We start from the raw sequence: 144,179 nt of genomic DNA on the forward strand, positions 1-144,179 counted from the left end.
CTAAACGTGGACTTGAAATGGTATGCAAAAACTCTGGCAAATAGATTACTCCCGCTACTGCCTACAATCCTTAGCCCTGATCAAGTAGGTTTCGTCCCCGGCAGAGAGGCAAGAGATAATACTCTTAAGGCCATAAATATAACCCACTGGCTGTCCGTCTCCCAAAATCCAGGATTCCTGCTGTCGTCGGATGCGGAGAAGGCGTTCGACAGGGTGGCATGGGACTACATGTCCGCAGTTCTCAAAGCAATTAATTTACCGGATAAGATGCTCAATCTCATTCAAGCACTGTACTCCGTCCCGACTGCGAAAGTCAGAGTAAATGGTCACCTGTCGGATGCCTTCTCCATATCCAACGGCACACGTCAAGGCTGCCCACTATCCCCTTTAATTTTTATTTTAACACTTGAACCTCTATTAAGACGATTGAGAGGAAACCCCGATATTAAGGGCATCGAGATAAAGGGACAAACATATAAAGTAGCTGCCTTTGCGGACGACATTCTCCTTTTCCTCTCAATGCCCCTTACATCCATTCCCAATCTACTTCAAGATTTTGCCACGTTTAAAACCCTTACTAACCTACAAATCAACTTTAACAAATCTAATGCTCTGAATATCACTCTTCCCTCTTCCCAATGTTCCCTTTGTCGCGCCAACTTCCCTTTTCAGTGGAAAGACAAATCTATCACCTATCTAGGTATTCAACTCCCGGCTTCCCTCACGGACATTTACCATCTAAACTACACCCCTCTGCTAAAAAAAATTACTGACGACTTAAAGATTTGGTCCCCAGAACGTTTCTCTTGGTTCGGTAGAATTGCAATCATCAAGATGAACATACTTCCTTGCATATTATATGTTATGCAAACTCTTCCGATAAAGCTTCCTCCATCTTTTTATATGACATATCGTAAAATCTGCACAACCTTTATATGGCAAAAAAGCTGTCCACGTTTAAGTTTCCGTCGATTGTCCACCCCAAAACCTAAGGGAGGCACCGGGCTCCCTGACATTCGCAAATACAACATTACCTGCCATTTGACTAGAATAATCGATTGGCACACTCATGATACATCCAAAGATTGGGTTCGTCTTGAACAATTATTTTCTCCTGTACCACTAACCTCCCTCCCATGGATCCAGCGCCAATCTCATGACCGACTACACAAAACCCACCCACTAATCGACCCGACCATACATTCATTCCGTTGGGCTTGCACTAATCACGGAATCTCATCCATAAAGGGACCTATGACCCCACTTAGAGGAAACCCTGACTTCTTACCGGGTATGCATCCATCCTTCCCGATATTAAACAGCGCCATATGATATCATTTACATATTCACTGTTATTCTCTGATTGTGATCGAACAGACCTCCAAACAAGACAAAAATGGGCTGCTGAACTTCACTTAGACCTCTCTGATGATGACTGGGAAAATATTTATAGGTATGTCAATAAGGGAACGGTTAATGTGCAAACCCAGCAAAATGCTTTTAAAATAGTCTCGAGATGGTATCATACACCCCATAAACTTCACCGAATTCACCCTTCCAACCCCCAGACATGCTGGAGATGCAATAATGATATAGGGACATTCCTCCACATATGGTGGACATGTCCACTCCTCCAACCTTTTTGGCTGGACGTCCATAAAGTAATTGAGACTGTCACAACCTACCGATTAGATTTTTCACCTGCTCAATTCTTATTACACTATACGACTGCATCCGACCGCTCTTACTTCAAATCCCTGGCCATGCATATGGTCAATGCCGCTAGATTATGTATTCCATCTAAATGGCGCTCCCCAAATCCTCCACTTATCACAGAGTGGTTCAACCACATCAATGCAAGAATGCAGATGGAAGACCTTATTCATCAAACGAAAGACACCCCGTCGAAATTTACAACCACTTGGTCATGCTGGATCCATTATAAATCCACAGATGCCTTCAAGAACATATCATCACAACCCTGAATCGTTTGACAGAGAGTGTAGATATCATTCTGAACCTACGTACCTATTCCCTTCCAGACACCCTACCCCCCCCCCCCCCCCCGAATATACACTACTCTATTAGAGTTATAAGTTCGCTCTCCCCAAAGCTACTCTAACCCTCCATTCTTTTATACCTTTATGCTATTCAACTGCACTCTATATAATAAAGTGATTCAAATTCATTGTATCTTGCTATTGACTAGCGGCTGTGTCCGCACTTACTATATGTCCAAATTCTTTACAAACTGTGATACATATGTATTGTGCTATCTTGTTTATGTTCTACTCATATTTCGCAATAAAAATTGTTTATTAAAAAAAAGAGTATGCTGGCCATGCAAGAACTATGATATTTTCAGCTTCCAGGAATTGTGTACAAATCCTTGCAACATGGGGCCGTGCATTATAATGCTGCAAAATGAAGTGATGGATGTGGAGGAATGGCACAACAATGGGCCTAAGGATCTCATCACTGTATCTCTGTGCATTCAAAATGCCATCAATAAAATGCACCTGTGTTCGTTGTCCATAGCATAGGCCTGCCCATATCATAACCTCACCACCACCATGGGCCACTTGATCCAACATTGACATCAGAAAACCGCTCACCCACACAGCGCTGTCTGCCATTTGCCCTGTACAGTGAAAACAGGGATTCATCCATGAAGTGAACACCTCTCCAAAGTGCCAGACACCACTGAATGTGAGCATTTGTCCACTCAAGTCAGTTACGACAACAAACTGCAGTCAGGTCCAGACCACGATGAGGATGATGAGCATGCAGATGAGTTTTCCTGAGATGGTTTCTGACAGTTTGTGCAGAAATACTTTGGTTATGCAAACCGATTGTTGCAGCAGCTGTCCGAGTGGCTGTTCTCAGACGATCTTGGAGGTGAAGATGCAGGATGTGGAGGTCCTGGGCTGGTGTGGCTACACGTAGTCTACAGTTGTGAGACCGGTTGGATGTATTGCCAAATTCTCTGAAATGCCTTTGGAGACGGCTTATGTTAGAGAAATAAACATTCAATTCAATGGCAACAGCTCTGGTGGACATTCCTGCAGTCGGCATGCCAATTGCACGCTCCCTCAAAACTTGCACCATCTGTAGCATGTGCTGTGTGATAAAACTGCACGTTTTAGAGTGGCCTTTTATTGTGGCCAGCCTAAGGCACACCTGTGCAATAATCATGCTGTTTCATCAGCATTTTGATATGCCACACCTGTGAGGAGGATGGATTATGTCGACGAAGGAAAAGTACTTACTGACACAGATTAGGCAGATTTGTGAACAATATTTGAGAGAAATAAGCCTTTTGTGTACATAGAAGAAGATTGTAGATCTTAAAGTTCAGCTCATGATAAATAGGGGTAAACACAAAAGTGTTGCATTTATAATTTTGTTCAGTATATATATATATATATATATATATATACTGTATGAAATATTAATAACAACTACAATAATGTTACGATAAATGTCAGCAGGATACTGACTGGCCAAATGTTTCTTCCAGTGAAATGTTCTAGTAAATACTGGAAATTTACATTGGCATTTAGATATTTTATGGCATGAACCAAACCACCTTACCATGTCTAGCTGATATATTGCATCCAAATGTCGTACAGTCAACCTATCAATATATTGTTACATTATCACAAACTGCCTACTAGAAATATTTATAGTTCACATTCTATAATTATATTAGATTTTAATAATATAATATTATTTTTAGAAGCTTACAAAACATTAGTAACAAATACAAATATGGGAAGGCAATTCACCTAGTTAGGCCTAATATTTGCATATATATAACTTGACCTTTTCGCCCTTTCTGGGATTTCACAATTAAATTAGAAATGTACTAATTTGCTTACAGTCCTAACATTTCATTATTCTTCCTACCTATTAAGTCCAGACTGAACAGTAATACAAGATACCCGAGGGATTGTTAGGCATTTTCATAAGGAATTGATTTTTATGAACAGCTTAGATTTTATTAGGGGTTTCAAGTTTGTTCAAATACACAACATTAGTAAAAATATAAAAAAAAATTGTAATACTGTTAAACATTTAATAGCTAATCTAAAATACAGTACTCATTTGGGTAATAATAAATCAAAAAACAAAACAAATACCCTATCCATACGTGCAATACATACATTTAAAAAAGACCATTGTAAATATACTTAACGTGACTTTAGTGCTCAAATGTGCTGCACTAAGTGCAGTCCTTAAACAATATGTTCTTCACAAAAATCTTCAGTGAATCAACCAAAATGATATGTGCTCCACAAACAGGGCTGGACTAGGACAAAAATGTGGCCCTGGACTTCATCATGACCGGCCCACTTTAATTTTGAGTGTCCCCACCAGCAGCCCCCTTCACATCTGAGTGCCCACCAGAAGCCCCCTTAACATCAGAGTCCCAATCAGAAGCCCCCTTCACATCAGAGTCCCCACCAGCAGCCCCTTTCACATCAGACAGTCCCCTACAGAAGCCCCCTTCACATCAGCGTCCCCACCAGCAGCCCCCTTCACATGAGAGTCACCATCAGCAGCCCCCTTCACATAAGAGTCCCCACCAGCAGCCCCTTCACATCAGAGTCCCCTACAGAAGCCCCCTTCACATCAGAGTCCCCACCAGCAGCCCCCTTCACATCAGTCCCCATCAGCAGCCCCGTTCACATCAGAGTCCCCATCAGAAGCCCCCTTCACATCAGAGTCCCCTACAGAAGCCCCCTTCACATCAGTCCCCATCAGAAGCCCCCTTCACATCAGTCCCCATCAGAAGCCTCCTTCACATCAGAGTCCCCACCAGCAGCCCCTTAACATCAGAGTCCCCATCAGAAGCCCCCTTCACATCAGAGTCCCCACCAGCAGCCCCCTTCACATCAGTCCCCATCAGAAGCCCTCTTCAAATCAGAGTCCCCCACCAGCAGCCCCTTCAAATTAGTCCCCATCAGAAGCCCCCTTCACATCAGAGTCCTCTACAGAAGCCCCCTTCACATCAGTCCCCATCAGAAGCCCCCTTCACATCAGACTCCCCTACAGAAGCCCCTTCACATCAGAGTCCCCACCAGCAGCCCCTTCACATCAGAGTCCCCACCATAAGTCCCCTTTATATAAGAGTCCCCACCAGCAGCCCTCTTCACATCAGAGTCCCCACCAGAAGTCCTCTTCACATCAGAGTGTCCTCCCACTCCTCCCCCTCCCACATGCACTCACAGTTTTGAAGGCAACTTTTCTTCCTTTCTCCAGTCATGTGATAACAAGTGATAAGGGGAGAGAGGAAAGAAAGTCTGCCGGCTGTCTATCTCCCCCTGCAGGCTGGAGGGAGCATAACGCCTAATCCTCTCTCCAGCAAGTGATGGAGCTGCTCCTCCTGACAGGAGTGAAATCGCAATCACTCACTGTCAGAGAGGAGCGGCTCCAGGACTGCATCAGAACGGCCCACTAAGCCATCGGCCCACCGGGAATCTCCCGGTAGTCCCGATGGCCAGTCCACGCCTGTCCACAAACAAAATTCACACAATGTGACCTTCTGTATGTGCCCCCTCAACTGCACTCACTCTCCAGATATAAATGTGACCTCTAATTTATATACTGTAAGAAAAGTCACTAAAAAGTGTTCTAAACATTTAGGCTGGGTTCACACCGCAGCAGTGAGTGGCTCACAGCAGGGGTCCGGTGCATCTCCATTCACTGTTTTAGGTCCGATTTCAGCCCGAATGTTTGGCTGAATTTGGACCTGAAACGGACCAGAAGATGCACAGGACCCCTGTGCAATTTGCACTGGAGCTGCTCTGGAGACGTGTGAACCGGCTCCATTGAGAAGAAAACCCGCATACAATTTGCAATAGTGTCAACCCAGCCTAATACACCTTCCTCTGTCCCAATCTTTCCCAAACTGTGGATCACAAGTCCCCAGGGATCACCAATGTTTCATCATATTACTCTCTAACGTTACTCACAAACATATCGACAAAGGGGCATCTTCATATTGCAGTAAGGTTTATTCAGAAAAAAAAATACAGAGGTCAAAAACTCACATCATTAGGTGCCCTCCATAGCACCAAGTACATTCACTTCTGAGTCTCTGCATAGGAAAGCAGCTCCACCTACCTCGCATTTGTTCCACTGAGCAGAAGTGACATATCCCTGCTAGGCTGTGCTGCCACCACGTCCCCTGCTCTCTAAATGCGAACTATAATGTTTTTGTTACATTCCTCAATACCTTTTTTAAGTGTATAAGTATATACTTTTGCACAAATGAGTGAGGACTTTATATGAAGCATGCAGTCTCGGGGACAACCAGCTATCAATGGTATAATTGCTTAAAGAGGAGCTGCACCTTAAAAAAAAAAAAAGTAAAGTCAGCAGCTACAAATACTGCACTTTAGTTTCAAAGTCAAAGATGGAAACACCCATTAGTGGACATTTGGGCCTATTCCACAAATTTAATTTGTGTAAAATGCATTTTTTTTGCTCTATAATACTTACCATTAAATGAAAGAGGAGGATACAATGACAGGCTGTTACTGCAGTGGGAAGCCCACTGGATTCACAGCCTGTCAGCCTTAAAACCCCCTGGATTAAATGGTGCCTTCAGTTACAAGCCATTTGTATAAGTGGCTTTGCACTCTGATTCCACATGACCCCCTTTGCTTGATTCATTCCATTAGACAAATTCAAATTTGTTTGGGCTAGATAGCAATAAAAACAATTGGTGTTACTTCAAGTATTTTTTACTATTATATTGACTCTTGTACTGCTTTTGATTTGATTTTATGTACATTTCAGACCGAGATGAAAATGCCCCCCCCTTTTTTTCAATGAACCTATGATTAGACCCTATATGGAGTTCCATGTCACTATTTAGAAACGACATGTAAAGACAGATTTAAGTTGATGGATCTTGGCATCAGCAACCATACAGACGCCCCAGGCACTTGTTTGCAAGGCTTTTGACCAATCATCCTTGTTAAAACTTGAGCCCTATTGGTTGTTGGCTAACGCCTGTTTGTGGGGAAATCTTTACATCTCGATGATCAGATTTCAAAGTGTTTTCCGTATTGTCTGTTTTTTCACATCCTGTCCTGTGATGCTGAGGGGCGGACCAGATTATTTCGGTCTGTCCCCTATGTGTCATATGGGCAGAGGACTTTCCAAGATGGTGGTGTGTGTCTTCGTGTTGCGTGCATGACGTCACATCCGCCGTCTTGGACTCACGCATGCGCAGTGGTGCAATCAATATGTCCACGCCCTGCCAATGACCTCAGACACTGGTGGCACAGGGAGAGTTGAAATGTATGGCGCCTTGCCACCATTTCTGATGGAGGATTTGTGAGAGAGGTTGTTAGCCTCTTCTCTCCCTTCTTATCATTTCTTGAAAACCCTTTTTTGCTTCCAGACTTGTCAGTTTAAAACATTTAAGCATTTCATTGCTTTACTATGGGGACCAATATGGACGAACAGGCCACAGTTATCAGTTAGAGGGGGCTACAATTGTCAGCACTGGACAGGCTTTTTGTCGTTTCTGGGGGAGGAGGGATCCTGGCTCCTTATTGAATCATTTTTGCCTTGCTTGTGCCTCGTGAAAGTATTATCTCTATAAGAATATTATACAATACACAGATTATTTAGAATCGTTTTTTCTGCTTTCCTTTGTAGGATTATTTGCTGGAAGGATGCCTTTTTAGCCAGTAAATGTATTCAATAGTGTGATTTCCCACTGCTGGATACTTTTCCCTCTTTTGCGGGCAGCTACCTTAAAAAACTCCAGCTCTGACTTGTTTCTATTGAAATTAGGAAATGTATTGGTCAGATTCAAATATCGAAATGAATAAGGTAAATCCTAACATTTGGATAAATTGGATATGCGTATATCAGGTACTTGTGACATTTTATCTAATGATATTTAAAATATTTCCTTCATATAGTTTTAAAGAAGTTCCCTCTCCCTATGGTTGCAACATTATGCCTTGCCCTGGTTTTGGAAGATTTGTCTGATTGTCTCAAGAATTGAATTCAGATTAATTGGTTGCTTTTCCACTCGGCCTGATAACAATTCGCATGTGAGGATTTTTTGAAATGTATAAACAACAACTAATGTAACAAAACTGTAAAAATATTTTAATGTTATCAATGATTTTAATATCATGTATTCTCTTTGCAGTATTAAACTTCATGCAGCATTCTAAATCTCCTGAAGAAGCTTTTTCAGTGTGAAACATTCTGAGTACAAGTGGCTGCGATGTTGTATGAAATGTATACAATTGATTATTGAATGCAGTTTTTTTCAAAATTATTGTTATTCTAATAATTCATTTAAATACCGTATATTGTTTATTCAATTGGCGCCTTAAAATTCCCATTTCCAATATTCTTGGAATTGTTTATGCCCACGGATGTGGTGCCTTTTTCGGTTTCTCACTACCCAAAACTTTCTCTTCTGATTTTAAGAAAAAGAAAGTGTATGCTGTGGCCATAAAACTTCATTAGCATATCCTCTGATAGACCTACACGTGATTAATTTATGTAAACCTCTGATAGCTCCTTACTCTTACTTAGGATTCAGTTTAAACAAGTTGTTATTTAAATGTCATGTATGTGTATTCTATTAGATAAAATGAACTGAATAAATGCTGAGAATTTTTGAATAATCATTAAAGCTAGTGGGGTTAGCATGAGTGGCATCTATGCATATTTTTCATTTTATTCAAATGCCATATACTGTCTTCCTTATCCGTAAGGGACTGATGCAAATAGTCTTTCAAAAAGTATGAGCGTGTGGAAGGCAAATAAAGAAATATATATCAGAAATAAACAGATAAAGTAATAAAGTACATAAGATGTACCCTTGACATTGCCCACTTAGCCATCACTATAGTAGTGCCCAGTGGTAGAAAACACACATCATTGCCCCTTGGAAATCTTAAAAAACTCTTTGCCACATGTCCCACTATGCTGTCAAATTGGGAATAGAATTATACTGTATATGGGCACACTGACTCCTAAGTCTCTGGATCTGTTTACAGTGTAGTATGCAGGAGCATGTAAAATTTTGTTCAGTGAACAAATCTCTATTTATTACTCAGAAAATATCACCCAAAGACAGAGTTAAATAGTACTATAACTAAAGAACCTTGTTACTTTCACAAAGGAAATCCCTGGGCTTAAAACAAATCAAATCTGAGTGATCTAGATTTTTCTCACCAGCACCGAACTTCCAGATCATTCAAGAGACAATATCAGTGTTTCAATGAAAAGGCAAATATAAAAGCTGTTATAATAAAGAAATAGAAAATGCAAAAAATGTGTGAATATTCACTTAAAGCGGAATTTCTCAGAGCATGAAGAACAGTGGACTGTGATTTTTGCCTACTTTGTAATGTAGGTGGTGTTTTCTGCACACTTCAATCAACCCGAATGCAGTCAATGCAGTTAGGGTAGCATGTGTACTGCACAATTTTGTATGCCAGTGTGATGGTTTCCTTTTTTATGACACTTTCACACACACAAGGGAAAGGGCACATTGGATTGGAAGCCATGGCAACACAAGTGGTGCATATGTAAGAGGAATTTTGGATCATTCTTTATGTGTCCCACAGGAGAACTCTCATGGCAGCTTGACGCTATTTAAACAAATGGGAGCTAAAGACTTAAGCTCTGCAGACTTGTAGTTCTGAATTTTCAGCTATGTTGATATGGATAATACTATTATGATAAATTATGATAATAAAATGATTTTGAACTTAAAATGTATTTTCTTTTTGGTGCTAGTACGTATTTGAGATATACTTTTTTCTGCTATCAGTACCTCTCAGCTAAAAAGAGTTTACTAAGCTTGCCATATGACAATGCTTTCTACTGGGCTCATGTGTTTGAAAACACAAGTGCATGCCTATGCAATGTTGCACAAACGTTCTAGCCTGATTAATAGAACTAGAATGAGGATGCACATGGTGGGAAAATACATGGCATGGCTGGCAAATGTCTGCAAAATCTACAGCTGCATTGTTGTACAGAAGTTACAGGCAGGCTTACAACTATCAAACCATGAGGATACACATTGCTGGAGAATACCCATGACTGGCACATGTCTGACAAATCTAAAGCTGCATTGTTGCACAGAGGTTACAGGCAGGCTTACAACTAGTAAGGCATGATCATACACATTGTTGGAGAATACCCACAGCTGTCTCAGATGTCTGCAATAAAAGCAGCTGCACAAGCAACACCAACTAAAGATAGCTGGTGTACAGAGAGATCATTGACCTTTTTCTTGTTTCTGGGAAGACCTATAGGTGACCCACTCATGTTGCATATTTTCCGGAATTTCCAATAAAGTCTAACGGGATAAAAATACTCTAATCTGGCCAGAAAGAAGCTCATATATTTTTTTCAGTGCCAGGCGTTTTGCTACAGGTGAGAAAACGCTCAGATGTGAACAGAGGCCATTGAAATAAATGGGATTTTGCTTGTTCAGTGCCTTGAAGCTTAATGAATGTATCTCTCTTCTCCTATCAGCGTGTTTCTTCCCCCTCTAATGGTCTTTGTGCAGTACAAGGGATTTATAGCACTGTACAAGAGGTTAATATCAAGTAAAAATCAGGACTTTGCACTGCTTGCATTTAAAAAATACATTTAAGAATGTATTAATGAATACAGGGGTGCAATGATGTGTGTTTTTTATATGTGCCTGGAGTTCGGGTTTGAAAGTTGAAAACACTTTGATGCTGTTGTAAAAGAAAATCTTCTCTCAAAGACTCATAGCAACAATCCCTTAATGTGGCAAGATCCGACTATTGTGCATTGACTTCCACACCAAGGTAATGCTGCAGTCATCAGATGAGTGATGAATTTGCCATTTCCAGTAACAAAATTGCATACATAAACAGCCTTTGTAAGACCTTAGCTTGAACACATAAATAATTAAACAATTTCTGAGTCACGATTGAATGTAAAAAAAAGTTTATTTTCTATATTATTATACTAACACATAATATTTTGTTTAATCATAAAATAAATATGTATATCAGTTTGTGACATACATAAATATAAACTTTATATTACATAGTTATATTTTTAACCCATTGGCACTATTTAATACAGTAATAAAAGAGTTTATATATGTATTTTATCCTATCTCTTATTTCTTATATTTCATTTCTTGAACAAACAAAAAAAAATATATATTTTGTAACAACAAAATGAAATGTCTGTCCACTGACAGATATACAGTAAATTCACCTCTGCATGTACAGAAGATTTAAATCACCAAGAGGACAACATGAAAAGGTCTTCTTCTGCTTTATGGCATACAGTACAAGAAAACAACACACTTTAATCACACATGGAAACAAGTATAGTAACCAGATAGAGATCTTACAGCACGTCAGAAAGAGACAAAAGTACACTGAAATTTTGAATATTATATTGTTATCTGTAAAGCTTGTTAATATTGCTTCCATTTTTACGTGTTATTGATTTTTGTAATTGTTTTTTTATCTGGCAGAATAAATGGTCAGTCCACCCAAATTTATATTTTTGAAGATGTAGAATTAAACACCTAATGAACTTTCAGGGAATGTAGTAGTAAGTATGAATGTATTTTCTTACCTGACTGTGGAATGGTGCCCGAAGTGGTTGTTTGTGGGGGCAACACTTATGTCATGAAATCTTTTCCATTTTTTTTTCTTTTTAGCCCCTCTTTTCCTGCAGCTGCTGGATTTCTTTGTTTAATCCCATGCTTGAGCTCGGGGGAGGAGGGAGTAGGGTATTCAATACTGGCTCCAACTTCTGGGATTCTGTATGTCCCCTTGCTGCCAAACAACTCTATGTCCTGTAGGGAGGTGTCCAATGGATATTTTAATTGAGGAGTGTGTGCCAAAGCATAATATGGGCCAAGTAGATGTTGCTCATTGTGTGGCCTAGTGTAGCTGCAGAGGAAACTAGAGGGAACAGCTAAGAACAGGAAGAAGCCCATGGACATCATTCATACTGTTGCTTTTGATGACTTGTTTCCTTGCACTTAAACTACAAACCTGTTATTTGCTAGTGAAAAAAGAGACGCAATACAATGCATATGCATGTTTTGATCACAACTACAATCCAGTGCAGCTCACTTTGCATTGCCATTTTGCCCCATCTTGGTGTTTTATCATTCCCTGTTAATCAATTTTATTTGAATGTATGAAGTAGTGTCAACTCATCACTCTAAATAGAGCCCTGGTGATAAAGTCTCTGTCCTTGAGTTTTCAGACCTGTATACACCTTTCGTGAACATTATGAGGGAAACCCTCTTGTCCTCTTTGTGTTTTAGTTCATTTTTTTTTTAAATCCAATGGAATGTCATAGTGGGCGGCACAGTGGTGTAGTGGTTAGCACTCTCACCTAGCAGTAAGAAGGGTCGCTGGTTCAAATCCCAACCACGACACTACCTGCCTGGAGTTTGCATGTTCTCCCTGTGCCTGCGTGGGTTTCCTCCGGGTGCTCCGGTTTCCTCCCACTATCCAAAGACATGCAGGTAGGTTAATGGGCTTCGGTCCAAAAATTGGCCCTAGTATATGAATGGGGACCTTGGATTGTGGGCTCCTTGAGGGTAGGGACTGATGTGAGAGTGCAATATACAGGGATAGGGACAATTGTAGACACTCACTCCGGTTGAACTGGATGGACTGGTGTCTTTATTCAACCTTACTAACTATGAAATCAACTATGAAATCAACAAGTAATGTAAAGTGAGAACACCCAAAACACTAAGCTGAATGCTTACATGGTTTAGGAACGCTTGCAGAGCTTATTGCACTAAAGTTCCCAACAGATATAAGAAGGCATTGGGTAATTCAGCCCACTATATTACAGCTACAACTGAAATATCACTTTTGAGTGGACATCTGATAATGTGGAAATGTGTATGAACAGTTATATATCTCTCTAGTTATGTTTTTCTCTATTCATCTGTTTTATATGTGATTAGCAGGGTTCATATTATTTTAAATAAATAATCTGAAGCACAAAAGGAGAATTCATACTGTTCACTTGAAAAATACGTTTTGTACACTAATTTGTGTATAGCAAATATTATTTACATACAAATGTAATTTCTATTTTGAGGAACATAAGTCCTAGTTCTCTAATAGAAACCAGTCTGATTTATTTATTTTTTTAAACATAGTAAAAGTGTTGATATACTTGGCTGAGAACCTGGTGCTGGTCGTTTTTATCAGAGGCTTTTGGCACAAAAAAAAACAAAAACAAAACTAGCCTTAACCCTCTCCCTTAACCTTCAGCTGACCCGATGACCCGGCACGTCTACAAAATAGGGTTAAGGAGTCCTTTTTTCAACATTATGCTGACTATTTCACACAATTGCAGCTGTTTCTTTAAATTTTTAATTTGAGATCAAATTTATTTCAAACTAATCCTGTTGTGTTAAAATGCAACTTTATCCAACATTAACCACTTGCCTACCACCTAACACATATTTACTGCGGCGGGTCAACTCTATTGTGCGTAATCATGTACCTGTACGTCATCTTGTGCAATAGCCACTGGACACAGGGGATGCCAATCAACGAGTCCGACAGAATCAATGTCCGCTGGCCACCCACGATCATTTCTGGCAGAGGCAGAACGGCGACCTGCCTATGTAAACAAGGCAGATCCCGGTTATGACAGGGGAGGAGATGGAGATCTTGTGTTCCTGTTAGGCAGGAACACTGATATCTCCCTCTTCACCCAGTCAGACCATCCCCCACACAGTAAGCAAGCCCAGCTAGGTACACATTTAATCCTTTGAGCGCCCCTGATGTTAACCCCTTCTTTGCCAGTGTCATTAGTACTGTAACAGTGCATATTTTTTAGCACTGATCACTGTATTAGTGTAACTGGTCCACAAAAAAGTGTCAAAAGTGTCAGTTAGATGTCTGATTTATCTGCTGCAATGTTGCAGTCCCACTAAAAATTACTGAACGCTGCTAGTACTAGTAAAATATAAAAATACCCCATCGTTTGTAGATGCAATAAATTTTGCACAAATCAATCAATATATGCTTATTAGGATTTTTTTTTTTTTTTTTACCAAAAATAAGTAGCAGAATACATATTGGCCTAAATTGTTGAAGAAATTTGATTTTTTAATTTTTTTTTATTGGATATGTTTTATAGCAGATAGTAAAAAATATTGTTTTTCAAATTTGTCACACTTTTTTTGTTTATAGTGCAAAAAAAAGTGGGAAAAAAAGGACATGAATTTTATTTGGGTAGAGGGTCACACGACTGAGCAATTGTCAGTAATGCCCCGTACACATGATCGGAAATTCTGCCAGCAAAAGTCCGATATTAACTTTTGGTCGGAAATTCTGACCGTGTGTATGCTCCATTAGACTTTTGCTGGCGGAATTCTCGCCAGCAAAAGATTGAGAGCAGGTTTTCAATTTTTCGGTCGGAAAAAGTTCAGATTGGAATTTCCGTTTGTCTGTACCAATTCCGACGCGCAAAATTCCAACACATGCTTGGAAACAATTCGATGCATGCTCTGAATCATTGAACTTAATTTTCTTTGCTCATTGTAGTGTTGTACGTCACCGCATCTTGGTGGTCAAAAGTTCAGAGAACTTTTGTGTGACCGTGTGTATGCAAGCCAAGCTTGAGTGGAATTCCATCAGAAAAACCATCCAAGTTTTTTCAGATGAAAAATCCACTTGTGTGTATGGGGCATTAAAGTAACGCAGTGCTGTATCGCAAAAAAATGGCCTGGTCATTAAGGGGGTAAAACCTTCTGGGGATGAAGTGGTTAAAAGATAGCAGGGTACTAATACGTGCCCCCTTTCTTGATCAAATTCTGCACCAGCTCTCTCAAGACGCAAAGTACTTGGATAATGGTATACACCTAACATTTCACAGTATAATACGGTTCCACAGTTTAATTGCAGCAACCTGCAATTAAAAGGCTATCCTGATGCATTGTTAGGTGTTGGGTGGGGTCTCTGAGTACTGATTTGCAGAAAAATCAGTTGTTTCATACCTTATGTGTCTTGAGTTTGGTGACACCTGAGGCATACTGGAGCAGAGTTCTGACAGGAGGTAGATATGTAAAGGTACCTTATGGTGTTTAGTAATGTCTGGTAATGTTAGTTTTTAAAACATCTTCTCATGACAAGTTTACACAAGTCAATGACAACAATTGGCCTAAAATAGATAACACTGGCTGATGGTGTTCAGGAGAAAAGTCTGTAAACTAGCTAGTAGTAGTTAGGACCTGAATTAACATGGCTGAGTTTTCCTTGTGAATTAAAATGCTGGGGTATATTCCCGATACTAAAGCTGGCCATACACCAATAGATTATCTGCAGATTTTCTATGGTTAGATGGAAAAAGTGCAACAGATTTCTCCATGTTTGCTAAACTGTGTGGATGTAGGAATCTCCCACTTTTTCCATCTAACCATAGAAAATCTGCAGATAATCTATAGGTGTATGGCCAGCTTTATTTGAATCAAGGCAACCACTTGTATGAGCTGTAAAACATCTTAAATTGATTAAAAAGCTTAAGGTTTTTTACCTTCATCCATTCTATGCACAAAGATAAAAAACCTACAGTATGCAGCTCCCCGGCAGCCCCCCTAATACTTACTTGAGCCTGATCTCAGTCCAGCTCTCTGCCTCCTCATTGGGCTAAAGACAGCCAATGGCTCCCACTGCTGTCAATCACAGCCAGTGAGGAGGGAGCAGGGGCAGGGCTGAGTCCCAGTTTGTGTGTCTTATGAACACACAGAGCAGGGCTGGGAGCGGGCTTGCCATGAGGCCACTCAGTGGGATGGATCCTAGAGCATCGGCTTGGGACCCAAGAAGAAGAGGATCGGGGCTGCTCTGTGCAAAACCCTTACACAGAGCAGGTAAGTATGACATTTTTTTTTTAATGATATAATGGAGTTTCAGTATTGATCTCTATTGTTTCCCTGAGAAAATTACTAAATACCCTGGCACCAGGTTGTATGGGATGAGTGGAGGCAGGTGAGGATTTGCTCCCTGGGCCACAACTAGTAAGATATGTTGGGCATGTGGCAATCATTGGAGATACTTCAGCATTCAGAGATCAATAAGAGCAGAACTTGCAGTCAGTGACACACGCTGAGTATTTTATAGTTATCTGCTTCTTTTTCAGTCACTCAATCATAGGGTCTGCTACAGGGAGTTCTTCTAGCACCAACTTCCTTTGTGGCTCTGAGATATTATGTTACCAGTTGTTAAGAATGGCAAAGGAAGCAAGCTGATGCTTATGTTCAGATCATGCCTGCATGTCCAATTGCTGATGTTTGCCTAAATGAATGCCCTAGCATGTTAATTACAGACCTGCCACAAAGTCCACATCTTACACTACTCTAGTGACCCCACGTGCCACTTAGCTAACACTCTTGACTGTTTCACTGTTTCAGCTCATTATTCAGTGCCTCATTTATTTATCATAAGGCTCCAAATAGGTCACCGAATGTTTTTGCCAATGCTAAAACAGTGCAAGTTGAACATTAATTAAATGGTGTTAATTCATTAAGGAAAGCCTACCTTCGCATTGTGGTAAATTACAAAGCTAAATTAGGAAAGGTTAAACAAAAACTTAGCCAATCGCTAATATGAAAATATATCCCCTGTCACAATGTCCCCAGTCATGATCTTTGACCAAATCCATTGTCATTATTTTCTGTAAGCATTAACAAATGCTGACAGTCTCCTATGTAATGCAATGTGCTACTGGGAGACAACATACTGTTAGTTAAAGCTTCTATTGATAGGACCCCATTAATAAACGATCAGTGCATGCTGATTTTATACTATTATTTGCTTTTCAGCTATTAGTTGCTTTTCAGTAATGTGTTGGTTTTGAATATTAAGTGTACAAAGTATTTTTTAGAATTATTTTTTTTTAACCAAGCAGATGAAATCTGTCATCACTCTACATACTGGACTGAGTACAAAGGAACTGGTCATTCTTTGACCCATCTGTGCTGCATATTCATATTGTGCAGGTGACAATAGGAGCAATAATAAAAAAATCTGTATACTGTAACCATTGAGACCTCTCATCAATTCTGGTGGCCTAATGACTCAACAAACATATGCTGTATGGAAACTTCAAGGACAATCCATACCTAAGATCAGGAGTCTTCAAACTTTGTAAACAAAGGACCAGTTTACTGTACTTCAACTTTTAGGAGGGCCAGAGTATGGCCAGTGGGAGTAAAAAATGCCCCGGAGTCCACTAAACTATGCTACACCATTGGTTTTAGTGAAAGGAATAGTGTCCCATTGTTGGTATCAGTGGAGGGAATAGTGTCCCAACATCAGTGTCCGTGGAAGGAATAGTGCCCCAAGGACAAGATAAAGGCAAGCAAATGGCCACATCTGCTCCCCCAGACTGCAGTTTGGATACCACTATGTAAAATCCTAAGTGTTGGAAAGGGTCTAAAAATTTTTTTTAGATAATTGTCTTGCTTGTGGACACATTTGGTACTCTATACAAAAATGCAATTTGTACCGAATCTGACATGTAAGCTATTAACAAGTTATACTGTACCTTATGTTCTAAGAACAAAGCCCAATGCATGATCTAGAATTAGGCTTGTGCAATTCGTTTCGTAACTAATCGAAATTCGGCCGAAGAAATATATAAGAAAATAATGAATAACAACGAATACGAAAGAAATATAACGAATGAATTTAAATGAATTCGACATGATTCGGTAATTCTTTAAAGATCTAATGAAACAAAAGGTCAGCTCAAAGTAAATTTTATAGTCCAATCAGCTAATTAATTTTGTGCCGGAGGTTGGATTACTGGCAAAGTGCATTCCTGAGAACTGAGTGAGAAGGGTGTTGTATTGTATTTAAGCCGAGGAGAAGAGACGTTGCCATTGTGTGTGTTAAAAGATTCAATAAACAAACGACTTTCCAAACTACGAATCATTATAACGAATGTCTATACATACATAAATAGCGAATTTCAACGAATACAAACGAATGAATTTGACACTCTACGAATAATTAACGAATTATCCGAAAACTTATTAACGTAACATAACGAATATAACAGAACGAAATTATGTATTTTTACGAATGACAACGAACCGAAACTAAACAAAATTTTCCGTTGTGTACAAGTCTATCTAGAATGATTATTTTATTTGGTTACACTGTTTGTATAATACAGTTTTTAACAAATACCTTTTTCTAAAACACCAAGAAGGTACTCTGCTAAAATTACTAAGCTCAATATGTGTTTTTTAGTGTGTAACCTTGGAGGAAGCAGACCATGTAGCTTGTATCTAGGCCCATATATCATAATCTGAGCACAATTCCTTTAAATACAAACTATGGGGTAGAATAACTAAAGGCAAATAGACTGTGCACTTTGTAAGTGCAGTTGCTCCAGATCTTGAGCCAAGTAAATTAAGTGAAGCTTTACTTTGTGAAGAATACCCAATCACATGCCCGGAAAATAAAAACTGCATTTTTGGATGCTAGAAATCAGCAGAGCTAGTGCTCAGTATATTTGCCTTTAGTAGATCAACCTCCCTTCCCATCCATTCAATGGTCTGCTTTTGGTGCTTCTGATATGTGGATTACTGAAAAAGATATTGTACCTTTTTCTGTTAAAATTCTTTATTGTACAGGTAGATTTAGGCCATCAAAAATCATTCAGAACATGTAAAAAGTTTACTTGTTCATATGTTGTGGTGGAGTCATGTAGCTGTATATTTCTTAGTCTGTTGTATGAAACACAACCAGGCTAATATGAGTATTATATAGGCAAACATAAATGTACAAACATCTCCAAAATCTCATAAAGCAAAATTCCCTTTTTTAGGAGTAAAGTAAAATGTGCACTGGTACTAATATAATACCTACTCTGCCTTTACCTATATGTTTGCAGCCTTTAGCACTATCCATACACCATTTCCCATCCGGTTCTCCCTTAAGGAGTGGAGATCTATGACATAAAATGTACAGGTAACCTGGCATATCAGGAGTCCAAAACTCTCAGATCTGTACCATAGGCACCTGTCCACTGTCATTGAGAACAGATCACAGGCAAAAGGAAAGTAAAATGGTGGCTGTGCAGCACTCACAGTGCTGAAGCTGCTGGTTAGCATTGAGGTTAGTCATGGGAAGGAATCTTTTGTGGAATAGCCAAAGTACATTTTACTTTTGAAAGTCCGCAAAATGTGGAATCTTGCTTGAAATAAAGTGCAAGCTTGACTAGTAATTAATTTTACTGAACATTGTCATTGTATAGAAGTACATTAAACTTTACTGTATCTCTAAAAGGGTTAGACCCCCTGTCAAGTTTATATTGCAGTCTGTGTCCCTGTTGGGGAGATTCAACCCTCTATTTGTCCTAGTGACCCTTGTCACCAAAACAGAAATTGTGGGGAAATTCAAAAATTCTGCATTGTGCTCAGAAGAATTGGTGATGGGAAATTTTCCAATGGAGACACCTATTCCAGGGACAACTGTCTAAGAGGGAAATCCCTCTCAATTTGGAGATTTCCTCTAACTTTTGGTTGTGTCTTGGGGGAAAGAAGGTTTAGGGAAATTTCTTTAATGATACACAGACAGCAAAAAACAAAACAAAAAAAAAAAAGGACAGGAGTTTCAACCCTTCTCTACTCTATCCAAAGCTAAAAAGATAGTTTGGGCTATACATACACTTTAACCACTTGCCGACCTGCCACCATACATATATTGCAGCGGGGAGGCACGTGCAGGCACAATAACATACATGCAGTGCTAATTTTAGTCTTAGGACTAAAATGGCATTTTAGTTTTAAATCCCATTTTAGTCTTCTGCAATTGTTTTAGTTTAAGTCGTATTTAGTTGACTAAATCTCCAGTACATTTTAGTCGACTAAAATGTCCTACGTCATCAGGGACACCAGTCAGTGTCCCTGATGACTGCTACATTAGTCATATGATGACACTGTACTGCACTGATGACAGTATGTAAAAAAAAAAGTGAAAAAAAAAGGTTTATTTAACTTCAGCAAACTCACCATGCCTCTTATTATATGCTTCAGACTGTCTTCAAACTTAAATTTAAACTTAGCCTCAGACTGTCTACTTTCCAAAAAACGGTCATTTGGTGGGAATCATACTGTTCTAGTATTTTTGGGCCTCAAGAAATGAGCTGTCAGTACATCAGAACTGATCAATTTTTAAAAATAAATATCATAGTTTGCTATAACGCTATAACTTTCACACAAACCAATTATTATACACTTATTGGGATTTTTTTTTTTTACCAAAGACATGTAGCAGAATAAATTTTGGTCCACATTTATGAGGAAATTTGATTTATATTGGATATGTTTTATAACAGAAAGTAGAAAATATAGTTTCTTTTTCAAAATTTTGGTCTTTTTTCATTAATATCACAAAAAATAAAAACCCCAGTGGTTATCAAATACCCCTAAAAGAAATCTCTATTTGTGTGAAAAAAAAAAAATGATAAAAATGCAATTTGCTTACAGTATTGCATGAATGCGCAATTGCAAGTTAAAGTAGAGCAGTGCTGAATAGCAAAAAATGCCCTAGTCATGAAGGGGGTAAAATTTCTGGAGCTGAAATGGTTAAATGAAACTTTGATTACATCATCAAGCCTTTTATTTTATTTTTTAGTACTGCACTAGCCTTATTAGTTTCTTCCTGTCTATGCACATTTTACTGAAACCTATCAATTTCCACTGAATTTTATTTATTATTCAAATAGTTAATTTGGACCAAGCTGGTCTAAACAAACTATTTTCTTTGCTAAATGTTGCATTGGCTCTAAGTGCTGTATGAACTGTAGGTAGCTTCAGTTACCTACAATACACAATGCTGGCCTCCGGCTGTGAGTCAGAGACTTCCCATCTCACACCCAGAACAAAACAGTCGGTCTGAGCAGCACTCAGCCATTCAGAGGCAGCTTATTCTGCTAATGAATACAAAGTTTCCTCTGATTGGTTGAGGCAGAGAGGTGGGCTGATGAAGTCCCGATCTCTGACTTGACTAATTAGAGAAAGCTTTGTATTGAATTTGGCTGTGACTCCTTGTGACTTCACAGCAGGCTCACCACTGTGCATGCGTGATCCCTGCTGCACTTTCTGAATGGTCCCGCAGCCTATTGAAAGCTGTGACACAACTAAGAAGTTGCGAGTAGTGAGGGGGGGGGGCAACAACTTTTGCTTGGATCTCCTAGGTCAGTGATGGCGAACGTTGGCACCCCAGATGTTTTGCAACTACATTTCCCATGATCCTCATGCACTCTGCAGTGTAGATGAGCATCATGGGAAATGTAGTTACAAAACATCTGGTGTGCCAAGGTTCGCCATCACTGACCTAGGTGATATACAATACAGGCAAAGGAGGAGAGAGGAGGAGTCAATCAGTGGAACTTCCTTATTCCACCAGTAAAGTTGCACTTTAAAGGGGTTGTAAACCCTCTTGATTTTGCACCTTAATGCATCCTATGCATTAAGGTGAAAAATTACCTGGCAGTTCCCGGCCCCCCATTTTACTTACCTGAGCCCCGTATTTCTGTTGGTGGAGACACGCTCTCCCTCTCTCCATGGGGTCCCAGCTCTTGTTTGGATAGTTTGATAGCAGCGCAGCCATTGGCTCCCGCTGCTTTCAAAGAAATCCAATGACGCAGGCTCCACCGGGGGGCAGGGTTGAGTCTGGCATTTTGTGTCTAAGGACGCAAATGCTGGACTCGGGAGCACACCCACAAGGTAATCCCCCAGGAGAGCGCTTCTCCTAGGGGGTTATATAATGTGAGGAGGAGCCGCAAGAGCCCCTGAGGGACCCCAGAAGATGAGGTTCAGAGCCTCTCTGCACAGTGGAGGTAAGTATGATATGCTTGTTATTTAAAAAAAAAAGTAAAAAAATGAACCCTTACAATCAATAAATAAAGATTTCAATAAACTATAATACACAACAAACTCTAATTTACAAAACAAACACACCAGGATATGAATGCTTTATTAAATTTTTCTTTCAAAAAACCCACAAATATTCTTTGCTGAGCCCAGTGCATTTTCAAAATAAAGCATCTTATCCTTGTCTTTAAGCTTTGTACATTGAGCCTAATGTCTGAACATAGGGTTGTAAGGCTGGAGGTATACATTATTACTCTTTTACAAAAAAAAATAAAAATTCTTTTGACCTACTGTGAAGATTGAACTATGTCTCAGCTGGTGGATTTGTAAAAAAATAATAATTTATAAATACCGCTGGTGGAGCTTTTAGACTATGCTGGTCAGAAGGTGGTACTGATAGCCATTAAGAAAAGCGATACTGGAAAATATAATGTCACATAAAATAATGACACAAGAAAGTGATAGATTCCTTAGTGCTAGGTTGCAAAACCTGGCCTTTCAAACCACAGAGCCTTCGTGATGTACCTACACATGGGAACTATTGCACAAAGAATGTCACACTGTGTATGAATATGTGGGACACATCTAGAAGAAGGTGCTTTGGCCAACAAAAGTTTGCTATATATCAATGTAGATTCTTGTTAGATTTCTCAATCTTGCAAGCAATCTTCAAACTACGGATACCAAAAGGTACTTGCTATTTTCAGGGATTTATGGTTTGTTACACTTCTAAGGGGTCCATTCCTTATCATAATAATTGTAAAGTAATTTGAATAATAATAAAAGTATAATAACTTTTGTAGGACATTAGAATAATACTGGATTATGGGAAAATAAAAACCTAATGTAATGTCAATAAAAATAAGTAAAACATATTTAAATGTGATCGTAATGAAACCATTAACTTTAAAAATGCTAAAATCTAAAGTAAATTACATCATGTAAATACATACAATTTAGAACACATATTATTTAAACAATGTACCATATTTGCATAGTTTACAGGCTTTAATGAATCAACCTTGTGATTGTCACTAATTATTACTGTGATTTGCAGGTCATTTTCATTGGTGGTTTATTTCAGCTAACATTTAAATGATACACAGTGAAATTCAGAAATGCAGCTGCATAGTTTGTGTATGTGTGAGAATGTGTGTGTGTGTGATTGAGGAACCCCTACTATACAACACAGTTCAAGTCCTAGAACTCAACCGCTGCAGTAGCACAGTTTAGTCTAAACAGAGCCGCAGAGTGGTAATTGGACAGTTAAGGAATGGCAGTATATTCAGTTGTCCTTGAATGACTGCCTTCAATGCTGTCTCCTCCTGTGAGCAAGCTCCCAGGTTTAGTATGACAGCACTGTGCAATGCTGTAGAGCATGTTTGGCTCCATGGGCTGCCTCTCAGAGGAATTTAAAGGAAGCTTTCACATATGTAAAAAGAAATATAGGTGCTCAGCAATGGTTGCATTTAAGAAAATGTATTATTATACATTTTTTAACTGAATAACTGTTGTAAGGTTCTGAATAGTTTTTTATTAGTACCTTATTCTATGAACGTCATTATAATGACAGTCTTTCTTGTGTTTTTTTTTGTTTTCATATAAATTTCAATTAAAAAACTTTACTAAAATTGTGAGATAGTAGACAAGGACCATTTATTGCCAACATCCCTATATATATATATATATATATCTACCATGTGTTCAAAAACTCCAATGGGACATTTATAGTATAGACACTATATACAAATATAATTTCTTTATGGTTACATCATAAATCCTGGCTGTTGGGATATATTTAGAAACATCAACAATTTTAATTTGGTCCGTCACTGGGTTTATTTTGGGCAATGCTGTGATGTAAGATTATATATCACCAGGATGTAGTATTTTATCAGCCGTGAGGTCATTTAGGTGTATTTATATTTTATGATGTAACAATAAAGAGATTATATTTTTATATATTTTCAACACAACGGGTTAATTTACTAAAACTGGAGAGTGTGAAATCTGGTGTAGCTGTGCATGGGAGCCAATCAGCTTATAACTTCAGCATCAGATTTTGCACTCTCCAGTTTTAGTAATGCAACACTAGTTACCAGAAAAGTTCTATTGGATTTTTTTGAATACTTGGTTAATTCAACAACTTTAAGTAACTCAGAGGTGGCAAGCAAACTTGGTTCAATCATAAGATTTTTTGGGCTTTAGGGTGACAGAGTACAATGTGATTAAACAGAGCTTGCAGCCGCATGGTTCTTCATCATTAACTTCCCACCATACATCAAGTAACCCTAATTTATGTGAATCATCACTTGCTGATGGGAAATTTAAACCATATATTTTGTGGACAAATGTTAATGCAAAATCAGTGCAAAATAATAAAGTTTTTACCTATTATAGCTTGGAAACTAAATTTAAAAAGCTATACCAACATGTTAAAAAATAAGTGTGCACTTAATATTCTTAGACAATGCATGTATTGATTTAGGTATATTTTAATATCCAATTTGTTTGTGTTTCTTTATCCCTTTGAACATATCACTTATTGCTAGAATCTTCAAAAAACAAGATCAAAGCCTGCAAATACTAAGACATCACAAACACTTGGGTAATGGAGGATTCACAAAATTTCCATGAATTTTGGAAGGACAGAGAACACATAATACAGGTGTCTTCATTATGAGAAGATGTTATGCTTGTGGTGAATTGTGCAATGACAGCTTTATAAAACCATAACTCCTTAATAAATACTGCTTACCCTTGTGTTTCAGTGTACAATGTTCATTGCTTACTATGCAAGTGCAACAGTGTTTCTATGGCTATATCACAGGTTCTTGTTTTCCATGTCGGGAGACTCCGGGCTTGAGTCCAAGTCACTGATGGCTTCCTTATTTACAAATGTTGCACCCAATGTCACGCTTTGTCTTGGCTTTACTGGAGCTAACTCAGACAAATTAATATTGTCACTCTTCACTAAAGTTGTCTTGTCCATGTTCTCTTCACTGTGCTTAGCCACCACAGCATTAAAGAAATCTAATTTTGGTGGCAATGTTCCCGTTTCAAACAGATACTTTGCAAAGTAAGAGATAGATATATTTACTAGAAATGAAACCAGCATGGAGAGAGTTTTGAAAGGGAATCTTTGCATAATGATGTTATTCTTGTCCAAGTAGCAGTCTCCATAACAGATAAGTGCCTGCAGGTGGAGATATGGCTCTCCACCACTTATTCTGAGGAAAAGCCCAAACACATATCCTGCAACAGACCCATAAGTGTTGGTTCCTTTGATAAACAGAACACAAAGAAGCTGTGGGAAGATGACAATGTAGACCAGGTCAGAACTCAGGTACCAAAGTCCATAAACTGACTTTGCCAGTAACGCCATAGCTGTGGCAGCAGCTCCAAATATAAACACAGTAATCCGCATCACCCAGACAATTTCATTCTCTGATGCCTTTCAAAATAAAAAAGAAATACCGTAATGTGTTATAGTTTTAAGAGATTACATTTTAAAAATACTTCATAATCTTGGACTAAATGGCAGTGAAATGTAAATCACAGAATTTTGTTTAATAAACAATCATAATGTACAAATATTCCAAAGCAGAGTTTTATGAATAGATGATAGATGACAGCATGTGGTAGAGAGTGAGACAGTGCAGAAAAGGAATGTACAGCTAAGTGTACTGAATGAGATGGCCATAAAATATAGCATGTACAACAAGGTGTATAGAAAAACGTGGTATGGAATAGGGAACATACAGTACGGCATATGAAATGAGGCGAGATGCATGGAGTGATGTATGGAGTGAGACACTGCCAACCAGGGAAAGTGCAGCATGGTATATGGATTGAGGCAGTGTGGTACAGGGGACATACAGCATGGCATGCTTGACGAACTGGTTGAATAGTTCATGTACATCATGGCATAGAAATAGATTAAGTGTAAAATAGAGATCATACTGCATGGCATATGGAGTAGACATGTGCAATTTGTTTTGGTATGAATTTAAATTTGGCCAAAATTTTCATTAAACCGAGATTCGGATGTATCTGAATCTCCGAATTACATTAATAATGAATTTCAGTGAATCCGGAATTTTTATGAAAACAACAAATTAATTTGTATTCATTTGTTTCATTTGGATGACATTATGCAATAATTTGGGCCTTTTGTCAATGTTTGAAGCATTCGAAATAAGGTAATGACATAACAAATTATCCAAAGTGATTTGAATCCACTTGTTTTTACTCTAGTGAGCATAGAGTTAATATTCTAATAAAATTATTTTTGTATTGGGAGACCATTCGTTTAGTTTTTATGGATGCAGCCCATACAAACAAAGTCATTTGAGAGTAAGGAAATGAATTCAACTTAATAACACAATGAATGAATATTTATGTTTCGGATGAGAGTGCAGTGGTAGTCTTTGACTCTTGGATAATCAGCCGATTCTTTTTGCATTAACATTTTTCATTATTATAAAAAATGCACTACATATGAACTGGAAAAATATTGCAATACATATAGTAAGGAATAAAAGTGAAATTAGATGATTCCTACTTAATGTGTTTGGGTTGGATGGAGGTAGATCAGAATCTCCAAATCATAACATAACAAATTAATCCAAAACTAATTTTGTTTCATTTGTTACTTCATGATACATGCGACTCCAGTCGATATTGTCCTATCAGCTCATGCCATTTCTCTTTGTGGGTTGGACCAGTAGGGATGACTCACATTGCATAAGTAATCTCCCAAAATAACAAATTTAATACAATAAAACGAATACAGCCAATCTTCTGAAATAATTTCCGAAAATATAAATCAATTCAGACCAACGAATATACAAAAGAATCCGAATACACAAAAAGAATTAAAAAAAATAAAATAAATCATTCTAACACAACGATTATGACTAAACAAAATGAATTACTTAACGAATGAATCCAAAGCGAAACACATTTTTCCATTGTGCACATCTCTATTAATGCAGAATTGTGAATATTTAGTGTGGTATATGGAATGAGCTTGTGCGGAATAGGGAAAGTACAACATGTCATATAGAATGAGCTGATGCAGGAGAGTGAATGTAAAGCATGGCATATAGAGTGTACTAGCAGAGATATTGTTCTACCTTAATATAAATAACTTATAGCTGCTGCTCAGGCATCTGAATATAAATGATCCCAACTCCATTCAGACTTCCATCAATGTGGACTTGCTATTGATCGCAGTGACAGTTAGGCTGATCGCTGCTGCCTGCAGAGGAATTCCACTCCTCACACCCTGTGCACCACTCCTCACAGCCTCCTCACACCCTCTGCAGTGCTCTGCATTACATGATCAGATCAGTTAGAGCTAAAGAGGAAGAGAGTAGTAGAAGACTTGCTCTGCTGGCTGCTCTTTAAAATTTTACAATTAAAAGCACCAATCAGTTGAGCGGTCACCACAATAAATTGTAGGTGCGCACTGACAGGGGTCTGAATGAGGCGCAATTAAACTACAGATGTGCCCACCACTCCCCAACCCTGGGGCCCAAGCCAGGCTCCATAGCTGCCATATGCAGGACATGCATGAGATGAGAAGGGCACAGCTCCCCATGCAGCTCAATGGCTAAATAACATGAAAAGCATGAGCAGGGTGACGACACTAACACACTCAAAGAAAATAACTGAAGGCTGATAAAATAACACCCTCACTGTCACCTTTCCCTTCCTATTAAGCTACCTGTTTAACAGGTGAGATTAAATGAAAAAAACTTACATTTTGCCTAAATGACAGTTGGTAAATATTCCTGGCAAACATTGAACTGGCTGATAGGATGGAAGAGTCAGCTGATGACATTACTGCAGCAGATACTGCACCAAGTCCAAAGAAGGAAATGTAAGGTGGGCACAAATATTGAAGTACAATGGGTAGAATCATGTCTGTTTCTTCTCTGGACTCCGGATCAGGTAAGCCATATGAGGTTTGATTCCAGTCTGAAAAATAAATAACTTTAATAGGTCAGCCAAAAGTACATTTGTATATACTACACCAAGCTTCTGTCTTAATGAGCTATGCTATCTTAAACATTTTCATCATCCAGTACACATCTGGGTGTGTTGGATGCCTGGTCCCCACTGCGGGTGGTGTTTCCTTCCTCTGATCTATAGATCACTACAATATGCAGTATTAACATAGGGGCCAGAGGACAGAGCCACAGACTGCAGCAGAGAAGCAGGCATCTGACACTTGGAGTGTGCTGGATGCTGAAAATGTTTCAGCCAGCATAGTTTGGGACAACAGCACAAGTAGCTGGAGTGATAAGTATTAAAGTGAAACTTCACTCAAAAGGGGAAGTTCCCCTTTAAGTCTCCCCCCCCCCTCCACATTTGGCACATCATTTTTTTTGTTGGGGGAGCGGGTATCTGTTCCCACCTCTGCTTGAATTGTCTAGGCGATCCTAGCAGAAGTTTGACCCCTCTCTCTTTACTCACAGTTCTAATGCTCCAGCCAACCCCTGGGAGGATGCATCCTGAAGGTGGTTGGGGATGTGAAAAATGTTTGGGAAGCCTGAGCAGAGTGTTCTTTCCTCTCCAGGGAGGGTTCCACTTCTGGGGCTTCCCCAAGACAAGCGATTGTAGTCTGGGCCTTAGCAGGAGCTGGGTTGAGGGCCTAGAGTAGATTGCTAATGGACTTTTAGCTGGAGAGTTCTGTCCTGAGGCCCTGGTCTAAAAAATTATCTTTTATGCTCCTCACAGAGGATCTACCTGTGGATGCTGGGTGGTAGACAGCTCTTGGGACATGAGAGTGAGTAAGACTTGATTTGGGACTGTGGTGTGTGCTGCTCCTGTAATGATTTTCTACTAGGAAATCTGTTCTCCCATTGATTGATTTACCTTTTTTGAGTATCCTGTGACCCTAAACTCAGCAATAAATATTTAAAGACATCCTCTAGATTGAGCCTGAATTGTCGATATCCGTGGAACTGTGCTTGTGACTGACAGCCTCTTTACTATTGTGGGAGAACTAGGTATATTCTAAGAAGTCCCAAATATAGCCCATGTAAGGGATCTTCCCGGGGTAGGGTGTGTTTGGACACAGTTCACAGCAGACTTGGAATTTATAAAGCAGATCTTGGCGTTTATTCGTGGTACAAACAGTCCAGCAAACAAAATATACAGCAACACCGTGCTTTCTAAGTACAACAAAAATAAAAGTCCTAGCCCGGCTGGGCGCTTACTAACAGGTTCTGCTCACCTATCTGACACTTACAAACACAGCGTCTTTCACCTGGATATCGCAGGGTGAGTTTTAGCTCCAGCAGTGGCTGTGCTTGCAGCTTCCTTCAATACACAGATTGTTCATTCCCTGGCTGAGAGCAATCACCTGCAGACCCTGCAGAGCCTTTAGCTTCCCAGGCTAATTAGGATCAAAGCTCACCTGATCCCAAACCCAGAACTGGATCGGGGGATGTGGAATGACAGGTCCCTCTACCAAACCTACCTGCCATTCCATATAAACCCAGGCCCGGCAAAATTAAATAACAACTCAGCAGCATATCGCTGCTGAGAAACTGATCCATCCTGGATTTACCATCTCACACTGTGTAGCAACCTAGGTGAGATGTACACCCCCTCGATCACTTCTCCAGTGACATGTCTACATATCCCCCCCCTCTTTTTCAGACCGGAGGGCTGAGCCTTTTGTCCCCACAGACAACTTACCCTTGACAATGCGTCAGCATTTGCCTGTAATTTCCCTGGCCTGTGTTCCACAGTGAAATTAAAGTTTTGTAGGGAGAGAAACCATCTAGTCACTCTTGCATTTCTCTCCTTGTTTAACTTCATCCATGTTAGGGGGGCATGGTCTGTCACCAACTTGAATTTCCTGCCTAGCAAGTAATACTTTAACGATTCTAGGGCCCACTTTACTGCCAAACATTCTCGCTCCACAATGGCATAATTTTTCTCGGCCGGGGTTAGTTTTCTACTCAAGTACGTCACTGGATGCTCCTCACCATTCACTACTTGTGAGAGTACTGCACCTAAGCCTGTGTTAGAGGCATCTGTCTGGACCAGAAATTCTCGCCTGAAATCGGGGGTAACTAAGACAGGTGGTTGGCACAAGGCAGACTTAAGGCTTTGGAAAGCCTTCTCGGCCTCTGGGGTCCACGTGACCATTGCTGTCTTTCCGCCCTTTGTCAAGTCAGTTAGTGGAGCAGCAACTGAGGCAAAGTTCGGCACAAATCTACGGTAATACCCCGTAATTCCCAGGAAAGCTCTAACCTGTTTCCTTGTCAGGGGTCTAGGCCAATTCTGTATTGCCTCAATTTTATTTAGCTGTGGCTTAATCAACCCTCTCCCAATAATGTAGCCTAGATATTTGGCCTCTTCTAGGGCTAGAGCACACTTCTCGGCATTTATGGTCAACCCCGCATCACTTATGGCATCCAACACGGCCTGTACCTTACAGAGGTGACTTTCCCAATCAGGGCTAAAAATGACCACATCATCGAGGTAGGCAGCTGAGTAATCACGATGTGGTCGCAGAATCAAGTCCATCAACCTCTGGAAAGTTGCAGGCGCTCCATGTAACCCGAATGGCATCACTACATACTGGAATAGCCCATCAGGGGTGGAGAATGCAGTTTTCTCTTTAGCCTCACCAGAAAGTGGAATCTGCCAGTAGCCCTTTGTGAGATCGAGGGTGGTTATGTATCTGGCGTTACCCAACTTCTCAATCAACTCATCTACCCTGGGCATAGGATACGCATCGAACTTGGAGATCTCATTCAACTTTCTGAAATCGTTACAGAACCTCCAAGTTCCATTGGGCTTTGGGATTAGCACAATTGGGCTGGACCATTCACTCTGTGACACCTCAATTACCCCCAGAGCAAGCATACGTTTTACCTCGGCAGATACGGCTTCCCTACGTGCCTCGGGTATCCTATAGGGCTTAAGGTTTACTCTGCTTCTAGGCTCAGTTTCAATGTGATGATGGATGAGGTGTGTACGCCCTGGGAGGTCAGAGAACTTGTTTTTGTTTTTCTGTAAAAATTCCTGAGCCTCCTGTTTCTGTGACACTGATAGAGTATCACCTACCTTGACTGGAGGGATTGGTGGTGACAAATTATTAACAGTATTTGTCGCCACCAAGGATTCCCTGTCTTTCCAGGGCTTGATCAAGTTTATGTGATAAACTTGGAAAGGCTTCCTTCTACCTGGTTGGTGCACCTTGTAGTTCACCTCACTGACCTTTTCAACAATTTCATAGGGACCTTGCCACTTCGCCAAGAATTTACTCTCAACAGTGGGGACTAGTATAAGGACCCTATCGCCTGGGTTGAATGTCCTGATTCTTGGGGACCGGTTGTAAATTCTACTTTGGGCCTCTTGAGCTCTCTGGAGGTGTTCCCTTACCAGGGGCATTACAGTGGCTATACGGTCCTGCATTTGTGCTACATGCTCAATAACACTCTTGTATGGGGTGGACTCACTCTCCCATGTCTCTTTTGCAATGTCCAGTAGACCCCTAGGGTGACGACCATAGACCAACTCGAATGGTGAGAACCCTGTGGACGCTTGGGGCACTTCCCTAATAGCAAACATGAGGTAGGGTAATAAATGATCCCAGTCACGACCATCTTTTGCCACCACTTTCTTCAACATATGTTTCAAAGTTTTATTAAATCTCTCCACCAATCCGTCCGTCTGGGGGTGGTATACAGAGGTACGGATGTGTGAGATTTTAAATAGTTTGCATAACTCCTTCATTACTTTCGACATAAATGGCGTACCTTGGTCAGTTAGGATTTCTTTGGGGATCCCAGTCCTAGAGAACATATAAAACAACTCACGTGCAATTGTTTTAGATGCAGTGTTTCTTAAGGGTACAGCCTCAGGATAGCGGGTCGCATAATCCATGACTACCAAAATATACTGGTGTCCTCTAGCTGACTTTACAATGGGACCCACTAAATCCATGGCAATACGCTCAAAAGGCACCTCTATAATAGGGAGTGAAACCAAAGGACTGCGAAAATGTGACACTGGGGCACTAACCTGACATGTGGGGCACGACTCACAGTATTTTTTAATGTCATCATATATGGCCGGCCAAAAAAACCTCTGGAGAACCCTCTCTCGCGTTTTGTCAGTCCCCAAGTGTCCCCCAAGAACATGGTTATGTGCCATGTCAAGCACCTGACGCCGGTACGGCTTAGGTACCAGAAGCTGTTCCACAATCTCATCCTTAACCTTATTGACTCTATAGAAAAGATCATTAGTCACCGAAAAATGTGGAAATCTTTTTTCAGCATCTGGTTCCTGAGGTACCCCGTTCATAACAGCAACCTGCTCTCTCGCATTTTTGAGAGTGGGGTCCTGTAATTGTGCAGCCCCAAAATTATCGCTAGACACCTCTAAGTCTAGTATATTTTGCTCAGTGGGAGGAGCCTCCTCCTCCCCAGCCAGGACCTGCAAAGGAAAACAATCATTTTCATCCTGTACACTTTTATCATTCACAGTGGACAAGGCAACCCCCTTAGAGGTATCCTCACTCCTTTTGGGGATTTCTCTTTTTTCCCAGAGAGCCCAGAATAAAGGAAAATCGCGCCCCAATATTACATTATGCATGAGGTTTTTAACCACACCCACTTCATATTGTACTGTGCCTTGTTCAGTCCCGACTTTAGCCAGCACTATAGGGTACACTTTTGTATCACCATGTATACACACAACGCTCATATGCTTTTTAGACTCTAAGTCCCCAGTCACCAGGCTAGCATGCACCAAGGTTACAAGGCTTCCTGAGTCCATTAACGCTTTAACAGGAAAGTCATTGATTGTGATGTCGCAGATTTGCGGTTCAGTCTCTAGTCCAGGAACTGCAGCACAAGATGGTTCCGCAAATAGCGACTGACGCCGGCTAGCGTCACATTCCATGGGTTCAGAGGTAAGAGGGCAATGGGCCGACACGTGTCCCGCCTCATGGCATCTCCAACACTGGATAGGGCCTGGTCTCTTTGGCAAGGAGTCCTTTTCAGAGCCCCTTAGCCACCCGGGACCATCACCAGTCTTTTGTCCCTGAGACACCACTTGAGCCCTTTTCCCTCTATCAGCACCCCTCCACACTCCCCCAATAGATGGAAGTCTCTTACCAGCTGACGGCACAGATATGGCGCTCCGGGGAGGTGAAGATGCTGCAGGAACATCACGGAGGTAGTCCTCAGTCGCCTGGAACCTCTCCACAAGGTTGACAAGTTCGTTTGCATTCTTAGGATCACCTTGTCCCACCCAGCGTTGCAGGTCAGTAGGAAGTGCTCGGAGGTAGCGATCCATCACGACCTTCTCTAGGATTTGTGCAGGAGTAGAAGTGTCTGGCTCCAACCACTTTCTTGCCAAATGGATTAGGTCATACATCTGGGACCTCGCTGATTTGTCCAGACTGTAGCTCCAGTTGCGTACCCTCCGGGCACGGACTGCAGTAGTAACTCCTAGTCGGGCAAGTATCTCCTCTTTTAGCCGAGTATAGTCCTTAACCTCTTGCTCACTGAGGTCATAGTAGGCCTTTTGAGGTTCACCTGTTAAATAGGGCGCAATTACCTCTGCCCACTCAGCGGCTGGTAACTTCTCTCGCTCAGCCACGCGCTCAAATACTGTTAGATAGGCTTCAACATCGTCCTCAGCAGTCATCTTTTGCAGCGCTTTCTGCACAGTCCTTCTCCCAAAAAAAATCTCTGGAGCGGCTCCCATCACTGTGGGTGGATTAGCAACCACAGGCGCCTCTCGAATTGCTATCAGGTGCTCGATAAGTTGTTGTTGTGCAGCCATGGACTGTTCATGTCGTTGCTGTTGTTGCAAACTCACTTGCATAAACTGCTTCAGCATCTCCTCCATGTTGCTGGACTGTTCTTGGAGTGTAGTTGCAGCTTTCACCCAAGACATAAGCAGCTGTAGCCAAGTCTGTCCACACCGTTGCCCCTAGCAACCGACTTGCCCGCATTCGAACACCAATTGTAAGGGATCTTCCCGGGGTAGGGTGTGTTTGGACACAGTTCACAGCAGACTTGGAATTTATAAAGCAGATCTTGGCGTTTATTCGTGGTACAAACAGTCCAGCAAACAAAATATACAGCAACACCGTGCTTTCTAAGTACAACAAAAATAAAAGTCCTAGCCCGGCTGGGCGCTTACTAACAGGTTCTGCTCACCTATCTGACACTTACAAACACAGCGTCTTTCACCTGGATATCGCAGGGTGAGTTTTAGCTCCAGCAGTGGCTGTGCTTGCAGCTTCCTTCAATACACAGATTGTTCATTCCCTGGCTGAGAGCAATCACCTGCAGACCCTGCAGAGCCTTTAGCTTCCCAGGCTAATTAGGATCAAAGCTCACCTGATCCCAAACCCAGAACTGGATCGGGGGATGTGGAATGACAGGTCCCTCTACCAAACCTACCTGCCATTCCATATAAACCCAGGCCCGGCAAAATTAAATAACAACTCAGCAGCATATCGCTGCTGAGAAACTGATCCATCCTGGATTTACCATCTCACACTGTGTAGCAACCTAGGTGAGATGTACACCCCCTCGATCACTTCTCCAGTGACATGTCTACACCCAATTTTCAAAAATCAACCATTTTTATCATGTTCAACACCTCTAACTACCAGGACCATGTAGATCCATCTTTGACTAAGAAGTTCTGCACCAGAAATTCTATAAGCTGTGACTAACTCCTAATAGAGACAGAGGGCAACACAAATTTTTGAACATATCAGGTTCTGGAAATTCTATTGGCTGCTCTGGCACTGCTACAAAAATGTTAATGGTGTTAGTTACATTTACAGTAGGTATTTCAGTGTCTGAGCAGAGCTCTTCTTTAACCACTTCAATACAGGGCATTTTTACCCCCTTCCTGCCCAGGTCAATTTTCAGTTTTCAGTGCTGTAACATTATGAATGACAATTGCGCGGTCATGCAACACTGTACCAAAAATTTTATAATTTTTCCCCCACAACTAGAGCTTTCTTTTGGTGGTATTTGATCACATCTGCAGTTTTTATTTTTTGCGCTATAACCAAACAAATATTTTTTACTTTTTGCTATAATAAATATCCAATAAAAAAAAAGTTTTCCTCAGTTTAGGCTGATGTATATTCTTCTACATATTTTTGTTAAAAAAATTGCAATAAGTGTATATTGATTGGTTTGTGCAAAAGTTATAGAACCTACAAAATAGGGGATTGTCAGGGCTGGCTTAGCCCTTCCTTCTCTGGGCTGGCTGCTCAGCTGTCGGCTAATTTCCAGCTCTCATCTCTCTCCACAGTTACCAGCTGTTCCTGATCATGCTCGTCTGACCTGCCTACTTAAAGCTGTCCAGCTCACTTCACCTCTGCCTTTGCCTTGGTCACATCACAAGAAACCATTTCCAGCGGTTCTGTTTTAAGACTGGATTGCTGACATCCCTTCTGGCTCCTTATCCTGCTTGCTGTTGCTCTATTTGGATCCCTGACTTCTGGCCTGGCTGATTACCCGATCTGGTTATTGAACTCTGGCCTGGCTGACTACTCAATCCGGTTACTGGACTCTGGCTATGCTTTGACTACGCTTTTTCTATTTACCTTTTTATTTTTATTTAATAAACAAGTGTGATTTAATTGTACTTCTGTCTCTGTCTAATTCATGGTTTTTGACAGGGATAGATTTATGGGATTTCTATTATTACTATTTTTTCTAGTAATGGTGCGATTTTTTCGTGACTGTGCCATTGCGACCGACATATTGGACACTTTTGACACTATTTTGGGACCAGTGAAAGTTATACAGCAATCAGTGCTATAAATATGCACTGATTACTGTATAAATGTCACTAGCAGGGAAGGAGTTAACATTAGGGGGTGATCAAGGGGTTAAATGTGTTACCTAGGGAGTGATTCTAACTGTAGTAGGAGGGAACCAACTAGGGGAGGATACCGATCAGTGTTCCTGTATACTAGGAAAACACGATCTGTCTCCTCTCTACTGACTCGCGATCACTTGTTACAGAGCAGGACTGTGGATCTGTGTGTGTAAACGCACAGATCCATGGTCCTGCTCTGTAACGAGTGAACACAAGTGTCCGGCAGACATCGCGGCCACTGGGCAAGCACATCGGCTCCTCGGTGATGTGGCGGGTGCCCCCTATACCACCGGGAAGCCTAGGACGTCATATGACGCCCACCCAGGATGGGAGATCCCATCTGCGGATGTCATATGACAATAGGCAGGTAGGGAAGTGGTTAACTAGACTAGGTCAATGGGATACTCTATACTAATTCATAACAGTCTGGGAGAGAGTATTGTTCTGCCAGTGCCATTGTGCAGAGTAATTCTGGAACTACTATATGCCCTGGCCCCAGATGAAACTGCAGGTATAGGATTGGGTATATGGGATTGTATGATTTTTTTTTTCTACTTATTTATTTTCATGCTTGAACTAGATGGACTTGTGTCTTTTTTCAACCTGACTATGTAACTATGTAATCCAGTTACCTGCGGAGGCTCCAATGGCTCCAATTAGAACGGAAGGAATTGCCATTATCAAACAACCAAAAGCAGCTAAGAAAGAGAGTACTTGAGCATATGTTGCAGACGAAACAGATAAGACCCTCTGAAAATAGGCCTGCCAGGGAATTCCTCCTAGCATCTGTAAATAGAAAAGAATGAGGGTTTATTACTATATCCAGGCATGTTTAATGAATGTTAGACACAGACACTGTCATTTAAATTATTGTAGAGATAATTTACCAGGGTGAAGATAATTTTATTGTTTGGCAACTTGTGGCCTCAAGCCTCAAGCTAGTGGCCTAAAGTTAGCTCATAAGCATCCTCAGTTCTTGTCACCTGTTCCAATTTGTTGGAAGAGTAATAAATATTTTTTTTATATAATAAACTTTATTAGGAATTTTTATTTTTTTCCAGCAAAAAAGCGGGAACAGACATACAGAGAATGTTTAGACATAAAAGCCAGTCCTTGGATACAAGCTGAGGTCTGTAAAAGAACAAAGTACCTAATAGGTCGCGTGCAAGTGAAACAGTAACAGTAAATAACAGAAATGACAAAGCTGGGGCCCTGCATGTAGGTGTAACTGAAACTTGGATCAGAGTATGAGTAATCCTCTCATTCCTCTCGCTCCCTCTCCCCCGCTGCAGCCCTGGAGTGGGCAGAAAAAGAAAGGGGGGGCAGCTGGGACGGGGGGACGAAAGAGGAGAAGTCAGATCTGGTAAGGAGAGTCATCTCCAATAGGCACGTCCTGCTCTGTTAATATGACAGCATTGAGTGATATAGGAATGGAGACTAATGAATAGATTAATTAGGGTCTGATTTGGGTGGCATTTAGGGCAGATTGAGAGTAAATTAGACAAGATGCTATAAAACAAACGGGGGGAAGAAAGAAAGGGCCACAGGTATACAAAGTTCTCAAGTAGTATTTCTTAGGATGCAGATAGTCACTGGTGGAGTAGGTTAGGGCAAAACACATGTAGTTCGGAGTGTAGGTCAATGTAGGACAAGATTGGGAGCATCTGGGAAGACGGCATCATTATGGATGGGAGCTGATATGAGTCGGTGGAATTAGATACCCAGATTGGTCCTTGCTTGGGAGAATTCTCCTAATAAAGGGTAACCATTTGTGCTGTAGGTGAGATGGTGTGCTGGTGGTTGACATATCGGTATCAAGCTATTCCTTGCGCAGGAGGGTTATGAGATCTTGTGTGACATCTGAAATAGTGCGTGGGATGGCAGAAGACCATTTTTTGGGAATGGCATGAGACTATTACATTTTAACAATTCAATACTATAATTAGGTGATATTAAACCATTTTTTGGTTTTAAAATAATAAACATGCTAAATTAACCTGCTCTGTGAGGGTGAATGGTATTGCACATAGCAGCCTCGATCCTCCTCTTCTTGGGCCCTCCCGATGGTGCTCCTGGCTCCTTCTCTTCAGCTAGTGCCCCCATAGAAAGCCGCTCCCTGCCTCAATCTGTCCAGTGAGGAGGGAGAACAGAGAGAGTCGCTGCTCTTGTGCACATCGCTGGATCGAGATCAGGCTCAGGTAAGTATGGGGAGGCTTGGGGGATCCTCTGGCACAGAAAGTTTTTTGACCTTAATGCAAATAATGCATTAAGGTAAAAAAAACTTAAGCCTTTACATCCACTTTAAGTAACTCCACTTTTGTTGAGAAAAAAACATTCCCCTCTGGGTGATCTATGTACATTTCAAGGATTATAACAACCTTTGTTGCAGATTCCTACCTTTTGTTATTCTGAATAAATCCATGTGTGTTTATCTGTGCATCTGTACCGAGTGAGTCTAATGCCCTGTACACACGGTCAGAAATTCAGATGGAAAATATCCGATCATGTGTAGGCTCTATCGGACTTTTTCTGTCGGATTTTCTGACGCACGAAGTTTGAGAGCAGGATCTAAACTTTTTCCGACAACAAAATCCGATCGCATAAATTCCAATCGCGTGTAGACAATTCCGATGGACAAAGTGCCACGCATGCTCAGAATAAACTAAGAGACGAAAGCTATTGGCTACTGGCCGTTTATAGTCCCAATGTATGTGTTTGACGTCACCTTGTTCCGAACTATCATATTTTCTAACAACTTTGTGCGACCTTGCGTGTGCAACACAAGTTTCGGACAAAATCCGTTGGAAAAAATCAGACGTATTTTGTTGTCAGAATGTCCGACCGTGTGTACAAGGCATTATCTGAGTGGTTTTATAATTATAAGTCAGCTGTGGCAGCTGCAGGGCACTAATAAGGAAAGCTGCTTGGCCTGCATCCATTTAAACATGTTCCTATTGGAAATATCTCACCAAAAATGACATTTTTGTTGCAGGGGATGCCTGAAATCTGACTTGTATCTTAGGCAGACTTCTGAGAAAATTGGTGAGCCAATCACACAAGCAGGAAATTATGTTTCTGGGGAGTGGTCAGTACACACCCTGTGTACAGAACACCTCCAGGTAGCCATATTGCATTGCATTTATAGAAAATTACAGTGGCTGCAGAATAACATTAAATTACAATATGATGTGTATCGCAATTGTACACGCTATATTCTTTTTTCTTATTTGCCCATGAAAGTGGAGTTATCCTTTAAACTTTTATTTTAAAAAAATTGAAAAAACTGGCTATACAGTATAGCGCTAGTCATAAAAAAAAGGACGATTTGAAGAGCTACCATGCAGGATGAGATGTGTTTCTTTCCTAAAATTAGAATGTATTTGTGATATGAATAGATAGATAGGCATGCATGTAACTCAAAACTCAAGCTGCTTGTCCCTCTGGGGAATAGGGACAGTTTACAAATAATCCAGTGGGAAGGCATTCAAACCAGGAACACTCACAGTTCCAACAGTGTGTAGAGAGTAGAGTTCAGCCAAACTGTCAGCGTCTAATAGAGGGGAAGAATGCATAGTCCAGAGAAGTTGCAAGCCCTATGCTTTCCCTCCTCATCAGGAACCTTTCCCTGCCGCTAGTACTGTCCCTACCTACTGTCTGTACTCTGCCAACTCGCAAATGTGCACCAAAATTGGGAGCAAGGGCCTTTAATAAACTCTACCTGACCAAAAATGGCAGCCAAGGTCACATGGGGTGGCAGCATTTCTACTAGAGTCACATGGGGTGGCAGCATTCAATTTGCTGCTTCACCAGTGACCCAGGAAACCGTAGAGGAACTGTGCTCCTCCTGACTTCCTCTCCAATTGCAGTGCAGCTTCGGAAGAACACCACCTGCAGTAGAAAAAGTAGACCGCACCTACCTACAAGCTAGATGGATTAATGCATGGAGATAGGGGAATCAATCAGCCATGACACTATAAACGGCAGCCACAACATATGAGGCCATCATTACAAGTTAAGGCAAAAACAACAACAACAAAAAAAAAACACATGGATTATAACTATACTAACACTTTTAGTTAAAACAACAAAAACATTTGAAAGTGCACAATGCCTTTAACAGCGTCACCGTCTCACAGTTAGAGAAGTGAGTGGAGAAAGGTTAAAAGATGAGATGTATTGTTTACCAGAAGCATGAAACTGTCAATCCAAGACCAGATATCTCCTCTCTTAATGCTGCCCAGCCAAGGCTCCTTGTAGACTTCTTCCACAGCTGTCACTGTGATGTCTGTAACTGAAGGATGAATCATTGCAAAAGGTACACTGATCCACTGCAATATAAAGAGCCATATTATTTGATATTGCACAGATCTTAAAACATTATTAACATATATTAAAAGTACATGAATGTCATATTCTACTATGGTAAATATGGGCTGTATTTTATGACCCTTGGAGAGCTACTATACATTGTTTCAAAGAAAATACTGAGCCCAAATATACAGTAAACAGATATCCTATATAAAGCCAATCATATGCAGCACTATCTCTTCCCCTATCCTAGCAATGGCTGAGCTCAACATTGCTAGGATAGGTGAAGAGAGCGATCTGCACATGCATGGCTTTTGAATCAGGAAGCACAATCATTTCTGTATCCAACATCTGCCATGTCCTGTATATAAGTCAAAATATAGTAATGTAAAGATTGGGAGTATTTTAGCCATGCTTTCTGAGTGACAGAAAAGGCCTACAGGTGCATTCAACAATAGTTTTACAATTGTCACAGTGCATTTTAAACCACTAGGGCTCCTTGTCTGCATGGACCAATATATTTAAAGGATGACCTTAGTCTTTAACCATTTCCCGACTGCCGCATGCCAATATACGTCAGCCGAATGGCACAGGTGGGCAAATGGGCGTATCTGTACGTCCCTCCCTCCCCATGGGCAGGGGCGCGAACACGCCCCCCCCCCGTGCCCATGGCGGGCAGATACATTAGAGGACCGATCAGTTCCCAGGGCTAGACCAATGATTTATGGTCTGGACCTGGTGATCGGTCCTAACGAATGAACACCTTCCCCTCTCTGTGTAAGTGTAAACACAGACAGGAGGAAGTGATGTCATCTCTCCTGGAGTCTTTTAGATTCCAGTGAGTGGAGGGATAACATATAACCGTGAGTTGCACCAACACTACACTTACACCAGTATACACAGGTACACTTGCCACCCTTCAATCACTTTCCCGATCACCCCCCAGTTAACCCCTTCACTCCCTGCCACTGTGTCACCAATTGCAGTTTTCAGATTTTTCATTGATGACTGCATTGGTGTCATTTGTGACTGAAATAAGTGTTAGGGCAGTTAGTAGTAGCCCCTGTTAGGTCTAGGTTACCCCCCTAAACACCTCTAATAAAGGTGTAACCCCTTGATTGCCCCCAGTTAACCCTTTCACCCCCTGTCGCCAGTGTCACTAATCGATTGCCATATTTGTGTCACGGGTGACGCTAGTTAACCAGTTGGTTGATTTGTTTCACGGTCAGGTTTTTAAAGCATCAGGTACCCCCATATACTACCTAATAAAGGTTTTAAACCCCTGATTTCCCCCTAGTTAACCCTTTCACCCCCTGTCACCAGTGATCACTGTATTAGTGTTATGGGTGAGGCTGGTTAGTTTGTTAGTTTTTTATAGCATCAGGGCCTTATATTATCCAATAAAGGTTTAACCCCCCTGATTGCAAAGCAGGTGATATCAGTTAGGTTTTAGCAGCAGTTAGGGTCTGCGTCAGGCAGTGTCAGATTAGTGCCAGTAGTGCTAACACCCACGCATGCACCATACACCTCCCTTAGTAGTATAGTGTCTAAACAGATCGATATCTGATCTGATCAGATCTATACCAGCAGTAGTTTAGGGTTCCCAAAAATGCAGTGTTAGCGGGATCAGCCCAGATACCTGCTAGCACCTATGTTTAGCCCCTCCGCCCAGCCCAGCCCAGCCCACCCAAGTGCAGTCACTGTCACTTACAAATAAACAACACACATAACTGCAGCGTTTGCAGAGTCAGGCCTGATCCTTGCGAACGTTAACAGTGTTTTGGTAGCATTTCAATCAGTCGCTGACATTCAGGAGCTCTTTTTCCTGTGAGTCTCACTAGTGTAACAGTAAATTTAGAGACCAAAATGTCAAATCAAAGGTACACTAGTGAGTAGGCCTACACATTTCTGAGCATGACAGATAGTGAAGAGGAAGTCACTCATCTGTCAGATTTAGTATCAGAATATGATCCTGTAGACAGCAGCGTCACCCTGACAGATAGCTCTGATGACGGAGTTGTGGTCCCTGCCAAGGTCAGGCATACCCAACCCCATTCTTCTGCTGTCATTGAGGTTCAAGAACCGCAGGGCTCTCATATGGAGCCAGAGCCAGTACTAGTGCCGCTCATCCTTCTGGTGAACCGGCAAGCACCAGCGGCCTAGTACATCTAGGTCATAGTCAAACCAGCACTGCAATAACACGTGGTGACGTGGTGAGTCCCATAAGTGCAGTTCAAGCTGGTGAGGTGGCTAGCACAACTAGTGTCCCGCAGACACCAAGAAGACAAAGACAAGCCCATTGAGTCCATAGTGCCCTTCCTGCTGCATTTGCCAATCCTAATTGGGAGCCTACCACTTCTGCAGCACCTGTACTTCCCCCATTGACTGGTCAACCCGGAATTCAGGTGGAAACAGTTGATTTTTACGTCACTTGATTTTTATTTGATGTTTTTCATGGAAGATCTCTATAGATCTATTGTGGACCAAAGCAATTTGTATGCTGGTCAATTCATCGCCACTAATCTCCATTTCACCCTTGCCAGAGATCGGAAACCTATTACGGTTTCAGAATTTAAGACCTTTTTGGGTCTATCCCTCCTCATGGGCATAGCTAAACAGAGTGCGTTGCGGTCATATTTGTCTACTGACCCAATTCACCATATGCCTGTGTTCTCTGCCTCCATGACCAGGGCACGATACAAGCAGATGTAGCGGTTCATGTACTTCAATGACAATGAACTCTGTCATCCTCGGGGTGACCCTGGATACGATCGGCTATGCAAAATTTAGCCCCTCGTAAACCACTTCAACCAACAGTTTGCAGCCTTGTTTACTCCCCATCAAGTTGTCTGCATTGATGAGTCCCCGATTACATTTTCTGACCACTTGTCTTTCATACAGTTTCTTCCCAGAAAGCATTCCAGATATGGGGTAAAGATGTATAAGCTCTGTGACAGGGCCGCAGGCTATACATATAGTTTTATGGTTTACGAGGGAAGAGATAGTCATTACATAGGTTAGATTACATAGGGAGCCCTAGTAATATTGTGTGGGACTTAGTGTCGCCCTTATTCGGAAAGGGGTACCACTTGTAAGTGGACAATTATTAAATGAGCGTGCCAATTTTTTGTCACTTGTTTGATCATGGAATTGGCACATGTGGCACTGTGCAATCTAATCGCCGGCGGCTCCCTGTCTTAGGCTGGGGGAGAGAGCCTGCTTGAAGTGTAAAAATTTGCTCGCTGTGAAGTGGAGGGATAATTGGAATGTTTTTGTTCTGTCCCCCCTTCATGCAGACATGATGGTCCAAATTCCTACGGCGACTGGTGTTGTGGAGAAACCCCTCTGTGTCCACAAATGTAACCTTAATATGGGAGGGGTGGACCTCAATGACCAGTTGTTGGCATAATACCTAATTGCCCATAAGGCCAAACGCTGGTACAAAAAAGTGATACTTATATCAATTGGCTCTGCTGAATGCTTATGTGCTATACAAAGCTTCAGAACAAACTGGATCCTTCCTTAAATTCCAGGAAGAGATCATCACAGCCCTTCTGTTTCCAGACAGTGCTGTGGCCCAACTTCCCAATCCAAATGCAGTAAGCTGGCTGCATGAGAGGCATTTTCCGTATGTCCTCCCTGGCACCCCTACCCAACGAGCCCCCTAAAGAAAATGTCATGTCTGTAGAAAGCGCGGATAAAGGCGTGACACTCACTATTATTGTCCCTCCTGTCCTGACCATGCTTGTCTTTGCATTGGTGAATGTTTTGAACGCTACACACACTAGTGGAGTATTAACATAGGGTACAGCACTGCACAGACTAGGATACACATTCACAGGGTCTCCAAAGATGCCATCACATTTTGGGAGAGCCGAACCTGGAACCAAACCTTTACAACCGTTACAGTTACAAAAGTAAAAAAAACTCAAAAAAATATAAAATTTAAAAAACAAAAATAGTTGTCATTTTATTGTTCTCTCTCTCTCTATTCTCTCTCTATTGTTCTGCTCTTTTTTACTGTATTCTACAATGCAATGTTTTATTGTTACTATGTTTTATCATGTTTGCTTTTCAGGTATGTAATTCTTTTATACTTTACTGTTTACTGTGTTTTATTGTTAACCATTTTTTTTGTTTTCAGGTATGCCATTCAGCTGTAGCACTGATTTATTTATCTTGACAACAACAGCATTTGCTCCCACGATACGTAAATCAGCGACTCCAGTGTTGTAGACGGTTATTTCACCATCACAGTTAAAAAAAAGAGCATACATGCCGAAGCATGGGGGCAGGGGTGGAGGGGCGATTTGCCCCTAACATTAGGGGTGCATTGCTCCCATGCTTCAGGGGCAGGGGTGGAGGGGCGATTTGCCCCTAACATTAGGGACGCATTGCTCCCATTCTTCGGCATATATTTTTTAGGCACAGATTGCGTTAAAAATGTTTTATTTTACTATATTTTATTGTATTGGCTTTGCAGGTATGGTAAGTCTTACTGTAATGTTACTTTGTTTTATTGTTAACCATCATTTGCTTAGCAGGTACACCATTCAGCTGCAGCATGGGTTTATTTATCTTGACAGCAACACCGTTTGCTCCCACGATATGTAAAGCTGTGACTCCAGCGCTGTCAGAGGTGATTTCACCACCACAGTTAAAAAAAATAGCAGATATGCTGAAGCATGGGGGCAGGGGTGAAGGAGTGATTTGCTCCTAACATTAGGGCTGAATCGCCCCCATGCTTCAGCATATATTTTTTAGGCACAGATTGCTTTAAAAAAATATATATTTTTACTATGTTTTATTGTATTTGCTTTGCAGGTATGGTAAGTCTTACTGTTATACAGTAATGTTACTTTGTTTTATTGTTAACCAACATTTGCTTAGCAGGTATGCCATTCAGCTGCAGCATTGATTTATTTATCTTGACAGCAACAGTGTTTGCTCCCCCAATACCGTATATACTCGAGTATAGGCCGACCCGAATATAAGCCGAGGCCCCCAATTTACCCCCAAAAAAACTGGCAAACTTATTGACTCGTGTATAAGCCGAGGGTGAGACATGCCTGTCCATCCCTGTGTGTGTGTCCGTCCATCCCTGTGTGTCCGTCCGTCCCTGTGTGTCCGTCCATCCCTGTGTGTCCGTCCATCCATCCCTGTGTGTGTCCATCCATCCATCCATCCCTGTGTGTGTGTGTCTCCCTCCATCCATCCATCCATCCCTGTGTGTGTGTGTCTCCCTCCATCCATCCATCCATCCCTGTGTGTGTGTGTCTCCATCCATCCATCCATCCATCCATCCCTGTGTGTGTGTGTCTCCATCCATCCATCCATCCCTGTGTGTGTGTGTATCCATCCATCCATCCATCCGTGTGTGTGTGTGTGTGTGTGTGTGTGTGTGTGTGTGTGTGTGTGTGTGTGTGTGTGTGTGTGTCCAGCCTACCTTTGTCCCGAGCCTCCGTCCCGTGTCGTGCCTTGCCTTCGTCCCGTCCCGTCCCGTCCCGTGCCGTGCCGTGCCTTGCCTTGCCTCCGTCCCGTGCCCTCTTCGTCGGCGGCCATTGTAAAATTCAAAAGCCGCGCCTCCTCCTTCGCCTGTGATAGGCGGAACACTGAATTTCCCAGCAGCCTGTGTTCCGCCTATCACAGACGTCGTATCATCCTCGTCCGTAGTACGAGGATGATACGACGTCCGTGATAGGCGGAACACAGGCTGCTGGGAAATTCAGTGTTCCGCCTATCACAGGCGAAGGCGGAGCCGGAGGCGCGGCTTTTGAATCAGAATGGCCGCTGTCTGTCTGCTCGACACGCTGATCGAGCTGGCAGACAGCGATGACTCGAGTATAAGCCGAGGGGGGCACTTTCAGCCTCAAAAAAGAGGCTGAAAATCTCGGCTTATACTCGAGTATATACGGTATGTAAATCAGCGAATCCAGCGCTGTAGGAGGTGATTTCACCACCACAGTTAAAAAAAAAAATGCATGTATGCCCATCATTAGAAGTGGGTGGATAATTAGCTAATTAGCCTCTAGACGGCTTTTACGAGCAGTGGGATGGAACATTCCCCCTCTCACCATCTTCCATGGTTTTCTCGAGCTCTCCCGTCCCAACAGGGAACTCGAGAATGCAGCTGGTGGTTCCGCCAGCTGACCATAGAGCTGATCAGAGACCAGAATTTCTCCAATCATCTCTATGGCCTAAGAAACTGGAAGCTACAAGCATTTCATGAGTTGGGTTTCGCTGGATATAAACAGCGCCATTGGGAAATTGGCAAAAAAAGAGTACCTGTAACTACCTATTGCTATCACAGGGGATATTTACATTCCCTGAGATAACAGGTCCCCAAGTGCTCACACGCAAAGGCGAATGCAAGTGTTGGTCTGGTGTCATGTAAACAGCAATTTCACCATGCATGTGATGTATCACCGTGAAGGTCAGATGGTCGAGGGCAGTAATTTTAGCAGTAGATCTCCTCTGTAAATCTAAAATGGTAACCTGTGAAGGCTTTTAAAGGCTTTTAAAAATTTATGTAGTTTGTGTCCGCTGCATGTTTGTGCGTAATTTTAAAGCATGATGTGTTTGGTATCCATGTACTCAGCATAAGATCATCTTTTTTATTTCATCAAACATTTTGGCAATATAGTATGTTGTAGTGCATTAAAATGAAAAAACGTTTTTTCCAAACACATTGCATTTGAAAAATCGCTGTGCAAATACTGTGTGAAAAAAAAATTGCAACACCCAACATTTTAATCTGTAGGGCCTTTGTTTAAAAAATATATATATAATATATATGTATATAATGTTTGGGGGTTCAAAGTAATTTTCTAGCAAAAAAATTATATTTTTTCATGTAAACAAAAAGTTTCAGAAAGGGCTTTGTCTTCAAGTGTTTAAAAGAGGGAGTGAAGTGTGACATAAGTTTCTAAATGCTGTGCATAAAAGGACAAGACAGTTCAACCCCCCCCCCCCCCCCCCCCCAAATGACCCCTTTTTGGAAAGTAGAGAAGGGTGTACATTTTTGATTTCACTCCTCATGCTTCTAAATGTTGTGCATACAATGCCAAGATAGCACAACCCCCCCCCCCCCCCCCAAATGACCCCATTTTGGAAAAATAGACACCCCAAGCTAATCGATGAGAGGCATGTTGAGTCCAAAATATTTTATATTTTGCCACAAGCTGCGGGAAAATGACACATTTTTTTTTTTTGTTTTTGTTTACAAACGATTTTTATTTGGTACATAGAGAGAGTACAGAGAGTAAGCATAGATATAACATAATAAGTGCAATGTATATCAAGATAAACATAGAAAATCACCATAGATACAAAATTTGTACAAGATGCAGTGCATATATATTTCAATATAAAATGGTGATTTCACTTTCTCACTACCTATCGCAGTTTTGGAGGCCCTGAAATGTCAAGATAGCACAAAACCCCTGCAAATGACCCCATTTTGGAAAGAAGACACTCCAAGCTTTTTGCTGAGAGGCATGTTGTGTCCATGGAATATTTTATATTTTGCCACAAGTTTCGGGAAAATTAAAAATTATTTTTTTTTACACAAAGTTGTCACTAAATTACATATTGTTCAAACATGGCATTGTTATATGTAGAATTACATCCCAAAATACATTCTGCTACTTCTCCTGTGTATGGGGATATCACATGTGTAATAATTTTTTGGAGCCTAGCAGCATACAGGACCCCAAAACCCAAGCACTGCCTTCAGGCTTTCCAAAGGTGTAAGATTGTGATTTTACTCCTCACTACCTATCACAGTTACTGAAATGTCCAGATAGCACAACCCAGATAGCACAATACCCCCCAAATGACCCCATTTTGGAAAGTAGACACCCCAAGCTATTTGCTGAGAGGCATGTTGAGTATTTTGCAGATCTCACTTTTTGTCACAACGTTTTGAAATTTGAAAAAAGAAAGAAAAAATGTTTTCTTTCTTTTTCAAAAATAAATGAGATCTGCAAAATACTCACCATGCCTCTTAGCAAAATACCTTTGGGTGTCTACTTTCCAAAACAAAGAGTGAAAACAAAGATTTACCCCCTTAGAAATCCTGAAGGCGGTGCTTTGTTTTGGGGGTCCTATAGGTGGCTAGGCTCCCAAAAAGTCTCACACATGAGGTATCCCCATACTCAGGAGAAGCAGCAGAATGTATTTTGGGGTGTAATTCTACATATGACTATGGCATGTGTGAGCAATATATCCTTTAGTGATAACTTAGTGTAATTTTTTTTTGCCATTTTTCAATTACTTGTGACAAAAAAATAAAATATTCAGTGAGCTCAACATGCTTCTCTCAGCAATTTCCTTGGGATATCTACTTTCCAAGATAGGGTCATGGGGGGTGGGGGGTGAGGGGGTTGTGCTGCCCTGCCATTTTAGCACCTCAAGAAATTGTATAGGTAGTCATAAACGTAAAGCTGCATAAATTCCAGAAAATGTACCCTAGTTTGTAGACTTTAAATTACATAACTTAATTACATAAATACATAAAATTGAATTTATTAAAAAAAAATTATAACAAAAAGTATAAAATATCATTTTTTTTTCTAAATGTTCGGTCTTTTTCTGTTTACATCTCAAAAAATAAAAACCGCAGAGGCAACCAAATACCATCAAAAGAAAGCTCTATTTGCTAGGGTGCAGCATTGCATGACCGTGCAATTACCAGTTAAAGCAGTGCAGTGCCAAATTGTAAAAAGCGCTCTGGTCATTGAGCAGCCAAATCCTCCAGGGCTGAAGTGGTTAACTACACTGAGCATACCTCCCAACTTTCTGAGATGGGAATGAGGGACACCTATTAGGAAAAGTATGTAGGCATAGGACACACACCCCTGCACACCTCTCAAAGGAGAATTGTACAAAAAAAATTTTGTTTAAACCCACAAGTACTTTTTTTTACTACTACTATTCCTTTACATTTGCTTTTGGAATTTACAAATGCAGCCATTTAGAAAATGGATGAAAGAATTTTGATAGATAAGTAGCGCTTTTTTATACAAAACATATATATATACAGAACAAAATGAGGGACAAATGAGGAGGAAAAGGGTGACAGATGGATTTTTGTTGAGGGACAGTCCCTTGAAATCAGGGATTGTTGGGAGCTATGCACTGAGGTCTTTGTTATGTGGAAAATAAAGTGTGTTTGACCACACTATTGTGGTTTGGAAATAAGGAATATCACTGTTCTAGGTGCTACAGTACCATATACCGGTAGTTAGGAACAACATACATTATAAAACATACATTTGCAGTGAAGGTACATCTATTATGCATAGAAGGGAGGGAAAGCTACAAGTATTGCAGCAATAAAATCACTAAACGACACAGAAAAAATGAATATTGCATTTTGCTAGGAAAAGCCCATGCCTGTCATTCAGAACTTGATAAGGTCAAGAACTCAGACTGGGTTTTTGAAGCAGCCTAATAGAGGCAGAAGCAAATATAAGTGACAGTGACATAAATATTTAAAAATAAAAAAATACTAGAAGAAAGCCTGATGCAAATGTCAAGAATGGCACTAAATTAAGTGTATGAAAGCAATTAAAAGACATTTGTTCATGTAATGCTGTATACCTACCTAATATAATAAAAATTTAGCAAAAAGCCAAATATAGGAAATGTTAATTTGAGTTACATGCCACGTGTAAAGCTAATGATATTCATCTTGCGGTTGTTGAGTTATAAGTCCAGCTAGTCAGTGCAAATATCTGGATGTTATTTGCATATTTTGTTTCCCTTATGTGAATTTTTAAATATGCCTCTGCAAAGGTATAACCAACAGCTGGAGCACTGTAATGTCTTTAGCTGTAAGATCAGGGTTTTTCTCTAATTATTCCTAGGTGGAATCCATTAAATAGGTCTACATAATTAGAAAGAAATTTTTTTTTGATAAAACAGTCCATGAATATATATCAGCTGACCACCTTCCTCTGCTCTTGGCTTCTCTTACCCATATCTGTGCTGTTTTCCCTTCTCTGTGTCTATGCCCTGTCCTGAGCATGTTGCTTATTAAAGGGAGATTACACTTTCATTTAAAAATGCTATACAACTTACATAACACAAGTGTGTAATTTAACATTTTATAGAGTTTGAATTACTTTTCATGGAGATTACAATACTCATCCTAACTTTCATCCACGCGTCTCTCCAGAAGGACACTGTCTTTGCTCAGGCACTATTTAATGTAATGCCGCATACACACAGTCGGACTTTCCAACGGGAAATGTTTGATGTGAGCTCATTGTCGGAAAGTCCGATCGTGTGTATGCTCCATCGAACATTTGCTGTCGGAATTTCCGGCCACAAATGTTTAAGAGAAGGTTCTCAAATTTTCCGCCAACTTCACTTTGTTGTCGGAAATTCCGATCGTGTGTATACAAGTCCGTCGCACAAAAGTTCATGAATGCTTGGAATCAAGCAGAGGGAGCCACACTGGCTATTGCAATTCCTTTTTCTTGGCTCGTCGTACGTCTTGTACATCACCACTTTCTCACGTTCGGAATTTAGGGCCAACATTTGTGTGACTGTGTGTATGCAAGACAAGTTTGAGCCAACATCCTTTGGAAAAAAATCCATGGTTTTGTTGGCGGAAAGTCCAATCGTGTGTATGCAGCATAAGCATTTACCTTCTGGATTGACATACTGTTTCAGATATAACACAGTTGTGTAAATTCTGATACCTATGCTGTTCTTGGGTATGTTCACAAATCTCTGATAGAGATCATACCCCTAATGTAGCTTCCCGTTCTCTGACCTGCTCCAACTTTGCAGTCTGGTCATTTGGTGGGGGGGGGGGGGCTGATAAAATACCCCATAGTGTCTGTAGGAGACTGATGACATCATCTCTGCCTAGAGAAAGTCACTTGACTGAAGCTCAAGGAGTGCATTTTAACCGGTTCCCGACCAGAGCACGCCGATGTACGTCGGCAGAATGGCACGGGCAGGCATGTTGGCATACAGGTATGTCCAATCTTCAATGCTGCCCTGCCACTCGCGTGTCGGTCGGGACCCTCGTGAGTCCGGTCGCGAGTCCCGCAGACTCGATCACCGCGGGCATACCTGCGATCGTCTCACGAGATGGCTGAATGGAGGAAATGCCGTGTAAACAGCATTTCTCCATTCTGCCTAGCAACTGGTGATGCTGATCTCTGCTCCATGTGATTGGAGCAGAGATCAGTGTTCACTAAATGAAAGCCCAACCCCCCCACAGTTAGTAACACACCCCTAGGAACACTTAACCCCTACACTGTCTGCCACCCACTGGTTAACCCCTTCACTGCCAGTGTCATTTACACAGGAATCACTGCATTTATATAGCAGTGATTACTGTATTAATGACAATGGTCACAAAAATGTGTCAAAAATGTCTGATGTGTCCGCCCCAAAATCGCTGATCGCCGCCATTACTAGTAAAAAAAAAATAATAAAAAATTATTAATAAAAATGCCATAAAACTATCCCTATTTTGTAAACGCTATAACTTTTGCGCAAACCAATCAATAATCGCTTATTGTGATTTTTTTAACCAAAAATATGTAGAAGAATACGTAACGGCCTAAACTGAGGGAAAAAAATGTTTTTTTATATATTTTTGGGGGATATTTATTATAACAAAAAGTAAAAAATAATGTGTTTTTTTTCAAAATTGTCGCTCTATTTTTGTTTATAGCGCAAAAAAAAAAAAAAGCAGGGGTGATCAAATACCACCAAAAGAAAGCTCTATTTGTGGGGGAAAAAGGACGTCAATTTTGTTTGGGAGCCACGTCGCACGACCGTGCAATTGTCAGTTAAAGCGACGCAGTGCCGAATCGCAAAAAAAGTGGTCTGGTCTTTGACCAGCAAAATGGTCCGGTCTGTAAGTGGTTAATCATAAAAGTAGGACTTTTTTTGCATTCCAGACTATAGACAGTTACATTGAAAAGTCTCTTCCTCACCAGCATGGTAAAAATACATGGTAAAAATACTGTACACTGTACCGTACTACTCAAATATTTGATTTTCCTGGTCATATAATTGTCTCACTGCTATTCTTTGTCCCTAGATTTACTGTATAGAGTCTTTTATCTTTTGTCAGATGATTTTGAACGATTGAGGTGATTTCACTTCAATTATCCTGTTAGCAAATTTTCTGACTTCACATCCTTTCAGTTTTTCAAATAATTGTATTGTTTTGTTTATAACCATCCTAATATTCCCTGATTGATATATAAACTGTACAATATAGACACATAGTACCAGTGTTAAATCCGTTGACTAAAATGACTAAAACATTTTAGTCGACTAAATGAATACTATTTTAGTCGACTAAAATACGACTAAAACTAAAACAATTGAGATGACTAAAATACGACTAAAACTAAAATGGAATTTTAGTCAAAAGACTAAGACTAAAACTAAATTGAAATTTGACTTTGACAAAATTAACACTGGTCTTTAGTGCATGTTCATACCTCAATACCATAAATAATAACTGTGACAGACCTAGCCGGGACAGAGGCTTTTTGGAGAGGATTGAATTCTAGCCTCTAGAATTCTGATTATGGGCCATGGATTTTAAGGGAACAATACTCTTTGCGAGGTGAATGAGAAATCCAGTCTGATCTGTACTAGTCGGACTCAATCTTGTATATATGTATATATTGTATATTGTCTCATTTTGTTGTGGACTCTTTGCTGTGATTCGTTTGGGGTGTGGCTGTATTCTATTGTTCTATTGTGGTTTTCTGCCTCAAATATTATGGGATATGAAAGTGTCTTGCTGTGAGGAAAGAGGGAGGGGGGATTCCTCCAGCAGCCCCCTGCGGATAAGACTGTTAAAGCGGGATTCCACCCTAAAGTGGAACCTCCGCTGATCGGAACCCCCCCCCCCCCTCCGGTGTCACAATTGACACCTTTCAGGGGGGAGGGGGGTGGAGATACCTGTCAAAGACAGGTATTTTCACCCACTTCCGGGCATAGACTTCCACGGGAGTCTACGCCATTTCCTGCCCTGCCGCGCTGTCTGCTGGGACACACACGGGTCCCAGTGACAGCGCGGAGATCTCCTATTGCACGGCGCGGCTCGCGCATGCGCAGTAGGGAACCGGGAAGTGAAGCCGATTCGCTCTACTTCCTGATTCCCTCACTTCGAATGGCGGCGGCAGCAGCCGAGGCCCGAGCAGTCGATCGGCCTCGGCTGCCGGCATCGCTGGAACCCGGGACAGGTGAGTGTCCATTTATTAAAAGTCAGCAGCTGTAGTATTTATAGCTGCTGGCTTTTAATATTTTTTTTTTGGCGGAATCCCATTTTAAGACCCCTTTCACACTACACTGCCCATAGCGTGGGTGGTAAAACGCCGCTATTTTTAGCGGTGGTTTACCGCCGGATTTGCGGCGCATTTTGGCCGCTAGCGGGGTGCTTTTACCCCCTGATAGCAGCAGAGAAAGGGTTAAAACTGCCAGCAATATGCCGCAATAGCAGTGTTTTGTCGGCAGTATAACAGCGCTGCCCCATTGATTTCAATGGGGAGCAGCGATGGAGGAGCGGTAAACACACCGCTCCAAAGAAGCTGCTGGCAGGACTTTTTTCTGACGTCCTGCCAGTGCACTGCTGTAGTGTGAAAGCCCTCGGGCTTTCACACTACAGATAATGGTGCAGCTTTTTTAGGGCGGATTGCAGGCACTATTTCTAACGCTATAGCGCCTGCAAAACGCCCTGGTGTGAAAGGGGTCTTACTGAGCAGAAGTTTGAACACACCTTACCTGTGTGTCCATTGTCATTGGACAGTTTAACCCACTCTGTTTTCCAAGGGTGGAAGGGGAGTGTTTTGAAGTGAGGTATCTGTGTGTACCTGTGTTATAATAAATCAGTTTGTTGTTTGCACTCCAAGACTGGTGTTGTCTGGTGACTAGGTGGGCTAAAGTGTCTTGGATAGTGCTTGTTCTGGACGGAGGAAGCATAGATGGTGGACAGAGACCTGTTTGAGGACAGAGGGTTCATCACAATAACATATGAGAGTTTTCACTCCAGCAGTATATAATGAGTTTGGAAATTGTAGAGAAATTTTTAACTAATGCATTACAATTTAATTACACCCATTGGATTTCAGATGACTAAAATTAGTTTTAGTCGACTAAAATGTCCTGGAGATTTTAGTCGACTAAAAGGTAGGACATTTTAGTCGACTAAAATCTACTGGAGATTTAGACGACTAAATACAACTAAAACTAAAACAATTGCAGAAGACTAAAATGGGACTAACACTAAAATGCCGTTTTAGTCCTAAGACTAATGCCACGTACACACGACGCGGTGACGTACAACACGTACGACGGGACTGGAAAAAGGAAGTTATATAGCCAGTAGCCAATAGCTTCTCTTGCATAGTTTTTGGTTCGTCGGAATAGCATACAGACGAATGGTTTTCTAGATCCGTCAGAATTTTCTAAAAGAAAAAGTCTGATAAAGGCCACACACAATCGGAATATCCGATGGAATGATTCCGTCTGACCTTTTCTGCCAGAAAGTCCGACCATGTGTACGTAGCATTAGACTAAAACTAAATCAGAATTTTCTGCCAAAATTAACACTGCATAGCACAAAACCAACACATAAAAACAGCTCAATAAAAAGAGTGATACTCTTTTTTTGTATTTCTGACAGCATAATAATTGTTATAGCAGCCTATATAACTGCCCTGGAGACCTGTTTCAGGTAGGGTCAGTTAGTGAGCAGGACATGGGGTAGTTAGTGACATCTGGCTGTGGGGGAAGCTGTGCTGCTCTGTGTGTGAAAGTGTGAGGTTGGTGGAGAGCTGGCCATAGGGATATGGTGATCAGATTGGAAGGCTGCATCTTTGATTACCTGGACACATACATGGAGGATCTACAGTGCATCCGGAAAGTATTCACAGCGCTTCACTTTTTCCACATTTTGTTATGTTACAGTCTTTCTCCAAAATTGATTAAATTCACTATTTTCTTCAAAATTTTACAAACAATACCCCATAATGACAACTTCAAAGAAGTTCTTTGCAAATTTATATATATATATAAAAAAAAAAATCACATATACATAAGCATTCACAGCCTTTGCCATGACACTCAAAATCTAACTCAGGTGTATCCTGTTTCCACTGATAATTCTTGAGATGTTTCTACAACTTGATTGGAGTACACCTGTGGTAAATTAAGGTGATTGGACATGATTTGGAAAGTCACACATCTGTCTATATAAGGTCCCACAGTTAACAGTTAACAGTGCATGTCAGAGCTCAAACCAAGCCATGAAGTCCAAGGAATTGTTTGTAGACCTCCGAGACAGGATTGAATCGAAGCACAGATCTGGGGAAGGGTACAGAACATTTTCCAGAAGGTCCCAATAAGAACAGACACATGCACGTGGCCAGACTGTTGGTTGAAAGCTAAACAGTGGGGACCTTGAGTGGAGAGTGAACACGTTTTGCTTTTTAACTACTGGTGATTGCTGGGTTGCATTTTTAGGTTCTTTTTGGGGCTTTTCCTTGTAGTTTTTTAACACCATTTTCTGACACTTTTTAACCACTTCCCGACCGCCGCACGACGATGTACGTCGACAGAATGGCACGGGCAGGCATATGGGCGTACCTGTGCGTCCCTGCCTTCCCGCGGGTCGGGGGCCCGATCGGGCCCCCGCCCGGTGCCTGCGGCGGTCGGTATTCGTTCGTTCGCGATCCGGGATGAGGGGGCGGCCATTCATTCATGGCCACCCCCTCGCGATTGCTCCCGGCGAATAGAAATCCTTCGTGACATCACTTCCTCTCCTGTAATGTAAACACAGGAGAGGAAGTGATGTAATCTCTCCTCCGTGCCGGTATTTTTCGTTCCGACACCGAGGAGAGAGGATCGGTGAGTTGCACCAACACGACACTTCACAGTAGAACATGCCAGGCACACTCACACCCCCCCGATCACCCCCCCAATTACCCCTGCCCCCCAGTCACAGTGACACCAATGTAATTTTTTATTTTTTTTTGCATTGGTGTCATTTGTGACTGTAATAACTGTTAGGGCAGTTAGGGTTAGCCCCCTTTAGTTCTAATGTACCCCCCTAACCCCCCCAATAAAGGTTTAACCCCGTGATCACCCCCCGTCGCCAGTGTCACTAAGGCTGGGTTCACATTGCAGCGGTTTATGAGAACGAATGTGATTCGCACCGCACTGCAGTGCAAATCACATCCGATCTCTGTGCGATTCGAGTTCAGCCATACAGATAGTATGGCTGAATTCGCATCGCACCCGCCGCACCCGCCGCAAATTCGCACGGGACCCTTTTTTTGGCCCGCAGCAGAATCGGATCGCATGGGTGTTCACACCATGCGATCCGAGTTTGCAGATCGCACTGCGATATGCGAACTGATCTGGGGGTGTCATTAACATTTCACTGACACTCCCAGCAATTCGCATAGGGCAGTGTGAACTGCCGCCGGGAGGCATGCGATGCGGGAACCCCCCGCGGTTTCGTGGCATTCCCGCATCGATCCAGTGTGAACCCAGCCTAATAAGAGATCATTTTTCTGATCGCTGTATTAGTGTCACAGGCGACGCTAGTTAGGCAGGTAGGTATTTAGGTTCGCCGCAGCTTTTTATAGCGCCAGGGACCCCCATATACTACCGCATAAAGCCCCCTGATTGCCCCCTAGTTAACCCTTTCACCAGTGATCACCATATAACTGTTACAGGTGACGCTGGTTGGTTAGTTATTTTTTTATAGTTTCAGGGCACCCACCATTTATTACCTAATAAAGGTTTAACCCCCTGATCACCCGGCGGGTGTCATTTGTGACTGTAATAACTGTTAGGGCAGTTAGGGTTAGCCCCCTTTAGTTCTAAGGTACCCCCCTAACCCCCCCAATAAAGGTTTAACCCCGTGATCACCCCCCGTCGCCAGTGTCACTAAGGCTGGGTTCACATTGCAGCGGTTTATGAGAACGGATGTGATTCGCACCGCACTGCAGTGCAAATCACATCCGATCTCTGTGCGATTCGAGTTCAGCCATACAGATAGTATACAGATAGTATGGCTGAATTCGTGTCGCACCCGCCGCAAACTCGCACGGGACCCTTTTTTGGTCCGCAGCAGAATCGGATCGCATGGGTGTTCACACCATGCGATCCGAGTTTGCAGATCGCACTGCGATATGCGAACTGATCTGGGGGTGTCATTAACATTTCACTGACACTCCCAGCAGTTCGCATAGGGCAGTGTGAACTGCCGCCGGGAGGCATGTGATGCGGGAACCCGCCGCGGATTCGTGGCGTTCCCGCATCGCTCCAGTGTGAACCCAGCCTAATAAGCGATAGTTTTTCTGATCGCTGTATTAGTGTCACAGGTGACGCTAGTTAGGCAGGTAGGTATTTAGGTTCGCCGCAGCTTTTTATAGCGCCAGGGACCCCCATATACTACCGCATAAAGCCCCCTGATTGCCCCCTAGTTAACCCTTTCACCAGTGATCACCATATAACTGTTACAGGTGACGCTGGTTGGTTAGTTATTTTTTTATAGTTTCAGGGCACCCGCCATTTATTACCTAGTCTCACTAGTGTACCCCTAAATTTAGGGGTGTCTACTTTCCAAAATGGGGTCATTTGGGGGGGGTTTGTGCCATCTTGGCATTTTATGGCCTTCAAAACTGTAACGCCCTTAGAAAGCCTGAAGGTGGTTCTTGGTTTTCGGGGCCCCGTACGCGGCTAGGCTCCCAAAAAGTCCCACATATGTGGTATCCCCGTACTCAGGAGAAGCAGCAGAATTTATTTTGGGGTGTCATTTCACATATGCCCATGGCATGCGTGAGCAATATATCATTTAGTGACAACTTTGTGAAAAAAAAAAAAAAAGTTTGTAATTTTCCCGCAACTTGTGGCAAAATATAAAATATTCCATGGACTCAACATGCCTCTCAGCAAATAGCTTGGGGTGTCTACTTTCTAAAATGGGGTCATTTGTGGGGGTTTTGTGCCATCTTGGCATTTTATGGCCTTCAAAACTGTAATAGGTAGTGAGAAGTGAAATCAAAAATTTACGCCCTTAGAAAGCCTGAAGGCGGTGCTTGGATTTCGGGGCCCCGTACGTGGCTAGGCTCCCAAAAAGTCCCACATATGTGGTATCCCCGTACTCAGGAGAAGCAGCAGAATTTATTTTGGGGTGTCATTTCACATATGCCCATAGCATGTGTGAGCAATATATCATTTAGTGACAACTTTGTGTAAAAAAAAAAAAAAATTTTTTTTTTGTCATTATTCAATCGCTTGAGGCAAAAAAATAAAATATTCAATGGGCTCAACATGCCACTTATCAATTTCCTTAGGGGGTCTACTTTCCAAAATGGGGTCATTTGGGGGGGTTTTGTACTGCCCTGCCATTTTAGCACCTCAAGAAATGAGATAGGCAGTCGTAAACTAAAAGCTGCGTAAATTCCAGAAAACGTACCTTAGTTTGTAGATGTGACAACTTTTGCGCAAACCAATAAATATACAATTATTGACTTTTTTTTTTACCAAAGACATGTGGCTGAATACATTTTGGCCTAAATGTATGACTAAAATTGAGTTTATTGGATTTTTCTAATAACAAAAAGTAGAAAATATCATTTTTTTTCAAAATTTGCGGTCTTTTTACGTTTATATCGCAAAAAATAAAAATCGCAGAGGCAATCAAATACCATCAAAAGAAAGCGCTATTTGTGGGAAGAAAAGGACGCAAATTTTGTTTGGGTACAACATTGCATGACCGCGCAATTACCAGTTAAAGCAGCGCAGTGCCAAATTGTAAAAAGACCTCTGGTCATTTACCAGCAAAATGGTCCGGTCTGAAAGTGGTTAAACAACTTTTTTTTTCTTTGCTTCCTTCAGCCTACTAATTAAGGGAAGTAGTTAATTTGACATGGGTGTTTGAGGTTTATATAACCTTCTGTAGAACTCATTGTGAGCCTGCTCATCTTAGAGCTTGCTGGAACTCTGTCCAAGTGGAACTGGACTGAGTTAAAACCAGAGTTGAAAACAGGAGGTTATAACAGGGGTCATAGTACCTGTGTAATGCGAGTACCTGTGTATTGTCTTGTTAAGTACATGCATATTGTCTTGTTGAGTACCAGTGTATTGTCTTGTTAAATATTAGTGTCAGGAAGCTAGTTGTTGGGTAATGTGGACAGGGTATAATCCTCAATCCTCATTAAATTAATAGGTACGATGCTCGGTGGGTATGGAGATGGGACTCGGTGTACATCTTGCGGCATGTATGCGTTCATTAATCATCCGATTGAGGGCAAATACTGCTGTGCAAAATGTAAGAACATTGTTTCTCTGGAAGACCAGGTTCTGAATTTGGGGAAGCAATTGTCAGCACTGAGAAGTCCCTCCATACTAAAGAAGAGCCAAGAATGTACACGGCAGGTGCTGGCAGGGGCCAGTACATGGTGGGTGGAGAGAAAGAGGTGCAGGCACTAGGAAAAAGTAGATGGGAGACAGTCAGTAAGGGGCAAATGCCAGGGAGACCAACCCAATAAGTACCCTCCATTGAATGACATTGGTGAAACCAGTCAGGGACCAGCACTGCTGGAGCTTAAGGACTCTCCTAGTTGCTGGGGGAAGAACTCCTCCAGTGAGAGTTGGGGGGAAGTGAAAAGAAAGGAAAGACAGATTCTGGAGGTAGGAGGCTCAATTCTTAGAGAGGGCAATCTGTAACAAAAACCTGAAGCGCCGAACTGTATGTTGTCTACTGGATGCTTGGGTTCCGCACTTCTCGGATCTGGTGGACAGATTACTAGGAGGGGCTGGGGAAGACCTGGCTGTCATGGTGCACGTTGGCACCAATGACAAAGTCAGAGGCAAATGGAGTGTCCTAAAGAATGATTTTAGGGACTTGGGAGCTAAATAGAGGAAAAGGACCTCTAAGGAATACCCTCCTTACTACACCAGCTCCTCAGCCACTTGTTTACTTCCCTAATCTCCTTCTGCCTTTCTGGTGCAGCTCGATGTACCAGTAGTATTCCTGAGTATGTTATAGGCCTCCTAACCTGAGGGAGGAAGGAGAGACAGATCTACTATCACAATTTTGATTAGAAGCAAGGATGGGAAGTGTTATCATAATGGGGGATATTAATTATCCAGACATAAACTGGGCAGAGGGAACCACACATTCATTTAAGGCTCGCCAGTTCATAAATGTCTTGGAGGACAATTTTATGAGTCAGATGGTAGACACACCAACTGGAAATAAAGCGTTATTGGATCTACTGATTACGGATCTCGGAATCACGGATTTCGAAATATGGGGCAATTTAGGTAACAGCAATCACAGGTCAATTGGCTTCAGTATAAATTACACAAATAGGAAACATAAGGGGAATACAAAGGCACTGACTTTCAAAAGAGCCAACTTCCCTAAACTACAAACCTTGCTAGAAGGCATAAATTGTGATAACATTTTAGGAACAAAGAACACAGAGGAGAGATAGGTTTGCTTTAAGAACATATTAAATAAGGGCATAAGCCAATTCATCCCATTGAGTAATACATTTAATAGAGCGAACAAAAGTCCTGGATGGCTTAACTCCAATGTAAAAATGTATATAAAAGGAAAGGAGAAGGCCTTCAAAAAATACAAGGTCGAGGGATCATCATCAGCATTCAGCATTTATAAAGAATGCAACAAACAATGTAAGGGTGCAATAAGGATAGCTAAGATAGAACATAAAAGACACATAGCGGAGGAGAGCAAAAAAAATCAAAATAAATTCTTTAAGTATGTAAACAGTAAAAAAGGGAGGACAGACCATATTGGCCCCCAAAGAATGAGGAAGGACATCTGGCTACAAAGGATGGAGAGATGGCGAAGGTATTGAATTTATTATTCTCCTCAGTCTTCACAAAGGAATCGGGGGGGGGGGGGCTTCAGTAACCAAAACGGCAGTGTTTATCCTCATAACACCTCACAGGAAGCACCTCCACACCTCCATGGTTAACAGAAGACAGAATTAAAATTAGACTTGGGAAACTTAACATTAATAAATCACCGGGACCAGATGGCTTGCACCCGAGTGTACTTAGGGTACTCAGTCAAGTAATTGCCAGACCATTGTTCCTAATTTTTACTGACTGGAATGGTACCAGCTGATTGGAGAAAAGCCAATGTAGCACCAATATTTAAAAAGGGCCCAAAATACATCCCTGGGCATTACAGACAAGTTAGCCTAACATCAATAATATGTAAACTCTTAGAGGGGATGATAAGGGATTATATACAAGATTTTAGTAATAAGAACGGTATGATTAGCAGTAATCAGCATGGATTCATGAAGAATTGTTCTTGCCAAACCAATCTATTAACCTTCTATGAGGAAGTGAGTTGCCATCTAGATAAAGGAAGGCCCATAGACATGGTGTATCTGGATTTTGCAAAAGCATTTGACACAGTTCCCCATAAACATTTACTGCACAAAGTAAGATCCGTTGGCGTGGAACATAGGGTGAGTACATGGATTTAAAACTGGCTACAAGGGCGAGTTCAGGGAGTGGTGATAAATGGGGAGTACTCGGAATGGCCAGGGGTGGGAAGTGGGGTACCCCAGGATTCAGTGTTGGGACCAATCCTATTTAATTTGTTCATAAACGACCTGGAAGATGGGGTAAACAATTCAATCTGTATTTGCAGACGATACTAAGCTAAGCAGGGCAATAACTTCTCTGCAGGATGTGGAAACCTTGCAAAAAGATCTGAACAAATTAATGGGGTGGGCAGCTACATGGCAAATTAGGTTTAATGTAGAAAATGTAAAATAATGCATTTGAGTGCCAAAAATATGAATATAATCTACTCACTAGGGGGAGAACCTCTGGGGGAATCAAGGATGAAAAAGGACCTGATAGGATCAGCAATGGCATGCAATTCCAACCTGCTGCAAACAGAATATTGGCATTAAAATGGGATTCATTCCAGAGATAAAGCGATCATTCTCCCACTCTACAAGACTCTGGTCCGGCTGCACCTAGAGTATATGCTGTCCAGTTCTGTACACCAGTCCTCAGGAAGGGTGCACTGGAAATGGAGCAAGTACAAAGAAGGGCAACAATGCTAATAAAGGGTCTGGAGGATATTAATTATGAGAAAGGGTGGTGAGCGCTGAACTTATTCTCTCTGGAGAAGAGACGCTTGAGAGGGGATATCATTTCAAAATACAAATACCATACTGGTGACCCCATAATAGGGATAAAACTTTTTACCATGGAAGGGAGTTTAACAAGATTTGTGGCTACTTATTAAAATTAGAAGAAAAGAGGTTTAACCTTAAACTACGTAGAGGGTCCTTTACCGTAAGAGCGGCAAGGATGTGGAATTCCCTTCCACAGGTGGTGGTCTCAGTGGGGGGCATCGATAGTTTCAAGAAACTATTAGATAAGCATCTGAACAACCGCAACATACAGGGATATACAATGTGATACTGACATATAATCACACACATAGGTTGGACTTGATGGACTTGTATCTTTATTCGACCTCACCCACTATATAACTATGTAACTATGTAACAGTGGCCTCCATCATCCGTAAATGGAAAAAATTTGGAACCACCAGGACTCTTCCTAGAGCAGGCCGCCCGGCAAAACTGAGCAATCGGGGGAAAAGTGCCTTAGTCCGGGAGGTGACCAAGAACCCGATGATCACTCTGAAAGAGCTCCAGAATTTCTCTGTGAACAGAGGAGAACCTTCCAGAAGAACAACCACCTTTGCAGCACTCCACCAATCAGGCCTATATGGTAGAGTGGCCAGGCAGAAACCACTGTCCAGTAAAAGGCACATGAAAGCCCGACTGAAGTTTGCCAAAAGGCACCTGAAGGACTCTAAGACCATGAAAAACAACATTTTCTGATGAATGGCAAGCGTCATGTCTGAAGTAAGCCAGGCACTGCTCATGACTGGGCCAATACCATCCCTACAGTGAAGTATGGTGGTGGCAGGTGGGGATGTTTTTTCAGTGGCAGGAACTGAGAGACTAGTTAGGATCAAGAGAAAGATAAATGCAGCAATGTACAGAGACATCCCTAATGAAAACCTGCTCCGGAGCGCTCTGGACCTCAGACTAGGGCGAAGGTTCATCTTCCAACAGGATAACCTAAGCACACAGCTAAGATCACAAAGGAGTGGCTATGGGAGAACTTTGTGAATGTCCTTAAATGGCTCAGCCAGAGCCACGACTTGAACCTGATTGAACATCTCTGGAGAGATCTGAAAATGGCTGTGCATAGATGCTCCCCATCTAACCTGATGGAGTTTCAGAGGTCCTACAAAGAATAATGGCAGAAACTGCCCAAAAATAGGTGTACCAAGCTTGTAGCATCATACTCAAAAAGACTTGAGGCCGTAATTGGTGCCAAAAGTGCTTCAAAGTATTGAGCAAAGGCTGTGAATACTTCTGTATATGTGATTTTTTCTTAATTTTCTATTTTTAATAAATTTGCAAAGATTGCAAATGTTTTTCACATTGTCATTATGGGGTAATAATGAATTCAATACATTTTGGAATAAGGCTGTAACATAACAAAATGTAGAAAAGGTGAAGCACTTTGAATACTTTCCGGATGCACTGTAGGTGATATACAATATACTGACTGGTTTGTACCCTCAGAGAGAGCATATTTGCTTCCCCAATAACCAGCTGCAGAATCTTATGTGCCCACAAAGGAAGGCTTGTGATGAGATTAGTACTTGAACCAGCATGAGGGTGTTGACAATCTTTGTGGACTAATTAGCACTTCTAATGCTCTATACAAAACTATACAAAGAAAAACCATTGCAAATGATGCACAGAATTGTCACATCACTTGTAATGAGCCCCTCATGCTATGATATTCTTCCATTTGGTTTCTTGTCCAACAAACCTATACTCTTTAATTCCTCTCAGCAGCACTCACGCTTTAGTGTACTCAGCAACTGGTCATTGACTGGAGCACCCTTTCAATAAAGATCAGTGACATGTATTGTTTTCAACGGAACAGTGAGTAAAACTATTCGGTGGTAGGTGGGTGGTGAGATGGGTGGTGAAATGAATGGCATACCACCAAATTTTACAATGTGGTCAAGGACTTCCCACTGCAGGCACAGTCTTGTATTGAATTCCTTTTACAATGCAGAAACACACAGGTATGTGAATTGATTCAACACAGAATATTTGTGTCTAGTATAGAAATTGTGATGGATTTTTCCAGATATCCTTTCTACAGCTTGCTGAGTAAGGATGAGCCGAACACCCCCGGTTCAGTTCGCACCAGAACCTGTGAACAGACCTAAACTTCTTGTGAACTTTAGAACCCTATTAAAGTCTATGGGACTCGAACGTTCAAAATCAAAAGTGCTAATTTTAAAGGCTAATATGCAAGTTATTGTCATAAAAAGTGTTTGGGAACCTGGGTCCTGCCCCAGGAGACATGTATCAATGCAAAAAAAAGTTTTAAAAACAGTTGTTTTTTCGGGAGCAGTGATTTTAATAATGCTTAAAGTGAAACAATAAAAGTGTAATATTCGTTTGTATTTCGTCCCTGGGGGGGGGGGGGGGGTGTATAGTATGCCTGTGAAAGGGCGCATGTTTCCCGTGCTTAGAACTGTCCCTGCACAAAGTGCAATTTCTGCAGGAAAAAAAAGTCATTTAAAATCACTCGCAGCTATAATGAATTGTCGGCTCCCCATAATACAGGGAACAGTCATTGAAAGTCATTGATAAAAAAAAAAGCATGGGGTTCCCCCGAATTCAATTACCAGGCCCTTCAGGTCTGGTATGGATATTAAGGGGAACCCTGCTTCAATTTAAAAAAAAAATGACGTGGGGTTCCCCCCAAATATCCATACCAGACCCTTTATCCGGGCACGCACCATGGCAGGCCACTAGAAAAGAGGGGGGACGAGAGAGCGCCCCGCTCCTGAACCATACCAGGCCACATGCCCTGAACATTGGGAGGATCCTCTGGGGTCCCCCCCAAAGCACCTTGTCCCCATGTTGATGAGGACAAGGGCCTCATCCCCACAATCCTGGCAGGTGGTTGTGGGGGTCTGTGGGCAGGGGGCTTATCAGAATCTGGAAGCCCCCTTTAACAAGGGGACTCCCAGATCCCGGCCCGCCCGTTTGAAATGGTAAGGGGGTACAAAAGTACCCCTACTATTTCACAAAGAAAGTGTAATATATCGTTAAAAAAGACACACACACCGTTGCAAAAGTCCTTTATTAAAAATAAAAAAATTAAAAAAAGATTCCAGCGGGGGTAATCCACTCTTGCTATCCAGCGACGGATGATCATCTCTCCGGGGTCCAGCGATGGGTGATCTCTCCCTCCAGCACAGCGTATCCATCTTCTGTCTCTACCGGAGACACTGCGGGGATCCCGGCAGGCTGACACTTCTTATACGAGGAGGGCGGGGTCACCTGTCACCTGACCCCGCCCCCTATGACACAAGGGGAAAGCCCGGCTTCCCCAATGACGTGCAGGTGACCCCGCCCCCTCTGATGTAACGGAAGCCTGGAGAGATGATCATACATCGCTGGATAGCAAGAGTGGATTACCACCGCTGGAATTTTTTTTATTTTTAATAAAGGGCTTTTGCAATGGTGTGTATCTTTTTAAACAATTTTTTACACTTTCTTTGTGAAATGGTAGGGGTATTTTTGTACCCCCTTACCATTTCAAACAGGGGGGGCGGGATCTAGTTCTGATAAGCTCCATGCCCGCAGACCCCCACAACCACCGGCCAGGGTTGTGGGGATGAGGCCCTTGTCCTCATCAACATGGGAATAAGGTGCTTTGGGTTGGATTTGGATTTTTAGGGGGAACTCCACGCCGTTAAAAAAAAAAATTGGAGTGGAGTTCCCCTTAAAATCCATACCAGACCTTAAGGGTCTGGTATGGATATTTGGGGGGAACCCCACGTCATTTTTTTTATTTGACGCAGGGTTCCCCTTAATATCCATACCAGACCTGAAGGGCCTGGTAATTGAATTTGGGGGAACCCCACGCTTTTTTTTTTATTATTGACTTTCAATGAATGTTCTCTGTATTACGGGGAGCCGACAATTCATTATAGCTGAGAGTGATTTTAAATGACTTTTTTTCCTGCAGAAATGACACTTTGTGCAGGGACAATTCTAAGCACAGGAAACATGCGCCCCTTCACAGGCATACTATACACCCCCGACTTATACAGGGTGTTCCGCGGCTTTTCGAATTTGCCGCAAACACCCCAAATTGTTCGCTGTTCGTTGAACAGGCGAACAGGCAATGTTTGAGTCGAACATGAGTTTGACTCGAACTCGAAGCTCATCCCTATTGCTGAGTACAGTAGAGTTGCTGGGTAGCCATAGTGTTTTTGAACCAATGTATATGCATTTTTTTTTCAAATGTTCTGTAGAAATTGCTTAGTTATGTAAGTTATAAAATATTAAAATACACTCATCACTCATTTGCTTGTATTACAGTCCAACAAACAAATTGTAACACAAACAGGCCTACATGCTATGGCTTTTTACACCACTCTCTGACACCTATTTGCTGATAGGCAGTACGCAAACTATCCTTTAAAAGCATATCATAGCATAGGCATTATGAAAATACATTCATGAAAATATTATTAAATATTAATAAAACTATTTTACTTACCAATCCCAGAAAGATGCAGAATAGTTGAACAACATCAGTATAAGCAACAGAGTATAGTCCACCAACAAGGGTATAGAAGATGGCAATCACGGCAGACACTACTACAGAAATGTTGATGTCAATGTCCACTATAACACTTATGGTGGCACCTAATTTGAAACCATAGTAAAAATGAATGAATGTGTGATGTGTTAACCACAAAAAAACAACCATTATGTTTACAAATCTATGCTGAGAAGGATTAGGTATCATATTTATACATCCTCAAGTTAACCATAATGCTTTAAACTTGATATGCTCCAGAAACAGACAAAATAGGATAAATAAAAAAAACAGGATCAAATGGCTTATACCCACATATCCTTAAATATTAGAGCTCTATTATCTCAAAAAAATTGCTTCTAATTTTTTGGGACTCTACTATGACTGGTTTGGTACCAATGGAGGGTTCAAGGCCAAAGTGGTGTCTATATTTAAATTGGGACAAAAGTCTTTATTCAGTAACTGCATGCCTGTAAGCTTAACATTTATAGGTTTAAGATATTTGGGGTTTATTTGAGGACTGCATGGATGAGTTTCTGCTATAAAACAATGTTAAAATTGATAGCCTGCTAAAATTGGTGAAAGACTAAAGTGATCAAACAGATGTTCACTAAGAAGTAAACCTGGCCATATACTGTAGCCAGTGGGCTGGAAAAAAAAAAAACAAAAAAAAAAAAACAGATTCAGCAGCTAGATTAAGATAAAAAAATGTTCTGCCTTTACAATCCCTTTAGGTAAATCAACCCCATAATCTTGACCATATACAAAGAATTAATAAGAATTCATCTTTCATATCAGTTTTGTGCACCAGTTCATAAAAAAATGATATTGTAGAACTGAAGAGAGTGCAGAGAAAGTTAGCTACACTAATACATGGCATAGAGAACCCCAGCTATGAGAAACATTAAAAGTGAAGTTTGAGAATAAAAACATTCCGCAAATATACATACTCACCTCTATGGCTGCAGCATCGCTGAGATGCTGTCACTGTCTCCTGTTGGCTCTTAGACCGAGAACTGAGTGATCACATGACCGCGGATCGCTCAGTTCTTGGTCAGACACCACTCTCTGCATTGCCCTTCCAGCACTCACTGGAGCTCTAGGCTGGGGAGGGTGTGGGAGTGGCTGGCTCAGGCTCTAAGTGGTGTGGTGTGCTGGTCAGGCATCTGGGTGGATCCCGACATTACTATTATTATGGAAATGTTAGTGCACGCCTCAAACCCAGAAGAGAAGTATGAACAAAAAAGCTTTGGTCATACTTCTCTTTTAAGGACCCATGTACATTTTTACAGTACTTTAATGTGCATTGGTTTAGAGCAGCCTATTGTAATGGATTTTCTGCCAACGCACCCTAATGTGGTGAAAATTTGACATACATAATTTTTGGCAACAAACTACTATGAAATGTGTTGGTTTGTAATGCAGGTGCTTTACTTTATTTTATTGGAGTGCCATTCAAAATGAATGGCATCACAAAGCAGCCATCATGTTACCGCATCACAATAGTATAAATTGGTTCTATCTAAAATGAATTTATTCAGCTTTAAAAAGAGGCATTTATGGGTGAACAAGATAATTTTGTATAAATACATAAATGGCCCATATAGTAAACTTACTGCAAAGTTTTTCACTTCAATGTCATTGTAAATGTGCTCCAGGCTGTGGGCGGTCTTTTGGCATTATCGCGTACAATGCAAGGCTTTTAACCCTGCATTGTACATGGAAGAGGCATGAATGTAAAGAGGGATGAGCTTCGTGTTCGAGTCGAACATACGTTCGACTCGAACAATGGCTGTTTGGTGAATTCCGAACGTTATGGGCTGTTCGCGCCAAATTCGTGTGGTGCTCACAGCCCACAATGCACTGCGATGGTGCAGTGCATTGCTGGCTCATGATTGGCCAAGCATGCACTGTGACCCCGCATGCTTGGCCAATCACAGCGCTGGCAGCGAGGAGAGCCATAAATGGCCACAGGCAGGATACCTGTGGCCAATCATAGCTCAGGCTGTGTAGTACACGCCCCACACTATATAAGGCCGCCAGCACGGCGGCCTTGTGTAGTGTGTTGGCATCTGTAGCAGTTAGTGGGTGTTCTGTGTACCTTCAACACAGTATACACCGATCGTTATTGGCCGATTTTTCGTTCTTGCTCTTCTGTAGTGGTTGTTGTCTGCGTGCCCTGACCGCAGTATACACCGCTATATTCACCTAAATAGCTAGCGATATATCTATCTTTTATAATAGAGCTTGCAGTCAGTGTTAGGAGATTGTGTGTGCTGTCTGCGTGCTCTGAACCCAGTATACACTGCTATATCCACCTATATAGCTAACTATCTTGCTCGTTTTAAGTAGAGCTGTCAGTCAGTGTTAGGAGATTGTGCGTGCTCTGAACGCAGTATATACCACTATATCCACCTATATAGCTAACTATCTTGCTCGTTTTAAATAGAGCTTTCAGTCAGTGTTAGGAGATTGTGCGTGCTGTCTGCGTGCTCTGAACGCAGTATACACCGCTATATCCACCTATATAGCTAAATATCTTGCTTGTTTTAAATAGAGCTTTCAGTCAGTGTTAGGAGATTGTGCGTGCTGTCTGCGTGCTCTGAACGCAGTATACACCGCTATATCCACCTATATAGCTAAATATCTTGCTCGTTTTAAATAGAGCTTTCAGTCAGTGTTAGGAGATTGTGCATGCTGTCTGCGTGCTCTGAACGCAGTATACACTGCTATATCCACCTATATAGCTAAATATCTTGCTCGTTTTAAATAGAGCTTTCAGTCAGTGTTAGGAGATTGTGCGTGCTGTCTGCGTGCTCTGAACGCAGTATACACCGCTATATCCACCTATATAGCTAAATATCTTGCTCGTTTTAAATATAGCTTTCAGTCAGTGTTAGGAGATTGTGCGTGCTGTCTGCATGCTCTGAACGCAGTATACACCGCTATATCCACCTATATAGCTAACTATCTTGCTCGTTTTAAATAGAGCTTGCAGTCAGCCGTAGGAGATTGTGCGTGCTGTCTGCGTGCTCTGAACGCAGTATACACCGATATATCCACCTATATAGCTAAATATCTTGCTCGTTTTAAATAGAGCTTTCAGTCAGTGTTAGGAGATTTTGTGTGCTGTCTGCGTGCTCTGAAAGCAGTATACACCGCTATATCCACCTATATAGCTAACTATCTTGCTCGTTTTAAATAGAGCTTTCAGTCAGTGTTAGGAGATTGTGCGTGCTGTCTGCATGCTCTGAACGCAGTATACACCGCTATATCCACCTATATAGCTAACTATCTTGCTCGTTTTAAATAGAGCTTGCAGTCAGCCATAGGAGATTGTGCGTGCTGTCTGCGTGCTCTGAACGCAGTATACACCGCTATATCCACCTATATAGCTAAATATCTTGCTCGTTTTAAATAGAGCTTGCAGTCAGCGGTAGGAGATTGTGCATGCTGTCTGCATGCTCTGAAAAAGACGGACGGCAAAACAAATTATACAGGGGTAATAACCCTTCCCTATGTTTTCCAAAAAGCTTAAAAATAGTTTTTTTGACTGGAGCTACACTTTAAAAATGTACCAGTTGAAAATTACAAACAGATTCAACTTAACAGACAACAAACCTGTCTTTTTTGCACTGCCTGTATACTGCTGTTCTGAGTATATAGGGCCTGGGGGACACACGTATTTCCTTTTTTTAATATGGGTACATGGTTCCCCTTAATATGCGTACAAGACCCAAAGGGGCTGGTAATGGGCAGGGAGGGCTACCCATGCCATTTTTCTCAATGATTTTCAACCATATTGCAGGAACCAGATATAACATTAAAACTGCAAATGTCATTTTGTGCAGGGACTGTTCTAAACACGGGAAACACGTGGCACTTCACAGGCATACAACAGACACCCCCCAGGCATGACATTTAAAGGAATATTTCACATTTTTTTCACTTTAATCGTCATTAAAATCAGTGCTCCAGCCAAAACTGACATTTTTAAAACTTTTTTTTGCATTGACCCATGTCCCCTGGGGTAGGAGCCAGGTCCCCAAACCCTTTTTAGGACAGTATCTTGCATATTAGCTGTTAAAATTAGCACTTTTAATTTCGAACGTTCGAGTCCCATAGACTTCAATGGGGTTCTAACGTTTGTACGAATTTGGGGTCCGTTCGAAAGTTCTGGTGCGAACCGAATTGGGGGGTGTTCGGCTCATCCCTAGTAAAGACCAGCCTGAATATCTTTGTCATTGGGCTTCATGGGAGAGGTTGCACACTGGAGGGAGCCTGCAGGTGTGAGGAATAAGGTAATTAATATTCCTTATTCCTACAACCCTAAGGGCCCCACTGCAAGGGTACATTTTGTTTAATTCCAAAAGTTTAGCTTTAACCTCTGCATATGGAAAGGCTTACTGTAGAAAGATCTGTGAACATGCAGAATTGACTTCAAAATGAGCTAATGTGAACGTCTAAAAAAATTCTCAATGTATTTCAAAATGCACAGAAAATAACTGGCTATCAATCTTTATAAGTAATAACACTGTAGATTGTTGATCCGTTGAATATCCAATTGCTTTAGGGGATCAGGAGGGGACATTTTTCCCTGTTGGAGCAGATAAGACCACATTTATAAAGGTTTTTTGTCTTCCTCCAGGTTATCTGTGGCCAGTTTTTTTGGCCCATTGATTATGTTAAAGAATAAATGTGCCTGTTTATTATTCAATGTGTTTCCTTTTGAGATATGATTAAAAATATTTGCATTTGCACATCATTGGGACCTATCACAAAAAAAGTTATGTTTTTACAATTTGTTACAAAATGTATTCCTTTGGTTTGACTGGGTTTACAAACAGAAATTCTCAAACCCTATTTAGAAACCCCCAAATCTAGTAACCTAATATTAGTGTGATTACTGTCATCATAAACAGAGAGAACGTAAATAAGTACCTAACTGTCTGGCATCTAATCAGGACACAGCTGGAAATTAGACTAGATGATGTTTATTGCAACAAATTAAGCTTGGTCTAAAGGAAAAGGAAAAGACCAGGCCACCTGGGGCAATAACACTTGAATCAAATACAAGTGGCTGCTTACATGACAAATGAGCTCAAATTAGTTTTTTTTTTTCTACTTTAACGATTCACAGTATGGAACAAATTGTTGGAAATTAAACAAAAAACAATACATTTTTATTATAAAGTTTTAGCCGTAAACTTACTCTACATTATATCTGTAACCATAAGGTGAAAGCTTATTTTAGAGACCCAGGCAGTTAAACCTGTTAAATCTCACTTTCACCCTAAGATATAAAGGCTCTTATTTGCCTCCACTAAATTTCCATTCCTAATTTATAGCCACATCAAAGAGTTGTCATGTAATGATTATTAATGTCTCTACATGATGCCTACCTTTAATGTCATACGTGACTGAAGCTAACATGACTTGCTGTATTAAAAAAAATTATTCAGTATACAGTATATAGTACATGTATGCTGATCTGTGTTTCAACATTTATATATACATTTACAGTATATATACATGTACAATATATATATATATATATATATATATATATATATATATATATATATATATATATATATATATATATATATATATATATAAGGTTCCCAAAAAAACCTACAATATCCACAATACAATAAACCGCTGGTGTTACATTCAATGCGTAGAGGGCCAACTCCAAGATTTCTGCCTTGGGCCTTTTTTTTTTGTCTAAAAGCAGACATAAAAATAATGGATGTGTTAACTTTGCTTGACTAAACCTCTGCAGCATGTTGTCTATTCTCTTCATTTGAGAAAGCAGGCATTGAAGAGGTAGGTGGTACTTTCTATCTGACCTCCTTTTGCAACCATCTGCTGGAATCAAAATGATTGTGTAGTGTTAGTAAGCATCACTTTCGTTTTAGTTAATGTATTTAGCTTTATTTCACATTGTGCCTGTAACTCATTTTCTTTGAGAACTAGAGCCTTTCCACCAAACTTTGTAGAGAAATCACCTATTAGAGAGAAATGACATTTTAAGGGTATATTTGAGTTTAGGTTAACAGTTAAGAGTTAATTATAGAAAAGTAGAAGAAATATCACCCAAATGAGGGCATTCCATTATTAGATAAGTGTCTCCAGAACATTTGTTCTCACTGATGATGATTTAACCTTAGCTCTTGCTCTGAGTACAATTCAAAAATTTTGGATTTCCCTTTACTTTTGTCAATGGTCACCAGCACAAACAGAGGGGCGAATTTTTCCAATGGAGAAACAGAGAGGAATAGAAACTTTACAGAGGGAAATCCATAGCTAGACACACACAAACACACACGCATGCACGCAAGCAAGCACACAGGTTATATAATCTAAAAGGGAATGGTGTGTTAATTCAATCAGTGTATATAAATATATTTAAAGCGGAGCTCCACACTAAAGTGGAGCTTCCGCTCATTTGAACCCTCCCCCCCTCCGGCGCCACAATTGGCACCTTTCAGGGTGAAGGGGGGTGCAGGTACCTGTACAGTACAGGTATCTGCACCCACTTCCGGCATAGATATCTGCAGAAGCTACGCCCCTTTCTGCAGAATCTACACCCCTTTCCGAAGGTCCCCCGCTGTCTGCTGGGAAACACACGGATCCCAGAGACAGCGGGGACCATCCTTATTGCGCAGCGCAACTCACGCATGCGCAGTAGGGAACCGGGAAATGAAGCCGCAAGGCTCCACTTCCTGATTCCCATACCCAAGATGGTGGCAGCACCCGAGAGATGATCTGAGATCGGCTTCGGGTGCCGACATCGCGGGCGCGCTGGGCGGGTAAGTGTCATTATTTTAAAAGTCAGCAGCTGCAGTATTTATAGCTGTTGGGTTTAAAAAAAAACAAAAAACGTCAGACTCCCATTTTAAGCAATTTAAATTATACGTTTTCTTTTTACTCTGAGTAAATGTTGAAGAAGCTGTTCTGTGCAAACTTGAGGGAACAAAAAGGACCAAAGACACAGCGGTATTACCTGTCAGTAATATTAAAGGCCATGATACTAGAAGCGTGATTGGACCCAAGGGGTTTTCCCCTAAGGTGAGCTGGCAAATCACCCGGAGGTGGCGGTGGTGGCCTTTATCCCTGAATTTTAGTGATAAGTTGAGCTTATTGGAGCAAGGTGTCTAAGGAAGGATCCTAGGTTCAGCAATGCTACATGGGAGTTTTTTCACCTGCATAATACATCACATATTTGCTATTATGTGTATTTTATCACTATTGTTTAAGGTTTACTTAATTTTAGTATATGTTGTTGAAGTTTATCATTTTTGGTAAAGCATACAGTGTTTTGGATATATATACTGATTGAATTCGTGCACCATTCCCTTTTAGATTATATAACATAAGTCAAGAGATCTCTATTTAAATGATACAGTTGTTCTAGTTTCAAATTATATCATTTTGACATAGCAGCGCTCTAGTACTTTATGCTTATAGATTTTTTTTTTTAATACATGGTACCTTTAATAGAAAAGAGTACATATTTACTATCTCTAGTGCCCATGCCACAAGTGCTGCTTCATTCAATAGAAATGGTTTGCCTTTAGTGGCACAGGCCTCAGGACAGGTGAAATCTTTTCTTTTACAGGTAACAGAAGCTGTAATATTTGCTTTTCTTGACAGGTATTTACAGTGTTTCTGATATATAGATATATATCTATATATCTAGTTATATATATATATATATATATATATATATATAGCTATATCTATATATATCTATATACATATCTATATTGTGGCGGTAGGACCCTGTGCTACCTGGAGGATTGCTGGTTTACACCAGATTTTAGAGAGAAAGGCACGCTGATTGCACAGCTGTGTGCTTATCTATTTAGTTTTGACCTGGCTATGGTTCAGGGTTCCACCCAACAGACAGGAAGTCAGTGCATGGAAGTCAGGTGGACTCCCATTCCTCTGAGAGGAGTCAGAGGCTGCATGGGTGCAGCCAGAGCATGCATGTCTGCAGGAGGCAGACGTACTTAGTGACAGAGCAGCAAGATGCTGATCAGGAGTGAGCTAGGAGAAAGCTTAACTCTAGGAAACTCTTTTGGGTCTGAGGAGCAGACCTAAGGCCTAGGCTAAAGGCCTGAATCAGCTGTATGAGAAAAATGTAAGCCAGGAGGCTAAAGTATTGAGTGTACAAGATACAGTAATGGTGGACCCCCCCTGCGTGGGTACTGATGTCTTTGTGAACTTTTCTGTGCTTTAAAATAAAAGTGGGCTACCAAGCCCTTAAAAATACAGTTTTGTACTGGCGCACTCACTGGAGTCTGATAACCCCAAAAATCTTACAATATATATATATATATATATATATATATATATATATATATATATATATACACACACAAATGTAACAGGCATTCTGTCATAGACCCATTCAGGACATGCATAGATTATAATGTAAGACTATTTGTTATGCAGTTTTTCCTTTTGGCCACAAGATGGAGATAGGGAGATGCTGACCTTTTCTTCCTGAACACGAGGAGACTCAGCGGACACTGAAAAAGGGGAGCTTCAGAAAGTAATGAGGAGGCTAACAAACTTTCAAGAAAGCTCCCCAGAGAGTGTCCCTACTGGGGCAACACAGTGGTGTGAGGAGGAAAATGGGAAATAGGAGTTAAGTGTTGTAATTGACATCCCTGGTGTGACTTGGACTGAGGAAAAGATCAGGAAAGCTGTGAAGACCTAGTCCCAGATCAAAAGGTAGAGTAGAGGAAAGGGGTCCCCACTTGTTTCCAAAGGGAGATCTTATGGTTGACCGGCGATGTCGAAACTCATCTAATCCAGCTAAATGTGTCCAACATGAGTCCAGAAAGCTCAAGCTAAGCAGCCCCAGCAGAGGAAGCCAACTTACTGGCACCCGTAGCCATGATTGGGTCAGAGTTCATTTCAGCCTTGGGAGATTTCATGACGAAATGGCAGAAGGACATCCCAACATACATTGGGACCGGGTATCGGAAACTGAAAACATTTTTGGGGAAACAGCCAGTGCCCGTTGGGGAAGAGGAGTATGAAACCTGGATGGAGCAAGTCATGCAGGCCCTGAAAGAATAATATGTGCCAGAAGCCCAAAAGAAACAGTGAATCAGTGAGAGCTTGATAGGAGCTGCTGCAGAAGCTATCAGAAATGATGTTGAATGCATTGCACAGCCTATGACTGTTGCAGGAGGAGTTTGGATGAACAGAGAAGACTGCAGACATGATTTACCAATTTGAGCATGCTATCCAATGCCAGGGTGAGCACCTGTCCAAGTATATTCGGCGAATAAACAAAATGCTAAACCAAAATTCTTAAACCAAATTTTATTAAAGAAGGGAATGGAGCTTTCAGCCATAGATCAAGCTAGAAGCTAGAATGCAAGAGATCTTGAGAGGTGCTGTATGCTCCGATCCAGTCTGGATCCAGCTAAAGACTTCAGCCATTGTCATGTTATTAAATTATCCTGAACTTGTGAGGGAGGAAGAGGCTATGTTTGAGGGCAGGAAAACTTAAAAAAGGCCAGCATCTACGTCTCTAGCTGATGTCGGGTCAGTGGGGGCAGCAGAGCTCAATTCAGAGATAGCCACTCTGAAATCCCAGATGTCATAGATGATGGAAATGATTAATCTGTTAGCAGCCAAAATCAACACATTGTCTGCTGAACGTACTCGGAGGTCCAGCCAATCTTCAATTCCTACCATTGCCTCTACAATGAAATCAGTAAACTGAGGGGTTTGTTTCAATTGTGGAGGAATGAGACATTACCAATGTGATTGTTCAAGTCCATCCAAGTCTGAAAGCCTATGCCGGAAACCAGCTGTGGGCCCCAGAAGAAACCAATTGGGTGCCCATCCTCAGCAGTTAACTCCAAAATTAAAGACACAAAGAAACCACAATGGAAGGCCAAACCCTTTCAGACGGCTCCCGTTGCTGTTCCTGAGCGACCAGACAACCTGCTCCCATCGACCTTGGGTGACCAACTTCAGAAAGTCAGTGCACACCAGCCCTCTGGGGCCCCACTGAGACACAAACAAAACCGGAAAAGCATCAAGAAAGGGGCCACAAATACATACAACAAGACAGACTACCTCCACTACTCCTGATAAATTCCCTGACAAACTAGTGGGACCTTCTCCCATCTTGTCGATCCAAGTGGAAGCATCTACACAAATGACATAGGGGCACACGTGGCCCTGCTATATCGAGAGTTTTACAACAGACACCTAAAACATTTGCCCCTGCAGAAATTGGAGGAATTACAAATAGGCATGGGCGAATGGTTTGGTCCGAGCATGAATTCAGGCTGAACATTGGCTGTTCGCGCATTCCATGAACAACCAAATTATCAGGGCATTTGACTGTTTGTTTGGCCGCCAAATGACCATAATTCACTGCGCCGTCGCACAATGCATTGAAAGCCCTGATTGGCTGAATTAATGAAAGCTTTGCCCAATCAGGGCACAGAGCACTTTCAGAGCCATGATTGGATGCTGTCATGATAACTCATGACACTATCCAATCATAGTTCATTGCTTTTAGTCCTGCCACACACTATAAAAGTATTCTTTCTATAGTGGCCATTTTTAGTGTGGTATTGGTGTGGAGAGAGATAGAACAGGGCTCTGTTCAGTGCTATTAGACAGTGTGCTATAGCGTGCTACTCTGATTCTATTGTCAGCATGGAATATCAATTTAGTGTGAATATAGTGATAGTTCAGTGTGAGTGTAGTGTGACCATTCATCTTTACATTCGTGCAAATGTTGAGATAGTTCAGTCATTGTGAGTGTAGTAAGACCATTCATCTTTACATTAGTGTGAATGTAGGAACAGTTCAGTCAGTGTGAGTGTAGTGACCATTTAACACAGTATATTTAATTGCATTACTGCAAGTTTAACGCCATATATTTCAGTGTGTTACGTGACATTTATTTCAGTGCTTTAATGCAAGCTTAACATCCTATATTTCAGTGTGTTACATGTCATTTATTTCAGTGCGTTACTGTAAGTTTAACGCCGTATATTTCAGTGTGTTATGTGCCGTTTAACGGAGTACATGTCTGTGCGTTACTGTATGCTTAACGTAGTATATTTCAGTGCGTTACTGCAAGTTTAATACCGTATATTTCAGTGCGTTACTGCAAGTTTAACGCCATATATTTCAGTGTGTTATCTTCCGTTTAATGCAGTATATTTCAGTGCGTTACTGCAAGTTTAATTCCGTATATTTCAGTGCATTATCTTCTGTTTAACGCCGTATATTTCAGTTCATTCTGCGCCGTTTAATGCCGTACATTTATGTGTGTTAGTGCATGCTTAATGCAGTGTATTTCAGTGTGTTGTCTTCCATTTTTTTAAAGAAGTATATTTGAGTGTGTTACTGCAAGTTTAACGCCATATATTACGTACCATTTAACATTTTACATTTCTGTGCATTATTGCGCGCTTAACATTGGATATTTCAGTGCGTTACTGCAAGATTAACTTCATATATTTCAGTGCCTTATTTTCCATTTAACGCAGAGAAGTTCAGTGCATTACATGCACCAGGGCGTATAGTTTAGTGCATTACATGCTGTTTAAAGCAGTACATTTCTGTGCAGTATATTTCAGTATGTTACTTCACGTTTAATGCCGTATATTGCAGTGCATTACCTTCCATTTAACACAGTACAGTTCAGTGCATTACTGCAAGTTTAACGTTGTATATTTTAGTACGTTCCCTTTCGTATACCTTAGTATAGTTCAGTGCGTTACTGCAAGTTTAACACTGTATATTTCAGTGAGTTATCTTTCGTTTAACACAGTATAGTTCAGTGCATTACTGCAAGTAGGGAGGGTACGTTTGAGTCAAACGTAACATCGGCTGTTTGCCTGTTTTCTGAATAGCAAACAATTTGGGATGTTCGCGGCAAATTTCGAAAGCCACGGAACACCCTTTAAAAGTCTATGGGAGAAATAAAAAGTGCTAATTTTAAAGGCTTATATGCATGGTATTGTCATAAAAAGTGTTTGGGGACCTGGGTCCTGCCCCAGGTGACATGTATCAATGCAGAAAAAAGTTTTAAAAACTGAAGTTTTTTCAGGAGCAGTGATTTTAATAATGCTTAAAGTGAAACAATAAAAGTGTAATATTCCTTTAAATTCTGTACCTGGAGGGGGTCTATAGTATGCCTGTAAAGTGTTGTATGTTTCCCATGTTTACAACGGTCTGAGAGCAAAAGGACATTTCTAAAGGAAAAAAGTAATTTAAAAGTACTCATGGCTATAATGAATTGTCAGTCCCGGATATACACATAAAAGTTCATTGATAAAAATGGCATTGGATTCCCCCACAGGGGAACCCTGAACCAAAATTTAAAAAAAATCCATACCAGACCCTTTTACGAGCACGCATCCTGGCAGGCCACAGGAAAAGAGAGGGGGGCGAGAGAGCAGCCCCCCTCCTGAACTGTACCAGGCCACATGCCCTCAACATTGGAAGGGTGCTTTGGGGTATCGCCCCCAAAAGAACCTTGTCCCCAAGTTGATGGGGAGAAGGGCTTCATCCCAGCAATACTTGCCCGATGGTTGTGGGGGTCTGTGGGCGGGGGCTTATCATAATCTGGAAGCCCCCTTTAACAAGGCGCCCCCAGATCCCAGCCCCCCTGTGTGAAATGACAATGGGTACAAATGTACCCCTACCATTTCACAAAAAATATGTGAAAATGGTAAAAAAAAACACAATACACACCTTGGGACAATTCATTTATTAAAAAAATTAAAAATAAAACTGTCCCATGCAGTTTTCTTCTTCTCGCACTCCGACGGACCCCGTTACCATTTCAACACAGGATGGGCCAGGATCTGGGGGTCCCCTTGTTAAAGGGGGCTTCCAGATTCCAATAAGCCCCCCACCCGCAGACCCCCACAACCACCGGGCAAGGGTTGTGGGGATGAGGCCCTTCTCCCCATCAACCTGGGGACAAGGTGCTTTGGGGGGCCACTACCCCAAAGCACCCTCCCAATGTTGAGGGCATGTGGCCTGGTATGGTTCAGGAGGGGGGCACTCTCTCATCCCCCCTCTTTTTCTGCGGCCTGCATGTTGCGTGCTCGGATAAGGGTCTGGTATGGATTAGTGTGGAACATCAGGCAAGAGGAAAAACTGGGGCCGAACCCATCAGAGTCTCAGTGGCAGGTGTCCCCAAATACTTCTGTGATCTGTCCCAAGCCAGGGACAACGGCATACCTAAGCTTTTAGACAGGGACTTAAGAAAGGGCCAAAGGGAAGATCCCTTCCGTAAGTTAACACTGAAGGCCCCGGAGGGCCAACGCCCAGATCTACTGCTAACAGACTTTCCAAAAGAAGCATGACTAGTACACAAGGAATGAGCTTAACTGCAGTTGCACAACGAGGTGGTCTACTGAAGGGGCCCCTCGGATTATCCTGAAGATAAGTGATAGTTGTTCCTGCCAAGAAAGCATAGAGAGACTATACTGACTGCCTTACATGACAACCATGGTCACTTAGGGCCTGAAAGAACGTTCAAACTGGTGCATGAGCATTTCTATTGGCCCGGTATGCAGGCTAAATTTGAAGAATACTGCCACTCCTGCATATGGTGTATATAGCTGGAAGACTTTACCCCACAAAGCTGCTCCAATGGACCATCTTAAAAGGCAAGGACCAATAGAATTGATGTGCATTGACTTTCTGTGTCTGAAGCATGACTTGAGTGGGCAGGGAACTGTCCTGATGGTAACCGACCACTTCACCCGGTATTCCCAGGCATTCCCAACTAAAGACCAGCAAGCATCTACGGTGGCCAAAATTCTGGTAGAGAAGTTCTTTGTCCATTACGGCCTACCTCAATGTATTCACAATGACCAGGGGAGAGACTTTGAGAGTAGATTTATTAAGAGACTTTTAGATGTTTTGGGACCCTCAGAAAGGTTTAATTGCACCCTCTTAGATATGCTTGAGGCTCTTACTTCAGAGCAAAAGCAGCATTGGAGTAGGCATATTGCAGCCATCGTACATGCCTACATTAGCACCGAAAATTATACCACAGACTACTCACTTTACAGGCTGATGTTTGGGAGAGAAGCACGACTGCCAGTTGACTTATCATTCGGCACATCCCTGGACCATACTTCGATGATGTCCCACAGAGGATATGTTAACCACTTGACAAAGAGTCTAAAAGCAGCATATGAGAAAGCTCAGGCTGCCTCAGATGCATGAGGGCAGCGAAACAAATTAAATTTTGACTTGAAAGTAGGGGTGCAATGGAACGTCACCGATCCGCGACCCGAACGGGTCAACCTGCTCGGATCGGCACACCCCGCGGCTTTGGCCTAGCTCCGGAGCAGCGGCCATCTTGGTACAAATGACAGAGCGATCACTTGTAAACAAACCGGCGTCATTTCATGACGCAGGTTCCTCTCTCCCCTCTGTGTACTGATCTGTACATTAGAAGGGAGAGATCGGATGAAAGCAGCCCTGTGGGCTGGATCTGTAGTGGCAACAGCACTGCTCTGTGACAATTGCAGTCACATCCATCCATGCTCAGCCATCCCTCCATACTCTGCCAATACCCTGCCATACTCTGCCAATACCCTGCCAATACTCTACAATAGCCTGCTAATACTCTGGCATACCCTGCCAATACTCTGCAATACCCTACCAATACTATCCAATACCTTGCCAATACTATGCAATACTCTGCAATACCCTGCCAATACTCTGCCATACCCAGCCAATACTCTGCCATACCCAGCCAATACTCTGCCATACCCAGCCAATACTCTGCCATACCCAGCCAATACTCTGCCATACCCAGCCATACTCTACCATACCCAGCCATACTCTACCATACCCAGCCATACTCTACCATACCCAGCCATACTCTGCAATACTCGGTAATACCCAGCCATACCCAGCCATGCTCAGCCATACTCAGCCAATATTTCAGTGGGGGAGATGTCCATTACAGTGGGGGAGATGATGTGGACATTACAATGGGGGAGCTAACGTGGATATTACAGTGGGGGAAATGACGTGGATATTACAGTGGGGGAGATTGTGGATATTACAGTGGGGGAGATTGTGGATATTACAGTGGGGAGATTGTGGATATTACAGTGGGGACTATATGGTGGTGGAATTTTCACAGGTTTTTGCAAATTCAATTCTTATTTGCTGATCTGAAGAATGATCCAATCCGCGTGTCAGAAACCATGAACCAGACCGAGACAGAAGTACAATTAAATCACACTTGTTTATTAATAAAAAAATAAAAAGGTAAATAGAGTAAGCGTAGTCAAAGCATAGCCAGAGTTCAGTAACCGGATTGAGTAGTCAGCCAGTCCAGAGTTCAATAACCAGATCGGGTAATCAGCCAGGCTAGAAGTCAGGGATCCAAGTGGAGCAACAGCAAGCAGGGTAAGGAGCCAAAAGGGATGTCAGCAAGCCAGTCTTTAAACAGAACCGCAGGAGATGGTTTCTTGTGATGTGAACAAGGAGAAGGCAGAGAAGAAGTGAGCTGGACAGCTTTAAGTAGGCAGGTCAGACGAGTAGGATCTGGAACAGCTGGGTGACTATGGAGAGAGATGAGAGCTGGCAATTAGCCGACAGCTGAGCAGCCAGCCCGGAGAAGGAAGGGCTAAGCCAGCCCTGACGCCGTGACTCTGATCCGAGGAACGATCCGATCCGTGAGTTTTTTATCCATTGCACCCCTTGAAAGCGAGGGTACATGATCTGCAGCCTGAGGACAGTGTCACTGAGGAACTTAGGTGTCCCTGGGAAACACAAGCTGACTAATCGCTGGAAGTCAAAGCCTTATATTATCTGTAAGCAGCTGCCAGGACTACCAGTATACCAGATCCACCCAGAAGGAAGTATGGGCTCACTAAAGACCTGGCACCGTAATAACCTACTGCCCTATCAGAAGCAATTCATGTGCCTCAACAACTAGATCCACAGCCTACTCAAAATACCTCTCAGGGATCATGTCCAATAACCAGGTCTCAGTCTGTGCCACTGAACACAGATGAAGAGGACAGTGAGGATGAAGAAATGGGCATGGACTGGCTGTGACAGTCTACACAATCAGAAACTGCCACTCTTCTTCCTTCTAGAGAGGTGGATACTGGAACAACCTCACCTCTTATGACAAATGGTGGGAGGTTCCCTTGCCAGGTTGATACATGCATGCCAATTGCTTGATTGCATACATGTACTAACCTGTGTTTCCTTCCCAATGTATTTTGAAAGTATGTAACAGGTTGCAGATATTATATGTTAATGGTCTCTGTTCCTCATTTGGGGACCAAAGGTTCCTTGGGGGGAGGAGGGTGTGTAACAGGCATTCTGTCATTGGTCCATTCAGGACATGCATAGATTATAATGTGAGACTGCTTGTTATGCAGTTTCTCATTTTGGCCACAAGATGGAGATAGGTAGATGCTGACCTTTCCTTCCTGAACATTAGGGAAGACACAGAGGACACTGGGAAAAGGGGGAGCTTCAGGAAGTACTGAGGGCGCTGAGCTGATTTTGAAGGGAAAGAGAGAGAGAGAGAGAGAGAGAGAGAGAGAGAGAGAGAAAGAGAAAGCGGAGCCATTACTGCCAGAGAGAGAAAGAACGGCGCCAAACGCTGTGACCTGTGAGACAGGAGACAGAGTGGCTGCAAGGATATCACCGCTGCAGTGCCAGTTGCAGGTGTCGCCACGGGCAACCGAGAGGACATCTCTTCGGAGGGACCACCATTGTTGCTGTGTTGCTTGGATTGGGGAGAAGCCCTTGCGGCCATTATCTGTGATTGTCACTATTTGCTGCTGTCATCAGAGACTGAGCCACTGGGATCTACACAGACAGCCACATATTATTTCTATCACCTTTGAGACTGCTTCAAAGAGCTCCAATGTCTTAGCCGGCTGAAGAGACAGAACCAAGGAATGCCCTTAACCCTTTTCCTGTTTACTTTATGTTAAAGAAGTACCACAATTTTCCTTAGCGTGCACTCTAAGCCCTTGTACACACGGTCGGACATTCCGTCAGAAAATGTCAGATCGGACTATGTTGTCGGATAATCCGACCGTGTGTGGGCTCCATCGGACTGTTTCCACTGGAATATCCGACCGACAAAGTTTTAGAAATAAGTAAAATTTTCCAAAAACATGATCTGATCGGACTTTGTCCGATCGTTTGTAGATCGGGCAAAGTGCCACGCATGCTCAGATGAAATTGCTAGACCAAAGCTATTGGCTACTAGCCTGAACGTAGTCCCGTCATAACGAAATAATGTCATCACGTTCTGAACGATCGGATTTTATGACAACTTTGTCCGACCGTGTGTATGCAACACCAGCTTCGGACAAAATCCGTTGGACAAAATCCGATGGATTTGGTTGTCGGAATGTCCGACCGTGTGTACAAGGGCTTAGACAGGGTAGTTATTCATACGTTGTACTTTTCATAAGGGTTATTCACGTTACTTATTGCCATTTCACTCATTGACGCTATTTAAAGTCAAAGAACTGTTTACACTTTACTAGGGTATACTTCAACTTCAAACTTGTTCATCCGAATCTGATTGTTTAAATGCTAAGCTTTTTAAGGTGACATGTACGCTGGGTATTTAGCTCCTGTGCATCAAATCCATTGTGTCGGGGAGTCCAGCCTTTCAAAGTCTATTACAGGCTTAAATATGCTGCGACTTGATGCTGTACAAAGCGGTACTCTTGTTAAGGGCCATATGTGTTCAGGGATGTATGCCTGAAATGCCGATATTCTACATTCCAGGCATCCCTAAATGGGTATGGCCCTTAACATGAGTATCACTTGATAGAGTGCCCAGCGTAGCATACTTCAGCCTGTCATAGACTTTGACAGGATGCCGGCAGTGGGGTTGGACACTGCATCGGTGTCTCCCGGATGCAAGAAAACATTGGGATTTGATGCACAGGGTCCAAACGTTTAGTGTGCATGTAGCCTTAAAACACAGTTTTAATTTTAATGATTTAAATCTAGCATACAGTAAAATCAACAAATTTAGTAAAAATGCCTACCATATTAAGCATTTGTAGGAGATGTGTAGAATCTGTGTATTATTCTTACCTAAAGCAGAGAGTATGGCAGCAGCCCAGAACATCTCTCCCATCAGTGCAGGTATGAAAAGCAAACCTCCCATTCGTTTTCCATATATCTGCTGGAAAGGATCCAGCATGGTCACATATCCTTTGGACCGCATAGGCTTTGCAAAGAACAGACCACCTAAAGAAATACAATAGCTTAGTCATTTTGGAAACAAAACTAACAAGATTTTGCCTTAATAATAAAGTCTTGTAAATGAACCAGATCAGTTAATTTACATCTTATCACCTTCCTCAGAAAGTGCATCAAGTTTGCTAACAGATGTTCCTTAAATTACCCAATAGAAATTAAACTATGGTTAGATTGGAGTCCTTCATTAACCACCCGTCTTCTGCGTTTTCCTTGATTCCGGGGAAATAGTATAAACATTTCTATTGTACTGTAGACTAGTGAGAAATTGATAATTATTTGTTTCCTCCTAAAACAGTCTGGTCTCCAAATATCTGAAAATTCTGATCATCACTAACCTATAACAAATCTCTTTTTAAGTATTTGGTTCAACTAGGCAAGACTTGCTATTGACTGCTATTCCCTCCTTGATTGTAACATCTCAGCCAGATGATACAACAATATGTTCTCAAACGCCATGAAATATAGTTTTCACGCCTGAAAATGTATGATTTAACTATTTCAGTCAATCTTTTTAACCACATACAGCTAGATTGTCCATTATTACAAAATTAGGTGGGACAGCTTGTTGGACATCTTTGATAATGTCTATGGAGTAGATTTAGTGAAGACAAATAGGCTGTTCAATTTTCAAGGCAGCTTCACTTTGCAAGGGAGTTTGTAGCAAAGCTGAAAGTGAAGTGAAGCTGACTTCCATTATCCAAACGTGTGCAAGCAAAAGTGCTATTTATTTTATTTGTTATACTTTGTCAGGAAAAGGTTTACTAGCCACTTCTGAAACATGGCTACAGCATGGCTCTGTTGTTCAGGGAGGTCATCCATAGGTGCCCCGGGGCATGCATGTGGCATTCTCGGTGATTGCTTGGACACAGTTTATCACAGATTGCAGTGTGTCCAATCACAGCTGATCACAATGTAAACAGACTTGCCATTTATCAGCAGTACTTTTCTCACACACTGTCACAGAGCAAGGAAAGGAGAACTGGTAACCGGCAAGTGTGACAGGGGACATGTATACAGATACAGATCAATGTCCTGATGATCAGTGCAGCCCCATCAGTGCTGCCTATCAGTGCCCATCAGTGCTGCCCATCAGTGCTTCCTCATCAGTGCCCATCAGTGCAGCCTCATCAGTGCACATCAGTGAAGAAGAAAAATGACTTATTTGCAAAATCATATAACAGAAACTAGTAAAAAGTTCTGGAGTTTTTTCATTTGTTTAGCAAACAATTTGAGGTGAACAGATTAATTGGAAATTCTATGTAAAATAAACATGTGAGGAAAGAAATAAGGGAGCTTCCATTGCTAATTGCTGCTTTCAGAGCTGTAGTGTTAAAGCTGACTTAACTGCTTATTGGACACTGATCTGAAACTAAAAATTCTGAACTTCCATCCTGCATACCTCTTTGTGAGCAGTGATCACTGGGCTGTAAAAGCCACAATGATTAGAACAGTCCTGAAGCATGCACCTATCTCACATATCTTCTATGCTCATGGCCTAGGGGTGGAACCAGAACCTTCAGGGCCCTGGTTCAAGAAACCATGAAGGGGCCCCGACTAGGGCCCTTCTCTCTGAGCCCTGTGGTGGAACGCGAGGGCTCAGCCACAAGTGGGACCTTTGTCATCCTGGTAGTTCAGCCACTGGTATCAGTAGGGAGTAACATGGAAGGGGAAGGACAGTGGGAACAGATGGAACTTTATATGAAGCATGCAGTCTCAGGGACAACCAGCTATCAATAGTATAATTGCTTATATAAATACAATAGGACCGTAATCGGCAAGATAAGATCAATAAATGAACGTGGTAAAGTAACCCCTAGATAGGATCTTAAATACACCTATGCATGTATAAAATAAAAAGTCTCGGGGACAACCAGCTATCAATAGTAAAAATGTAGATATGTTTATTAAGATGCAATAGGACCATGATTAGTAAGATAAAATCAATAATTAATAGTGGTAGTATAACCCATAATTTCATCTATATACACATACATATTAATTGTTTACATATCAAAACAGTATTTACAATAATGGAAATGACCTCTGGACTTTCTAGTCTGCCATGTGTATTAGGAAAGAGACCCTAGATATGGTATCTCGATCCTATACCACAAATTAGGTATAAAATGTAGAAAACATAGGAGTATAAAATATAGTATGTAAACCCAGACACGGCTTCAAATAGCTCGATGAGTTTCGTGGTTTGGTATTATCACTCATCAGCAGAAAGCACGTTATAATAATCTGAAACTAAATAGATAATTGTCCAATAGTTGACATATAATAGAAGAAATTATATACGTATTGGGATAGGACCAGTCCCATAATAGTACTTACAAACAGGTTTGCTGTGTATATGAGGCATGGTAAGATATCAAGGGCCCACCGGTAATGTCTGGCACGGGAACTGAGGAAGCATGTAGAGAGAAGTGACCCAAACCCCAACCCCACCCAAGGTGGACAGGCATCCTACATGCTATTGTAATTACTGATTTTTAACCACTCACTTTTCATTCTCTTGCTATGAAGGTCTTACCACGCTCATTAACCTATCACAAATTCCTCATCCTTATTGTCATTATGAGACAATATCTAGGGTCTCTTTCCTAATACACATGGCAGACTAGAAAGTCTAGAGGTAATTTCCATTATTGTAAATACCGTTTTGATATGTAAACAATTAATATTTATGTGTATATAGATGAAATTGTGGATTATACTACCACTATTAATTATATTATGTTTTTATTTTACTAATCATGGCCCTTTTGCATCCTAATAAACAGATCTACATTTTTACAATTGATAGTTGGTTGTCCCACGAGACTGTGTACTTTATACATGCATAGGTGTATTTAAGATCCTATCCAGGGGTTACTTTACTATGTTTATTGATAGTATAGTGAAAATTATGGTCCTATTGTATTTATATAAGCAATTATACTATTGATAGCTAGTTGTCCCTGAGACTGCATGCTTCATATAAAGTCCCATATGTTTCCACTGTCCTTCCCCTTCCATGTTACTCACATTAGATAGGGATGGAGATATATGACCTCCACGGTCTTTATCTCATATAAAGTCCCTAACAATTGCTTTGATTTCACTACTTAGCGTCAGGAGAAAAATAGAGAGATCGGTTCCTATATATGCAGCTACCCCCACTGCTCCTGCTATCCAGGTGTACAGGGGAGCCACATGGCCCCCCTGCACTCTGGGGCCAGGTCACAATTTGACCCCTGCGACCCCTGTAGGTACACCTCTGCCATGTTTTCTATTAAAATCCTACATCAAATATTTTAAAGCCCAGATTTTTTGTTTTAGATTTGACCAGAATGGGAAAGAGTACAGTTTTTTCCAAGTTTTTATTTCTAAATGGTTGGTTGTGGTTGGAGTGGAGAGTCTATCTCTAAGCCTCTACTTTCTTCTTGTTTTTTAAGGTGGACCCTGTACTGTTGCTTCATTTTTTAGTTCCACCGTGTCAAGTTAACTCAGCAGACCATAATCAAACCTCATGGTTTAAGGTTAAGGTTCCATCCCTTCCTTACAGTACACACTTCACTAAATGTATGATTGCTTCCTGAGTTTTGGCTGCAGATGATTGTTTTTCAGATCTGCAAGGCTTCCACCTTGGCTTCTATCCTCACTTTCTCTTGAAAGGGGCTTGAGGTGATTGTAGCGGTATTAGTGCACTTGTAACAGGAGTGGTTGTTTAGGTAGCCAGAACAGCTATACCTAGTTACTTAGAAACCAAAAAGGTAGAAGGCACCAGTGCATGATTGCCTTTGCGATTCCTAATGTCAGTTCAAAGAATCCACTATACTACTGGGCTGCAGCCACCGGAAATAATTGCTGCACATTCGACCAGCAGCATTTGAACATTATGAGTACCTTACGCAAAGATGTCAACCGACACAATAGGCAGGGCAGGCAAACAGGTCCTTTTCTGGTGCATTCCTTCAGCATTACTGATGGGCTCAGTAATGCTCACTACAGCTTACCTTGGTGGGAAAGCGATAACTTACTCACTTTCTTATAAAATAGGATATGCTTAAGCTTTCCCCGCTGGTAGCTAGTTATTGGCCTACCACATGTATGCTTCCATTTGGATGGCAGAAGTAGGCAGGGCTACTACCACATGCATGCTGCCATGGATTGCTACCAGAAAAGGAAAATTATGGTAAGTATTTGATGCAATTTTCTGTTTTTGTCAGTGTCTCTGTTGGAGAGACTCCACCTTACTTCCTATCCAGACACGATGTGAAGAGACATGTCTCCAACAGGGAGAAAGACACAAAAAAACACCTAACCGTAACACCTCCTCCCTCTATTCAATATATAAGAAAATGCTGGAGATGGCTTTACCCCTTGCTGATGGGCACATACACGTACTGCAACCTCACTTAAACGGGTCTTCTGCTGTGGGGCAGCATACTGTATGTGCATCCCGGTGTTTGCGCTGGGAGTGCGCTGCATATTGAGCTTCCAGCATAGAGTTTCAGCTGTCACTAACAGTCCTGGCTCTCATACTAGTATTCAGGTGCCAGGAGGACTGACTCTCTATCGCATGATCGCTGTTATAGACTATAATTGGCTATCAGTAATTGTACTACCTGCCCTGTATCCTTTATCCTCTTGAATGGAGAAAAAGATACATAGATTTTTTTTCCTTGCTGGAAGAGTAAATGTAAACAAAAAAGTCTGTGCAAAAGTTGATCTAGGCCAGCGTTACTGTCAAAGGTCATGGTCATTGAGTTCAGCCCGCTGAGTCGAATGAAAAAAAACTACTAGTGCGTACCAGACGTTAGGGGTTAAATATGTTCATGTGACACACAACCTCAGTCAGTCAGTAAGGTCACTGTTACTTCTAGGGTTAGCATTACAGATTTTAGGATCTGCTTTACTGTTTCCCGGGTTAGCTTTGTTGTATACTAGGTCATCACCATGCTAACTGGATAGGGGTGATGATGCTGATTCAAAGACCATTTAGGGAGCTGACAGGTGAAAAAGTAGGGTGAAATGGAATTAGGAACTAGCTGTCACCTTTCTGTCTGTGCAATATGCAAATCAGTGTATATCACAAGACTGGCAGAACATTTCAACTGTCTATATATCTGTTTGCTTTAATAGCCTATAGGATAGAATATGGTCTCATTCAATGTGTATTCTTACAGTGGTTGATGGATGTAAAAATGGAACACAAAGAGCTGAAAGCAGCTAAAAAAAACTAGTAGATCCCTCACAAAGTTTATGCCCTGTAAATGTTTGTGAACAGGACCCCTTTATATTTCCACTTCAATATCCTTTCATAGTCCATGATGATCAGTTTGACAATGGCCTTGACAATGATCATGAAAACCATCTAAAGACAGATCCCATCTTGGTGATGGTGAGTTGACCATTGGCCAATACTTTTTGCAACTAGGACCAGTGACTGCTGTTGCCAAATACATCAGTTAGAATGGTTATTACACTATCTAATCTAGACCCATGCCCCATAATATACCAAATCCTAAACTCCACCCTCACTGCTGTTAAGTATTATAAAATGCAAAAACCTCTTATAGTATAGTAATTCATGGAGACCATTCAGTACACTGTAGTTTTGGTGATCACCACTCTTATCTGCAAAGAGTAAAATAAATCCTAGTTACTTCACTCTGCAGTTCATCTGTGAGCATTTGTGCCCTTACAACTTCCTCCACTTATTTTTCTCATGGTATTTTTCTACAGCAATAGTTCAGTTATAGAACACAGTGTTGATTGAAGTAGTACTAAAATGATTAACAAAACATTTGTTATGCCAATAAATTAAAGTATTTCTGCGCTATTAAACATAAACCTATATAATATATTTATACAAATAACATATCTCTTATCATGTAGATAAAATAAAACATGTGCCAATAATAGTTAATTTAATTAGAATACTTCTTATAGTAGTCCAATTAAACACATCCAGTGCTTCAGTGCAATCAAGTGAAAATTTAATTGAAACTTAAAAACAAAGATGTGGCTTGCTAAATCTTCACAAAGACCTCAATTGTGCGATATATTAATTCACCACAGTGCTCCCCTATTAGGTATGCGCTCACCTCATGAAGTGTGACCTCACATTTGAGTTTGGTCAAAAACAGCTTTTTAGTCACCCTGGACTAACAAATTGTGTTTTCCTCCTTTCTGCCCTGTCAGTTTTTCTCCACCATTGCTCGATATTTATGAAAAGAGAAGGAGCTCCAAATAGTGCTTAAATCTTTTAAAACCAGTAACGTTTATTAAAATGATGATATGCATGTAAAAGTGTAGAGTCCAGGACTCTGTAACAAATTTGTGCCGATCCGAGGGAATACAACGCGTCTTATCAGAACATCTGCCCCTCCCCTACGAGTTATGTCACAGGGTCACGTGACTCATCAGGGGGATTCCTATTGTTAGATAAGATGCTCTCTCCTTTTATCCTATTCCCGCTCCGCCAATTCGATTTTTTTTCTGTGATGCAGCAATGCGTTAATACTACAGCCTGCTTCTCACATAGAGCAGACCCACACCCAGGACTAATGAGGTCAATCAACTCAATTTCAATCTGTTTGTGTATAAAAATATGCAGAAAAAAGACTGAATTAAAAAGGAAGAAAAATATCTAGTTGCATCTGTATGTAGGTTACTCATCATTTATTATGTCCCCAAAATACACAAAGACAAAAGTAACACAGCTGGCAGACCTATTATTAATGGGATAGATTCCCTTTCTGCTCGATTTTGGGAATACATAGATCTGCATCTACAACCAATGGTATTGAAGACAAGAGCTTTTTTAAAATACACTAAATATATGTTCCAATTATTACAGGAATTGGAGGAGGCTGAGGACATGGTGATGGGGGCAGCAAATGTGTCATCTCTTTATACTAATATAGACCATGAATGGGCCATTAAAGCAGTAAGATAGTCACATAAAAATATGGAAAATACAATAAAAAACAAAGGAAGTTTATCCTGAAGAGTTTAAAAATTTGGTATGAGGGCACATATTACTTACAAATTAAAGGAGTTGCGATGGGCGCAAAGTTTGCACCAAGTGTAGCCAACCTGTATATTGCAAAATGGGAGGAGGAGAGCCTAATTTTGAAATATAATAATAATTTTACTCTTTATAAACGTTATATAAGCAATATAATTATCATATGGAAAGGTGATATGGTAGAGCTCAGATCCCTTTTTAGAGAACCTCAATATCAATGACAGAAATATCACATTAACCTGGGAAATATGCAATAAAAATATACACTTTTCAGACTTAGTAATAGAAAACTAGAATAACATTTTGATTACACAAACGTTCTTTAAGGAAACTGATTCATATATATCAGTTGCCATCATAGAAGTTGACTAAGTAATATCACTAGAGGTCAATACATGAGGATCAAGAGAAATTGTACTATGGAAATAGATTTCCATGACCAGACAGCCAAATTAACTGATATGTTTCTGGAAAAGGGGTATGATAAAGATTTCCTATACAAAGAAAGGGCTAAGGTTAGAGAGAAATGAATAGAAGATAAAGAAACACCTGAGAATGAAAAAATGGAGTACACTGTTGTGATGGATTATAATATCCAACACAAGGCCATAGAGAAAATTTAAAAACAAGACACTCATATAGGTTCCTCCCTTCCAAACATACCTATTTACATTTACAAAAAAGCACCTAACCTTAGCGTCATGATTGTTAAGAATATAGTACATCTGTCCACGAATGGCAAACATATGTTTTGGGATAAGAAAGGTTTTTTATGGATGTGGTAGGTGTCATTGCTGCACAAAGGTCCCAAAAAAAAGAAAGGAATTTAATTAACCCCATTAATCAAAGAACATATGTTATAAGGGATTTTATATCATGTGACACTAAAGGTTTGGTTTACGCCCTAAAATGCCCATGCGATCTCATCTACATAGGTAGAACAAAAGGACATTTAAAAGACTGAATAAAAAGGCACATCTATAATGTAGGTATAGATTATGAAAAACATAATCTTTCCCTACAGTTAAAGAAAGTTCATAATCTAGACTATAGTGGGCTACAATTTTGGGGTAGCCCTAAAAAAACATTGGGGATAAAATGGGGTTAGGGAGATAAGTAAAAGGGAATCATGGTGGATCTATGAATTATCTGCTATAGCGCCAAAGGGCTTAAATAAGGAATTTGATTTAGTCTGTTTTCTGAGTAATTATTAATAACCCGGTTAAATGATCAGTAGGGGGTTTATTTTAAACTAAAAATGTTTAAGTATCGTGATATAATAATTTTAATTAGTATTATATTGTATGTTTTTTGCTATACCATATTGGAATGATGAAACATTTTAACATATTATGTTAACCTACTGCACTGCAACAACAACGGGGCAACATCTTCATTCATTTCCACATACACCAACAGATTGAAATTGGGTTCATTGACCTCATTAGTCCCGGGTGTGGGGTGGGTCTGCTCTATGTGAGAAGCAGGCTGTAGTATTAATACATTGCCACAACACGGTCTAAAGATCAAATTGGCGGAGCGAGAATAGGATAAAAGAAGAGAGCGTCTTGTCTAACAATAGGCATGCCCCTGATGAGTCACGTGACCCTGTGATGTAACGTGTAGGGGAGCGGCAGATGTTCTGATGAGACCCTTTGTATTCCCTTGGATCAGCACAAATATGTTGCAGTGACGTGTACTCTACACTTTTACATGTTGTATAAAGTTGGGGCATTAGAGCACTTTATAAATGTGAGTTTGATAACATCATTTTAATAAACGTTACCTGTTTTAAAAGATTTAAGCACTATTTGGAGCTCCTTTTCTTTTCATAAATATTGAGCAATGGTGGAGAAAAACTGACAGGACGGGAAGGAGGAAAACACAATTTGTTAGTCCAGAGTGACTAAAAAGCTGTTTTTGACCAAACTTAAATGTGAGGTCACACTGTATGAGGTAAGCGCATACTTAATGTGGCACTGTGGTGAATTAATATAAAGCACGACTGAGGATTTGTGAAGATTCAGCAAGCCACATCTTTATTTTTGAGTTTCATTTAAACTTTCACTTGATTGCACTTAAGCACTGAATGTGTTTATTTGGACTACTATAAGAAAAATTCTAACTAAATTAACTTGCTCTGATCTACACAATAAGAGATATGGTACTTGTAGAAATATATAGTGCAGCAATACTTTAAGTTATTATGTTTTGCACATTTATATTGGGAGTGTGTTCCTTGCTCCCCACTTAATATAGGGAAGTAGACATTTTACTTGCTTGCAAGGCTTTATTTGATTTTTTTTTATGCCAATTAAGCTGTGCAACATGAGGACAGACGACTCCTCCTGCCTCAGACTTTATAACAGGGATAGATTACGGCAGAAGTGGGCTGAAAGTTAGCCGTTTTGCTCCCACTACCCCTTGGATCGACAATGATAGGGATTGCAATAGACAAAGAGAGCCCACCCCATTTGCATTGCCTGCACTAGCATGGCCTGTAATTGCATCCTAATTTGTAAAGTCAAGGCAGGTACATAGCTTTGACCAATTGTGCTATTTCCTGGTTTATTGTGGTGCTTGAAACATGTAACTTGTTGCCTTGTGGATAATCCTACTCTGGTTTAGAAGTACATTTTTTTAGTAAAGATAGGAAATTATGTAATTTGCAAACCCTTTACAATCTCACACACCAATGATTAGGCTGCTTGCTGTTAATTTGGTAATTTCAGTGTGGTAGAACTCACATTTCATAATAAAGATGAATGGTTAACACTATTTCTACAAGCTATTAGGTGATTTATCATACAATATGTTTGTGTTATTTACTGTTATCTATAAATTCAACATATTCTTTTTGGATATAACAATACAATTGAAGGGTATGAAATAAGCTGAACAGAAAGGTTTCATATATCATGGTTTAGCACTTTATTACAGATGATAATCCAGTTGTATACCAACTAACAAAAGGTTTAGACTCTGCCATTAAAAGAAGATAAAAAAAACTGCTATTGGCACGAAATCTAGAAACCTACTTGCAGCAGCCTCTAAAATTGTTGTGTTACATCCAAATCCCTGCCAGTTGTAAAGCCCCATACACGCTATCAGTTTTTCCTTCAGATTTACCAAAACCATATAATATGAGGTCAAACCTTAGGAGTTTCAATTTGTATGCAATCAGGCAGGCCCTTGCACTACATGGTTTCAGTAAACCTGAAGGAAAAAAACAGCAGAAAAACTGATAGTGTATATGGGGCATAACAGTCAAAGCTCCAACATTTCTAAGCTGACAAGTCCCCTACATCCCTTCTGCCCCATCACTATAATGGGCAGCCATTCTGGCCAATAGAAATGTGCAGGAGGGGCAAGTTTTGGAGCTGAGAGGTCTGCCTGTGATAATGATTGTTTGGAAAGCTGCTGCAGGTGTGTGCAAGCACCTCTACATGACTTCAAAATTGGGAAAAGACCTACATTATTATTTCTTACATATTCCTATTCACATAGCATAATCTAAAGATATTTTAAAAATGCTGCTTACCTTTTCACTGGATGAAAACTCCTACCTAGGCCTTTCACTCCTAGTAATGCTAAGGAGGTCGCTGGGGAGTTATGTCTACCGTAATTAACCCTGTCTGTACTGTGCTTGCAGATGTTCGTTCATATTTAGGAATGAGCTCAGTGTTTGTTTGGAACATAAGTAATGTTTATGATGTTCGGCATGAATGAACATGACAGTTTCTGTCTATAAATGGTTGCTAAGGAACCAGAAGGTTCTTGCACCTGCCGCATCTTTACCAATCACTGACGTCACCCAGCCCATTCACTCACATGACTGAGAATTCCCGACCACATTTGCAAATGAGCGGGTATTGGAGGGGGCTACATCATAGCCTAAAAATGCCCATGGCGATATCCACCACTATCCCCGCCCCTTCCCTTATATAGAGGATGACAGCTTGGGGAGAAGTCATTTGACTAGTGGTGCTGTTGAGATCAGTCATATGAGTCCTCATTTTTTTTTCTCAGTAAGACGGAGGGTAGTGGGCAACATGATTGATGATGGACTTACACGGGACTTTTTTAGGTTTTTTTTTTAAATAGAAGGCTTTCCAAACATTTGGGTTTCTTTATTTGTAGAGTGATTTTTATTTTGTGAATGAGTAGGAGTGTAAAGGGGGCTTCCAGATTCTGATAAGCCCCTAGTAAGCAGACTCCGTTACAACCACTGACCAAGGTTGTGTGGAAGAGGCCTTTTTTTCATCAATATGGCACCCCCCTCCCCGATGTTGGAAGCATGAGGGTTTGTGGGCTGGCATAGTTCTAAAGCCCCTTACACACTGGGGGCAGCCAGGATCTGGCATTTTTAGGACCTCACTCATTTTTTTTGCATGAAGTACCCCCTTAAAATTTATACCCATCTCAAAAGGTTTTCTTACTGTAGGAAAGCAGAAATTACATTTACAAAGAAAAAAACAGCACACATATCCCCTCCCAAAATACATGGCAGACCAGTGAATGAGTCTGGGTGGTGATTTTTTTTTTTTTTTTTTTACAAAATGGAGTTGGTGATGAAATGTAATTTGCCAAACAAATTAAACACGTTTTTTCTTTGTAAATGTCATTGCTGCTGCAGCACTTTCTGCACATCACATCAACCCTTCACATGCAGGACTAGGGCACTCCCCAGGAATATCATCTAAAAGAATTGAGAATTTTTAATGTTTCACTTTAAGCATTTAAAAAATCCCAAATCACTGCTCATGGCAAATTGGGAATTTTTTTTCTTTTTTTTTCGCAATGGTACATGTTCCCCAGGCAGTGCCACCCCCCCCCCCCCCCCCATGCTATTTTTCGACACACACGCCTATTAAGCCAATACAAATTGCCATTTTTAAATTGACAGTTTGGTTCCAGCTGATTTCAATTGTGTTTGGGCTCAACATCCAAACCTTTTTGAAGTTCGCCAAACCTGATTGAACTGAACCCAGGGTAGTTCAGCTCATTCACATTCATGATCATTTGTACATTATATGTGCATACTGTCTGTCCTAGCAAAAGGTTAAAGATGTTAAGGCTTGAATGGTGCATTTTATGTTAATGCATGTTTAAACAAATCTGTCCATAAAATATATCCTCTAATTGTACATTGCAAGTTAGTCTAAACAATAACAGTGGTCTCTAGAGTGCTATGTATAAACCTGTTCCAAAAAAACAACTAGAAAGGTAAAAAAAAATCAGTTTTTCATTTTTTTTAGGTCCGCTGTATGAATGGGAACACATAACAAACATACAGTATAATAGGGATTTTTCAGATTTGACTGCAAAGGTGTAAATCTAGCACAAGAACTAAAGAGGAAGAGCATGCTTGAGCTGCTTAGAGGAGTCATTAGACTCCCTGTATTTCAAGTAACATTTGGAAATTTCTTCTTTCTCTGCAAGCTTTTGAAGAGTATTTAATGCAGTGGAATGACGGCATACAAGTTTTTTTTTTACATCAAATAATGGAGCATATTCTGGCTTAATTGGAATAGTAATGATTTATTAAGGACAGTAAGAAATGGGTGGAGTCTACAGGATAGTATTGCTATATGCCTAAGCAGCATTATCTTTACATACAGTGCCGCATGCTTCATCATACTGCAGTGTGCCCATTCTCTATGACATAGTTTAACACTTGTATTGTGGGTGCATTTATGTCTCTTGCTTTTCAGTTAAGACAAGCCAATTGTCAAAGTCCATCTTAAATAATTGTTTATTAAACATTAAGCTTCTAATAGAATGGCACTGCATTATCTTACATATAACATACCAGAGCTGAAATACTGCGGGACACCGCCTTAGATTTTTAAAGAGATTATATAATGCAATGTCTTAGTGGAACATAGATAAGATATGTCTCCTTATTAAATTATCCATGCATTAACCTTCCCATCTCCCTGGAATTTGTATTCCTGAGCTTTTATCTAATTTGAGGATAACCACTGCAAGTTTTGACTGAAACAAATATCAATACATGTAATTTGATTGTGACTTACCTACAATGAGGCTGAGGGCATAGCCAATTGGTGCTTGAGCCCATGCCAGCCCATAGCCTGTCACATATACGGCTTCTGCTGTTCCATTGATATAGCCTCCACCAACCCATGTTGCTAATGAAAGAGATTAGATATAACAATTTGAATCAAATATCATTAAACACAATTATGCACTCATCTGAAATGTGATAGCATAGTTAGTAACAGACAATTACAACCTTTTTTTTTTTTTAAAGGAAATCTTTTCTTATTTGAATATTTTGGATTAATATTTATGCAACATGATAACATATAGTTGATCATTGAATATAGTCATACATTTCTAAAAAGAGCAATACTTTAACATCACTAACTTAAAAGCAACAGGTATGTAATATATTTTAATAGATTACTTACACTGTAACTATGTAACTAGCTATTAAAACTTAAGCCAGACTTAACACTGGCACAACAAACACAGTCACAGTTAGCTTATTTTTACTTATGTCACTGTTGTCACTTGAGCAATTATTCTGAGGATATTAAATTAATTTACCAACGAAAATTGACAAAAGATATTTAAAATGCCTGTAAATGCAAACATACACACAACACCACATAATAACACAGCAAAACACACAAAGATTCACATCAATCCTTGGAGACACACATAAGCACAGTAACCTACAAGTTTAGTGATGTACTAAAACACAAATTGGGAAATTTACTGAAACTGAAGCCCTCAGAATCTGGTGCAGCTGTGTATGGTAGCCAATCAGCTTCTTACTTTAGCTTGTTTAACCACTTAGAGACCAGCTGCCGCAATTGTACTGCGGCAGGTTGGCTCTCCTGAGCGAACCGCTTTTATTGTACGTCGGCTCACGCAGGCACAGTGGTGGTGCTTCGATGCCCGCTGCACACTGCTAAAGCATGCCCGCGATTCCCTAGTACAGAGGCAGAATGGGGATCTGCCTTTGTAAACAAGGCGGATCCCCATTCTGACAGGAGACATGACAGAGATCTACTGTTCCCAGTGATTAGGAACCGTGATCTCTGTCATGTCCCAGGCAGCCCTTCCCCCCTACAGTTAGAACACACCTAGGGAACACAGTTAACCCCTTGATCGCCCCTAGTGTTAACCCCTTCTCTGCAAGTGTCAATTTTAAATTGATCAGTGAATTTTTATAGCACTGATCAATGTATTAATGTCACTGGTCCCCAAAGTGTAATTTGGGGTCAGATTTGTCCGCCACAATGTTGCAGATCACCGGAAAATTACTAGTAAAAACAATAAAAAAATAAAAGTCCCTAAATCTATCCCATAGATTGTAGACACGATAACTTTTGCGCAAACCAATCAATATACACCTATTGCAATTTTGTTTTACCAAAAATATGTAGAAAAATATATGTCTGCCTAAACCGATGAATACTTTTTTTAATATTTTTTTTTCATATGTATTATAGCAAAAAGTAAAAAAATATATATTTTTTTTCAAAATTGCCACTCTTTGTTTGTTTATAGCAAAAACAATGAAAACTGCAGGGGTGTTCAAGTACCTCCAAAAGAAAGCTCTGTTTGTGGGAAAAAAAGGATGTCAATTTTGTTTGGGTACAACGTTGCACGACAGCGCAATTGTCAGTTAAAGCAATTGTTTATAGCGCAAACAATGAAAACTGCAGGGGTGTTCAAGTACCTCCAAAAGAAAGCTCTATTTGTGGGAAAAAAAGGATGTAAATTTTGTGTGGGTACAACGTTGCACGACAGCGCAATTGTCAGTTAATGCAACGCAGTGCTGTATTGCAAAAAATGGCCTGGTCATTAAGGGGGCAAATCCTTCCACTCCTTAAGTGGTTAATTAAGCTTTGACAATAAAACCTGGGAGCTGATTGGTTTCTATGCAGAGCTGCACCAGATTTTTCTTAGTAAATCACTTCAAAGGCACACACAAGGATTTATAGTGCAAGACACTGACACACACAGGCAAACGCATACAGTGACAGACAATCATACACACACAAAACCAGTATATAATATATATATATATATATATATATATATATATATATATATATATATATATATATATATATATATATATTATATACATATATTTTTTTCCTGTTTTAGATCATCTGTTTGGTATATTAAAATATGTTTTTACTCAGTAGTCATCTTGTCACACACTCCACTTTAGGAAGCCATTTAGTTTTTACACTAGCACAGCACTCCAGTGTTCTCTTTAACAAACCAATCAATTAATAAAGTATTTCTATTTTTTTTATATGTATTTAATTGATGTCTTCATTGAGCAAAAAAGTAAATAAAAAAAAGGTGCTTTAGTAAATTGTGTCTTTAATAATCAGACATAAAAATGTGTATTTCTAAGAGCCAAATTTTGTAAATGCCATACCTAACAGTAAGTAATGTACAGAGCATGTAACAAGTTTAAGCCAAGGAATGCATCCTTACCAGTCATAGTAAAAGCACCAACTAGCAATCCAATGTCTCTGCCACCCACAAAAATTCCTTCTCTAGGATCTCCATCCCCACGAGAGTTCTTAGTTCTCCAGGCAGCCCATATACCAACAAACAGAATAGCCAAATAAAACAAGATTATAGCAATTAGCCCCTCCACGTGGAAAGCCATCTTCTTCCAGAGCCTTGTCTGGCTATTTCATTAATAACTCTGAGAAGGTGCAGTATATTCGTCCTCCATATATGTAGAACTGCAAACAAAAAAAAACACAGATATAAAACACAAAAAAAAAGAAATTTGTTCCTTTAATTGCTTTTCTCAAATGTCACTGATGAATATCAACAAGTCAGTCACCTGTAGCCACAGACCTGTAGACAAATGCCCTGCTTGACTGATATGATTTTTCTCTATCATTCATTCATAAGCAAAATAAATCCTATCCCCTTTAATAGTGTGTATCAGCAGGGACCAATATTTTAACTGCGGTTTGCATATCACTTCATTCAAATTAATAGGACAAGCTGTTTTATGTATTTTAAATTCCATAGAAATACATGTGGATAACTATATGATTTTTTCTATTTCCACTCAGTACTAATTTATTTCTGTTTGGAGAAGAATTTTGTTTGATCAAAGACTAGAATTTACAATGATCATTTTGTAAGATCAATTTCTAACATTATATGGATAATTAAAAATCTAAACATATATAACATTTCAAGAGAATCATTATTTGTATCCTGGAATAGCTAACTATTTTGCTTTTGTATTTAGATTGTGGTAGATGCCCCTATAAAAGTTTAACCTATCATTTTAATTTAAAGATGACGGAAATGAATAGAAAAACAGTAGATAATGCATTAATAGAGTACTTACATCACGCATAGGTTTTCTCATACAGTTGGTTAAAGGGCTCTTGAAAGCAACATCATCCACCTGCAGCCTCAGAGTCACAAGGCTGTGCTATTTCCCTGCTCTCCCTCTCATTGTACACACCCTGCTTTCACAGGCAAGCACACAATCCCCCTGCTGCTTCTCTGCTCCACAATCCACTTCTCAGTGAAGTAAAACAAGAAATCCACCCCCTATGAGCTGCAGACAGCTTCACTCTGTCAACTCATGCTGTCAAGGGCCCAGAGCAAAAATGCAATTCTTTCTGATTTTATCTTATAAATGCAGAAACAAACATGCACAAATGCAGCATGAAATGGTTTTAAAATCTTATGGGAATGCCTAAAGTCAGCATCGTTGTTATACTGATTGGGTTTTGGCATTGGAACTGTCCTGGGTGCTGTTCTCTTAAGTGGAAGTCACTTAAGCAAAGCATCTAGTTAATTAAGGGGATGGGAGCTAGAATAATGATATTCTATCCATTTCATAGTAGAAACAGGCAAAGTCATATGACCTAGGGTATCCCATGCTTTACAAGAATATATAGATACATTTAGTCTGTTACTGCTTACTGACAAAATGTTGTATGAACCGAGTCACTCCCACTATTTAAGAATTGTCCAAGTCTGCTTTCTTACCTGTGGAGCTTTGACATACAACTGTTCCTCAAGCAAAATGATTCTTGGTCTTGGGTATCTTCTTGACCTTCCTCAAAGTCCTTAGTTCACCTTTTGGTGAATATTTGAGAATAGTTAGACAAAGATTACCATCTGTGCTTTTGCTTACTGGACATGCTACTGATAACTGGAACTCGCTTGCAAGGGTTTTGGTTTTAATAAAAGAAATGTCTTTTAAAGCTGTACCTTAGTTCGTCAGAGCATCCATAATGGACGTCAGAAGGTGCTATTTGGAATTGCAGTGGAATAAATTAATAGTTTTGGGGGAGGGGGTGCATATAGGACAGGGGCAATAAAAATAAAAAAAAACAATGTGATGAAAATAGAGAAGAGTATCGTCATAAGCTTAAAATAACTCTGGCACACCTCAGGAAATGTACGTCCACTTCTGCATGACTTTTAATGAATCTTCTTTAGATGACGCACTGCAGAATCTCCCCACCTCTTGAGTCATTTAACTGATTGATAAGCGGATGGTCTTCTCTGAATGGTTCTTCTGTGGATGCACTTTTGAGACTCAGCTGCTTTATACAAGTGACTGATTGATTGCATGCTGTAATAAAATGAACTAGAGGAAGAGATCAACAGATCTTGTAGCCAGAATTGCCATGTACAAACTGGGAGATGTCACTTATTAACTTAGCAATGGAAAAGTGCTAACAAGCCCATGCCATTTGAAAATTGTCCTATTTGGAGTCAAATATTTTTTTACTTCCAGTTTATCCAGGACATGTTTAATGCATTCAATTGTTTATGGATAAATTAAAAATGGAACATTCGTGGATTGATGGTACATGCCAGCCCTTGATAGAAAATAAGCTTAAGGCATGACTAAACTTATACAATCTAGTGAAATGTCATTTGTACATAAATGTCATTAATCTATAAACACCTCTCTGAATTTTTTGCATCAAACATTTTCCACACTAATTTCACCCTAAATGTGTATAATTTCACTGCAGTTTTTATGCAGATATTCAGACTTTTTCATGACAATATTTTATCAGCAGGTTAATGTGTGTATAACATTTTGTAGCAAAACATATTAAAAATAAATAAAGTATTATACCACAAAAACTGGTCCAAAAAGATTCGTACACCCACTCTTCAAGTACCACCACTGCGCCAAAAGTAATCTAAATGTGTAACAGCTGCTACTATAAATACAATAAATATAAATAAGCATTTACGGTATAAACTAAAGTAAATAGTAGCGCTAAGCAGTATAAATAAATAAACCCAGTGACAGGTGATAGTGATCAACACTAATACATAAATAAAGAATTAATAGTAAAGTTTGTGCAAAAATAGTCCATACACGAGACTGGATTGTCTCAAACAAGGAAAGCTGAATATATCCTGATGTGAAATCTTCAAAACTTTCACCACACTGCGTGCACTCAGTGTTTCCACTCCCCTTTGGTTAAACACTCACCGAATGGTGAAGCCTTGCACTCTCGGCAAAACAGCATCAACCCCTACAGGGTTAAATATCCACCGATATCCAGACATGACGCCCAATATCATGGACTCTCCATATATAATGAAACAAAGTGCTCTAATACAGGCATACCGCACTTTTAAGTACACAATGGGGTTTATTTACTAAAGCTGGAAAGTGCAAAATGAGGCTCACTTTTACATAGAAACCAATGAGCTTCCAAGTTTTATTACCAAAGCTTAATTTAACAAGCTGGGGTTAGAAGCTCATTGGTTTCTATGCAGAAGAGAGCCTGATTTTGCACTTTCCAGCTTTAGTAAATAAACCCCATTGTGTACTTAAAAGTGGGGTATGCCTGTAGTGCAGTATCGTTGTAAAAAGTTTATTCTATTAAAACAGCTTCAAACATTGCATTCACATAAGCTTAAATCAATGAAGCCTAGAGGCATCGACTTGCAGCAGCAAGTACTGGTGTAATGTGGTCTCAGCGGACATAGCATAGGTGAACTGAGTCTCACCGCTGAACGATCATGATCCTCTGAGCCTCACTTACGGTATAGCTTTAAATGTAAAAAAACTGGTTGCCGTACAGCCACATCCCGATGTAACAACTTACTCATGGGATTGCTGTTTTAATAGAATAAACTTGTTAAAACGATACTGCACTATTGGAGCACTTTGTTTCACTATATATGGAGAGTCCATAATATCGGGTGTCACGTCTGGAAATTGGTGGATATTAAACCCAGTAATGGTTGATACTGTTTTGCCGAGCATGAGAGCGCAAGGCATTACCATTCGGTGAGTGTTTAACCAAAGGGGGATGGAAACACTATGTGCATGCGGTGTGGTGAAAGTTTTTAAGATTTCACATCAGGATATATTCAGCTTTCCTTGTTTGAGACAATCCAGTCTCATGTATGGACTATTTTTGCACAAACTTTATTATTAATTATTTATTTATGTATTAGTGTTGGTCATTAGCACCTGTCACTGGGTTTATTCATTTATACTGTTTAGCACTACTATTTACTTTAGTTTATACTGTAAATGCTTATATTTAGCTTTCCTTGTTTAAGACAATCCAGTCTTATGTATGGACTAAATTTGCACAAAGTTTATTATTAATTGTTTATTTATGTATTAGTGTTGATCACTATCACTTGTCACTGAGTTTATTTATTTATACTGTTTAGCGCTACTATTTAGTTAATACTGTAAATGCTTATTTAAAGATATTATACCAACTTACATAAACAGACCCCATAATGTAATAATAAGAGCTTCTAATAAAGCACTAAATTGTTTTTGAACTATTTATTTTCCCTTTACATGCATCATATTCTAACAACATATTTTTCTACAAACTGTGCAGTTATCTGTGTCTCTTAATTTTATATTGTTCTTATGTATAGGCAACCATGCCAACTTTGTACCTTAGTTTACCTATTGATATTGAAGATAGTGAATATTCTTGAAAATATGAGCTGTATAAAATCTTTAATTTCTATTATCACCAAATGCAAAGACTCTCTTCTGCTGTGGCTTGTTTACTTTCTGTCTCAATAAAAATGGTTAACAGAACAAAGAGAAAGGATAAATCTACATAGTGGGGGCACAGAAAGCAAAAAAAAAAACACAGAGCGCCTCACAATGCACTGCACGCTTCACAGTGCATTCCAGGGACCTAATTGGATGAAGCCTTGCACCTGACCTCTGGTCAGGTGCAAGGCTTCGCCAATTAACGCTGTCAGAGCCCTGATTGAACAAAGTGACGATGACTTTCCCCAATCTGTGCTCATAGTCCCACCCCACATTATAGAAGGTAACTTCCCATAGAAAGCTTTTGCAGTATGTTGGAGTGGAGTTAGATAGAGCAGGGCTCAGTTTGCTACTATGGATGAGCTTTGAGCTTGAGTCGAACATCAGGTGTTCGCCCGTTCGTTGAACAGTGAATTTTATGGGGCATTCGCAGCAAATTTGAGCACCCCATAATGTACTGCAAGACCGCAGTGCATTGCTGTATGATGATTGGCCAAAGCATACACCTGATCTGCATGCTTTGGCCAATCACAGCATGCTCCTCAATGAGAGCCATTATTGGCCAAAGGCAGGGTGCCTTCGGCCCAATCATAGCTCAGGGGGACTAAGTCCACGCCCCACACTATATAAGGCTGCTTACACAGCGCTGTATAGTGTGTTATAGTGGACGGAGATAGAGAGATTGAGCTAGATTAGGCAGGCAGGTTAGTTAGTTAGTGGAAGTGTATTTGAGATATATATATATATATATATATATATATATATATATATATATATATATATATACATATATATACAGTCTGACTAATATATATATATATATATATATATATATATATATATATATATATATATATATACACACTATAGCCTATATATACAGTGTAAACTATATTTAGTCAGTACAGGCAGTGTATTTGATATGTACTCTGTACTCAGGTGTACAGTTTCTAATACAGTGCAGGCGGTGTACACAGTATATATTACAGTGTGTACAGTTTCAAATACACTTCAGGTGGTGTATACAGTATATAATACAGTGTAGTGCAGTGTTAAATAACAAATACCCATGTCCGGAAGGCTTCCAAGAAGAGGCAGATGCTCACAGGCCAATAAAAGAGGACAAGCAGCATCTAAAATGCACCCAACAAGAGTAACTGTGAGGGGTTACTGTGTTCTGGCACCGCCAACACCTAAGGCCCAATGTTTCTGCCCCTGTTTAACAGGGGCATGTAAATACAATTTTTGAAATAATATTTAACAGCAGGGACCATTTCTGTGCCCAACAAGAGTAACTGTGAGGGGTTACCGTGTTCTGCCACCATCAACACCTAAGGCCTAATTTTTCAGCAGAGTATATAGTGCAGTCGGTATGGTATATATACTGCAGTTCAGAGTATATAGTGCACTCAGTGTAGTATATATAATACAGTGCAGGGTATATAGCACAGTGTACAATATATAATATAGTGTATAGGCTCTGTGGGTCTGGTATGGATTTTGGGGGGGGGACCCCCCACACCATTTTTAAAGACATTTTGGTGGAGGTGGAGTTCACCTTAATATCCATACCAGACTGGGGGGGGGGGTTAAATTATTTTTGTATGTGTATTGCTGGGATCTGGCAATACATTACAGCTGTGTGCAATTTTTTTTTTCAAATATGATTCTATTCATTTTTTTTTTCAGAAACAAATTGCATATACATACTGTAACAGTGTTTACAGAATGGGAGATCATAGTCTCCTAAAATAAGCATATATAACAAAAGAAACTTAACATATATTCGATTTATACATACAAGAACTCAAAAATCGAAGTATCTCCCTATCTCACTGCTACAGTAATCTAAGTTCCTGCTTCTTATCACCTTATGTGACAAAGCACCTCTGCTTCATTCAGTATACTTTAACTTAAAAAACAAATCTAAATAAAGGACAAGAGGAGATAACAAAAAAAAGGGGGGGAGGGAAAAGGGAGGGGGGGGGGAGAGAAGTTTTAAAGGGGAGGGAAGGGGAAAAAAATAAAAAAATAAAAACAAATGAATAAATAAATAGAGGAAGGATTCCAAAAATGGCGCTTGGTATCACATCTGATGTCGTACATCCATCATATCTCTTAACTCAGACTCATATTCGTGGGAACTACTCTCTTCTGAATTAATGAACAAATCCCAAGAGGTCCATGTCTTTTTATATATCTCCTGCCTATCAGTTGCTGTCAATATCAGGTCCTCCATCTTTCTAACATCTTCCTCCTTCCTCAGCCATAATGCTGTGGCTGGAGGATTCTGCTGTTTCCACATCAAAGGTATACAGGATTTAGCTGCGTTTAGTAAATGACATAGGACAGATTTTTTTATATGTTTTCGTTGGAATAGTGGTAATATGTAATTAAAAAAAAGCCGGGTCATTCAGAATTTAAAGATTAGTACATTTCTGGGCAATCGTTTGAACCATGCACAGAAAGAAGTAAACTTAGGACACATCCAAAATATATGCAAAATCGTCCCTTTATCTGTACCACATTGCCAGCAATGCTCTGACGCATCTGGAAAGATAGCATGAAGTCGACTAGGTGTCATATACCATCTTGTAAATATCTTATAATTAGTTTCCTGTATTTTGGTACAGATTGAAGATTTATAAGAAAGCTCAATCATATTTTGAATTTGTAAATCAGTAAATGTGCAATGCAGATCTGTACTCCATTTTAACACACAGGCCAGTTCTGGTTGCTCCCTAGGGGAGTTAAGTAATTTATACATGTCTGAGAGGACATGAGACAATGGTTCTGTTCCCGAGCAATGCTCCTCAAATTTAGTCACTTGTCTAGTATATGCCTGCGGGTCTGGTATAGTCTGAAGAAAATAATATAATTGAGTTGCATTTCAGAATGATAGGGGCCCCTGGGATTAGGCAGCTACTTCATAGTAGGCCATCTATCTCTCATCCCAAACTGTGATGCAATAGTTCACTCAGTCTCCCATAGAGTCAAAAAGCATGTGGTTGAAAGGCCTGGTATAAATTTGGGGTTCCCAATTATCGGGGGTCAGTGGAGATGTCCTTTTCATTTATTACGCATATGTAATAGCGTGTAGGCATTGTTTCAAAGTATTCCCTATCAAGGGATGAGATTTTAGATCTGACGGCACAAAATCCCAACACCACAGCGCCCTCCTTAGAGGTATTGGGGATTGGCACTGTTCTACTTGCACCCACAGCTTCAGGTCACTAGGGTGTTGCCAATCAATTACTCTACCAAGTTGAACTGCTTGGTAATATCTCCTGACATCTGGCAATGCCAAGCCACCATATTGTTTTGGTAGGGTTAATAAGGTGCGTGAAAGATATGGTTTCTTATGCGCCCAGACAAACCTTGTAAACAATGCCTGCACCTGCTTAAAATAAGTAAGCACTATCTGTATTGGTAGGGCCTGAAATAAGTATAAAAATTTGGGCAAATTTCACATCTTTATTAGTTACACCTACCGATCCAAGAATGTAAATTAGTGTGCCACTTATCTAATAGCAGTCTGGACTGTGTAAGTAATGGTGAAAAATTAAGCTCATACGTACGGGTTAAATCTGCTGGCATTTTTGTGCCTAAATAATTCAGGGCAAATATAGTCCACTTAAAGTGGATGCGTCCTCAGATTTGTGTAAGAGTTCGTACTGGCAGTGCAACCCCTATCGCTTCTGATTTAGAAAAATACATTTTTAAATTTGATAAGGCACCATATAAATCAAATTATTTAAGGAGATTTGGTAGAGATACTGCTGGACTTGCTAAAGAAAATAATAGGTCATCGGCATAAGCCGAGACCTTATGTTGTGTGTCACCCACTGTCACTCCCTGTATATCCTGATTTAGCCTGATCGTAGAGAGAAAAAGGCTCCAAGGAAAGGGCATATAAAAGAGGGGACAGTGGGCATCCCTGCCTGGTTCCATTCCTAAATATAAAAGACTCTTAGAGCACCCCATTCACCTTAACCTGTGCGGTCGGTTTTAAATATATCTTGGCTATCCGGCTCATCATCACCTCCCCAAGTCCAATATGTCTGAGTACGGAGAGCATAAATTGCCAACTTACTGGGTCAAATGCTTTCTCAGCATCTGTATTTAAAAAGACACATGGAGTTTTTGTGGGTTTGGTCACGTGAAGTAGGTTCAGCACTTTAGATGTGCTATCCCTCGCTTCACGTGTCAGGATGAATCCAACCTGGTCTAAGTGGACTGATTTTTGTAAATGGTTTGACAGCCAGATAGCCAAGATTTTAGAATAGAGCTTTAGGTCTACGTTCAAAAGGGAGATAGGTCTATAGCTACCGCACAAGGTAGGGTCCTTACCTTCTTTATATATCACAGAATTGTGGGCTCCCAGAGTATCCCTAGCAAATGAAGATCCAGAGTCGATCAAACTAAATAAATTAATCAAGCGTGGGCCTAATATTTCAAATAGTATAACAATGTTATGGGGGCATCTAGTTCCATACATATCTCATGGGCTAAGGATGACATTTGAGATCTTTGAATATATTCATCTATAGCAGATCAAGGTGATATAGGTAATGCTAGATCTTATAAGTGTGAATAGAATTCTTTAAATTCTTTTTGACCGTTCCCATTGACAACTTGGGGGATATATGTTGACAATTTATGTTCTCTTACTTTTCTTGCCAATAATTTCCCACATTTATCACGAGATTCGTAATTCACCTTATGGCAAAACTGTAACGCTGCTTTCGCCTTGTAGTGAAGCAATTCAGTAATTTGCTTCCTCAGTACCGCCAAGTCTGTTTCCAGAGTCTTATTAGGAGCATATTTATGACTAGATTCCACAATCGCTAATTTATCAAATAATTCAGTCAGCTTTTTCGTTTGTTCTCGTTTAATACGAGTCCCATGCTTAATAAAAACACCTCTAAGCCCTTGTACACACGGTCGGAGAATCCGTCAGAATGTGTCCTATCGGACCGTGTTGTCGGATAATCTGACTGTGTGTGGTATGCATCGGACTGATTCCGTCGGAATATTAGTCGGACTCAATTTTCCAACTTGTTGGAAATATTTTCCAACCAACTGGTTCGATCGGACATACTCAGATCATGTGTAGAGAATTTTGATCGGACCAAGTGCCACGCATGCTCAGATCAAATTCCTACATCAAAGCTATTGGCTACTAGCCTGAACGTAGTCCCATCGTAACAAAATTACGTCATCACGTTCTGAATGATCGGATTTTTCGACAACTTAGTCCGACCGTGTGTATGCAACAGTTTCGGACAAGATCCGACGGACAAAATCCGATGGATTTGGTTGGCAGAATGTCCGACCGTGTGTACAGGGGCTTAGAACTGACTTATAGGCTTCCCATAAAATTCCTGGGTCACAGTTTGGTAGGTCATCTGAAAGTACAATGTCAGCTCTTTAGTCACATCCTCTTAGCCCTTGTACACACGGTCGGAGAATCCGTCGGAATGTGTCCTATCGGACCGTGTCGTCGGATAATCCGACTGTGTGTGGTATGCATCGGACTGATTCCGCCGGAATATCCGTCGGACCCAATTTTCCAACATGTTGGAAATATTTCCCGACCAACTGGGCCGATCGGACATACTCTGATCATGTGTAGAGAATTTTAATCGGACCAAGTGCCACGCATGCTCAGATCAAATTCCTACATCAAAGCTATTGGCTACTAGCCTGAATGTAGTCCCATCGTAACGAAATTACGTCATCACGTTCTGAAAGATCTGATTGTTCGCCAACTTTGTCCGACCGTGTGTATGCAACAGTTTCGGACAAGATCCGACGGACAAAATCCGACTGTCAAAATCCGACGGATTTGGTTGTGGAAATCTCCGACCGTGTATACAGGGGCTAAGACTTCTGGTATCTGTAAAAGACTTTTGTTAAGTTGTCAGGAAGATCCTCCTCACGGACGTCCGAGCGGCAAAAGTCGCAGAAGATCTTTTGCCCAGTTTCAGGAGCGTTACCGCGATCAGCGGTGCGCGCGTGCACGTGCGCGTGCGCGCGGGAGCGCGCGCGGCCATGTGACGCAAATTGGCGCCAATAGCGCTATTTAAACTGGAGCCATGCTTCAGTGCTTGGCTGCCTGATCAACAGCGTTCCTGTGCTTCCTGGTGATCCGTATCTGAACCTGAACCTGTACCTGTACCTGTATCCTGATCCGTATCGAACCCGGCTTGTTCCCGACTCTGCTGTTTGCTGCCTGCCTCCCCGACTTTGGCTTTGTACCCGACTACTCTTCTGGATTCCGTTTCTGTACCTGATCTGCCCGCCTGTGCCTGACCTGGACTGTTACACCATCCGTCAACTGTAAGTTGCTTGCTGTTGTACTACAGGACACCTCCCAGTCCTCCGCAATATTTGGCTGTACTCCTTCTGCGTTTGTAGCCTTCTACCTCTGGCTGCAGACTACTGGACTCTTCCACTTCCGCTTATCCATTGCACCTGCATCCATTGCTGGACTACAATACCCCTCCGTTGTTTGTCACTTCCTGCAATCACTTGTATGCCGTTGCTGGACTACAGGAACCCTTCTGCTGTCTGCTGAACCTTATCTCACCTTTGCCTGCATTTTGACACCGGACTACAATACACCTCCTCCTTCAACGGTCTTCTGCCTCTACCACCTGCTATCCAGTCAGGCACTTGTGCCCCTCTGTGCTCCTGAGCCCCTGTCACCACTACCAGGGTCTCTCGAGTCAGAGGTCTACGAGGGGCCACTCCCTGCACTCCGGGCTCTGCTTAAAGGTACGTGACAGTATCAGGCAGCCATGTCTGAGCCCACGCAGGGAGATTCGGCCATGGATGATTTATGCCGTCATCTTGCTGGACTTACCCAGGCTGTTAAATCTCTACAAGAAGGCTATTCTCGTTTGGAAGAGCGTGTCCAGGTCTTATCTACCACAGGCCCTACAGTGTCGGGAACTTCTTCTGCGCCATCAGTGGTTATGTTGCCCCCTGAACCCAAGGTCCCAACCCCGGAGAGGTTTTCGGGAAATCGCAGCAAGTATAGAGCTTTTCGCAATGCCTGTGAACTGTTTTTTGCACTTCAACCCAGAACTTTCCCTCTAGAATCCACTAAGGTGGGTTTTGTTATCTCCCTCCTACTGGGTGAGCCCCAGGCTTGGGCCCACCGCCTTTTGGAGCAAAAGGAAACCTGCCTTAATAACCTGAATACCTTTTTTCAAGCCATGGGTTTGCTCTATGAGGATCCTCAGCAGGCGGCCACAGCGGAAGCAGCTTTATATTCTCTTCAGCAGGGCCGCAGAGCGGCAGAGGACTATGCGTCTGAATTTCGGCGCTGGAGTTCCGATACTACCTGGAACGATGCTGCTCTGCGATACCAGTTTCGCATGGGACTCTCTGAACCTCTAAAGGATGAATTGGCCCGGGTAGGTGTTCCAGCAACTCTTGAAGCCCTTATCAACCTCTCCATCCAGATAGACAGACGCTTGAGAGAACGGAGAGCAGAAAAAAGATCACCAACAACAACTTGAAAACTGCCTCAAATCAATAGAGGACTGGATGACCACCAACTCCCTCCAGCTGAACCAATCAAAGACAGAGCTTCTTATCTTACACCCAAATCATAAGCCCGCAACCAAAACCTCCTGGTCTCCACCAACCGTCTTTGGGCAGACTATCTCCCCAAAGACCAAAGCGAAGAGTCTCGGGGTTATTTTAGACGCACAAATGTCAATGGATGCGCAAATAGGATCTGTAGTCAGTCGATCTCACCATCTACTGCGCATGCTTCGCAGACTCATCCCTTTTATCCCAAAGAATGACAAAGCAGTGGTAGTTGGAACAATCATTAATTCAGGACTGGACTACGCAAACTCGCTTTACATAGGATTACCACAATATCAACTTGCGCGATTACAACTGATCCAAAACACGGCGGCAAGGCTGATAACAGGAAAAAAACCCTGGGAATCCATTTCTCCTTCACTGAGGAGCTTACATTGGCTAACTGTAAAAAATCAGATCACGTTCAAGACCCTTTGCCTCACCCACAAATGCGTGCATAGAGAAGCTCCGCAATACCTAATGGAGAAAATAAATCATTACACACCAAACCGCAGTCTTCGATCAGCCAACAAAAACCTCCTCCTCGTGCCCAAAGCCCGGTATAAATCCAAGGGTGATCGGAGATTCGCTGTCCAAGGGCCTCTGCTATGGAATGCTCTACCAATCAACATCCGCCTGGAAGAAAATCACCTGGCTTTTAGGAAAAAACTCAAGACCTTCCTCTTTTAGCAGATGATCAAAGCTCGCCACAGCGCCTAGAGGCGATTCAGTTCGCATTGTGCGCTATATAAGTATTTCATTCATTCATTCATTCAACGGAGAGCAGAACGCACTGCCGGGCCGTCCCGACCAGTCTGGATGTTACCCCGTGTACCTAATCCCCCTGCACATCCTGCTGCTGACACGCCTGAACCCATGCAACTGGGCTTACTTAGACCAACGCTCACCACCAAGGAACGACAACGCCGGCAGCTCAACAATCTGTGTCTTTACTGTGGGGAACCCGGACATTACGTGAGATCCTGTCCTGCCAAATTCCGTAAGCATTCTTCTGTATTTTCTCCTGTTTTACCTGCTGTGCCTAGTAATGCTACTCACCTGGCTGTTCCCGTCTCTCTTCAGCTACCCGGAGGGAACATTCAAGTCCTCGCAATAGTTGATTCTGGAGCGTGCAGTGGATTTATGGACTTATCGTTTGCCCAAAAGTTCCAAGTGCCCTTACGGCCCAGGGTGAAGGGGTTGTCTGTACACCTTGCCGATGGGTCAGCTATCAAATCAGGACCGGTGACACAGGAGACATGTCCTTTGACTGCTACTATTTCCGGTAACCATCAGGAACAACTCTGCCTGGACATTATTGAATCTCCCCTTTTCCCTATCATACTGGGTATGCCCTGGCTCCGGGCACACAACCCGCAAATAGACTGGTCCACCGGAAACATTTACTTTTTCTCTCCCTACTGTCGTCAACACTGCTTCCAAGAATCAATTAAGGTCTCACCCCATTTAATGTGTATGGAGACCGACGTTGAGACGCGCCAGCACGTTCCTGAGGCCTACCATGACTTCTTGGACGTGTTCAGCAAGAAGGGGGCAGAAACACTTCCCCCTCATAGACCCTACGATTGCCCAATTAAGATCCTTCCCGGAGCCGAAATCCCTTTTGGGAGAATATTTCCCTTAACAGAAGTGGAATTGGAGACTCTCAGGACTTACATTGATGACAATTTGAAAAAGGGGTTCATACGTCCTTCTACGTCCCCAGCTGGGGCAGGAATCTTTTTTTGTAGAAAAGAAGGACCATTCTCTCCGCCCTTGTGTTGACTACCGGGACTTAAATAAAGTTACAGTCAAGAACCCGTACCCATTGCCTTTGGTACCCGAATTATTCCAGCGCCTTGGATCAGCTAGTATCTTCACAAAACTGGATCTGCGCGGAGCCTATAATTTGGTCCGTATCCGAAGTGGGGACGAATGGAAGACTGCCTTCCGCACCCGCTTCGGACATTTTGAATATCTCGTAATGCCCTTTGGGCTGTGCAACGCTCCTGCGACTTTCCAGCATTTTGTGAATGATATCTTTAGAGATTTTCTCGACCTGTTTGTTATAGTATACCTGGACGACATCTTAATTTTCTCCCCCTCTCTGCCAGCTCACAGGGAACACGTTAAGAAGGTTCTCACTCGGCTTCGCCTACACGGCTTGTACGCAAAACCTGAGAAGTGCGAGTTTGAACGTCGCAGCATTCAGTTTTTGGGGCTGATTATTTCGGTAGATGGAATCAAGATGGATCCGCAAAAAGTTTCGGCCATCCTGGACTGGCTAGCCCCTACTGATAAGAGAGGAATTCAACGCTTTGTGGGGTTTGCGAATTTTTATCGAAAATTCATCAAGGGATTTTCTACAATCATCGCTCCAATCACCAGATTAACGAGACAAGGTATCAAGTTCCAGTGGACTCCGGAGGCACAAGCCGCATTTTCTTCCCTTAAAGAACAATTTGTGTCAGCATCTGTCCTGAAGCATCCTAATTCTGCGCTACCCTACATCCTTGAGGTGGATGCATCCGAAGTTGCAGTGGGAGCAGTCCTTTCTCAGAGACAGGGCCCCAAGGCTTTATTGCATCCGGTGGCGTTCTTCTCACGTAAGTTGTCTGAAGCGGAAAGGAATTATGATGTCGGGGACAGGGAGCTACTTGCTATCAAAGCTGCACTTGAGGAATGGCGCTATCTCCTGGAGGGAGCAGCTCATCCCATTCTGGTATACACTGACCACAAGAACTTAGAGTATTTAAAGACTGCTAAGAGGCTGAAGCCGCGTCAGGCCAGATGGGCACTTTTCTTTACAAGATTTTCCTTCCACATTACCTATAGGCCCGGATCGAAAAACACCAAACCCGACGCGCTATCCCGGATGTTCAGCGAACCCGAAGTTCTTCAACCCACAGACACCATCCTTGCGCCCGGAAATTTCCTTATGCTCCAGGAAGATCTTCTATCCCAACTTAAGCAGGCTTCATCTTCAGCTTCACATCCCTCAAACACCACCTTACTCTCTAGCAATGACTTGTTATGGCATGAAAATAAGATCTACGTGCCCCAACAACTACGGGTTGCTGTTCTTAAGTCTTGCCACGACCACAAGCTGGCCGGTCATTTTGGGGTACACAAGACCGCCGAACTTCTCCAACGCACCTTCTGGTGGCCTCAGCTGCTAAGAGACTGTAAACTTTATGTAGAATCTTGCATTACCTGTACCCAGAACAAGAGTAGCAAGGCCAAAGCCTGGGGGTTGCTGAAACCACTCCCCATCCCGGAAAGACCTTGGAAAATGATTTCCATAGACTTTATTGTAGAACTACCTCCGTCAGAAGGCTTTACCACTATCCTTGTGGTGGTCGACAGATTGTCCAAGATGGCTCACTTTCTGCCCATGAAGGGTACACCTTCTGCCCCTGAGACCGCAAGGATCTTCATTAAGGAGATTGTAAGACTCCACGGTATACCTGCGAACATTGTTTCCGATCGTGGAGTACAATTTACATCAAAATTTTGGAGAGCTTTATGTAAATCCTTGAAAATTGATCTCTTGTTTTCTTCTGCCTATCATCCCCAGACCAACGGCCAGACCGAACAAACAAACCAGACCCTTGAGCAATATTTGCGTTGTTATTCTTCTTTTTCGCAAGACGATTGGGTATCCCTTTTACCACTTGCCGAGTTTGCCTACAATAACTCTGTTCATTCTGCAACTAATCAATCTCCCTTCTTTGCGAACTATGGTTTTCACCCTCAGTTCTTATCAGCCAATATCCCAGAATGCACGGTTCCAGCAGCTCAAGAAACTTTGAACTTTTTTTGCACCAATAACAAGTTGCTTCAAGAAACGATGGCAAGAACCCAAGAGCGCAACAAAGCAGTTTTTGACAGAAAGAGGAGAGGGGAGCTCGATCTAAAACCCAGAGATTTGGTTTGGTTATCTACTCTGAATCTAAAATCAACATGCCCATCTAGAAAACTGGGCCCAAAATTTGTGGGTCCTTTCCCAATCACCAGGAAAATTAATAATGTGGCTTATGAACTGAAATTACCAGAATCGCTGCGTATTCACCCGGTGTTTCATGTGTCCCTCTTAAGACCTTCAATCCAGGATCCCTTCATTGATCGGAACGTGGGCCCTCCTGAACCTGTGCTTATTAATGGTGAAGAAGAGTTTGAAGTAGAAGCAATTTTGGATTGCAGAAAGAGACACAACCAGGTCCAGTATTTGGTGAAGTGGAAGGGGTATGGTCCTGAAGAGAACTCCTGGGAACCAGAGACTGGCATCCGCGCCAAGAGGTTGGTTCTGGCATTTAAAAGATCTCACCCAGGTAGGATGTCCCAGTTGGGCATCCGGAGGCTGCCCATTGGGGGGGGCAATGTCAGGAAGATCCTCCTCACGGACGTCCGAGCGGTGAAAGTCGCAGAAGATCTTTTGCCCAGTTTCAGGAGCGTTACCGCGATCAGCGGTGCGCGCGGGTGCGCGCGCGGTCGTGTGACGCAAATTGGCGCCAATAGCGCTATTTAAACTGGAGCCATGCTTCAGTGCTTGGCTGCCTGATCAACAGCGTTCCTGTGCTTCCTGGTGATCCGTATCTGAACCTGAACCTGTACCTGTACCTGTATCCTGATCCGTATCGAACCCGGCTTGTTCCCGACTCTGCTGTTTGCTGCCTGCCTCCCCGACTTTGGCTTTGTACCCGACTACTCTTCTGGATTCCGTTTCTGTACCTGATCTGCCCGCCTGTGCCTGACCTGGACTGTTACACCATCCGTCAACTGTAAGTTGCTTGCTGTTGTACTACAGGACACCTCCCAGTCCTCCGCAATATTTGGCTGTACTCCTTCTGCGTTTGTAGCCTTCTACCTCTGGCTGCAGACTACTGGACTCTTCCACTTCCGCTTATCCATTGCACCTGCATCCATTGCTGGACTACAATACCCCTCCGTTGTTTGTCACTTCCTGCAATCACTTGTATGCCGTTGCTGGACTACAGGAACCCTTCTGCTGTCTGCTGAACCTTATCTCACCTTTGCCTGCATTTTGACACCGGACTACAATACACCTCCTCCTTCAACGGTCTTCTGCCTCTACCACCTGCTATCCAGTCAGGCACTTGTGCCCCTCTGTGCTCCTGAGCCCCTGTCACCACTACCAGGGTCTCTCGAGTCAGAGGTCTACGAGAGGCCACTCCCTGCACTCCGGGCTCTGCTTAAAGGTACGTGACATAAGTCGCCAGTAGTGATGTCTAGATGTCTGAGCTCCTGCCAGATCGTAAGTCAGGAATACAGGGACATGGTCTGACATGTAATATTTCCTATGGATGTAGCCCAGACTGCATGTAAACAAGTATGGGGAATCAATAAAATAATCTGTCCTGGTATAGATTTTATGTGGGGGTAAATAAAATTAGTAATCTCGTTCCCCAGAATGTTTCAATCTCCATGCGTCAATCAATTGAGCTTTATGAAATAATTTTGCTTTACGTTTCAGTTGGCTAGGAGGGATAGATGATACCCCAGTGGAGGTATCTGTTGATGGTATCAAAGGTATATTAAAATCCCCTCCTAGTATCAACTGCCCATCTGCAAAATCTAATGCCTCATCTAGAAAAGAGGCCTGATTTTCATTGGGAGTATAGATTGTTGCCAGTGTCATCTGCTTGTTCCCCAGGGGGCCCTTTATATAAATATATCATCCCGTAGGGTCTATCAATGATATTTGATGGCGCCAGGGTTTTTTACTAGAAATTAATATCGAGACCCCTTTTGATTTAGCCATCAAATTAGTAGCATGGTATGTCAAAGGGTAAAATCAGTTTTGGATATATCGAAGTCTGTCTGTCTTGAAATGTGTCTCTTGAATAAAAACTATATCAACACGAAAATGTTTCAGATTATGTAGTAGCATACGTCATTTCTCGGGTAAGTTAAGACCCTTAGCATTCAGGGACATCACTACTATACTATCCAGCGCCATTTTAGGAACAAGGGGAGGGAAAGAAAAACAGGGGGGGAGCAGGGAAGGAAGGAGCAAAAAGGGGGGGGAGGGAAGATATCACTCCTCTTCTCCACTATTTACCCTCAGGAAAGCACCTTCTTCTGGTCTTACTGGACCATATAGGCGCAGGCATAACTGGGAGAGTGGTCTGAGATGTCCAAGCTGTGAGACCCAAAATTTCAATATCATCATCATCATTGTTGCCCTTATTTTATTTATATCTATTTTATTTACATAGGGGAGGGAAAAAAATGGAAGTTGTAGAGATAGGATGAGAGGAACAAGAAACAAACTGAATTCAATAAAATATATAGTTTAACATATGAGGGTCAAAATGCTTCTGAATAAAAACTTCCACTTCCTCCATTTCTCCTTCTTTGGTCTATCAATGGGGTTTCCTCATATCTTTATCTCTACTTAAAGACCCAACCTCTCTGCCCTATATATCTTTTAATACATACATGTGACATTATCCTAAGGGAATTTTTTTTTGCCATTTACATTGAAAATATGACTAATCATGCCAAGGATAGTGATCACATGAAGCCATTTATTATCACATAGTTTTTTGGCTCCTTTTAAAATCATATTGATAACAGAAATCACCCAAGTGGCCCTGATGAAAAGTTTACATACCCTGGAATGTTTGGCCTTGGTACAGACACAGAAGGTGGCACACACAGGTTAAAATAGCTGTTAAAGGTTAATTTCCCACATGTGTGGCTATTTAAATCTCAGTTAGTGTCTGTGTATAAATAGCCAATGAGTTTGTTAGCTCTAACATGGATGCACTAAGCAGGCTAGATACTAAGCCAGTTGGAGCAGAAAAGAACAATCAAAAGACCTGCGTAACAAGGTAATGAAACCTTATAAAGATGGAAAAGGCTATAAAAAGATATCCAAAACCTTGAATATGCCAGTCAGTACTGTTCAATCATTTAATAAGAAGTGGAACATTTGGGGATGTCTCGATACTAAGCCAAAGTCAGGTAGATTAAGAATGATTTCAGCCATTTTGGGATACAAAGAAAAACCCACAGGTAACCTCAGTAAAAATACAGGCTACTCTGGAAAAAGATGGTAGAGGTTGTTTTTAAGGAGCACAATAAGATGATACTTGAACAAAAAAGAGCTGCATGGTCAAGTTGCCAGAAAGAAGCCTTTACTGCACAAGTTCCAAAAAAAAGCCTTGTTACAATATGCCTAACAACACCTTGACATGCCTCATTGGGCTTTTTTGTGGAATTGGCGCAGTAAAGGCTTCCTTCTGGCAGCTCAACTGTGCAGTTCTTTATTGTTTAAGTATAGTTGAATTGTGCTCCTTAAAAACAACCACGCCATCTTTTTGGAGAGCAGCCTGTATTTCTCCTGAGATTACCTGTGGGTTTTTCTTTGTATCCTGGGCAATTGTTCCACTAGTTGTGGCTGTAATCTTTCTAGGTCTACCTGAACTTGGCTTGGTATCAAAGGAGCCCCACATTTTCCACTTCTTAAGCACATGCTGACCGCCCGCCATCGCTTGATGGCAGCAGATCGGCTCCCCTGCGTGAATTGCTGTAGCTGTACAGCGGCTACTTTAGGGGGTATAGGGGGAGCGCGCATGTCCGCCGCGTCTCTGAGGAGCCAATGCGCATGCCCGGTGGCTGCGATGTCTGCTGGGCAGTGGGCACCTGCAATCGCTCCTGACAGAGTAGGAATGGGGATCTGTGTGTGTAATCATAGAAATCCTCGCTCTGTCGATCTTTTGTTGCTAGTATATAGGAACATTGATCGGTCTCTTCCTCCAGTCAGTCCGATCTCCCCACAGTTAGAACACACAGTGAGGGAACACATTTAACCCCTTGATCTCCCCCTAGTGTTAACCCATTCCCTGCCTGTGACATTTATACAGTAATCAGTGGCTATTTATAGCACTGATCACTGTATAAATGTCAATGGCTTCAAAAAACTGTCAAAAGTGTCCGTCACAATGTTGCAATCCCAATAAAAATCACAGATCACCGCCATTACTAGTAAAATAAATAAATTAATAAAAAATGCCATAAAACAATAACCTATTTTGTAGGCGCTATAACTTTTGAGCAAACCAATCAATATAAGCTTAATGCGATTTTTGTTTAACCAAAAATATGTAAAAGAATACATATCAGCCTAAACTGAGGAGAACATTTTTTTATTACATTTTTTTTTTAATTGAGATATTTATTATAGCAAAAAGTTAAAAATATTGTGTTTTTTTTAACATTGTAGCTATTTTTTTTGTTTGTAGAGGCATGTGTATTCTTACTTGAATCTTGCTTTGTTTATGTTTCTGTAAAAAAATGACTAGTCACTGCTGTTCTCTCTCCTTGTGCAAAGTCTTGTAGCTGCCTCTTCCTCTAGTTGGCTTTTTTTCATCTTGTTGTGTGTGGGCCTGCTCGGTCACTCCCACAGCCCTGCTCTCTACAAAGGCTATTGCGCAGCCCAGTGATGGTGTCATTACTTTATCAACACAGTAACTGGATATGTAAAGGCATTTGGTGCACACAATGTGGATTTTTTTGTGGCTATTGAGGAATATACACTGCTCAAAAAAATGAAAGGAACACTTTAAAAAAAAAAAACACATAAGATCTCAATGGGGAAAAATATAATGCTGGATATCTATACTGATATGGACTGGGTAATGTGTTAGGAACGAAAGGATGCTAAATCGTTTGATGGAAATTAAAATGATCAACCTACAGAGGGCTGAATTCAAAGAATGAAAAAAAATGAACAAAAATAATGCAGCAGGCTAGTCTATTTTGCTAAAATTTCATTGTAGCAACTCAATGGTACTCAGTAGTTTGTATGGCCCCCAGGTGCTTGTATGCATGTCTAACAACATCGGGGTATGCTCCTAATGAGATAACAGATGGTGTCCTGGGGTATTTCCTCCCAGATCTAGACCAGGGAATCACTGAACTCCTGCAAACTGGAGGTGTCTCATGGACAGAAACATAATGTCCCAGGGGAGTGCAGTGGATTTAGGCCAGGGGAGCGCAGGGACCATTCAGTGTTATCAATGCCTTCATTTTCCAGGAACTGGCTGCATATTCTCACCACGAGGCCGGGCATTGTCGTGCACCAGGAGGAGCCTATGACCCACTGCACCAGCGTCGGATCTGACAATGAGTCCAAGGATTTCATTCCGATACCTAATGGCATCACTGACCCACCACCAAACTGGTCATGCTGAATGATGTTTCAAACAGCATAACGTACTCCATGGCTTCTTCTGACTCTTTCATGTCTGCCACATGTGCTCAGAGTGAACCTACTCTGATCTGTAAAAAAAAGCACAGGGTGCCAGTGGTGGATCTGCCAATTCTAGTGTTCAATGGCAAATGCCAATCAAGCTCCAGCAGGGTCTCAGTCAGTGAGCACAGGCTCCATTAGAGGATGTCAGGCTCTCAGGCCACCATCATGAAGTCTGTTTCTGATTGTTTGGTCAGAGACATTCACACCAGTGGCCTGCTGTGATTTTGTAGGGCTCTGGCAGTGCTCACCCTGTTCTTCTTTGCACAAAGGAGCAGATGCTGGTCCTGCTGATGGGTTAAGGACCTTCTACGGCCCTGTCCAGCTCTCCTATAGTAACTGCCTGTCCTCTGGAATCTCCTCCATGCTGTTAAGACTTTGCTGGGAAACACAGCAAATCTTCTGGCAATGGCACGTATTGATGTGCCATCCTGGAGGAGTTGGACTGCCTGTACAATCTTTATAGGGTCCAAGTATAAGGACCAGGTACCTCATGCTACCAGTAGTTACACTGACCCTAGCCAAATGCAAAACTAGGGAAAAACACAGTCAGAAAAGTTGAGTAGGGAAAAAAATGTCAGTGGCCTCCACCTGTAAAAAAAATTACCACTGCAACTTTTTATGTCACACAATATTTGCGCAGCAATTTTTCAAACACAATGTTTTTGGAAAAATAAACTTTCTTGAATAAAAAACAAAACAGTAGCGTTAGCCCAATGTGTTTGTACAATGTGATAGATGATGTTACGCAGAGTAAATAGATACCTCACATGTCACATGTTAAAATTGCGCACACTCGTGCAATGGCGCCAAACTTTGGTACTTAAAATTCTCCATAGGCGACGATTTCAAATTGTTTACAGGTTACATATTTAGAGTTACAGAGGAGGTCTTGGGCTAGAATTATTGCTCTCGCTCTAACATTCACAGTGATACCTCACATAAATGGTTTGAATGTCGTTTACATATGCGGAAGTGACCTACGTATGTGCTCGCTTATGAGCACGCAGGGAAGGGGGCACTTTCATCTTTTTTTGATTGTTTATTTTATTTAAAAAAAAATTTTATTACACTTTCTGTTTAAATGCCTGAGAAAAAATAAATAAGCAATCTCAGGCATCCCAACCCAGTCCCGTTTACTTCCCCCAGCCTCCAAGAGTCATAGAGACTGCCGGGGACCATCTGGTCATCGGTTTTCTCTATGGCTAACTTCTGGTGCCGGAGGGCAGCGGGAAGAGGGATGTCCCCTCCCACCATCTGTAAGAGCCACTATGATTGTTCTTATGGTGCAGGGAATCACTTTCTGAAAAAAAATGATATCTGAATGATGCCTGTAACTGCAGGCATTATTCAGATATCCCACTGAAAGCCCAGGATGTCATATGATGTTCTGCAGCATGGAATTGGTTTTAAGAACCCCCTCTGCTACTTAACTGACCAGATCAATATCCCAAGGGTTTATTTGACTTGATGCTATACTCTGATTAAAAAGTGTTTATTTTACTTTTTTTGAACAGTGTATTTAAATGAGCAATTCCATGCTTGGAGTTCAGTTGTAAAGCCCAACTGAACCCTTTTTATTTTTAAATGCAATACAGCAGGCTTCATATACAATAACACACATGGCACTCATTAATTTTTTTTTAACCTCCAAGTGCTGGAAAAAGGGTTAAATACCCTGCTGCCAGCACATAAGAAAACCAGAATGCAACACTCTCACACAAGCCAACAGCCTGGTTCTCCAGCAGTCCCCTCCCCTTCCCCTATGTTGCTGGAAGCACATTTTTTTTTCTATACAGCCGATCAACTTTCCAATATTAAATAGCAAGGGTTCAGTTGGTTTTTGAAAGGCTCATGCACAATCACATGCACAATAAGTTACACAAATATGCTCTAGCGTATAAATCCCAGTAGTTTTCCGTGACCAGGGAGCTGCAGGTGATGCATACGTAGGCATCAAAGTGAATGGCAGCCATACTCAGGTAAACACAGCTAGTTTCTTCTATAGGTGCTTACATGTGCATGCATTTGTAATGTATTTCCTGAACATGTGACACTTTTGGCTCCCCAGGTGTGGAAAAGCACCAGGATTAACCAGGATTTACCAACATAGAGCATTATGGTGGGTTTGAATTTTTTTTTACTGATGCACCATTCTTCATCAAAGGTAAAACTGTTTACCTCTGTCTAATGTCTATGGCTGGCTTAAGAATTGGTCTCAATGAATATTAGTGTAACTGGGAGTGTTTGAAAAAACAAATAATAATAACTATATAGCCAAAATGCATTAGAATCAATAAGGAAGGCAAAGGTGTTTTTTAAGGGTGCACGGGACTTTTAAAATGGCTTCTAAGATGTAGTGCTACCTTCAGAGGAGCCACTGAATTGTTTTGCCACTTCTCTGCACATCTGAACATGACACACCTCGTTCACCAACAACTTACCAACACACATTGAGGTATTTAAAAAAATGTATTAGGTCAAGCATAGCTTAGATTAGCAAGTGTACCTACACTAACAATCAACAAGACAATAGCATTACTCTGAGAGACATGGTTAAACAGTAGTAGTAAGCTGACTAATAAAGATGGGCCGAACTCCCCCCTGTTCAGTTTGCAAAAGAAAGCCCCGAACCGTTAACTCCATTGAAATCTATGGGAGCCTAACATGAGAAATCTAAAGTCCTCATTTTGAAGGCTTATATGCAAGTAATTGGCCATAAAAAGATTGTCCAGGCACTGCCCTGTGGGGAATGAATCTCTCAGGGCTGGCTCAGCCCTTCCTTCTGTGAGCTGGCTGCTCAACTGTGGGCTAATTGCCAGCTCCCATCTCTCTCCACAGTTACCCAGCTGTTGATGATCCTGCTCGTCAGTCCTGCCTACTTAAGCCATCCAGTGCAGAGGAGCTCTGCCTTCTCCTTGGTCACATCACAAGAAACTATCGCCTGCATTCCTGTTTTTAGACTGGCTTTAATAACATCCCTTCTGGTTCCAGATCTTGCTTGCTGTTCCGCTACTTTGATCCCTGATTTCTGCTTGGCTGACTATCCGGTCCAATTACTGAACTTTGGCTATGTTTAGACTACATCTGTTCGTTTTACTTTTATTATTAACCACTTTCAGACCGGACCAATTTGCTGGTCAAAGACCAGACCACTTTTTGCGATTCGGCACTGCGTCGCTTTAACTGACAATTGCGCGGTCGTGCGACGTGGCTCCCAAACAAAATGAACGTCCTTTTTTTCCCACAAATAGACAAAATAAACAAAAATAGAGCGATAATTTTGAAAAAAACGCATTATTTTTTACTTTTTGTAATAATAAATATCCCCCAAAAATATATAAAAAAACATTTTTTCCCCTCAGTTTAGGCCGATACGTATTCTTCTACATATTTTTGGTAAAAAAAATCGCAATAAGCGATTATTGATTGGTTTGCGCAAAAGTTATAGCGTTTACAAAATAGGGATAGTTTTATAGCATTTTTATTAATAATGTTTTTTTTTTTTTTTTTTACTATTAATGGCGGCGATCTGCGATTTTTATTGTGACTGCGACATTGTGGGGGACCCATCGGACATTTTTGACACATTTTTGGGACCATTGTCATTTATACAGTAATCACTGCTATATAAATGCAGTGATTCCTGTGTAAATGACACTGGCAGTGAAAGGGTTAACCAGTGGGTGGCAGTGTAGGGGTTAAGTGTTCCTAGGGGTGTGTTACTAACTGTGGGGGGGTTGGGCTTTCATTTAGTGTACACTGATCTCTGCTCCAATCACATGGAGCAGAGATCAGCGTCACTAGTTGCTAGGCAGAATGGAAAAATGTTGTTTATACAGCATTTCCTCCATTCGGCCGCTCCGTGAGACGATCGCGGGGATGCCCGCGGCGATCGAGTCCGCGGGTCCCGCGACCGGACTCACGGGGGTCCCGACCAGCGCGGGAGCGCGCCGCTGGCGGCGCGCTCCCGATGGCACGGCGGCAACGAATATTGGACGTACATGTACGCCAATATGCCTGCCCGTGCCATTCTGTCGACGTACATCGTCGTGCGCTGGTCGGGAAGTGGTTAAACAAGTGTGATTTAACTGTATTTCTGTCTTGGTCTGATTTCATGGTTTCTGAAAGTATCAATGCAAAAAAAATTTAAAACCAATTTTTTTTTTTAAAGGAGCAGTGATTTTAATGATGGTTAAAGTGAAGTGAAATAAAAATGAAAACATCCTTTCATCCTTTAAATATAGTGCCCGAGGGGGGGGGGGGTCCCCTTAGTGGGGGGGGGGGTCCCCTTAGTTTCCTTGTAAATTGGTGCAGCAAAAAAAATTATTTCTAAAGACAAAAGAATTAGTCAAATCATATTTAAATTGACTCGCGGTTGCAATTACCGCCACCCGGCTATTTAAAAAAAAGAAAGAAAGAAACAGGCATGGATTTTAAGGGGAACCGCCAAAAATAATTAAAAAACAGTGTGGGGGTCCCCCTCGGAATCCAAACCAGACCCTTATCCAAGCACCCAGCCTGTCAGGTCAGGAAAGAGGGGAATGAGCGTGTGACCCCCTCTTGAACCATACCAGGCCACATGCCCTCAAGATGGGGGGTGGGGGCTTTGGGGCAGGGGAGTCTCTGCTCCTCCACCCCAAAGCAACCTTGTCCCCATGTAAATTGGCGCAACTGTAGCATGTATAGAACTTGTTGCAGCAAAAAATTTCTAAAGACAAAAAAAATGAGTCAAATCATATTTAATTGATGCGCGGTTGCAATTGTCGGAACCCGTCTATTTAAAAAAAGAAAGAAGAAAACAGCGTGGGGTCCCCTCAGGCCATACCAGGCCCTACAGTGCGCCTGCCCACCTGCCCCAAAGCACCTCTCCCATGTTGAGGGCATGTGGGCATGTGGCCTGATAGGGTTCAGCAGGAGGGAGGCTTGTTACCTCCCTTTCCTGACCTGCTGGGCTGCATGCCCAGATAAGGGTCTAGTACGGATTTTGGGGGGGACTCCATGCCGTTTTTTGAAGGATTTTTTTTACATTGGGGAACCCCGCTGACAGCTGATGGCCCATCGGTTGTCAAGGATGCAACGGCCAGCTTCCCGGCCTGCTCCTTAGCAACCAGCTATATACAGTGTGTTTAAAGGAAAAAAATGCATAAAAACTACATGCAAAAATGCATCAAAGACACAGGTTTAAAAGAAAGACGGCTACAGAGCGGACGCTAACTGGACGTCCTCCTGTTTACTACCCCTCTGCGCGCCGCTGCGGGTGCGCATCGGGTGCGCATCGGGGAAGTTCTGTGCTGGCTGTGTCCCCCGGACACAGCCAGTCACAAGACGCTGTAAACGGCCAATCACAGCGGCCGTTTACAGCGCCATCGGCGTGTCCAATGAGAGATGATCTCATATGTAAACATATGAGATCATCTCTCAGCGCCGCTCTCCCTCCTCACACAGACAGCATGTGAGAAGGGAGAGATGAACGGCTGCAGCGGCTGTAAGTTAAAAAAATAAGTAAAAAAAGTGCCATCCACCCCAGTGCCATCCTCCCCACAGTGCCATCTGCCCTAGTGCCATCCTCCCCCAGTGCCATCCGCCCCAGTGCCATCCTCACCCAGTGCCATCCGCCCCAGTGCCATCCTCCCCAGTGCCATCCTCCCCAGTGCCACCTGTTAGTGCTATCTGTCCCCAGTGCCACCTGTTAGTGCTATCTGTCCCCAGTGCCACCTGTTGTCAGTGCCATTTGTCCCCAGTGCCATCTGTCATCAGTGCCACGTGTAAGTGCCATCTGTCATCAGTGTCATGTGTCATCAGTGCCACATAGTGCCATCTGTCATCAGTGACACATATTAGTGCCATCTGTCATCAGTGCCATGTATCAGTGCCATTTGTCATCAGTGCCACCTGTCAGTGTCACGTGCCATCTGTTGTCAGTGTCACGTGTCATCAATGCCACTTATCAGTGCCATCTGTAATCAGTGTCACGCATCATCGGTGCAGCGTATTAGTGCCATCTGTCATCAGTGCCACGTATAAGTGCCACCTGTCAGTGCCACGTATAAGTGCATCTGTCATCAGTGCCACATATTAGTGCCATCTGTCATCAGTGCCACGTGTCATCAGCGCCACATATAGGTGTCATTAGTGCCACGTATCAGTGTCATCTGTCATCACGTGTCATTGTCCTAGTGCTCCATGGCCTTCAAAAGTGTAATAGGTAGTCAACAAGTTAGATGTGTAATTTATGCTCCTAGAACACGTGATGGCGCTCCCTGCATGTTGGGCCTCTCTATGTGGCCAGGCTGTGAAAAAGTCCCACATATGTGGTATTGTAATACTCAGGAGGAGTAGCAGAATTTTTTTGGGGATGTCATTTGTGGTATACACATGCTATTACAATGACAATTTTGTGGAAAAAAAATAAATCTTAATTTTGCAAAGAATTGTGGGAAAAATTGATAACATCAAAAAGCTCACCATGCCTCTTACTAAATACCTTGGAATGTCTACTTTCCAAAAAGGGGTTATTTGGGGGGTATTTGTACTTTCCTGACTTGTTTGGGTCGCAAGAAGTGAGATAGGCCACCAGTACATCAGATGTGATAAATTTTGTATGATTCGCACCACAGCTTGTAGACTCTCTAACTTTCACAAGGACCAAATAATATCCACTAATTTGGGTTATTTTTACCAAATATATGTAGCAGTATAAATTGTGGCCAAAATTTATGAAGAAAAATTAATAATTTGCATAATTTTGTCACAGAAACAAAGGAATATGCGTTTTTTTCGAAATTTTCGGTCTTTTTTCATTTATAGTGTAAAAAATAAAAACCCCAGAGGTGATCAAATACCACCAAAAGAAAGCTCTATTTGTGGGGGAAAAAAGGACAAAAAATGTGTTTGTGTACAGTGTTGCATGACTGAGTAATTGTCATTCAAAGTTTGAGAACACCGAAAGCTGAAAATTGGTCTGGGCAGGAGGGGTGTTTAAGTGCCCAGTAGGCAAGTGGTTAAAAAGTACGTGTCCACTGCATTGCATTCACTGCAGAATGAACAGTGTTGTCATCTTGTTAAGCCCCATACACACTATAATTTTTTTCTGTTGAGTTTTTCCTTCAGAATTACCAAAACCATATAATATGAGGTCAAACCTTAGGAGTTTCAATTTGTATGCAATCAGGCAGGCCCTTGCACTACATGGTTTTGGTAAATCTGAAGGAAAAACTCAGCAGAAAAACTGATAGTGTGTATGGGACTTTAAAGAAAGTGGAAAACTGTTTTACTGGCAGGAACAGCAGGTAGCAAAACTATGTTAGGAGTCACAACAAAACTATGTCCCACATCGATGGGGTCTAGAATGGAGTTGCTTTTTAAAGCAAACATGTGTACATTCCAACTTAATCACAATGAAAAAACTGAGCATGGCTTTCTTTCAAACCTTTCGTTTTGCTCCTTCTACACGGGCATATTTTTGTCTGTCACTCCCTGGAAAGAATACCATCAACTTTATTTTGGTATCCATCATGATGCCACGCTAAGCCTGTTAATTAAAGTTGTTTAGGCTCCCAAGTAATGTGGATGACTCGGAGTCTCGACCTTTCAGAAGCTAACATCTCTAATATCATTGGGGTTTTCTAAGTGTTCCCAGTATGCTTGCAGCTGGGAGGAATGTACAAGGAGTCTCCACCTCAGGCTAAGAGGATCAGCTGGGGTTTGTAGAGCATCTCAAACTGTTGAATTTCAATAGAAAGTCAATACTTGCATAGGAAATGAGCACCAATATCTACAGTAGGTATCAGGGGATGCAGGAACCTGCTGTCCTATTTGTTAGGCACTACTTATAGACTGTGTACATATATGTTAGAATTGAATGAGGTGTCCACAGATACATTTTAAGTTGCACAGGTAACTTTAATGCCAGTAGCATCTCAGCAGTCATGAATTTATATGACAAAAAATATACTGCTTAATTTTCCTCTAGCAGCACAATAATAATTGTTAACAAACTGTAAAGACCTACCGTTCCTTGGTTTCAGTATATGATCTATTCTGGATCATAATTCCTAGTCAGTAATGAAACTTTATTTTAATAAACTAAAAAATGTAAATAGGCATATTGCCATAAAATCCTTTCATAATTATTTATAGAGGGTTATGTGCCTGCAGGAACTATTCAATCTTGCTACAGTTCAATAAACACAAGGCTGTGATTTACATTATTTCAGTAAATGAAAACCCTGTGGAAAAAAATGTCCAGAAGGGTGGGATATTCTAAATTCTTTCAATCTAAAATTTTGTGTTTGTGGCAGTTGAATATACTGTTTACTGTGTGTGTGTGTGTGTGTGTGTGTATATATATTCAAAATTTTGTATATTCCTTTTTCTATAGTCACCAAAAAAACTGTATACATTATTGCCAATGGAGCCAGGGTCCATGCTTATAACAGCACTAGGCATGAGATTAAAGGATTCTCCACCTATTTTCTGATGTTCAGGAGAGATACTCGATTTCTCACTGACCTCCTGTTAGGAGTTTCCACCAATGGTATTAACCATTAAAGTCATTATCAATATGTAGCTCACCGGAAAGATACCCTCAAGTCTTATTACTGATTGGCTGAATAAAACACAGCTAACATAAATGAAGGGAACAAAATAAGGTTTCTAGGTGTGAGATGTAGAGATATAAAACCAGGTGACCGAGTCTTTCTATGCAACTTGGGATCATATAGAAAACATAAGCTGGCTGATAGATGGTGGAAGGAGATTTTTACAGCGATGAAAAAATTGCCCAGGATCCCCATAGGCAAGATAAAAGGACCAGAAGGCAAGATCAAAGTCTGGCATAAAAATCATTTGGTGCCCATTCCTCAAGTCAGTGACAAAGATGGCTCCGATGACACTTCAGAGTGTGACTCACCCCAGCTTCGAGCCAACCTCTCATTTGATCTTCCTGATACCAATGAGAGTGACTGGACTGTAGTTTCTGAGGACTCTAGCTCCACAGCACTCTCTCCCCCAAGAGAGTCACTGAATCCTGAATCTCCAGAGTTTGTGCCTCAGATAGCGAGCACATCTATTCAGGGACCCAGTCCTACACAGCCAGTGCCATCCCTTCCCATGGCTCATAGTTCTAGTTCAGTGCCTGAAAATACAGGACTATGTCAGAGCAATGTGTGGATAGGGCAAAGAGTCATACAATATCTCACAAAAGTGAGTACACCCCTCACATTTTTTTAAATGTTTCATTATATCTTTTCATGGGGCAACACTGAAGAAATGACACTTTGTTACAATGTAAAACAGTGAGTGTACAGCTTGTATAACAGTGTCAATTTGCTGTCCCCTCAAAATAACTCAACACACAGCCATTAATGTCTAAACCGCTGGCAACAAAAGTGAGTACACCCCTAAGTGAAAATGTTCAAATTGGGCCAAATTAGCCATTTTCCCTCCCTGGTGTCATGTGACTCGTTAGTGTTACAAGGTCTCGGGTGTGAATGGGGAGCAGGTGTGTTAAATTTGGTGCTATCGCTCTCACTCTCTCATACTGGTCACTGGAAGTTCAACATGGCACCTCGTGGAAAAAAAACTCTCTGAGGATCTGAAAAAAACAATTGTTGCTCTACATAAAGATGGATTAGGCTATAAGAAGATTGCCAAGACCCGGAAAGTGAGCTGCGGTGGCTGAGACCATACAGTGGTTTAACAGGACAGGTTCCACTCAAAACAGGCCTCGCCATGGTCGACCAAAGAAGTTGAGTACACGTGCTCAGCATCAAATCCAGAAGTTGTCTTTGGGAAATAGACGTATGAGTGCTGCCAGCATTGCTGCAGGGGTTGAAGGGGTGGGGGGTCAGCCTGTCAGTACTCAGACCATACACCGCACACTGAATCAAATTGGTCTGCATGGCTGTTGTCCCAGAAGGAAACCTCTTCTAAATATGATGCACAAGAAAGCCCACAAACAGTTTGCTGAAGACAAGCAGACTAAGGACATGGATTACTGAAACCATGTCTTGTGGTCTGATAAGACCAAGATAAACTCATTTGGTTAAGATGCTCTCTAGCATGTATGGCGGCAACCAGGTGAGGAGTATAAAGACAAGTGTGTCTTCCTTACAGTCTAGCATGGTGCTCGGAGTGTCATGGTCTGGGGCTGCATGAGTGCTGCCAACACTGGAAAGCTACAGTTCATTGAGGGAACCATGAATGCCAACATCTACTATGATACACTGAAGCAAAGCATGATCCCCTCCCTTCGGAGTCTAGGCCACAGGGCAGTATTCCAACATAATAATGACCCCAAACACACCTCCAGTCATGACCACTGCCTTGCTAAAGAAGTTGAGGGTAAAGGTGATGGACTGACCAATCATGTCTACAGACCTAAACCCTATTGAGCATCTGTGGGCATCCTCAAACGGAGGGTGGGGGAGTGCAAGGTCTCTAACATCCACCAGCTCCACAATGTCGTCATGGAGGAGTGGAGGAGGACTGCAGTGTCAACCTGTGAAGCTCTGGTGAACTTCATGCCCAAGAGGGTTAAGGCAGTGCCACACAAAATATTGATACTTTGGGCCCAATTTGGACATTTTCACTTAGTGGTATACTCAATTTTGTTTCCAGCGATTTAGACATTAATGGGTGTGTGTGGGATTATTTTGAGAGGACAGCCAATGTACACTGTTAGACAAGCTGTACACTCACTACTTTACATTGTAGCAAAGTGTAATTTCTTCAGTGTTGTCACATGAAAAGATATAATAAAATATATACAAAAATGTGAGGGGTGTACTCACTGTTGTGAGATACTGTAATACTGTACATCCTCCACTCATTTTGACCTATGATAATTTGGAGACCCCAGGTTTTTGGCGCAGCTACATTTATGTCATGCTTTGGTAGGCGCAATCTCCAATTTAGTAAACACGTTGCCTCTTTTTGCTTCATAAGGCATGTATTGCTATTAACTTGTAGTTTTTCTTTAACAAGCCATTATAATATGAAGAGGACAGTATTGTTTTTTTTTTATGATGTTTATAATGAATGTTGTGCTTACTTTGCTGGGACATAAAGATTTCACCGGGGGGTTGTGTATGGTTCTGCTGCCCTTAATTGTTAGCTGCTAATATTACAATGTTATGTATAATTATGTTGTCTGTCTATAAGAGGGACTTTGAAAACTCCAGAAGTAGGAAGTGAAGAGAGAGACAAAGAACTGGTCCACATGGCCTTATACACACAGGAGGTTTTATGGCTGCTGTATTTACACTCAGATCAGAAGCAGACACTATTATGCCCCATACACATGGTTGGAAATTCCGACTGAAAAGGTCAGATCGCATTATATTGTCGAAAAATCCGATCATGTGTGGGTTCTCAGTGTGTGAGATTCCGACGGAAAAAATTTGAGAGCAGGATCTCAAATTTTCCGACAAAAAAAATCCAATCGGACTTGTCCAATTGTTTGTAGAGAATTCCGATCGGACAAAGTGCCACGCATGCTCAGATCAAATTACGAGACCAAAGCTATTGGCTAGTAGCCTCAACGTAGTCCCGTCGTAACGAACAAACGTCATCACGTTCTGAACGATCGGACTTTCCAACAACTTTGTCCGACCGTGTGTATGCAACACACAGATTTTGTGGTCGGTATGTCCGACAGTGTGTACGGGGGCTGATGCAAGTATTTCTATGTGCTAATAGTTTAACTGCACATGCCCATAGCTTCTTGAGTGTATATCTAAATCCTTGTGACAGAATTCTTTCTGTCCTATTGCAATTACTGTATATCACATGCACAGTGACCGATAGCTAGGTCTGTGCTAGTGTATGTGTAAAGTGGTCACCTTGCTGTACGTTAGTAGGTGAACCTGTTTATTGCAATAGAGTTTATATGCAGCTCCTGTTATTTTAGATATTTTAGATGGAAAATAGTTAGAGGATCTCTCCATGACCGCTGATCTTGTCTTCAGGTCTCCAATACAAAGGTAGACACTGTTACTCTCTCATGGGCCCCTACAACTGGACTACACTGTTGTAAACCCATGCCATTGTAAAGTCAAATGAACCGCTATCTACCCTAGTTCATTGGGTTCTACTGGTGCTAATTATCTCTGTTTATATTTGTGGAGTACTTGGACATAGACCTCTAGTCCACTGGAACAAGCAATTATTTGTGGATAATTATATATTTTTGTTTGTACCCTCAAAATCAAATGTCTAGAAGAAGCTACTGTTTAGCGAAACACATTAAACCACCCTTGGGACAAGAGCATTTGGATGTTATGTATCATATATACTAGGGATGAGCTTGGTGTTCGACTCGAACATCGGCCGTTCGTCTGTTCAGCGAATTCAGAACTTTGTGGACAGTTCGCACCAAATTCGTGTGGCACGAACGGCCCACAATGCACTATGCCATCGCAGTGCATTGCTGGCTCATGATTGGCCAAGCATGCACTGTGACCCCGCATGCTTGGCCAAATGCAGCGCCGGCAGCAAGGAGAGCCATAATTGGCCACAGGCAGGATGCCTGTGGCCAATTATAACTCAGGGGGTTTAGTACACGCCCCACACTATATAAGGCCACCGCCTTATGTAGTGTGTTCCGGCATGCAGGGAAAGAGCAAGATAGGCAGGGACAGTGTTCTTTTCTCAGGCATCTGCAGGAGTTAAGTGGGTGTTGTGTGCTTCCAGCACAGTATACACCTGTATCTACCCTTTTTTGCTGGTGTTCTCTAATACAGGCATCTGCAGGAGTTAAAGTGGGTGTTGTGCGCCTCCAGCACAGTATACACCTGAAGATACCCCTTATTGCTGGTGTTGTCTGTTGCATATCTTGCATATTAGCCTTTAAAATTAGCACTTTTGATTTCGAACGTTCGAGTCCCATAGACTTTAATAGGGTTCTAAAGTTCGTACAAATTTTTGGTCCGTTCGAAGGTTCTGGTGCGAACCGAACAGGGGGGTGTTCGGCTCATCCCTAATATCTGCTATAATGATGATTATCACTCTTATTCATGATTCAGTTGAGTGTACATGCACATTTCTCATAGTGGTTATTTTCCCCTACAGGCTGGCTTTGCTTCAAAGCCTATTTTTATTCATATGTTTTTAATGGTTAAATAAAATTGAAATTGTAAAGAAATGATTGCGTATATATATATATATAATGTCGTGCCTTAAAAGTCCACTTTATGCTCACAGGGATTATCCATGTGAGGTAATTTTGTTCTTGGTTTAATTAGCACACTATAGAAAGCAGATTTTTGTCCCTCCCTATTCATAGAGACCCTGTCCTGAGTGCAGTGCACTGTCAGCTTTATTGTCAAACCTACTCTTCCACAGGGAAGGCTTTGGTTTGTCTTTCCTGTTTGGAGAAGGGTGTTTCTCATGGTCCCCTCCAAAAGAGGGCTACTGCAACTATAAACAATTTCTTGTGAAGCTGTTATGTTAGAATTCCATACTTTTGTTTGTCACACAGTCCAGACATCCCCTATGTGCCCTCCTTTAGCCCAAGTTACGCGCAATGCTCACATCAACACAGTTAGCATAATTAGCTCCATAAATACCTTGGATATACAGTACATGTCAGGGAGTCCTGTGATCAGGAACTCAATCAAAGCACATGGCCTTGAGGGCATGTCTGAGCAGCAGATGTAGCCAGACGCTTCCTGTAGTATCTATGCTAAGTATCCGTTACATTATCCTGTGGACAATATTCTCTCTGCACTGATTATCTCTCTGATGGCACTGGAGGCTTTCCACTGCCCTAGCTGACCTACTGAGAGGCCCCACGTGGCTGATGAACATGTCAAAGCAGCTTAAAGAGGTCCAGTCCGTGAACCTCGAGGGGCAAGAAGGCCTTGAAAAAGTCACGTGTCTAGTGATGAAACCAGTCGGGAGGAGGCAGTGATGAGCAGTGCTGTGTGTGCACTGTTGGTGTGTAAGGAGATCCCAACTGTTAGCTGTATGCAACTGACCTTACCATATGTGATTCATTCTGCTGGAAAGTGTGAGTGAAGTTTACCCTTAGTTTCCAGGGAATATTCAATATACTATCTGTGCAATGGTCGTTTTCTTTTGTTGTTTCATACTGCGTAAGTTCTTTGAAAGCCAGAAGCCAGTCCATGCTAAAGAGCATCAAAACAACTGATTTCTTCAGTGTTCATGATAAAGAGCAGCTGAATATATCAGCAAGGCATTTCTATCATTGGGGTTACTCATGGAAACCTGTCTAAACTCATCAATCACTAAAGACGTTACATATCTTCACAGTGGTATGCTGTCCTATTGAGATATTTGTGCACTGTGGTTCATCACATTATTATATCTAATTTTTCTTTATTTTTTTATTGTGTTTAATAATTTATCATCACATTGATATTTAGGGCCGGTTCACACTGCGGCGCGAGGCGAGGCGACACGGCTCGCCTCGCCTCGCTCCCGCAAGTTGTCCCCATTGAGTACAATGGAACCGTTCTGAGAGGAGCGACTCGAGTCGCTCCGACTCAGAAAAAAGGTTCCTGTACTACTTCGGGGCGACTTCGGGGGCGACTTGCATTGACTTCTATACAGAAGTCCTCTGCAAGTCGCCGCTGACCCCCCCTGCAAGTCGCGGCGAGGAAGTCGGAGACGCCTCGCCGCGGCTCGCAGTGTGAACCGGCCCTTAGTCTTAGGATTTTGTTATGGTGAAGGATGTTATGCTATTTATAATAGGCTCTATTTGCTTATTTTGCACATGATTCACTGATTAACCATTAGGAGGTTACACTGTGTTATATTGGGAGTTTAATATTAGCGCATTATACATTCTAAATATAAACAACATTTTTTGTGTGATATCAGTTCACATACACAATAATTGCAGTTATATTATTTGGTCATCTTCTAGTATTTGTCACTTATTTATTAGTTCATATCAGCGCTTTAGTACACTTTTTACTTAATTTTTACTTAGTTTACAAGATTGGCCGCTTCTGCTTCTGAGCATGCGTGGATTTTTTTCCGACAGACTTGTGTACACACGATCGGAAATACCGTCAATAAAAATTTGTTGGCGGAAAATTTGAGAACCTGCTAGCCAACATTTGTTGTCGGAAAGTCAGTCAACAAATGTTCAATGGAGCATACACATGGTCGGACTTTCCACCAACAAGCTCACATCCAACATTTGTTGTCAAAAAATCCGATTGTGTGTACGGGGCAAAAGTCAATACTTTATAATTATAATGGGTGTAAACTTCCCCAAAAGGTTGAATGGCTAGGAATATCAGAATACTGTCCTGGAATGTCAGGGGACTAGGCAACACAATCAAAAGATTGGTGGTTTTACACACCAGTAAAAGATTGAATGCCTCAAATATATGCTTACAAGAAATGCACTTCTCATAAGTGCCCCAATTCTCAGAACGTCAATTTAGCCACCAATTCCACTCTGTTTTTTTCTACATACTCCAGGGGAGTCAGTGTCCTGGTGCGCCAGGGGACCCAGTTTTCATCCACAAAAGTGCTGATTGACCCGGATGGTCATTTTGTTTTGTTATTATGCTCATTATATGGTTTCAAATGTATTATTGCGGGTATGTTCCTCCACCATTCTTGGCTGAGACTCTAAAGATTCTAGCACATTATATGTCTCGATTCTCTGACCTGCCGCTGTTGGCAATGTGGGACTTTAATAATTATTTAGACCCAGCTAAAGATAAGCTGGTGGGGCATGACAACACTAGGCTATCAGTGTCACCAGGCCTTACTGCATTTACAAGGTTACTGGAGGAACTTGGTCTTAATTTGTTGATTACATAATTCTCAATATTGTAATATACTGTGAATGTCCTCTTTGTCCTCATGCATGCTGTAATATTTTCCTGCTCCTTTTTTGGCATACATGCATATTTTCCTTCACTAACCTCTCCAGCATGCTATCCTGGGCCCATACACACCAAGCCTAGTAACTTAACAATGTTTTTTGTCAGTTACATTTTGGAGCTTACCCTAAACAAATCTGCTTGCAATGTTATGTACAGAAGTAATAATTTCTTTTTTCTTTTTTTAATTCACAGTTTTCTTCCAACCCAGAGCAATGGCAGGATGTTGCAGCCCAGTTTCATCATCAGTGGGATTTTACCAACTGTGGTAGTGCTATTGATGGCAAGCATGTCCGGATTGTACCACCACCCAACTGTGGCTCCTACTATTTTAGTTATAAGAGCTTTCACACCATAGTCATGCTAGCTGTAGTGCCTTCCAACTACGAGTTCCTGTATTTGGATGTTGGGAAGAACGGCCGCAACTCTGACAGAGGAGTGAATATGCAGACAGAGTCCTATAAGCAACAGAGTCCAGAATACCATGTGATTGGAGCAGAAATCAGTGTTCACTAAATGAAAGCCCAACCCCCCACAGTTAGTAACACACCCCTAGGAACACTTAACCCCTACACTGCCACCCACTGGTTAACCCCTTCCCTGCCAGTGTCATTTACACAGGAATCACTGCATTTATATAGCAGTGATTGCTGTATAACTGACAAATATGTGTCAAAAATGTTCGATGTGTCTGCCATAATGTCGCAGTCACAATAAAAATCGCTGATCGCTGCCATTACTAGTAAAAAAGAAAATTATAAAAAATTATTTAAAAAATGCCATAAAACTATCCCTATTTTGTAAACGCTATAACTTTTGCGCAAACCAATCAATAATCGCTTATTGTGATTTTTTTTACCAAAAATATGTAGAAGAATATGTATCGCACTAAACTGAGGGAAAAAAATGTTTTTTTATATATTGTTAGGGGATATTTATTATAACAAAAAGTAAAAAATAATGCGTTTTTTTCAAAATGTCGCTCTATTTTTGTTTATAGCGCAAAACATAAAAACCGCAGGAGTGATCAAATACCACCAAAAGAAAGCTCTATTTGTGGGAAAAAAAGGATGTCAATTTTGTTTGGGAACCACCTCGCACGACCGCGCAATTGTCAGTTAAAGCGACGCAGTGCCGAATCGCAAAAAGTGGTCTGGTCTTTGACCAGCAAAATGGTCCGGTCTGTAATTAAACTTGTCACCTGCTTGTTTTCGTGGCAGATGAGGCCTTTGCTCTGGGGGAACATCTGATAAAGCCGTTTCCTATGAGGAACCTCACCTCAGAGCAGAGAATATTCAATTACAGGTTCTCTCGTGCCAGAAGGGTGGTTGAAAACGCCTTTGGCATCCTATCGAGTCGTTTCAGGCTGTTTTTGACTCCAATCAACCTGGCACTCTACAGGGTAAATCATGTGGTCCTGTTCTGCTGTAGTCTCCAAAAAAAAGTTAAGGAGGAATGCTAGCAGCTACCTATCCTCACTGCCAAGTGACATGGACCCTGCAGTTGCAGGCCCAGCTGAAGAGGCTGCAGCTCATCCGTCTGTGGGTGTGCTGATGGCTATTGAAAATGAATAATTACATTTTTTTTGGGAAGATCATAAACTCTTATTTCATTTGAACTACAGTTGTCTTTGTTTCTTATATGTCTAATATGTTCCCAAATGGGCTTTATTTTGGCCACTTGCTCCAATAGTGCAATAATTGCTACATGAGGTGACAATATCTTCGTCACCTAACTATTATGGTGTGCTGTGGGTCTGCTTCACACACATAATTTTTTTCATAATGGATCTAATGCATGAAGTTCAAAAACATTACAACTCCTTTATGTTTTTTGAGGCCTAAAAATTTCAGGAGTTGTCCACATTTAAGAGCACATTGTCACTATAACTACAACCATTTTACAAAATACATTAGTATTGAGCAATGAACTAATAAGCCACACATTGTTTAGTAAAAAACATTTTACTCAAAGCACATTCACATGTGTGTTGTAAGGGTTTTTAAACAACCCAACATCTTGTTGTATAACATGTATGTTTTGCATTATTTCTCCCTTTGTGGCTAAACAGGCATGTTCTAAAACATTAGATACACATCCCAAACTCAGTAACTTACAAAGTTCGAGTTTGGTGAAGGAGAAATTAGTCATTAGTATCCCAAGACTGTGTGGATGTTGCCTTCCCCAGATTGGGTGATCTCACCCTTCTAAAACCCTCTAAAAGCCAAAATTTGAAGCCACGTATACGTAGAAGCATAACAATTAAATGTCTCTTATGATCCCATGCCTAAAATGTATGTAGTTACAAACATCTATTTTTCTAAACCCACAAAGCACAGAGTGTGTCAACATGTGCTATCTCCCAACACGGAGTATCAATGGACGCGTTTTTGGGGGTGCAACCCCTTACTCTGAGCTACTTTCGTTATGAGGATGGGGTTATACCCCCAAAATGATACCCTGTGATGGTTGCTAGCACATGTTGACACACTGTGTGTTTTGGGTTTTTGAAAAATATATGGAACTACACACCTTTTAGGCATGGGATCAGGGGGGATATAAGAATGTTAAGGCCCAATTTGGGGGCACCTTCAAATTTGGGGTGACCCAACTCACTTTCCTCTAAAAAGAAACAATACACCATTCCATAAGCCACCCCAAATCACATCTGTTTCTAGCATCCATTTTGCTACATTTGTTGACCAACCTTGCACTTGGTCTGATTTCAATGTTTGCTCCTGACTAGTGGACTATTATGCTGCACTCTGAATTTTTTACTGTGAAAAATGCGCAGAAAAGGGAAGGTGATGACATTTTCAAGAGGGCCAACACTTGACAAGTGCCAACATTGAAAAAGTCCTGCATTTTCCTCCCATCCCTCTTGTCTCCTATGGGATATGGGATATATTATTACCATCCTAGCAGGCGTGACTTTTTGTGACTAGGAAACCCAGGCCTCTCCTCTACCCATGTCTACACTGGCAAGGCTGCGTTAATGGGCACTGATGAGCCAGGCAGAAACCAGAACGTTTTCTTTACCCCTTAAGTTCTGTCCTAAGCCCATGGCCTTTGCCCAGCTAGAAACACCCCTGTTGGGGGCTAAGTGAGTGTGCTTGAAGTTGACACTTATGTTTTTGGAGGGAAGATTACCTTGTTGCCTCTCCTGTTGGGGCCTGAGCAAGGGTAGCCTTCCTTCGTCCCTTGTGGTGGCTTGGCTAGATCTTCCTTTCAAAAAAATAATATGGGGAGAGGGAAAAGGCTCTGATAGTGTAGTATTTGATTTAAAATGTAAGGTTTAATCAATAAAAATATAAATTGGACTCTCACATATAAACAATAGAACAGCACACAAAGTAAAATGGTGTCCTGGCGTCTTCCGACAGTCCTACTTCACTTCCGGTACGGCGTCACGGCCACGGCCACAGGGAGTTTGTGGCTTTTTTTTGTACTGTCCTGCCATTTTAGCACCTCAAGAAATCTGATAGGCAGTAAGAAAATAAAAGCTGCATAAATTCCAGTATATATACCATAGCTTGTAGAAGCTATAATTTCCACACAAACCAATTCATATACACTTATTGCGATTTTTTTTACTAAAGACATGTAGCAAAATACATATAGACCTACATTTGTGATGCTATTTGAGTTTATTGGATATTTTTTAGGACAGAAAGTAGAAAATATATTTCCTGACAAGCTCCATGGTAGCATACGTGTGGGTAGCCCCGCCTCCCTAATTACCCAATAGGACCCAACTCCCATAAATCTTTGCTCCTAGCTGCTATCCGTGTTCCTTTTTTGTCCTCCCCTGTAGGACCAGGTGGTTTTCTTTTCTCAGAACAAAACTTCACGACGATCGATCGGCCGATTGACTGAGAGTTGTCCTCTGATAGGCCCTGACTGTTAAGCAGGGTATGGAGTGTATTTGCAGAGTAGCGCTGAAGAAAGGTTCTACTTACCTGAAGTGCGCACGGTCTGTTTTCCCGTTGCTATGGGTGACCGTTATCTGCTGGGAGGTGCGGTGTGTCTGTTCCAGTCCGTTCGGCCAGGTGATCATTGGTGGAGTGGTGAGCTTCTTGTCTATCCATGGCAGCAATGTTTATGTGTATTTGCTCTTCTTGTGTTTCTAGTAGTCTCCTCTGTGCTGTTTGCGGACGCTTCCGCGTTCCAGCAAACCTCTCTCTCCTGTTTCTGGGTTGCACAGGCATTCTGCGCATGTGCGAACCTGATGTGAAACTGAGGCCTGGTTTCCACGCATGCGCCTCGCGTCTGACGTCAGCAGTGACGTCACGGGCGCCACTTTTAAAATCCTTTGGAGCTGTCAGAGCCCTGGGAATGTTTGCAGAGGACACAGCGACTTCCTGACAGTGCGGCGATTTGAGGTAAGAGCATGTCCCTTAGGCTAGGGATATGCTTGCTTTTCATTTTCTTAAAAAAAAATAAAAATGTATTTTATTTCTCTTTGGCTTGCAGTGTCTCTTTGATCTCTTGATCTGTTTGGATATGGATGCCTTACTGCCTCCTAGTGGCCAGCCCGCTCATGTTAGGTAGGTTGCTAGTATTTATATGTTTATTCTGGAGAGAGTTAAGCATAGGTAGGAATGACTGTGTGTCTTTTTCTCTTTTCTGTTTGTTTTCACAGCCCTTCCGGGTCTGATCCACAGCATAATGCCTCTAGACGCAGTGGATTATCAAAATCACACCGCCATAAATCCTCCTCAAGGTCTAGCCAGCATAGGTCAAGGTCTGAACAGCGTGACAAGGATTATTCTCGCCCCCCTGCTGCTCACTCTAGCAAGAGGCCGGAAAAATCATGCTCGGGGAGCAGGATGCCTGTTCCATTAGACAAATCCCTATGCGATCATTGCTTCTCTAAAGCTGCAGATGAGAGGGATGGTGCAGACCAGCGCTTGGAGTCAATAGTAAGACAGGTTGTGAAGGAGTCTCTGCAGATGAGTCTCTGCAGGAGAGGGAAGCTCTACAGTCATGTGAATCCCCGTCGGATTTATTAGATCCTCCAACAGGAGAAAACGTATTGCAAGAGACGTGGGAATCCTCTCAACCAAGTCGCCACTCTGCTCCTATCTCAGATAGTGAATCTGACTTGGAAGATCCAGGATTAGGATTTGATTATGGACTGGTTCCTTCATTAGTCAAGGCAGTGAGAGAAGCGCTGAAGTGGGAAGACCCTATTACTTCCCCACCAAAGCAGAGAAAATTCTTTAAGCAGCTCAATAAGGAGCGACAATATTTTCCTTTCCTTTCGGAGTTGGGTGACATTATCACCGAGGAATGGAGCAAAATGGATAAAAAGGTTCCATGCAGTCAAAGATCCTGAAGCTATACCCTTTTAAGGAAGAGGATGTGAAACACATAGAGTCAGCTCCACTGGTGGATGCAGCGCTCATGCGTTTGGTGAGATATATCTCTTCCTTTGGAAGATACAGTATCTTTTAAAGATCCTTTAGAAAGGCGGATCGATTCAGACCTGAAAAGGATTTACCTGACTTCTGGAATGGCATGCAAACCAGTGCTTGCAATGGCAGCGGTCTCTAAGGCTATAGAATCCTGGGCTGATAATGTGGAGAATTCCTGAGGGGTATTTCTATCGAAACAGCCAAAGAATCCCTTATCCAAGAAATCAGAATGGCGTCTGCCTTTTTGGGGGAGGCATCTATTGATGTAATTCGCCTGATGTCTCTAGATATGTTAGCGGCTGTTTCAGCACGCAGTGCGTTATGGCTCCGCCCATGGCTGGCAGATCCAGCATCTAAACAGGCTTGGTGCCGTATCCCCTTTGAGGGGACATCTTTGTTTGGTAATAGCTGGATACTGCCATATCCTGGGCCACAGGTGGGAAATCTGGGTTTCTTCCCCAGGACAGACATCTTCAGAATCAAAAACGTCCATTTCCAAGGAGACAGGGCCCTGATCGTGCCAGGGAGGCGTGTAGCTATAGGCCTGGTCGGGAGTTCTCAAGATCATGGAAATCCAGGCAGTCTTCTTTTAAAAACACCTCAAAAGAGGGTTCATCTGGCAAGCAGGATTTCGCTAAATCCTTTTGAAATTGGGCCCACTCAAACTTGTCAGGTGGGGGCTCGTCTTCTCCACTTCAGGCATGTTTGGGCGGCCTCAATTCGGGATTTTTGGACAGTAAAAACAGTATCCTCGGGTCAGAGAAGAAACAAGTCCTATTGGACTACGTGAGCTCTTTACTG

At 41.5% G+C, this 144,179-nt stretch overlaps 1 protein-coding gene across 2 annotated transcripts; it reads right to left on the reverse strand.

Moving 5' to 3' along the window:
* Nucleotides 1-22,011: 22,011 nt before the first annotated feature.
* On the reverse strand, nucleotides 22,012-102,747 carry SLC5A7 (solute carrier family 5 member 7). Of its 2 annotated transcripts, none has more exons than XM_077482625.1 (9): nucleotides 102,189-102,747; nucleotides 100,653-100,909; nucleotides 98,201-98,314; nucleotides 84,974-85,129; nucleotides 66,812-66,960; nucleotides 40,003-40,146; nucleotides 36,451-36,604; nucleotides 27,693-27,910; nucleotides 22,012-25,379 (listed from the first exon to the last, which is right to left on the reverse strand). In XM_077482625.1, the coding sequence occupies exons 2-9, from the start codon at nucleotides 100,828-100,830 to the stop codon at nucleotides 24,750-24,752; spliced, it is 1,743 nt and encodes a 580-aa protein (XP_077338751.1). In that variant the 5' UTR covers nucleotides 100,831-100,909; nucleotides 102,189-102,747; the 3' UTR covers nucleotides 22,012-24,749. The 2 variants fall into 2 exon arrangements, with proteins under 2 accessions (XP_077338751.1, XP_077338750.1); XM_077482624.1 differs by lacking the exon at nucleotides 102,189-102,747 and adding an exon at nucleotides 101,536-101,904.
* Nucleotides 102,748-144,179: the final 41,432 nt, after the last annotated feature.

This window comes from Lithobates pipiens, unplaced genomic scaffold (assembly GCF_037356315.1).
Source record: "Lithobates pipiens isolate NorthernLeopardFrog02 unplaced genomic scaffold, aLitPip1_a1.2 Scaffold_16, whole genome shotgun sequence".
Taxonomy (NCBI): Eukaryota; Metazoa; Chordata; class Amphibia; order Anura; family Ranidae; genus Lithobates; species Lithobates pipiens.

Bases quoted from the DNA above. Each gene is read 5' to 3' on its own strand.
- SLC5A7 (XM_077482625.1), bottom strand. From the start codon at position 100,830: ATGGCTTTCCACGTGGAGGGGCTAATTGCTATAATCTTGTTTTATTTG. The intron at 40,147-66,811 runs GTAAGTAAAATA...TTTATATTGCAG, and splicing joins TCTGCATCTTTCTGGGATTG to TGGATCAGTGTACCTTTTGC. The intron at 36,605-40,002 runs GTAAACAATACA...TTCTATTTACAG, and splicing joins TTGACAGTTTCATGCTTCTG to ATGCTAGGAGGAATTCCCTG.